The sequence below is a fragment of the Mercenaria mercenaria genome, chromosome 7 (assembly GCF_021730395.1).
Source record: "Mercenaria mercenaria strain notata chromosome 7, MADL_Memer_1, whole genome shotgun sequence".
Classification (NCBI taxonomy): Eukaryota; Metazoa; Mollusca; class Bivalvia; order Venerida; family Veneridae; genus Mercenaria; species Mercenaria mercenaria.
Genome location: NC_069367.1, coordinates 37,358,921 through 37,460,167, shown reverse-complemented (window position 1 = coordinate 37,460,167; position 101,247 = coordinate 37,358,921). Strand labels below are relative to the sequence as shown.

The following is a 101,247-nucleotide window of genomic DNA, read 5'->3' as shown; positions in this document are numbered from 1 at the left end:
TTTTATGGCGGATTATGCCACCATATTGGAGCTTATCTGTAGCTAAATATTACTTTCTGCTTCATTTTTTACAAATAATTTCTCGCCATGTTTACAATGCTAGAGCAATTTTTACAAAAATGTTAATTATGGCGGCCATCTTGAATTTTAACGGCCATTTCGAAAATCTACAACCTGCTTCCCAGACAAAATTGAAGGACAATACATTCATCTATAAACATACCAAGTTTCATACTTTTCACAGGAAGTGCACAATTGTTTAACAACTTTCTTGCACTATTGAAAGAGAGACAGTCTGCAATGTATAACTGCCAACCGAATGAATATCGCATTTCTGGAAGATTTACACTTCTATCGTCGATGCTCAAACTAGATACGAAGTAATCATTTAGGCATGTAGTTTTTATCAACATCTGTAAAGAGAAGTTGTTCTGAATTATCCTCATTAACCGCTTTCTTGGGGGTATTGTTTTTTATTTTTTATTTATTTTTACTAAATAGCATAAGTGTTTAGGTTATTTAATCTTGACCTCAGCAATATATTCTTCAATACTAAAACACTTTTCCTTTGCAGACTTAACTGTGTTTCTAAGTGATTTGAATTTGGTGCAATATACATGTTTTTTACTTTTTATCGCGTTGGATTTATGTCGATCTCTGAGCATTTTCTTATTTCCGAAGCATATCACGGTTTATCGCGTGGACGGATCACTATTTATTTGGATGGTATACAACAAAACAAGACATAAGTGATAGGAAAACCTCATCAAAACAAGAACATGCATCATAAACAGAGACCGTATCTGACAGTATAAAATCCCAATTTTCTAAACTTATTAAATTGTTTAATAACTCTAAAGCTGCACTTTTATAATACCAGACATTTCTGCGAGAACACGTAATAATTTCAGCGCATGTTTTTTTATGTATAAATACCTTCTTTCACAGACAACATTGGCAACACTGCTATGATAATAAAATAAAACTTGAAAGTGGTTTAATGAGTCTTCTAAATTCCTTAACATCAATGGGACAAAGAATAATAAGCTTTTCAAACGTGTAGGGAACACTTCTTCTACAGCTGCAATTTTAACCCAATACATGCCGATTTTCTGAAACAAAAACTGTCTCGCAGTCGAAATTGCAAGTGCAGATTTCGTCATCGTTCCTCGTGAGAGGTAGTCAGGAAATTGTACCCGATGCAGGAAGTGGATGTAATAAATACGCATTTCGAGCTGTAAACAAGCTTTACATTTTGCTTGGTAACCACAATAAATTTGTTATCAACATTTGATTGAGGTATCAAATTATCATTCTCCTTTCAGGAAACTCTCATTACAAATGTAAAGTAGTTTTGAAATATTCATTCTTGCTTGATATCATAGCATGCCGGGCGTTATTTCATTCAAGAGGACAGGGTCAGCTCTAGCATTACGTGACTTATTTTTATATGCAGAAGTTGCATTGATGGTGAAAGTTATCTAATGAATAAAGTATTATCCACATTGACGTTGTTTCTATACATTATGCAATACCCATTGTGTAATCTCGGTTATATTTCGATTTCAATCAAACTATTATGATATGTTATTTTTCCTTCGAAACTAAGTACAGGTTTCAGAGCTATATGTTCCAATTGATAGAAGGGTAATTTCATATTTGCGTTGTGTTTTTGGTTTCTCGTAAAGAAACAATATTATAAGGCATAGCCAGGGCTTCATTAATTTTGTTACAAATGTCTATATTGTGACCAAGGCTTAATGAATACGGGGCGTGACGTAAGGCGACGCATAGACTTACAAATCATTCAGCTCAAATTGAAGGGATCTACATTAGGTATTTTAATCAACTCGGTAATGTCATAACGTAATTGATAGGCTATTATCACTAGCATTAATACAGTTTACAAAACTTATGTTTAAAAACTAAAATGCTAAAAGACATATGAGCCGCGCCATGAGAAAACCAACATAGTGGCTTTGCGACCAGCATGGATCTAGACCAGTCCGCACAGTCTGGTCAGGACATGCTGTTTGCTTTCAAAGCCTATTGCATTTAGAGAAACCGTTAGCTACCAACATGGACTGCGCGGATGCGCAGGCTGGTCTGGATCCATGCTGGTTGCAAAGCCATTATGTTGGTTTTCTCATGGCGCGGCTCATATATTAATTGCCTTTAGTAAACAAAAAAACGAAAAAAAAGAAACAACAAACAAAATCCCCAAACATATTAAGAAATAGGCCAGTGTTCGTTCGGTAAAATTTAAAAGTAAAATTAGAGCTATGGTTTAAGGGGCATCGCATGATCGGCTGTTCAACAAATTTAAATAATGAACTGCGCAAAAAAGCTATCTTTGACGTATACAATTGTACTAAAATACTAAAACAAGTGACGACAGGAAGGATAGACCGAAGAAGATTAATTTATTGACATTTTATTTAACATAATGCCGGTCAGTTCAGATATTATGGATTGTAGACAATGAAATCCATTATTTGAATACAGAAATCGCAAAATTTCTAAAGAATAGCAATCTGTTTACATGTTTAATGGTGATCTACATTATATCTTGTTAATTCAGCATAATGTGAACAAATAATATATGAGCCGTGCCATGGGAAAACCAACATAGTGGGTGTGCGATCAGCATGGATCCAGACCAGCCTGCGCATCCGCGCAGTCTGGTCAGGCTCCATGTTGTTCGCTTTTAAAGCCTATTGGAATTGAAGAAACTGTTAGCGAACAGCATGGAGCCTGACCAGACTGCGCGGATGCGCAGGCTGGTCTGGATCCATGCTGGTCGCAAACCCACTATGTTGGTTTTCTCATGGCGCGGCTCAATTATGTTCTTATAATGTATACTGTTTCGGAAAATTAATGTGTTTTTCTGTCCTTTTTGTCTATTTGTTTTACTTTGTCTATGTTCTATTTATGTATGCCTGTCATTCATTTGCAATACACTTCTGTAGAGTTTTGGTTTATGCGTTCTTAGGTTGTGGCTGTCCTCAGTGTATTACAGTAGAAATATATTTCAGTATTGTGTTATTACTTTGATCAAAATTATATTGTGCTACGATCTAATGCAATCAGTTTAACATCCAGGAATTTTTATCCCATAAATATTCTTGATGGAATAATGTAACACAATGATAGTACAAGTAGCAATAACAGTTTCCAGTTAATAGTCTTGTGTTTCGATTTAGAATTCCAGTAATTCTTGGATATACTAGTTATTCTGTGTACCCGATCGAACCATTGTTGATATCATTTACTCGTTTTACCTTAATTGCTTTGTTAACTATAATAACTGGACGGTTATCGATTCCTTTGACCTGAGATTCTAGCTCACCTGAGTAATGCTTGTGGTGAACTATTGTGACCATGCTGTGTCCGTCGACAGTCGTGCGTGCGTACCTCCGTCCGTCCGTCCGTCCGTCCGTCGTCAACGATTGTTTTTAAAAGACATCTCCTCCAAAACCACTAAATCAATTTTGATGAAACGTGGCAAGGATGTTCCTTGGATGACCTTCTACTAAAATTGTTCAAACGGTTCCGCTTGGTTGCACATAGGGGCCACCAGAGCTAAAATAGAAAAATCTTCAAGCGACATTTCCTCTTTAACCAATGGTCCGATTTTGAAATATTTTCACACTAATGGTCCTTATGTTAAAATGGTTCCGTTTCATTGAAAATACGGGTCTTTTTGGTTAAAAATAGGTTTTCAGCTATCAGACTTTAAAAATCCTTTTCTCTAGAGCTTTGATATTTGGCATGTGATATAAGGGTTTGACTATCTACCATACTTGTCCAAATTATTGCCATAAGGTCAATAGAATGGCCATGCACCTGGGTCTGACATGTACTTACTATAGGCTTTTATATAAGAAAGTTTGAAAGTCTTCTTTTCGGAATCAATAAAGCTAGAACCTTAATTATATGGCGTGTGATAGCAGATTTGTTATGTCTACCGTAAATGTTCAAGTTTTTGCTCTAGGTTCAAAAATGTATGTGACATGTATATAATATAATCTAACATAGAAGAAACCTAACTCTGTACTTATACAAACACACTTGAAGCCATGTACACAGGTGAGCGCTTTAGGGTTAATGACCTTCTTGTTTGGTTGTAAAATAACAACAGGTAAAATGCAATTCTTATGTTCTGAGTAGTTTACTTTGAAATATTTATTCATAACCATATAAACTCACTGTTTTCAGTCAGTTAATTGCATGAGAATATAATTATATGATTTCTGCTGTTGTTAAAAGCAAATGTCAATTGATCTCCCCTGATATTAGTTCAGAACGAATAATCAAAGTGGGGAATTTTCATATTTTATGCAGTTATGACTCGTTTTGATTCAATCAGTATCGTATATTGACAGAATTTCCCGATAATTTCAAGGTCAATAGCAATTCTTGTTTGTCTCTTTTCCAGTAACGATAGCAATAATGACAGCCATGGTATGCCTATTGTACAATTGGTTTGCACTTTAATCATAAATATAAAAAATATTTGTTTGCTAAATTCCTCATTGTATTCCTGAATAGGAGACTGTTTTATAATTGATAGTCTCCAACACAACCACGAAACATTTTTTTATTGATTTTCATAGATTAATATGTTTGCAACAGTTCATCCCATTAAAGTTACTGATATAAATCTTTAAATATGATTGCAGGGCTGTTGAAGGTTATTATATTTCATACATAATGACTTTGTTTCCAATCTAGACACATGTACCATTATTTGGAACAATGCTGTAATTTTGTCTGATACCCTGATTATTTTCCGTGCTTCAATCAATAAAGTGATGTTATCTGTTACTCGGATTATGTTTGTGCTGCAAACTTTGGACAATGCAGTGTTTTATCAGTAACTTGAACTTATTGTCCTGCAATTTGCATAACGTGTAACAGATTATATATCAGCTATATTCCCTTACAAGCTTCCCCAGGGGTGTTACATTCTTCAAAAGGGTGAGGGTGGGGGCATTTATAAAGGCACTCTTTTGTCTACCGCCAATTCCAAAGAAAATAGGGGGACAATGAAATAGGCTACTTAATAACTGGACCATAACACAATATGCATAAATGTTTCCAATAATGAAACAATGTGTCATGCGCAAGACCCAAACCCCTAGCTCCATATGATATAAAACGGATCAGTAACGCATGATCTTGGAACAAATGGAGCGGTTTTGGTGATTTTAGGTAAGAAAACTATATTTTTCTGTTATTTAGAATTTGTTGTCAAGCCGATGGCATATAGCGCAAGATGTGCTCCGAATATTATGAAATACTCGTTGCTATTCATTTACCAGCAAATCTAAGCACTTTTCTCAATTACTTTGGAAAACCATGCGGAAATAGCAGGCAAACAATGCCACAGCTCAGAAAAAGGATAAGTTCAGTACGTTATTCTGCAAAAACACTACATTACCACTTCCAAGATAATACTGACATATTCCTGTAACATATTCTATCATAAATGGCGAATTATATTTCTTAGAAGACCAATATAAGGCGTTTTATGAATGTGCTGGTCAATTACGCAGGAGATACAGGATCAGCGACTGCAAAATGCAGTAATGTAGGAGTTTCTAAGTTTTCTTCTGTGTTCGTTTTCATCAATTTACAAGGGAAACATACCTTTGTTCACTTTATTTATCTATAAAAACAGTGATAATTAGTGGCAACACAAAGAACACAAAGAACAACATGGCCACAAACATGTTTAATGGTCCGCTCTGACAAGAGTCACGTCACCATATGTTGCTACTAAATTAAAGTATATGAAAATTGAATAGATAAAGTTAGAACAAACAGGACGGCTCAAATGTACCTAAGAACATGAAACCAGTACTGATTCTTAACGTATACAATTATACTGGTTGTAATAAAAAAGCGTTACACACTGGACATACCACTGGGTTCCATGTTCAATGAAGGTTTACATCAGCTCGCAGGACATTAGAATTATTTATTACATCTATTACACTGGCAAATTTTGTCTTTGTGTCTTTTCATGTCTCTTTAGATTTTGTTTGATAGCATATGTAGCACATGAAGCCATAATAATAAAAGAATAATGCAACGATTCACCTTCTTTCTTTACTTACATCTAGAACCCCTATAGTCTCGGTAATTATAGCGCTGCCATGTGGGTATCAGTAACACTTTTTTGACTCACCTCCTGTTTACAGGCCGTAATTTTGAGAGAATAACTTGCATAGCAGTGGTATGATAATTTGTAGTTTAAGACAAATTGAATTATTTCTGCTGAAGAATTGCTAATCTCGTAATTCTTCAGTTTAGAGACGGCTTCGCGTGTATCGGTGCTATACACCGGGCACGTTAAAGAACCAGACTGTCTATTCCAAAAGGCTAAGTTAGCCGGACACGTCTGTATCTGAAAAGTTCTCTCTGTCGGTTCTGGGGGCTTTATCTTACTCTGTCCCTCTGTGTCTGTACTAGTACAGGATGATTTCGCGTCCTGTGTGGCTGCCGTATACATGTATGTAAAGTGCTTTGAATGTGTTTATCAGGAAAAGGGCGCTATATAAATCTGGTATAATAATATATAATAATAATAGATACTATCGATTTTTACTATTGAATAAAGTTTGTAGCGAGAAGTCTGTGATTGTCGCCAAGGTCACAAAAGCTTTTGCCTTACTTTAAGTCTGAAAAAGGGAAATTTTACAAACTAGTCTAAAGGAGGTAAAATGTCACGTAGCTGGGGATAAGTTCTTACTTGAGGAATCCTTAAAGGTATACGTGCTTTTTTGTTTTTTGCGAATGTTTCTGACATTTTGGTAGAAACGTTAACGCATTAATAGATGTGCTAAGGTAAGAAATAAAATTACACCGTAGTATAAAAAGTAGTTCCAAGTCAGGGCGCATTTTAATTTTGATCTTAGGAAAAATCTCTCGAAAATGGCCTTCTCGCCATCGCTTATGATTTAAAATGGGGAAAGCTGTCAGTACATTTTTTTCTTTATATGAAAAGTATAGAATAGGATTTAGTACATACATGCTTTTTTCTGTCTAAAATATTGTGACCACAGTGCAACCGAATTCCTGCCCTTAAATCAATAGTGATACACGGGGTTTCATCGGAAAAATGAAGAACTATATGAAAAAAAAAAACAGCAATAAATTGCTGTTTAGACTAAAACGTTATCAGGGGACAATACTTACCGAGTTTCTGATAAATTAAATGAATAAAGGTACGTTTCCCTTTGAATTTGATGAAAACGAACGCACAAGAAAAGCGTTACTGCATTTTGCAGCCTCTGATCCTTTGGCTCCTGCATTACTGATCAGTTCAGTCATGACTCGCCTGATATCGGTCTTCCAAATAATCTAATTTATTTTGTAGCACTAACGTGTTACATGAAAGCACCAGTGACAACACGAAGTTGGTAATATTGTATGTTTATCAATGAACGTACTAGAAATAACGCATTTTCTGGCGTTGTTTACCTGCTTTTTTGGCATGATTTTCCGGGGTATTTGATAAAAGTGCTTAGATTTGCTGGAAAACAAATAGCAACAAGTATTCCATAATGTTCAGAGCACATCTTGCGCTATATGCCGTCTCTGACTATAATTTCAAAATAACTGGAAAAGACAATTTTCTTACCAAAACTGCTCAATGTAATCCGTGATTATGCGTTACTGGTCCGGTTTTTCCAAGTAAAGATTGGACGCGGTGTGATATATAATTCAAAACAACATGCATCTCATTTGATTATTAATTACCTCCCTTTAATATGATAAAATATTTCATTATAGTTTTATTTATTTTCCTTAACAATTTAAAAATAAAATCACATTAAATCTTTAAAATACAGATATTATAAAAAGCATATAAAAACATTCACCAATTATAGATTTCCAGACATTTTAAAAGTTGTTAGTATGTTGCCCTATTACTAAGAAGATGTTGTATTGCCATGCAATATGTTTTGTCAGGGGACGTTGATAACTCTGATAGAAAATCTGTTTTACATTTTTAGCTCACCTGAGCAATGCTCAGGTGAGTTTTTCTGATCACTCGATGTCCGGCGTCTGTCGTCTGTCTGTCAACATTTAGCTTGTGTATGCGATAGAGGCTGTATTTTTCAACTGATCTTCATGAAATTTTGTCAGAATGATGTACTTGATAGAATCTAGGCCTAGTTTGAAAATGGATCATCTGGAGTCAAAAACTAGGTCACTAGGTCAAATCAAAGAAAAACCTTGTGTATGCGATAGAGGCTGTATTTTTCAATTAATCTTCATGAATTTTGCTCAGAATGATTACCTTGATGAAATCTAGACTGAATTTGAAAATGGGTTATCTGGAGTCAAAATCTAGGTCACTAGGTCAAATCAAAGAAAAAATTTGTGTATGCGATAGAGGCTGTATTTTTCAGTTAATCTTCATGCATTTTGGTCAGAATGATAATCTTGATAAAATCTAGGCCGAGTTTGAAAACGGTTTATCTGGGGTCAAAAATTAGGTCACTAGGTCAAATCAAAGGAAAAGGTTGTGTATACGATAGAGACTGTATTTTTAGTTGATCTTCCTGAAATTAAGTCTAAATGATAACCTTAATAAAGTCTAGGCCGAGTTTGAAAATGGGTCATCTAGGGTCAAAAAGTAGGTCACAAGGTCAAATCAAAGAAAAACCTTGTGTATTCGATAGAGGCTGTATTTTTCAATTGATCTTCATGAAATTTGGTCAGAACGATTGCCTTGATAAAATCTACATTGAGTTTGATTATTATTTGGTCAACATTTAGCTTGTGTATGCGATAGAGGCTGTACTTTTTAACTCATCTTCATGAAAGTTTGTCAGAATGATAAACTTGATAGAATCTAGGCCGAGTTTGAAAATGGGTCATCTGGGATCAAAAACTAGGTCACTAGGTCAAATCAAAGAAAACCCTTCTGTATGCGATAGAGGCTGTATTTTTCAATTAATCTTCATGACATTTGGTCAGAATGATTGCCTTGATGAAATCTAGGATAAGTTCGAATATGGGTCATCTGGGTCAAAAAGTAGGTCACTAGGTTAAATCAAAGAAAAACCTTGTGTATTCGATAGAGGCTGTATTTTTCAACTGATCTGTATGAAATTTTGTTAGAATAATAGCCTTGATGAAATGTAGGTCAAGTTCGAATATGGGTCATCTGGGGTCAAAAACTAGGTCACTAGGTCAAATCAAGAAAAACCTTGTGTATGTAATAGAGGTTGCATTTACACTGGATTTTCATAAAATTTGGTCAGAATGGTTGCCTTGATAAAATTTAGGTCGAGTTTGAATATGGGTAGTCTGGGGTCAAAAACTAGGTCACTAGGTCAAATCAAAGAAAAACCTTGTGTATGCGATAGAGGCTGTATTTGTTCAACTGATCTTCATGAAATTTGGTCAGAATGATAGCCTTGATGAAATCTAGTTAATTTTGAATATGGGACATCTAGGGTCAAAAACTGTGTCACTAGGTCAAATCAAAGAAAATACTTATTTATACTCAAGATTTTTTGCTCCAATTTTAATGACAATTGGTTAGAATATTTTTTTCCAAAAAATCACTAGGTCAAACATGTTTACACTGTTATGGTGTGTTATGGTGTTTTTCTCAGGTGAGCGACCTAGGGCCATCTTGGCCCTCTTGTTTAGTGAATGTAAATTATAAATCCAACTTATAATCAACAAATTTTAAAAAATTTAGCACATCATAGTGCTGGTATTCACTTTCGACCAAAATCAACTTTAAGAAAAAACCTTTTGTGTTGTTATTTTGTTATTTATTTATTTATTTATTTATTTATTTATTGCTTTTTTTTTACTTGTGTGAGGAAACATTTATTAGATTAGAGCGATGGCGGTAGCTAGGGAATATACATTTTTTAGATGGATCTTAGTAGAATATGCTCACACAACTACTAATCTTTAGCTCACTGTGAGCTTTTGTGATCGCCCTTCGTCTGTCGTCCGTCAGTCTTGTGAACACGATAGAGACCACATTTTGCAATTGATTGTAATCAAACTTGCACACAACTTATATTGGCATAATAGCTCGATTCCTTTCGAAAACTGGCCAGATGCCGTCATGGTGTCTAGAGTTATGGCCCCTTAAAGGACCAAAATTTGCTATTTTGGCTTGTGAAGACGATAAAGATCACATTTTGCAATCGATTTTTATCAAACTTGAATACATCTTGTATTGGCATAATATCTCGGTTTCTATCGAAAACTGGCCAGATCCCATCATGGGTTCCAGAGTTATGATGACCCCTAAAAGAGCCAATTTTTGTTATTTTGGCTTTTGCGGCCTTATAGAGACTTCATTTATGGTTTGATTAGATACAGACTTGAAAGATATCTTTAACAACAATAGATCTTGGATTCCATATTAAATCCTTCAGATCCAATCATAGGTTTCGGAGTTACGGCCCCTAATCGACCCCTGAAAGAGCCAAAATTTGTTAATTTTTTCCATGTAAGCATGATAGAAATGACATTTTACATTTGATTTTAACCACACTTACACTCAGTTTAAGTCAGATTAAGATTTTTGCTCCTTTCGAAAACCGGCTAGATTCTATCATGGGTTCTAGAGTTACTGTCTCTGAAAGGGGTAACAGTTTCTATTATGGCCGTTTCAGCCATACAGATCTAAATCTAGAGGTTTCATTTATGCTTTGATCTGATACATAGTAAAGTCATTCTAGTGTTACGTACTCTACTTATTTTTGAGCAGCATACATATTATCATGGATGGCAGCTCAATTTTTCGCCTCCTCTACCGACCTGGACATGTTTTATAGCAAAGAATAGCCGGTGCCGACGCAAAGAAACCGCAGATATAGCAAATTTCGCAAAGAGTATGCACCGTGATTAAGTTCTGAATCGATGGATTTGTTTATCAATTTTCTTGACGTAATACTCAAAAATGACGTCACATATCACGTGGTATGTATACACTGTTTACGCTACAGTCAATAAAACCTGGTGAAATCTAAGTGGAACCATCCTACTGTGCGTCACTAAAACGTTATGACGTCACTTCTGCATATGAACATTAATTTCCCGCGCGTTGTGTACTTACTCTACTATAGGAAAGAGTGCTACAAAGAAAGTAGAACTATTTGCTTTATTTATTCTATCATTTGTAGAAACTGTTTGCAAAAAAATAATAATGTCTGAATAAAATGCTTATATTATACGATATGCAGGAAAACATAGATCAGCAATATATCGGCAAGCTTTGTTACCGCCAAATGCGCAGGAGCCCTCGGGACGGATATTTCTGTCCGGTTCGTAAACACATGACAGATATTATTATTGCGTGTCTTGAATATATTTTAAGATACATTAAGCCCATCTTCAGAGAACTGTTCTAAACAATACTTCAGTTGTTGCTATACAGACAATTAAAATTTGCATCTTAATTTTTGAAGCGAGAATTAATGCCCAGAGATCTGAGGCTGTCAGTTATTATTCCATGAATAATAAATGAAGTCTGGAAGGAACTTTGTACATTGGAGACCTCAACCTATCCTGAATAACATTACGGTAAAGGTCATTCGGGTACAGGATTCCGTGTTGAACAGTTCACATTTTCGCGAACTCCTCACTTTCACTTAATTGAGACGCAGCTATGGAACTTCAGTTGGCATTCGGTATTTTATTTCTTACATCGATAGATCTCCTTTCATTGAAAGTGTTCGCGAACGTAAAAATGATAAAGTACAAACGGACATTCGGTAACAAGAATAATAATGATATATTTTGTGGCGCAGAAAAAAGTGAAAATATATTTGTAGCAGTGAAAATTCATCAAGATAGCAACAGACAGTGTCAAGCTTTAGAACGCGACTGGTTACTCAACAAACAATACGACAGCGGATATGACTACATCGAGAAGGAAAAAGTAGTGCAAATTTTCAATCCTCCGGTAAGTTGAAATAATTCATAGTGGACTCTGATTGACAATCGGAAACTTCCGCGTTATTTCTTGTTTTATAGTTTTTTGAGTTTTTCAGGGTCTTTTTTTCAAGGCATTTTCAATTACCTGTCAGGTTCCACTTGGGTTAAAACGAGGTATTTTTACAATGAACATGTGGTGACTTTAGAAGTAGACATAACACTATTTCAGAAGTCAAATTAGATTTTTGACTATACATGCCCCAGGTGATGCTACAAAGTTTCAACGAAATATTTTATGGCTTTATTGGTTTTATTTTAGTTTAAAGTTTGAGATTTTACACAAGGAGTCTATGATAAAGTCCGAGTAAAATGTAATCATTTCCCAAGTGAATTTAGTACCATTCCGCAATGTCTCGGACATATTTAAATTATGAATGCCATCAGTATTTGACAATCGGCCTGGAAATCATTCAGCACTCTTTCATCCGCCATACTGACGTTGCTACATAACGTCAAGTTTCAGCTTCCAAGTTTTTTTATTTAGTCATGGCATATTAGAATCTACATGCATGAGACTATGACAGTATAATACAAATATAACATCAATGTGGAAGGCATATGGTTGCTACACATAGCAGACGACTGGTAGAAATATTAACTATTACAATTGCTAGGCCTACAGATAGTTATATTTACTTCAGTTACTAGAAAGTTTGCAAGATGTGACATTTATCAGTAAGTAACAACGTAGGATACTACATACAGTGCACAATCTGCATGACTAGAAAAAAAAGACTATATATAGTTGTACAAGCAACTGACAGGGATTTAGTCATAATAAGTATTAACAAATCTCAAAGTATGAAGATATGTCAAAATATTTCTTTACACGGAGAATGAGTTGTATGAAATGAGGCTTAATGTGGCCTAATAAATGTGTGTTATCTGGCTAACTAAAACATGACATAACGGATTTACAAAAACAGAGCAAGTTTAACAAGTGCAGTTCATGAGTTTTTCAAATTTGAAGGTATTTGGATTATACAAATAGTGTTGTTCCAAATATTTATTTCTAACATTTAGTATATACAAATAATTGACATTCCATAATGTAATATTACTCGTCACTGAGGCAGTTGTTCGGACATAAACCACACATGCGCAGTTCTCTTTCAGTAACCAAGAACCTGCCTTCTGTGGTTGACGTTTCGGTTACCCGGGACCATTATGATTATGGCGAGTGAGGCACACTGCGCCGTTATGAATTAATACATATGTTACTATATATAGTAACAAAAAATGAATGTGTTTTCAGCAGGTTATTGCTTTCACGCATTGATTATCGGCCCGGTCGAAAACTCATAATCATAATTCTCCCGGTGAACACGTGCGCGTGAAAGTAATGGCTACATAAAACGTTATCATGGTCCATGCGCTTTCAACATGGCGGGCCATTATTCATTTTCCGGGCCGATTATCACCTCCCGGGTCCGGCTCTGTCGTGTATTAACCTCTAAATCTCCAACGGCGACCGTGATGACCATTTTTAACGGCTTTTTTCACTATATTTAGTAGGGTATAGGATAATGTAAAATAAAATAGAATCTGTGCGAATAATCATTGTCAAAGCACACGGACCTATACATTTTATTTCACGATATTTTAGACCACATGTTAATTTACGACTGTGAAAAACTTTAATTAAAATATACATTGCAGATTTTTTTATTCGTTAAAATATTATCAACATTGTGATTTTCTAATAGACGAACATAGGGAGAATTTAGGTCAAAATTTTAATATCAGTTTTGCACAAATTCAAACATACGTTCGTATATAGTAAGGAAGAACGTTATGTAGGACGTTTTGGCCAGCGGACGTCTTGGCCCGGACGTTTTGGCCTAGGATCTTTTGGCCTCAGATGTTTTGGCCAGGCAAATTTTGGGGGTATGATGTTTTGGCCAAAAATTAAATTCTATTTCCATAACATGCAAAATATGGTCTGGATATTGGGGCTGTTAGAAATCATTTTAAGAAAACAAAATAAAAAAAACAACAATTTAACAAATTTGTCACACATGCATGTATTGATCACAAAGAAATTGTATTTTGTTTGTTGTTGTTTGTTTTTTTCATTTGATTATTCAATTGCTATAATTTCATTTCATTTTGATACTACATGTATATAACACAGTATTACATGTATATAGTTTGTTTTAATCATTTTAAGAAAAAAAAAATCTAACAAATTAATTTTGTGAAGATTTATTCCTATACAAAAATGTGCTTTTTAAAATCATTAACAGTGTTATGTTTGTTGTATATGGCAAATATTTTCGCACACATGGAAATAAGATAAAATGAGTTGGTTTATTATCAGTTTAATTTGTCCACAAGAAACTCTTTACCAGGTAGAGATAGGTCAAAATATACCTAAAACTTCGATGTAACATGCATGTTGTACCACAGAAAAGTGGTCTCGATTTTTCTCTACCGCCAGTAATAAAAAAGTTACAATAAAATCTGTTTATAGTAAAAACAAAGGGACGTTATTCTAAAAACAAAGGTGCCACATGGTGGTGAACATTTGGTCCAAGTTACATCAAAATCTCTCCATGCATGAAGAAGAAATGCTCCGTACAAAGTCATTCTTGAATTTGACCTTTGACCTCTAAATATGGCCTTGACCTTAGACCTAGGGACCTGGTTCTTAGGTATGACATTCCGTCTTATGTTGGTAAACATTTGTGCCAAGTTACATCAAAGTCCCTCCATGCATGAAGAAGAAATGCTCCAGACAAAGTCATTCTTGTGTCTGACCTTTGGTCTCTAAGTGTGACCTTGACATTAGACCTTGGGCCTGGGTTTTGCACATGACATGTTGTCTCATCCAGGGGAATATTTGTGCCAACTGATATCTAAATCCTGTTTTGCATGACAAATTTATAGACCAGACAGGAAAAAAATCCTATTGACCTTTAATCTCAAAGTATGACCTTGACCTTTAAGCTAGGGTACAGGGTGTTGCGCGTGACACATCGTCTCATCATGGGGAACATTTATGCCAAGTAATATTATAATTCCTTGATGGATGACAGAGTTCTGGATCGGACAGGAAAAAAACCTTATTGACATTTGACCTCCAATTGTGACCTTGACCTTTGAGCTAAAGGTCCGGGTTTTGTGCATGACATATTATCTCATCATGGGAAACATTTGTGCCAAGTAATATTAAAATCCCTTCACGGATGGCAGAGTTATGGACGGGACAGGAAAAAACTCTGTTGACCTTTGACCCCCAATTGTGACCTTGACCTTTGAGCTAGTGGTACGGGGTTTGCACACGACACATTGTCTTATCATGGGGAATACTTTTACCTTTAAGCTAGGGTACAGGGTGTTGCGCGTGACACATCGTCTCATCATGGGGAACATTTATGCCAAGTGATATTAAAATCCCTTAATGAATGTCAGAGTTATGGACCGGACACGAAACAGACACTGTTCATGCTATGTTAACATTTGACTGCTAAGTGTGACCTTGACCTTTGAGCTATGGGTCTGAAAGTTGTGCATGACACATCGTCTTATTATGAGGTACATTTGTGCCAAGTAATATTTAAATCCCTTCAAGGATGGGACAGTTATGGACCGGACAGGAAAAAAAAGCTCTGTTGACCTTTGACCTTTAAGCTACGGGTCCAGGATTTGCACTTGACACGTCGTCTCATCATGGGGAACATTTGTGCCAAGTAATATTAAAATCCCTTCATGGATGGGAGAGTTATGGACCGGACAGGAAAAAAGCCCTGTTGACCTTTGACCTCCAATTGTGACATTGACCTTTGAGCTAGGGGTACGGCTTTTGCACATGACACATCGTCTGATCACGGGGAACATTTGTGCCAAGTAATACTAAAATCCCTTCATGGATGGGAGAGTTATAGAACGGACAGGAAAAAGGCCATGTTGACCTTGGACCTCCGATTGTGACCTTGACCTTTGAGCTAGGGATCCGGGTTTTGCGCATGACACGTCGTCACATCATGGGGAACATTTGTGCCAAGTAATATTAAAATCTCTTCATGGATGACAGAGTTATGGACCGGACACGAAATTACGGACGGACGGACGGAATGACGGAAAAGCGCATTCCTCTAGTCCCCGAAACTGGTTTTCAACCAGTAGTGGACTAATAACCTCCAGACTATATTTTGCATGTTATGAAACCACAATTTATTTTTTGGCCAAAACATCCTATCCAGAAAATTTGCCTGGCCAAAACATCCTGGGCCAAAACATCCAAGGCCAAACATCCGTCCACCCCTTAGATGATATCGCAGTTGTTCCTGAATTGCTAGCGCGATTCCTGGATTTGTCGATCCTATTCTGTCGTTCATTTTGCATGAATACTGAAAAAATACTTTTTTGTTTCATTTCTCATTATTCTAAAAATGCCCCTCCTGAGAATAAAACTTTTTTTTTATTTTAAATTATTGAAATGTTTGAACGCTTTCAAATGGATTGAAAGTTCATGCATATTTGATTAGTGTTATTAAGTAAAGTGACATTAATCCCTTGTAATCTGACACGCAAATAATAATAATAATGTGCATCCACCAGTCACGCTTCCAGATATCATAAGACCCTGGCGGCATACATCAAAGAGATAAAACAGGATATTACCATGAATGTGTATATCAAAAGAGATGAAATAAGAAATTTATCTTTTAACTAGTGATAGTCATTAAGAATGGTCAGAACTAGTTAAACTGATTTTATTGATATGACACATACTAACTGCCCGTTTCCATGGTGATTCAAGTGACTTAGGCAACTGATTTAGGCAACTGGATTGAATGCAATATTTAGAAATATAAAGAATTCATCAGTGTGTAAATGACGTCATAAGCATACTAAATGGCTGCCTCCATGATCACTATTTTTTTTTAAATTTTAAACTGTCATATCTTTTTCAATATTGGTCCGATTTTCAAAATTCTTTCAGCGTTACGAAAGGATTGAGTATGGCTTTCATATGAAATTAACTAATTGTCAGGCTAATTGTCAGGCTTTCCTTGCCCTTTAAATTTTGAATTTCAATAGGTCTAATAAAAATATATTCGTAAGACAAAGTTTTATTTGTCCATTTGGATCGGCCTTGCTATCAATTCATACTCTTGATTACAAGCACTTCCGCAGTTTGATGAAGTAACTTCATTATGCTGTTCTTCTGGAATAGTGACACGTTCATTAGTAAACAGTTCAAAAAGGCTTTCAAACGAAAAGTTTGTGCCAGTAAAAGTGTTGTATATTGCTTTCACGTTTTTCCTGTACTGAAAAAAGCCCTCAATGATTACATCAACCTTGCATGAATATTATCATTCACTGCTTAAACTAATTTGCAAAGTTCAAAACAGTGGAATTTTCCTTAGATGTAGTAGTTTTAGTCATTGTTCTATTATTATACCTTGATCTGGTTAATTTATAATATCCCTTCATGAAACATTATGATATATTCAGTAATAGCCACGGGGAGTACTTCGAGGGCATGAAATGAGCCCTTTTGGGCTAACTTGAAATTTGAAGTCTCCAGATAGAAATAAGCAATTCATTTCGAACATCCATCGTATTATAAATACAACTGGCATACTATTGTGATCTTAGTCCGCTGGGAGGGAGAATCTGAAAACACAGTGTAAAGTTTGCGTTTTATTAGCCTGGTTCAATAAATTCTGTTATTGCTTTTCGTATGCATAAGTTATCCATCCGATCAAGGCAATTATGTAGGACGATTAGTAACAGAATTCATCAAATCAGCCTCGGATGGTAAATAAATACAATCACATTCAAAATGACAATAAATAATACATATCGAGAGTGATCATGTACAAAACAAACATAAGTCAAGCGTTCTTGCGTATTCAAAGTATCATTTCTGAGATTAAAACTTTTAATACAATATAGTGCCAGTTTAGTCAACAGACATTTATTTTCTGAGTTTAACAAAGATACAGATTTGTACATATAACCCAGTCCCAAAGTAACACAATCCTCATACTTCCTGCAATAATTTAACTTTACATAGATCTATGACAACATATCAAGTACTTACGTTGCTAAAAATGATAAATTCATTTTTACAAATTAAACTGTCCGCACAATGCAAATAAGAAAACAGTTTACACTGGCTTTCATAGTGACTGATTCGACTGTTCCATGCCCGATTGTATTTTAGTGGTATATTAATATTTAAAGCCTCCATACACTTTACAATGTTCAACTATATTTAAGGATTTAAAAGCGGGATGATATGTAAAGCGTATCTTTGACGGTTTTTAGTTGTTGTTTTAGTTGGGTTAACGTCGCACAGACAAAATTATAGGTCATAATGCAACGTTCCAGCTTTGATGGTAGAGGAAGACCCCAGATGCCCCTCCGTGTATTATTTCATCACGAGCGGGTACCTGGGTAGAACCACTGACCTTTCGTAACCAAGTTGGATGGCTCTTTTACGGTTTGTATCTCCGACGCAGTTATATAGACCTCTTGGTAATAGTGTCAGCGCTGTTACTGGTTTCAACATTTAAAACGGTCTTGTACTGGTGGTATAACGTCGTTGTCCTTGACGTAATTATCTGCCCTTGAAAATAAAAAATACTAAAATGAGCCGTGCCATGGGAAAACCAACATAGTGGCTTTGCGACCAGCATGGATCCAGACCAGCCTGCGCATCCGCGCAGTCTGGTCAGGATCCATGCTGTTCGCTAACGGTTTCTCCAATTCCAATAGGCTTTAAAAGCGAACAGCATGGATCCTGGCCAGTCTGCGCGATCCTGACCAGTCCACTATGTTGGTTTTCTCATGGCACGGCTCAAATTTCTGTTTAAGTCATCATTTGCATTCAGTATACAAAGTTTAAAGAAGTTCGCTCCATTGGAAAGACCAGGACTTTGAGGTATCATTTTGTCATGTTCATAGTCAAGGACATTTGCCACAGTGTCTATATTGACATGGGACAAATTTTTCTTACGGACAGAATTTCTTCTTTATACTGTGTTTACTGACAGAGAATCAAATCAAATACAGGAATATGAAATAAAACAAATCATAGGTACCCAGCCTAGGTCTTTTATTGTCTGCCATTAAAAGTCGGAAAATACTGCAAAAAAAAAATATTTTCAAGGGCAGATAATTCAAGTTCATGCACTGATTCTCAGTCAGGAAGTTTAAAGAAATTCTGTCTATATACATATAGAAAACTGCCAGATGTGTCTTTAAGTGTACCGCGCCTCATACTACTGGGATCCTATTTCCCTTATTATGTCTCCTCCACTCGGGGAGAATGATTAATTATTGAGTTTGTTAGTGACCCTCCGCGCCCATATTTCGGGTCAGTATGGGTAATGGGAGATGAGGGATAATTAATAACATAAGAACTACTTGACATTAAAACGTTGAAACTTCATATGTTGATTAGACATGCAGAGTAAATGACTCTTGTCGATTTTTGGATCACTCGATCAAAAATAAAGGTCACAGGGTAAGAACATGAAAACCGTTCCGGATCAATAACTTGAGAACCACTTGACCCAGAACATTGAAACAACAGGATAGTTAGACATGTTTAAGAGATGACCCCTTCTGCTCTTGTGGCCATTCTTTCAGAGGTCAATGTCACAGGGTCCAGTATATAGAAAAACCGTTTCCAATCCACTTGACCTAGAACGTTAAAACCTCATAGGATGATCAGACATGCCGAGTAGATCTGCATTGCATTTCAGTTACCAAGCAAATCATCAGTGTCTCTTTGACTTTCGTTCCTGTCCTCTAAATTTACTTCTTTCTTATTTACTCCTATGGTTTAGGGGATACATATGATTTTCTACAAAAGCGTTTTCTAGTTTAGCCTAAGGTAATTAACTAAATCATTTTTTCTTTTTGAAAAACAAATCTGAAAAAAAATCTATAATACATCCAATCAATTTACAAAAAAAAATAATATTAAAAGGGACAAGGCGCCCGTTTTAACCGATTATTGTTGATTTTTTTGACAAATACTTTGCCCTGATATATGCCCTTTATAGAGAGTTTTTGCCATTTTGAAATAATTTGTGATATAACTTATTTAAAAGTAAATTATTAAGAGTATAGCATGTAGGTACAAGTCTCATTATATATTAACTCAGAATAAATTGTGTTGCACACAAAACATAACTAAATAGATTTACGCATACGTATATTTTTGCCATCTTCGTAGCAGAAAAAACAAAACAACACAAAAACACGTGAATTACTAAAATATCTGTGTTTTCCGTTAATACTGTATTCAATTTTTATTGAGGTATAATTTCATTTTTGCGTGTTAGTTTATACCGTACTTAATTTATTTTTAAGTCGATTGTGAAGGAAGTTCTACAACTTATATTTATCACTCTCGACACCTCATTCGTGATGGAATCCATCGCCACGATGGTATGAGAAAAGAGGCCAATTTCCCTTTTAATGCTGAGTGCCAAGCAAAGGGGCTACTGGTACCATAGTTTACGTCTTTTGTATGATGCGACCGGGGATCGAACCAACGACTTCCCGCACTCGGAGCGGACGCTCTACCACTAGCTAAGCTATCGGTTATACCCCAGTCACACATACGGCGCGGATAGCTACGTCTAGCCACGGAAAGGAACGTAGTAGTCCGTATCGATCCGTATCGATCCGTACCTGAGCCGTACCTTAAAGTAGTAACACGTATCAATCCGTACCAGTCCGTACGGCTCAGGTACGGATCGATACGGATTACTACGTTTCTAAACGTAGCTATCCGCGCCGTATGTGTGACTGTGGTATTAGTGTGCATTGAGATTATATATTTTTGTTTAAGGTCGAGGTTTGTGTGCGTAAATATTTAATATATTTGTCTAAGGTCGAGGGTCTCCTTAAGCATTGTAACTCCTTAGAATGCTTAAGGAGGCCCCTTAAACATTGTAAAGAATGTTCTTCGTGGATATTTTGTTATCTTAATTCACTAATGCAGATTTTGTCAAGGAGCGACCCATATATGGTTATGCCTATTAATAGATTTTCTTAGTTTTGTATTTATTTCATGATTTTTCAGGTTGAGATCGACTTTGTTAAAATAGATCGTAGTGACACTTACAAATGGATATTTCCGTCTTCATTTGACGTCGGTGCCAGTTTAACACTATATGTCACAATTCCAATTTCCTTTAATTCGTAAGTATTTGAATATAAAATTCCATATATTAAGTGTGACACATTAACCAATTTCTCTTTAATTTTATACAATAAGAGCTTGCTACAGTGTGGAAATGTTTCGTTAACTATCCAGGTATTTAAAGATGCGATTAGGTTACAGACGGTTCCAGTGCGACAATATAACTCTAACATGCATCACAGTTTAACTTTTTATTTTTGCCTTACATTTTGGATAATCATTGTGCCACCCCATCCTCCTTCTCCTGTCTTTATCGATTCTGTAATGATAACCCATTTCGTTTAAATGTATCTAGATATTGGGTTGTTCTTTTATAAATCACTCCTTTAGCTGTATCATCCACTAGTATTTTACCCGTTTTAGTTTAGTTTAAACTAATTTGTTTTAGCTCGATTGTGATGAAAGCTTCAAGCTTATTGTAACCACTCTTCAGTCCGCATCCTGACCAGCCACCCCTTTCCCGTGTATATTTGACTGTTAAATGGTGGTGCCCGCTGTAACCCCGAAATCTTATTGAAGCACCCTTATAGCGTCATTCTGCTCTACCCCCTTCCCCACTTTTACCTATCGCTTTCAAACCGAATATTTTACACTCAAAATGTGTATGTTTAAGTAACACATTTCCTTGTAAGATGTTCTGAAGCATAACGCTACTAGCGTATTTTTATGTATTTACATGTTTCAAATTATTAGCATATTAAAATACTGTTGGGTTCAAAATACACCAGAATCATTGTCAAACAAGCTTTTTAACAGTTTCCCAATTCAATAACTGTTAAGAACATGGGTACAACTGCGGATCGCTTTTGATCGATTGTGCAAACATATTTGTTTTCTTTATTACGATTAATCCAATGTGTTTTACATATATCAAATTGTTATCTCTGGTTCTATATAAGCTTGTAAATTCAGTTTCACAGCATATGAGCTTGATGAATTAGAATGAGACAATACAGAACAAGTGTCCAAAAATGCCAGGTCGATTCAATAAATACAGTTATAGTGCCGAACTTATAGGCATTGGCCCTGTAATGAACATTGGTAAAACGCGTATTCTATGGAAAGTAATATGTGTGCGCAGCGGTATTTACGTCCGAAGAATGACGATTGAGAATAGCTAATCATACGGAAATTGCTGAATGTACTTGCGGGTTCAAAACCCTACAACTCTGTGCTATATGCATATTGCAGAATTGAAATGAACATCGCTGATACCATCAAAGAGAACCTCGGCGTCACTGATTCTGATCCGGAAATCGTGTTGAACCATTTAAAGTTTCAACATAACACGGGAATAGTAAACTATTTCAAGAATGGATGGGGGAGTGCTGGTTCTTCTGTTACACCACAACCAATAACGAATGGAAATACTCACGCCATAACGTTCGAAGCACATGCAGATTTTATCAGGGTATGAAACATTTTATCTATCATAATGGTGACGTCATAAAGACACGAACATATGTAAACACAGGTGGCAGTATCATTGATTGTGCAGGTAAACAAACTTGAAAATTACAAACACAGCAAACATAAAGAATGAAACCGCAACCGCACTGAACCTTACTTTTCTACACTTTCGGTGAATTATATAATATAATATTTTATATAATAAAAAAAAATATATATAATCCAATGTGTAACAATATAATAGGTGGGGGACCAAAATCGTCTACCATGCATCATGTGTGCATCCACTAGACATTTTTTCAAAGGTACGAAATTGTTCGGTAGGACTAACTCTTTCGAAATAAAAAATGTTCCCATGAAAAAAAAACTCTTTTGAACTATTTACGATTTCACTGTTTTCATGGCAACCGTTCGGTTTTGGAAATGACAACCATATAGATGATAATCAGTCATATCTTGGTCAGTTTTGGTGATAAAACAATATGAATGGTATCAAAATGGAGCTTAGACATAATCCTTTAGATAGCAATATTCTTTGTTAATTAACTAAATTTGCATATTCATGAATATTAATAAGAATATTACAAAATGAAAAAAAAAATTAGAAAATAATATTTTCTAAGTTTTAAATCAATTTAAATGTACCAAAAGTTTTGATATGGTCTTAAAGTCTCTCAGTGTTTTCTTAGATATCATTTGGTACATGTACCTGTAATGTTAATTTTTTTCACCCCAGAATTGGTATGTTCAGCTTATTTGCATAAAATGAACCACTTCCACAACCAACGTCTCTGAAAGTAAGATTATCTTGAACACTAAAATTGAATGAAATTATCTTATTAATTGTTTTCAATGAAACAACGATTTTGTGAACGATATTGTTTGAAAATACAGTTTAAACACATGTTTGATGTAGGAACCAGTATGTAACATACGTTACACATGTTACGTTACCATTTTAATTACCTTGTTTTATGACATCAGTTATTTAGACAATATGTATCAGACAGTTTTGGTTTGGTCTTTAAGTTTCTTAATGTTCTCTAAAATAGTATTTTGTTACTCTGAAGGTAATTCTTTTCTGCAGTAGGTAGTTTAGCTTATTTGCATAAAATGAACCTATGCTTAAACATACATCTCTGGAAGCAAGATATAACTAAAACTGAACAACATAATGAAATAAACTGTGATCAATAAATTGGTGATTATTGAGCTGCATCATATGAAAATGTAGTAAAGAGTAATGTACTTATTTACATTTTTCTTTACTTTCGTTAACCAAGAAATCATCAGAAACATTCATTACACAATTAATGTGAAAGTCCGTTTTTCATTTTGAATTAATATATCTATCAGTTTAATTATAATATTTGTCGAACAGATAATACTCTTCTATACTGGTTCTTATGGAACGCCACAGCTCTGATATTGTATACTGGTCCATGTATAGTAGCGCGCGATGTGTGTGCGACTGCTGTTTGCACTAAATACTTAGTCCAGTTGATGATCTGAAGTCTATTTACTTTAATTATAGATGACGAATTAGAACACAAACTAAATAGGTAACCTAACCATACTAGGATATAACCTAAATATGTTTACATAAAATGTGAAGAACTTTGTACGCTATATAATAAACACAGGTAATAACAGGTGCTTATGACTACAGCTGAGAGTACCGACTTTCCATACTATTGCGCTATACTTTATAATTGAAATGATTTGACCTTGTCAAGCGGTTCCTAGTGGTTCCTCTATATGGCGCTGCATTGCTTCCTCTTCAGCTTAATGTATTTATTTTCGTCTTTGTTTTTATTTGTTTTACTTTGTCTATCCAAGTATGTCATTCATTTGCAATAAACTTTTGTAGAGTTTTGTTTTATGAGGATTGCGTTCTTAGGTCGTGGCAATGTCTTCAAGTGTTTCAGCAGAAATATATTTCAATACTATCCATGTCTTCATTATGTTTCATAAAAAATGTATTTCCACTGTAACTGTCTTCATTATGTTTCACCAGAAATGTATTTCAACAGTAACCATGTCTTCATTATGTTTCACCAGAAATGATGTTTCAAAGAAATGTATTTCAACAGTAACCATGTCTTCATTATGTTTCACCAGAAATGATGTTTCAGAGAAATGTATTTCAACAGTAACCAAGTCTTCATTATGTTTCACCAGAAATGATGTTTCAAAGAAATGTATTTCAACAGTAACCATGTTTCATATGTTTCACCAGAAATGATGTTCAAGAAATGTTTTCAACAGCAATTACATTTTTATGTATTTCAACTGTCATTGATGGAACCCAACTTTGACATGAACACGCGGTTCACCGAAATCAGCGCAATACTGGTTAACAAGGGGATCATCACCATTATATATTCACAACATCACCATGAATGGTGTTGTATAAATGATCTTCATCCTAGTAGTCACATCTTGACTACAAGAAATGGAAAACCCGTGTAAATTATGTGTTTTAAAATCCTTTCATAGAATGATTCAGAATTAATAAGCTCCACTTTTATAATGTTGATTTTTTTTTTGTACGAAACAAACTAGCAATTAACATCAAAATCCGAGTTTTAAAAACGTCTATAATTTAATAACTGAAACAGCATACGAGGTAACTGCTCGAGTATTTGATGATGCCCGACAACGGAGCCATCACAACTGAAGTGATGCCGTTATGTCTACAAATTGACCAGCTCTTGAAAATATATGCTTTTCAATCAGGCTTTGGCGCAAAGACATTGCTGAAGATGCTGAGTATGGGAATCGTCAAAGATTTAAGAATTCATATATCCAAACCGTTGTCTGGAGCTAAGATGCGCAATAATTACATATTACAAATATAGTGACTTTCTCTTCGATATGTAGGTCTATGGAAAGTGATCTAGGATGCTATATAACTAAAACAAGAAAATGTCAAAATTTAAAATTCTAAATTCATTCTGCGGTTTTCAGTTTTATGTTGGGTTTTGTGATATATTCTGTGTGTGTGCGCGCGCGCGCGCGTGCGTGCGTGTGTGTGTGTGTGTGTGTGTGTGTTTCGGAAAATAGGATTTGGTTTTGTTTGAATAACCTTTTATCCAATGACATAAATGAAGAACGCTTTGTCGCTTATCTCTAAATGTGTAAACCCTTATTATGCTGGACAGGATTGTTTCTGTCTTTGCGAACAGTGTACATCATGACCATCCATGCAGTCTGATCAAGACCTACACTGTTCGCTATTCAGTCAGTATCTTGTTGGAAAACATCCTTTTCAACAGTTAATGGTACTGTCCAAATTGAGAGAATTCGAAAGACAAGTTCATTACAGAAATTTAGCGGGGTAAGAGTTACCCTTTCTACAAGGACGTTTTCTCCTGCAATTAATATTTCCTTTCTAGATACTTATCAAAATAATCTTGTGGTTCCTTTTATTACAATCAGTGTAACATCTAGGAATCTCCATGCTATGAATATTCTTGATTCTTACGGGGCATAATGTAACACAATGCTAGTACAAGTAGCAATAACTTCTCTGCTAAATCAGTTATTAAGGAATGGTCTTGTCTTTTGATGTAGAATTCCAGTAACTCTTTTATATAGATCTGCTAGTTAGTCTTTGTACCTGATCGGACCATTGTTGATATCTTTCACACTAACTTACATTTCGTAGCAACAGAATATTTATCCATTAAGTACCTTAACCCCTACCATGCTGGACATGTTTGATTCTGCCTTTGCGACCAGTGTAGATCATAATCAGCCTGCACATCCGTGCAGTCTGATCATGATCTGCACTGTTCGCTATTCAGTCTGTATCTTTTTGGTATGCACCCCTTTTAAGAGCTAATGGTACTGTCCAAACTGAAAGACGGATAAGATCATTAAAAACGAGAGGGTCATGATGGCCCTATATCGCTCACCTGTTATCATTGCACTTGAGGACAAGAAGGTCCTCAGAAAAAATATCTAAGTCCAAAGGACAGTAACAACAAAGGGAAGAAATTTAACCAAAAAGAAAAAAAAATTCTTACAAGGTACAGATATGTCAAAGTACACCTAAAATTGGAGGTACCATCCATGTTGTACAACAGAAAAGTGGTCTCAGTTTTTCCCTACGGCCAATATTAAAAAAGTTACTAAAAATAAGCTATTTATAGTAACGTAAAAGGGAAGTAATTTAAAAAAAAATATTGTAAGTGAACAAAAGAAGGATCTGCCAAATAAATCTGCTGACATTAATGAAATTTCAGATCAGTATCTTCATTAGTTACGGAGATATACCCATTTTAATTTGAAATAAAGAGAGGTAATTTGACATAAAATCAGTCCATAGTTATCTACCCTGATTGGCTCAGTCCAACTAATGACAATAATGAAATTTCAAATAAGTCCTAGAAGTACTTACTGATATAAATCCATTTTGATTACAATCAGGGGAGGTAATCAGATATAAAATAACTCTGGAACCTACGCTTGGATCTGATTTGTCATGGAATCCAAGAATTATTGTTGTTGAAGTTATTTTGGAATTTTGTATCAAATCAAACCATAAATGAAGTCTCTATATGGCTGCAAAAGCCAAAATAGCCAATTTTGGACCTTTAAGGGGCCATAACTCTGGAACCCATGATGGAATCTGGCCAGTTCAAAAAGGAAACCAAGATCTTGTGGTGATACAAGTTGTGTGCACGTTTGGTTAAAATCAAATCATAAATGAAGCTGCAATTGTGCAGACAAGGTCAAAATAGTTAATTTTGGCCCTTTCAGGGGCCATAACTCTGGAACCCATTATGGGATCTGGCCCGTTCAACTAAGGAATCAAGATCTTATGGTGATACAAGTTGCGTGCAAGTTTGGTTAAAATAAAGTCATAAATGAAGCTGCTATTGTGCAGACAAGGTCAAAATAGCTAATTCTGGCCCATTCAGGGGCCATAACTCTGGAACCCATAAGGGAATCTGGCCAGTTCAAGAAAGGAACCAAGATCTTATGGTGATACAAATTGTGAGCCAGTTTGGTAAAAATCAAATCCTAAATAAAGCTGCTATTGTGCAGACAAGGTCAAAATAGCTAATTTTGGCCCTTTCAGGGGCCATAACTCTGGAACCCATAATGGGATCTGGCCAGTTGAAGAAAGGAACCGAGATCTTATGGTGATACAAGTTTGGATGCAAGTTTGATTAAAATAAAATCATAAATGAAACCACTATCGTGCAGACAAGAAATTGTTGACGGACGGACGGACGCACGGACGGACTGACGACGGACGACGGAGGAAGGGTGATGACAAAAGCTCACCTTGTCACTATGTGACAGGTGAGCTAATAAAACCAGAGCAACTGACTAGTCATATAAGATCAATGAACATATAAATTCAACAAGGAATTCTATTTTAAAGTCACTGATGCTTTGATAAGTTATGGTCCCATGGGTTTTGATATTTCGATCTAACCACATTTAAAGAAGTATTAACTTGTCACTGACAAATTCAGCCAAATGCTCTTTAGCCTATTGCACACCTTAGTTGACAGTGTATATCTGTAAACAATGAGTAGATCTTTATGACACATAAGCAAAAAAAAGAAAGAAAAAAGAAAAAAACAAGAGGGTCATGATGGCCCTAAATCGCTCACCTGTTATCATTGCACCTGAGGACAGGAAGGTCCTCGGAAAAAATATCTAAGGCCAAAGGACAGGAACAACAAAAGGAAGAAATTTAACCAAAAAGAAATTTCTTTTTAAAGGTACAGATATGTCAAAATAACCTAGAAGTTGGAGGTACCATCCATGTTGTACCACAGAAAAGTGGTCTCGGTTTTTCCCTACAGCCAGTAATAAAAAAGTTACTAAAAATAAGCTATTTATAGTAACGTAAAAGGGAAGTAATTAAAAAGAAAATTATTGTAAGTGAACAAAAGAAGGATCTGCCAAATAAATCTGTTGACATTAATGAAATTTCAGATCAGTATATTTATTAGTTATGGAGATATACCCATTTTAATTTGAAATAAAGGGAGGTAATGTGACATAAAGTCAGTCCATAGTTATCTACCCTGATTGGCTCAGTCCAACTAATGACAATAATGAAATTTCAAATAAGTCCTAGAAGTACTTACTGATATAAATTCATTTTGATTACAATCAGGGGAGGTAATCAGATATAAAATAACTCTGGAACCTACGCTTGGATCTGATTTGTCATGGAATCCAAGATTTATTGTTGTTGAAGATATTTTGGAAGTTTGTATCAAATCAAACCATAAATGAAGTCTCTATATGGCTGCAAAAGCCAAAATAACCAATTTTGGACCTTTAAGGGGCCATAACTCTGGAACCCATGATGGAATCTGGCCAGTTCAAAGAAGAAACCAAGATCTTGTGGTGATACAAGTTGTGTGCACGTTTGGTTAAAATCAAATCATAAATGAAGCTGCTATTGTGCAGACAAGGTCAAAGTAGCTAATATGGCCCTTTCAGGGGCCATTACTCTGAAACCCATTACGGGATCTGGCCGGTTCAATAAAGGAACCAAGATCTTATGGTGATACAAGTTGCGTGCAAGTTTGGTTAAAATAAAGTCATAAATGAAGCTGCTATTTTGCAGACAAGGTCAAAATAGCTAATTCTGGCCCTTTCAGGGGCCATAACTCTGGAACCCATATTGGAATCTGGCCAGTTCACGAAAGGAACCAAGATCTTATGGTGATACAAGTTGTGAGCCAGTTTGGTAAAAATCAAATCCTAAATAAAGCTGCTATTGTGCAGACAAGGTCAAAATAGTTAATTTTGGCCCTTTCAGGGGCCATAACTCTGGAACCTATATTGGGATCTGGCCAGTTCAAGAAAGGAACCGAGATTTTATGGTGATACAAGTTGTGTGCAAGTTTGGTTAAATTAAAATCATAAATGAAACAACTATCGTGCAGACAAGAAATTGTTGACGGACGGACGGACGCACGGACGGACTGACGACGGACGAAGGGTGATCACAAAAGCTCACCTTGTCACTATGTGACAGGTGAGCTAAAAATAGCATGGTAAAACTCAGTTTGTTTTGTTACACAGTGTTTGAATTGATCAGCAATGATAAGTACTTTGTTTACGTGGTCAGCCACTTTTGTTTTACTACTTAAGGAATTGAGTAGCAGAAAAATGATTCATCTTAATTACTTTATTTATTTCAGTACTAGTCATTTCTTACAAAAATATGCAGTAGCGACAGATTATGTATCTGTTGTTTATGATTTTCTGTGTTTATATTGAATGTATTGATTTTCATGTTAAAATGTTGTGATTGTCATGTTAAAATGTTAAAATGTTGTGATTGTCATGTTAAAATGTTGTAAACATGTTATTGCGACGCAGAGAAGGGTATAAATACTCAGCGAAAAAATCTCGAGATCGAGTTCTATTCAGTTGAAGGGTTAGAGTATAGAAATTTTCGGGTTTGAAATATAAATTACTGCAGAGTTTGGCGTGGAACAAAATCATTTAAAAGCTGATGTATTTATACCTGGATCAAGTTTTAGTATAGTTCATGTTGTAAATAAACATTTGTGTGTTAGCAAAAACCTTCGACTTCTTAATCTATGCGACCGGCAAAGAAGCGTGTGGTGTTACAGCCTATCGAAAGGTAAAAGTAAATTTTATGTGCCGTCGCTTTGTGAAACAACGAACATAAGCTCTGTACAGCTTTTGGGCGAGCCTAATTCAAGAACAGATAAAACCGATTATACATTGACCCCAGCAATTTGCTGGTATCCATTTACAGCTGGGTCGACTGAGGCAATCGTGATTAAGGACCTTGCCCAAGGACACACCACAATGGGAGTAGCCAGGAATCGAACCAGGGGCCTTCACCTCTGTAGGAAAGCGTATTAGCCCCCCCCCCCCCCCCACCCGTTCGCCTGCTGCCAAAAAGTGCCGTCAATCAGTCAATACACCGTTGATTCGGTGATTCTGTCCGGCTTGTCTAAACTGGACCTAAAAACCAGGAATTATCGCAGATATACTTTGTTAACTCTGCATGATAAATAATTATTTTGTTCCTATTCTTTGATAGTCTATTAATTAACAATTAATTAATAAAAGTTACAAGGTTTCAGAATAAAATGTTCTTCGCATTTTTCTTTTTTCCGGAAGTTTCTTAAATATCTTGCTTGACGGTTTGCATTTTTGATAATCCCACATCATTTTAGAAACTTAATTAAGGCATTAAAGTTGGTAAAATACGAGCAACTGAATTATGATAACGATGTCCCGTTAAGGCCATTGCCGCATAAAATGAGCTTGTAACAGCAAAAGCTAAAAACCACGATGGTGAAAAGGCGAAAGGACCATGGCAAAAAGTCGAAATTACGATGTCGAGAAGTCAACCAACGAAACCAAGATTTTGAAAAGACGAAAATACAATCATGAAAGAACGAAATAAATTCGTTTTTTTTACCGCCGTAGTTTCGTTATTTCGACTTTTCAACTTCACGGTATCGTTCTTTCGAGCACACAATATGCGGCGATGACCCAAACGGAACACCGTATAAAATACACCTAAAAAATTAGTTTATCATTAAGAAACCAGTAGGGAGGGACCACTTTTACTATTTTTTTTTATAAAGTCAGCATATCTTTTACCTATAAACGATCGTATAGTTAATTTGACTGCAAATGCCGCATGATTTGTCACTTAAGTAAGAGCAAACTAGTCAATTTAGAATGATTTAATTCAGTTTTACATCTGATAAATTATATACAATGATTTGCATTGATTTTCACATATACATGTATGATTGAAGTATATATTTTCTCTGCACAGATTTTCACTATTGAACATGTTTATCTAAATAAGGGACTAAGGTATGATTGTCCCTAAAATTAGTTTATCATGCATATCTGCACTTTATGGACCTTGTGTGCTACGTGTGTGAAGATGTGGAACACTTATTTTACGGTTGAACGCAATGCATTCAGTAATAACAGAGATACAGTGAATATGCATCTAAATCTGAACATGAAATTGTTTGACAGGATCATAATCCATGGAATATTCCAGCCAGAGTTATGTACCTTGTATCATATGTTGTGGGGAAATAATTCTGAACTAAAATCTTAGTTTCAATTCAACCAGTTAAGAAAAAACAGTGATAAGGTGAAAGAGTATTACAACTTTAACGCGAAATTCTAAGAAAAAAGTACATAGTTCATGAAATGTTGATACAACAAATATAGAACTTGTCTAATATCAGTTAAGTGGTAATTTAAATTTGAATCCAGGCCTTAGAGTTATAACAGAGATATTAGTGAAAGTGCATCAAAATATTAACCTGAACATTTAAGTAATATAGGGGTTCATATTCTATGAAAGGACAGTGTTTTCTTTTTGACTAGACAAGTTTTGTAGCGAATCAACCTCTCCCGAGCAAAACCTCTTAGCAACAACACATTGGTTAACCCAGCGATCATGCTCATCAGAGGTTCGTCTCAATATGCATGTAGTAAATCACTTAATAGTTTGCATCAACTTCAAAAATGTGTCTCTTTTTATCTGATATGTGAAGCCTTGAGTAAGACATGTTCCGTCTTTTGTTTGCCCGGTTTAGTTGTGACAGTCTTCTTTGTTTTGTCTGCAGCAAAACAGTTCCAGATACGGATCGTTTCATCAGCCGCAGCGCTTGCCACCATTGTGTTGTCAGGAGACATGGCAAGGTTCAGGACTCGAGCCTTGTGACCTGTTTTAAAATAAGACAAAATTAAAGGCAATTATCGACTGAATGTTGATTTATTCCTATCATGATTATAATAAGGACGCAGTTTCTAAAGCCAACTTTTGTCTAGCTCTAATACATTTACTAGTGACACTAACTTGTCGCTAACAAGTTATTTTTGATAGAAAACACATGCCAACCGTTTGACACACATAATTTTACTAGTCTGACCTGCAATATCAGTCGCCTGTATATAATGTGACAACACTCAGAACGGTCTTCTTTCTATACAATCGGCGGAAGTTCCTATAAAATAACCTTTGGTATTTCTCCTTCTCAGCTCCTGTTCTAGTGTCAACAATTATCATGCAGTCTAGTCTAAGTCTAGCAGTCTACGACCACCAACTACGTTTTATATACTTTGAGTTAACCCCACTGTTATCAGGCTGTACTACAGATACTGCCAAACAAACATTTCATATTACGTATACTTTACCTTCAAGATCAGTAAGTTTTGTGAGATCAGGATATTTCCAGATGGACAGCTGATTCTGAGAGAATCCGTGACCAGATATCAGTTCTTTATACTCTTTGGACCACAAGATTGCACATACCTGCAAATACCTTGTTACTTTACAAGTAAGTCTGACTAAATAATTATTAAGAAATCAACTTAATGAAATTAATTCTGAAGAAACCTTTCTTTCAGTCTCTTGTTTTGGTTTGTAGAACTGCAGAATCAATTCATGAAAATCATATGAACCGCGCCATGGGAAAACCAACATAGTGGCTTTGCGACCAGCATGGATCCAGACCAGCCTGCGCATCCACGCAGTCTGGTCAGGATCCATGCTGTTCGCTAACAGTTTCTCTAATTGCAATAGGTATTGACAGCGAACAGCATGGATCCTGACCAGACTGCGCGGATGCGCAGGCTGGTCTGGATCCATGCTGGTCGCAAAGCCACTATGTTGGTTTTCCCATGGCGCGGCTCATATCGCTTTTTACTCGTGTCCGAAATAGGCGTTTTTCAAAAATGTTTTACTGAAGCGCTGTTATGTAACAAGACAAGTAAACTTTCAGACATCCCGACACGGTGGTGTCACCGACACTATTCCAGTATATATCATACATATTGTTCAAACGTTTCCAATCACGCGATCACCAAACATTTTGTAACTGACCAACTTGCACAATTTATTAACCAGTTTAGGCAAAGATGGGTATCAATCTGACTAAAGTACTTGATCTTCCAGACGAAGATTTGAGAATGACCCATTCACATTCGTCTTCTGTATATTTTGAATTTATTATTTTGATTTACTATTCCAATGTAGCTATTTTTATTTTCGCAAATCTACATGTATTTTTATTTGAACCAATCAGACGACTTGTTTCAACAAGCATTTTGCTGAACCATCAAAATAGCGTCGAATGTCAAACTTTCAAAGAGTAAGAAAAATGTTCAGTTAGTTCGAGGCTCGAACCCAGAACCCTTCAATTACAGGGCAAGAGCTCTACCAACTGAGCTAACCGGCTGTCTGACACTTTACGTGACCAAGTCCGTACAATGACATATGATTTCTTTCAAAACACGAGGGCGTAGTCCTGATGTGGTCGTCATAAGAATTGTAAATATGAAAAACCCAGTAAATTTGAATTTTTTAAGCTTACAAAATCTTGTAAGTAAAGGCTCTGATTGGCTAGCGGAATGGTCGTCAGAACGAGGCTATCAATAGCACGTCTTCAGATCCTACGACGGTAGCGTAATAGGAGATGTACTTTAGTCAGACTGTGATGGGCACTATACTTTCCACAAGGAAATTGGGTGGCTTTTTACGACCACATGTGCAGGGTTCACAAACACACAGATCTGAGGAACAAGTGATTCAAAGTTCTGCGATATTAAGAACTCAGCCAAAGAGTGTTCGTTATTACTTGATTTATTAATCTAGTTAAAGTAAAATATTAAACGTTATTATATTGAATGTTAATTTTGCTGCAGGATAACTCTAATAAATACCTGTGACTTTGCATCAACAGCCGACAGATTGCTTCCAGTGTTAACATTCCATATTCTGATATGTCTGTCTGCAGTACCTCCACCGCTGGCAAGAATGTTTGGTTGCCATGGACACCAAGACAGGGCCTGAAATATACAATGAAAGCTTAATTGTTACTTTTTTTGAACGTCAAAACTTTTAACATCGGTTAACTTCTGATGGAGTAAAAAAGTTAGCCAAGGTTTTAATTTGGATGCTCCGATGTTTTGCAATGTTGTACGGAAATCAATGATGTTAATGATAGATGTAATACCTGGAATTTAAATTGTAGCTGTGCATATTATGAAACACGTGGACGACACATGCCTGACAAAGCACTATCACAACATTAATATTTTGGCCCTAAAGGTATTATGCTTACAGTTTTGCAAGACTAATATGAAAAATCTGGACTTTCGAACAAGTTTTCGTCTTGACAGCAAGTATTAAAATCACAAAACGGAGAGAAAAGAGCTCAAATGGTCTGAGTGATTGACTAATAGCCAGATTGAATGAACTCACTTTCACAGCAGCCTGGTGGTGTGTCAGACTAAGCAGTGGGGTTACATCGTTTCCCAGGTGATTGTTCCAGATGTTGAGGATGTTATCGTTACCTCCGCTGGCAAGGTACTTCCCGTCAGGGGACCAGCTCAATCCGCATACGTCCTGGGTATGGCTGTTTAGCACGCCGACACAGTGATCAGCGACCCTCACATCACTGTGATGTATGACACCTGAGCGAGAACCGCTGTGTGATAAAATAACGCAATCATGATATCAATAATAACTTTATTCAACAAAATTACGACAGAATTATAGCAAGAAATTGATGATGGATTCCGTGAAAAGAATAAACTTTTTGTGACTATTGGACAAACATAAAGGTCGGCAATTTGGATGGGCAAAATAAATAACTTGCATGTTTTCCATAGTACATTTTGTATATTGTCATTTTTCTATAACAACTTCCCTGAATAATATTTTCATGGGATACACTATTTTGTCACATTTTAACTTTTTGTACCATAGCAATTACGTTTAATAATGTAGAGAAGACAAGGGTCACGAAGACCCCGAGCCGCCCATCTGACATTGACTGACCTTCATGAAGATCCATTTCGATAGAGCTCTGGGCATGTATGTTTCACACCAAGTTTGATGTACATGTACATGTTTATGAGTATAAATTACTTTTGAAGTAAATCTATAATTTGACCTAATGATCTTTTTCTGACCCTTGATGAATAAACTTCAATCTTGAAGACAAAACATTCTGGTTTAGTTTCATTAAAATTGCTGAAAAATGTAGCAGCTAGTATGTTTACCTTAAGTAATAAGTCAATATCTGATTATTTCTATTGTTTCTAAAGAAATATTGTTTCTTGTGAACCTTTTGCTGCAGATTTTGTGCAAATTTCATGAAAATCGCGTACGAGATGCGGCCTCTAATGTGCTATCAGTTGCAGATAAGGTGCCATGACGCTTGATTTAAAGGATGAATAATTGGTTCACACGCCCTATCATACACTATTAATCTGGAGTATCAGCTTAAAAGCTAAACAAATGATGCTCAAAATTTCGTTTCTTTAATGTATGTTTTATTTCTTAAGATTACTATATAATAATAATATGTTACTGAAATATAAATAATATTTTTTTCTATTAAAACATACCTTGACAGAATGTGCGAGTTCCAGGAAAGGGAGCCAACTCTAGCAGCATGGCCAGTCATTGATCGGATTCGCTTCTGTACAGATACATCCCACAACTACAAAAAAACCTTTAAGTTATATTTTGGTAAACACACACAATTTTACTAAGACACATATATGTTCACAAAGGTGGCATGTTGAAAGTCAATTTTAGTCTAAAGTACACTTTTACCTTGACGTTTCATTCTTTTCATCTTCTTGCATATGATGGCTGTAGGGCAGACTCCCAACGTTCTCAAATTATTGACTGGGCAAAGTTTAAAATTCCGGTCACTTTAACATTGACCTTTAACCTTCTGACCCTACTAAAATTTGACCTCTATTGGTGAAAGAGTTATGCTGTTATTAATCAGAAACTGTCTTAAGTATTGCTGCAACTGTAAAATTGACCTTTGACTAAGTGACCCGAAGAATGGTAAGGATCATCTACTTATCACAGGCAAACATCACACATTTTAGTTTTTAACTGCAATAAATTATCTATCTTGCGGTCATTGTGACATTGACCTCTGACCTACTGATCCCCAAAACAACTGGGGTAATCTACAGACCACAGACAATCACTCTTTAAAAACTGACCATTATAGAACAAAGCGTTCTGCAGTTAAAAAAGTTGAAACGGTTTCAGTCTCAAGGTCAATGTAGCCTTGACCTTTGATTTAGGGACACTCGAACTGATAAGCATCAGCTACTGCCACATACAATCATCCTGTGAAGTTTGATGAGCATAGTATCAAGCGATCTCTGTATATCCCTGTTATAAATGTTTAATCCATTTAAAAGAATATTATAATTAGAATAACCTCAACATGACCCTGACTGGTTCCAACACCAAGGATGGATCCCTGCTCAATCCATTTTACAGCAGAAACATATTGGCCCTGTTCCTCCATTGTCATTAGCTGTACAATACTACCAGAACTTGCATCCCAGATAAACACGGAGCTTCCAAGCGCCACTGACACGTGGTTGTTTGATGACCAATCCAGTAAGTTCAAGTCTGAAGTACGATAAAAACAAGCAAAGTCTCAATAAAATTAACAAGTGCACATTCATCCCTGATAAAAATTAAGCTACAAAGAGCCACCAACAAAACCTTTATTTGAGGACCAGTCAAGTATGTTTAAGTCTGAACATATTAAACATTTAGAATGTTAACACAATAAAATATGGTATTATTTTGATATTTCAAGTGAAACTGGTCTTTAAATATGTAAATTAATTAAGAGTACACTTTGATATTTCTAACAATATCATACATTCGATTTAAAACAGACATATCTCGTACTGTACATGACTTACAGTAGTCATCTAGAAGTTCCGGGGCATCAAGGATCCTCTCCGGTACCTGGGGTATGACCCTGTTTGACCCCTGTCCTGAGCCTCCATATGCCTTCTTACTGTAGATAACCTGTAGGTTGTTGGTGTGTCCTACAATGAGAAAGATAAGATAGAGGTTTAGCCATAAAAATGCTTTCTAGTGTATGATACAGTTCAGCGGACACACTGATCCAGTGGCAACACTGCCTGACTACAAAACCAGGGATCGCGAGAACCATCCTCGGTTTCCCAATCTAGAATATTTATCAATCTTAACAAACAACTTAATAAGAGCCATGTATATGGATACTTTACACCTGACATGCTAAAGAACCAGGGAAGCTTCCGAAAATAGAACGTCTTCTATGTCTCGTACTATCCTCTTACTAAAGTTTGTAATGTTTAATCTTCTGGAGGGTTACCGGTAGCGACTATCTTAAGTTAACACACATCTAAACATCCACTTTAGTCCCGTATAAAACAATAATAACTGGTAGCAATGTTTGGTTTAGGCTTAACATTATTTGTTAACAGTATTTCACTTATGTAATGGTAACAAGTAAACTTTGCCAACATTTCTGGATTCTGCACTACTAGTATACAACATGCTACAAGCATCTCTACAAGAATAGGAGATGGGGGGAAAATAACTTCCAAGAAATACTCGAGGCATATTGCCAACCAACAAATGAGCCGTGCCATGAGAAAACCAATATAGTGGGTTGGCGACCAGCATGGATCCAGACCAGCCTGCGCATCCGCGCAGTCTGGTCAGGATCCTTGCTGTTCGCTAACAGTTTCTCTAATTGCTATAGGCTCTGAAAGCGAACAGCATGTATCCTGACCAGACTGCGCGGATGCGCAGGCTGGTCTGGATCCATGCTGGTCGCCAACCCACTATGTTGGTTTTCTCATGGCACGGCTAAAATCATTGTAGAAAATGTACTGATACATCGGAGACCCGAGAATTGTCCAAATTCATAGTCTTGTGATCTGTGTGTGGCCAGGTGGTCTAGATGTCTATGGTGACACACTTCAGGTCCAGGATTTGAATTTTGCTACAGACACTGAAAATTTCTGAAGTGTCTCGCTGTCAGCCTAGAGGCAAACGAAGTTGAACACTCCTTCTTTCAGTTATTAGACTCATTTTTTCTGCATGATCTCAAAAATAACGAGCTACACACAAGTTGTCCTTACCTTCAGCAGGTTTTGGTTTATTTTCTTGGTAAGACAAGATTTTAACGTTATCTGGTACATTCATAGCTTCGCCTAACTGTTTCCGGTACTCAACTTTAGACGGAGAGACATTCTCCTCATCTTCACCACTTTGAATAGCAAAACCAGCGAGATCCATGTCTGATGTTGCTCTGTTGGGAATAAACCTGAAAATACATGAACCTTTTAGATACTATATTCATACATATATTTTTGTTTGGTTTAACGTCACACCCACACAATTATTGGTCATATGGTAACTTTCTAGCTTTTAATGGTGGAGGAACCCAGGTGCCCCTCTGAGCATCATTTCAGGAATGCGTAAGCACCTGGGTAGAACCACTTGCCTGCCACATGCCAGCTGGATAGCACCCTTGCATTACAGAATTATACACCCAAAAAATGGTTCGAACCCAGAGTGGTGAGGGGCAAATGTTTCGAAATCAGCAAATGTTAAAGATGACCAATTCGGAAGGTGAGACGCTTAATTATGTGATCAAGGTAAAACAACTGTTTTGTGAAACAGCCATCAATGGCAATATTTTTTCCTACATTACCCATCAAAAATAGCTTATTGTTTCGTAGAATCAGTCCCTTATAGCACATTTTTTTTAAATAATCTAATTCAAAGCCTCCGATTGAGCGTTTAATGAATGATTGACGGGTATTAGATCTGGCAACATTAAGCAAAATATGAACTTATTTACCAAAGAAAGACAGACATACAGACCGACGGACAGACAAAGTGGCAAAATTTACCTATCTTGCTGTCCTCCTTTATTTGGCGTCTTAGATGGTGTTTTCCAACGGCCTTTGTTCTGTGGTACTCCTAGTCCTTTATCAGATTTCCCAGGAGTTTTGGCAGTTCCAGGAGTTTTTACTGTTTTTGCAGAATCTGGTACATTTGGAGTAAGCCCTGGAGTTCTGTTAGAAAGTCTGGGAGAAAGCCCTATAAAATTAAGGAATAAACTCAGTTTAAAGTCACGCCAACACAATTATAGGACATACGGCGATTTTCCAGCTTCTAATGGTGGAGATATCATTAATCTGAATAAATGATATCAAAATTAACTCTGATTTAAGGATATCATATGGTCTTAGAAATATCTGTAAGGCATATTGACATATGATATTTAAATGTAGGCTATTTAATAAATGTGATTGTCTTTGATTTTTTTCGATTTTAAAGAAATGACTTAAAAGTCACAACTGACTGTTATACATGCATACCATAAGTAAAACAATTGAATTTGATCTGCGATTTTGAGAACAAATGTATTTTCAGCAGTTTTCATACAGTTGGTCTGTAAGTATAAAATATGTAGACTGAAAAATCTATATAACAATTTTACGGAGTAGATCTACTGTGAAATCGGTTAATTTCGTCGGCATAAATTATCTAGGTTTATGTGTTAAAGCAATTTCCTAGATCAGCTGACTGAACTTGTGGACAGCCTGTGTCCACCTACCTCCAGGTTCGAGTCCACTTGAAGCCTTCCTGCGCCATCTCATGGGCGGTCCACTTTGTAGAGGAGCATCAAGTTTGGTCAGGTCTGATACAAGATTGTCGAATGTGAAATGTGACATTTTTTTCTGATGATTGTATATCTGAAATATCATGTTACAGTTATGCATAAACAAGAGCACCGCCTTGCGGGTGCTGACGCTCATCTGATTTTTTTTGTGTAATAGAAATATTGTCCTACCCATGATTTTCTAAGTCTAAAAAGGGCCATCATTCTTGCAAAAAGCAGGATAGAGTTATGTTTCTTGATGTACAGTGTCCACTTATGATGGTGAAAAACTGTTGCAAGTTTTAAAGCAATAGCTTTGATAGTTTATGAGAAAAGTTGACTTAAACATAATACTCAACCAAGAAAATGATTTTCTAAGTCCAAAAGGGGCAATAATTATTGCAAAAAGCAGGATGGAGTTATGTTGCTTGCTGTACAGGGTCAGCTTATGATGGTGAACAAGTGTTGCAAGTTTTAAAGCAATAGCTTTGATAGTTTAAGAGAAAAAGTTGACCTAAACATAAAACTTAACCAAGAAATCTGATATTTTCTAAGTCCAAAAGGGGCCATAAATCTTGCAAAAAGCAGGACAGAGTTATGTTTCTTGCTATACAGGGTCAACTTATGATGGTGAACAAGAGTTGCAAGTTTTAAAGCAATAGCTTTGATAGTTTAGGATAAAAGCTGACCTAAACATAAAACTTAACCAAGAAAACTGATTTTCTAAGTCCAAAAGGGGCAATAAATCTTGCAAAAAGCAAGATGGAGTTATGTTTCTTGATGTACAGGGTCTGCTTATGATGGTGAACAAGTATTCCAAGTTTCAAAGCAATAGCTTTGATAGTTTAGGAGAAAAGTTGACCTAAACATAAAACTTAACCAAGAAATCTGATATTTTCTAAGTACAAAAGGGGCCATAAATCTTGCAAAAAGCAAGATGGAGTTATGTTTCTTGCTATACAGGGTCAGCTTATGATGGTGAACAAGTATTCCAAGTTTCAAAGCAATAGCTTTGATAGTTTAGGAGAAAAGCTGACCTAAACATAAAACTTAACCAGGCAACGCCGACGCCGACGCCGACGCCGACAACCGCTCAAGTGATGACAATAACTCATCATTTTTTTTCAAAAAATCAGATGAGCTAAAAATGTAACAGATTACATGGAACACTACAGGACTACATTATCAAGCGCAAATGTACACGAGCACAACATTATTCAGTCTTACACGTACATTGGTAATGCACAAAGCTCATTCTGCATATAATATTTTATACCCTTACTGAATATCTTGCCGATCAACATTCAAAAATATGTATTTTCTAGGCAAATAATATTAACTATTGACCAGAAGCCATTCAATGACTGATACACATGTTTCATATCTTTAATATACATGTATTAATAAAAACATACATATTTATCATCAATTAAAAATGTCTTAAAAATAATAAAATCACCATGTTTTGTACAGTTATATCCTGCAATGCGTCCAGGGGAAACATTTCTCATTACAATTGTATATAGATGCTGTTTTTTTATACAAAGATAAAATGCATTTTGAAAAGAATCTAGAAAATATATCTTAGTAATAATTAATATATCAAAATATCTTAAGAATTAATATAAAACAATGTAGAACGAGCATTGTGCCCTACCTGTTCAAGTTCGAGCAAACTTTGAAACGCCCTCAAAAAAAAAGAAAATCTTGCAGTTGAGCTACATCAGTAAATTTGAATATCTAAGAAAAGAACAAAAAAGAATCAAACGAAAGAAGAAAATATACTCACTTTATTTTTATAATTTCCAAGTCTTTTTTTTCAGTTTTCTAAATGCTGTTGTTCAGTTTTATATCTATGTATGTCCAAGTTGAAATGCTCTTACTGTGACTATTATTAACTGGGTATTTATTCTGCTTGACTGATTCTCATTATAAGCAATCAAATTCATAATGACTGGTCCCCTAAAAAGGCCCCAGGGAGACATCCCTATCATGGCAATTATACAGTTAACATGGATCTCCCCTCATTGTTATATGTTAACAAAACGCGATAACTGTGGCCTTTATTTACTAATACCGGATCAACCCATAACAATGAAATAGGGAATCAGGTGGAAACATTACATGACAAATATCTTATATCGCAAAACCGATGTAAATAGCGGCGTAGTCTAGTGGTTAACACGTATGATTTGTAAGCTTACGGTGCTGGTTCGAATACAGGACGAGCTACTTTTTCTTTTTTTTAACATGTTTTTACCTGGAGAAGAATGCAGGTAAAGCTATTTGTATCATGATTTTCTTGTGCACTTATACTAAGTACATATTAATATTTTTTCAGGGGATCTCATATTAGAATCGATATTAAATCTATTAACATTGCAAAATGAATAGAGAAAACTCTTGCAAGAATGAAAGCAAAAATAAATACAAAAGATGATATAAAAAGACCTGCAAAAATAGAATTAGTAAAATCTTTTTTAAAAAGAAGGGCTCGAAGCTACATCATACAAACATAAAAAGAATAGAGATCCAACACACTATCCACTTGACTACAAATCTGTTATGGAACGACGCATCGTGTCTAAAGTAGTATTACTACAATATACAAATGAACACCACTTATCGGAAAATACAACTGCTTTACCTGTTTTTGGATTTTACCAAGTACCGTTAAAATAAAATTATCGCGATCCATTAATACCAGTTGAACACTAATAACAATGTGAAATCCTGACAGTCAGTAACTTGTTGTTGATTTTTTGTTTGTTATAACTGTAAACTGCTTTTTATGGGATAAAAATGAAAAAGGCACAGATCAGGACATAGGTCAAATTTGAATTCCTCAAATTGCAGACATTAGTTCAGCCATTTGGTGTGCACCAGGTTGACGAGAAATCTTCTGCAAGCCTGCCGATTTTTAACGATTCGTGCCCAGGCAATAGCCCGAAAGCCTGAAATTTAAGAATGAATGGATACACCCCCACCCCAGCTTTTAAAGCACCCGTACCCATTAGTCTGAAACCTGAAATTAAAGGATGAATGGAGACATCCCTAATCCATTGAATTTCGGACTAGTAGGTTTTTTGAATAGCGGGCTTAGGACTGACGGCCCTTCTCGGTCTTAGGCCCGACAGCCCTTCAGGCTACTTGCAGGTTCTGATTTTATTTTACTGGGTTTTAGGGTTTAGATCACTTTTTCACTTTCATAGTGGAAGAAAACCCCAGGTATTCCTCCGGGCATTATCTCATAATGAGCGGGCACCTGGGTAGAACCACCGACCTTTAAGCTAGCTGCATCGCTTCCTAACATGAAGAATTCTACACCCCGGCAAAGCAAGGTTTCAAACCCACATCGGTAATGGGGCAAGAGATTCGATGTCAGCGACCTTAACCACTCAGAAACGCTGGTCATTGGCAGACCTGAATGTATCGCCTCGGTAGTCTAATGGTAGGACACCAACGTAGAGTGCGGGAGGTCGTGGGTTCGGTCCTTGGAATCGACATATCAAAGACGTGAAAATGGTAAAATTAGCTGCATGCTTAAAGAAGACAACATCGTTTATGACAAAAAAATGTTGAACCCGAGCAATCACAGTATGTAGACCAGTAGATATGGCAAAAGATTTCCTAATAGATGTGGCTTTTGCACTCTTCCCTTTCTCCTATAGGCGTAAAAAAAAATGTTTCCGGTATCCCGACCTACCCTAAATTTTTGGCCCGACCCTAAATGTTTCTATGGCCTTGGAGAATTTCTTTTTCAACTTTTTAACAAGAAGTTGCAAAACTTCGCTTTTTATGCTTTAAACATGGTCAGTGATGTTAGAAATCAACTTACTGATGCTCTAAAGGCATAACCCTCTTCTTTGTATTCATTTTTGACATAAAATGATTTACGAAAAGTCTAATTAAAAAAACTCCAAAAAAAAAAAAAAAAAAAAAAAATCCGACCTACCTACCCAAATGTTTTTGAGCATGTTACCGGAAACAAAGATTTTTTAGGCCTTAGTAATATTAAACCCCTTTTAGTCTGTTGACATAGATAGCAGTTATCTTTTATAGGCCATCTATTAGCTATTTATAGGTGTAGGGATTCGGGAGGATAGATCCTAGATGCACATCAGGCAAGGTGAGACAACTGGAGAGAACCACCAACCTTTGGACAGCTTTATAAATTCGCATGAAAGAATTCTACACTCCAGTGAGGTTTCTAACAAACAGCTGAGAGGGGCAAATGATTAAAAAGCTGTTTACCTAAACCACTCATTAAATAGTAACACTGTCTGACTACGAAACTAGAGGTCGTGAGCACTCACTCATCCAACTAAAATTACCAACAATGGGATAGGAGGCCCGTGTATAGGTGCTTTACATCCGACAAGCTAAAGAATGAGAGAAACCTCAGGAATTGAAGCATCTTGTGTATACAGCTCCATCCTCTTACTAAAGTACTGTCTTCCGGAGTCGTCAATATGTGCTGCCGGTGGCTACTATAAATAAGTTCTCACAAACAGTCGCATGCATGCATGACGATAGGTAAAAAGTGTTCTTTAGCTATTTAGCAGTAACTGTTAAAAGTCCCGATGACACGTAGCCTCGACTTCAAACCTACTGACGTCGAACACAAATGGGTTCATTAATTGACCACAGTCATCCATCCTATGAAGTTTGAGCATTTAGAGACAAAGCATTCTCTAGTTACTGGTTGGAAAGTAAATGGTCTACTGAAGGATAATGAGACTGGTTCAAAATACAGTGGTCTAGTGGTTGAGGTGTCAGCCACTCTACCTGGTGGCCATGTGTTTGAACACCACTGTAGTCACGACAACAACTCATAATTATGACGCCAGAACTGTTTTTTTTTTCTCCAGGAAATGGACTCGAAGCCGATTCAAATAACCTTGAAACATCAAAATTGAGCTAAGACAGATTCGTATGAAACAGATGTTATACCAGGATTAACTGTAGACCTTTGTTATGCGCGAATGCATGCATCTTGCACGTTTCTTTTAAGTATAACACAGGTGTTTTGCATTAAAATAAAAATAACACTTTGCTTACTTCACAATTTTCTTTAATTTTTTTTACATAAATTTTACAGCATTGAGATTAAATCTTAACAACATTTCATGATGTAAGACCTTTGAAACATGTTACATATAAAACAATGGTAACGTAATAAATGGATGACATTTGCCCTATCATTCTTTTATATACACATGAATGATAATGCTTGACTATGTAGAAGAAAGATTTTAGAAGATGTAGAAATGGCACTGTTAAACCCTTATCATGCTGGACATGATTGATTCTGCCTTTGCAACCAGAGCAGATCACGATCAATTTGCCCATCTGTGCAGTCTGATCAAGATCTGCACTGATCGCCATTCAGTTAGTAACTTTTTGGTAAGCACCCCTTTTAACAGTCAATGGTACTGTCCAAATTGAAAGATGGACAAGTTCATTATAGAAATTTAGCAGGGCAAGGGTTAATCATGATATAGATGTACTGCTGATTTAGATTTAACAACTGATTACCGTATATCAACACAGAAATGAAGGATATCAATATTGAATTTCTTACAAAAAATAAAATAAAACCACAAAAAGACACTGAAAAGAATAGAGAAAACGACTAAAAAAATGTCTGATATGCACGATTGCTCCCATTGGTTCAATGTCTGTGAAATCATTAATATTCGTGGGGGGGACTAATTTTCGTAGATTTCATGGTTGAGTCAATCCATAAAATTTATTCCCAACTAACAAGTAAAATTCCCATTCATTTTTTTGTTCAAAAGTTAAAATCCACAAATTCATATCCCCATGAAATTGCCGTTTTGACCAAAACCACGAAATTTCATGCCCTCAAAACTATATGATTTTACAGTATGTCTCTAGGCAGTCTAGTGTTGATGTTCTGAAGCTTAGAAAATCGACTATATAACCGCATATGACTTTCATTTAGCATTGACAGATGTAAAAGAAATGTGACTCAAGGTAGAGGTTGAAGTATAAAAAACCTAAATTCCAAGGAACTATAAATTAATCTACCATGCATCCTCTTAAGGCCCAGAGTATAGACTGCATTAACTTGTTATGTCAGCAACAAAAGACATTTGTAAACATTCCTATCACAATCTCTAAGATTGAAGAATCCTAATGGACTAGCTTATATCTTTTAACATGGCCTAAAATTTCAATAAATTTAATATCATTTCATCTTTGCGTAGGCTTTAAATATTTCAGATAAAAGTAAGTTCTTTGCCAGTGTTAGCAACTGGTAATTTTTGAAAAGAAAAGTAAAAAAAACTAGCAAAAATTAATTGCTTACAAACGGTCTGATTTTTCAGTATCCTTCAACAAAGCAAAGACAATTTTATTGCTACAACAGAAAAAATCTAACATTTAACAACAAAACTGATCAATATGAAAGCATATTCAATATATACTGAAGCCTGATCAAATCTTGAAAAATTTATATCTGTCTATAAACTAGATTCCTTACTTAAAACCTTAGTCTGCTGGCGGCAAAGAGTTTTACCTTTGTGACCAGTGCAGAACAAGATCAGCCGCTATTCAGTCAGTAAATTTTCAGTGAACATCCCTTTGAATAATTAGTGGTACTGCCCAAATTGAATGATGGACTAGTCCACTTTAGAAATTTAGCAAGGTAAAGGTTAATTCATAATGCTGTCCTATTTTCAAATCCCTTCTATAAAAAGAACATGCTCTCTACAGTTATATAACAGACAGAGCAATTAATGTAAGTGATGTACCGATGAATTAAGATGTTCACAAATAACCAATAAATGGTTCATGATTGGTCTGTCGCAAAAAAAAATCATTTTTGACAAATTTTGAAATTCAAACAATGCCCTAAAATACGGCAAATATAGTGACACTGTTATGTCCTGGTTGCCATTATCACTTTTCAATAAGAGTACACATATAATGGTTATAAATTAGACAGAAATCTGACTAATTAACCAGTCAGGTGGTTTTTTTTTTCAATACCATCAAATTATACCAGAGTTATTTCATTAATCCAATGTAAGAAAGGTATAAATTTAATTTTGTACTGGTTAACTGCAATAGACATTTTAACTGTTTCACACATTAACACTATTGATTAACTTTATGAACCTATCAACCCCCTTTGTACAAAACTGGTAGGAAGTTCGTAAAAAGATCATTTAATAGAACATTCTACACAGGATCAACTGTGTTTTTCTTCTTAATTTTAATGAGTCCTTTCATCCATTTTACAGACATTTGACCAATTAATCCATTTCACATAATACTTGCTAATAAACTATTAACTGATGCGTAACTGCTCTATTTTTTCTTTGTTTTTGCTCAGTTAAATGAAAATTCCCTTATTTACCACACAACTAAAAGGAAGCAATATTATGCTAGTGTACTTTCATGTTTACCTACAGGCCACAACATGTTGCAAAAGTAATTATGGTATCGTAATACTAGCGCAGTGTAGCAGATACATGATTAACAGATCATGCTTTATCAAGTGGCTTTTTGATACATCTTTCTGGAATGAAGCTGTGTTCCAGTTTCTTTTGTGACCCTCTCTCTGAAATCAGCCATAAAAACACTGTATTTCAATGCAAAGTATGTAAGTATGTAGCTTATGTCACTAATTTAGTCAAAACGTGATAGCAGAAGAACTGTTCATGCCACGGTATCCGGTAAAGTGCCACCGTCTTTCTATTGTTGCTCCCACCCCACTGACTTCCTGTCGGAAAATTACCGACATTTTCTCGAGTAATGTTTCTAGTTCACTGACACGACACACAACTCCGAGGCGATGAAGGTATGACCATATATAATCCAGCGATGCACCCGTGGGATGTACGTGTAAGAAACAACAAACCAGACCTGAAACATTTCACATGTAAAATGAATGTACATCTTATGACAACTTTTAACACACAACTTCATCAGTTACAGTTTTGCTCACAGAAAATGGAGAGGTTGAAATTTTATTTACATTTTGTATTTATACAAAAGATTCCAATGCATATTTAAACAGTATGAAAATTTTGAACATAGCTTCATTCAATAATATGACAATAATAATAGGAAACAACAGCGGTAAACTGTCAAAATATAAGCCCTTCAGAGCAAATAACTTTTGTCTTTTAAAATACTCTACTTTCTAAGCAGACTAATTGTCAGTTTTCTCAATTCGACTCGTTTAAGGGCCTCAACTAAAGAGCAACAAAGACTATCCACCTGGTTATTAGACTCTTCCACGATAACAGTGAGCACTGGATAAGAACTGCTTAAGTTATTAAGTGGACACTATCAATTTTTGCAACTTTAAGTAATTCAAGGGCCAATACTCTTAAGAGTGACTGGGAGTGTCTAACTGGTTATCAAACTTGTCCAAGATATTATGACAACAGACATTGTGACCAAGAATGGTGACCAATGGGCAAGACCTATTCAAGTCATAGAGCAGACACTGTCAATTTTCACAATTTTTAGTAGGTTAAGGGCCGTAACTCCAGAGCGTCTGGGACAATCCAACTGGTTACTGACACCAGATGAGATATTATGTCCATAAAAATTGTGACGCTGTTTGGTGAACATTGAATAAGAACTGTCAAAGTTAGAGAGCGGACATGGGCAATGTTGGCAATTTTGAGTAAACTCAAAAGCCATCACTCCATAGCGACTTGCAGTATCCACTTGGTTATCAAAACTGAAAGGGCCATAACTCATATTCTTAATAAGGCTTGTTACTAATTATTCCTATTAACTTTTTTTAATAAAACATCTCAATAATAAAATCTGTGAAACGATCCTTTGTAAGCATAGAACGCAACCAAGCAATAAAATAGCAGACTCTGCTTGATTGAAACCTTACTACTATCTCTATATGGTGTATCTTACTACTAACCACTGACTTAGAGTGTATAATGAACAAGTTAACATGGCACTTTCAACATTGAAACCAATCTTACCAACAAGATGTGCTTCCTTTTCTGTGATCTGTGTTCCCGTACTGCTTATAGTATCCTCTGCTACTGCAGGCTTCTGTGGTGGAACCTGTTAAAGGAAGCAATGTTTATGAAATTAATCTAAACAAGTAGAAAAATTTTCTATAGAGATAAAGGCATACAACCTGTATTCATCAACTTTTCAAGTTAAAAGTTTTAATGAGGAGACAAAGGTCCCTTTTTATCTCTGTTATTTTCTATCACTAAATGCTTCTGTTTTATTTCCATAATCCAGGAAAAAGGATTTTAATGTTTATGCAAAACTGTCATAAAATCCCCCTCTGACAAAGGGACATAATATTGACAAAATAATAGCTAATTATGTCACTTGCCACATGAGGGAAACTCATGAAGCTAAAGACATGTGTGGAATTTGGAAGCATTTTGCCTGGTACTAGTTTTTGAGAAACCTGTTTACATACAAAACTTTGTGACACAAATGCTTATGCTGACAAAAGGGTGAAAACAATAGCTCTACTATTTGAAAAATTTCAAATACTTGTTAAAGGTAAAAAATTTACTATATTTACCTCATGGTTTTCATTTTTATCTTCTCCTTTGGATTCTGTATTAGTGCTGTCTTTGTCCTTTTTAGCTGCTTTCTCTTTATTCAGTTGATCTACTGCTGTCTGTTTCTCCATCATTAGCACAGCTTTTTCTTGTTCTGTTCGCTTTTTGTAATCTGTCAGCTCTGTCCTGGCGGTGATCAGTTGCTGAAAAGCAAGAATTTTGTTCTATTTGTCATATTTATTTATGCACTGCATAGCCATACCTTTTTTCCAGCCATTGTAAATCAATGCTAGGCCCAGCAAAAAAGCAACAACTTGTGTGTTTGTTCAGTTTTGTAACACTGATACATTCAAGGTAATATGCTAGAGTTACATGACGTGCATGTCTAGGCACTATTTAAGACACAGGCAGGTGTCTGGGTAGATGAGATAAGCAAGGCTGTTAGGCCTGCCAGCTGATAAATCAGATAAGCCAGCTAGTGTGATTGAATTAACAGACTTATTTTGGACAACTGGAAAAAACTTCATTCAAAATCTTCAGGGAAGACTTTATTAAGGGCTCAGTGTGAAACTATTGTCTCTTGTTCTTTACTTATATACAATTACAATACCTTTGCACCAAGCCCGCAAGGTATACAGCCACACCTGCATTATGCAGAAGCAATATAACCTTGCTGCATTAGGCAAGTAGCTACAAAAGATAAGCTGAAATCAGAAAAATATCAATCTGGGAAATTAGCAGACTTTCTGACTGACTGACAGGCGGCCAATAAAGAAGACTCAGTTGCACCTCATTATATTTATGCAAAATCAATCTGCATGTTGAAACAAATATAACTCTACAACGCAGGCTTTTAATACACCATATTATTTCAAAGCATCTTTCTATCCAAAGGAAATTCAACCAATAAACTAGATGCCCACGGACAATATGTGCCTGCCAGCTGTCAAAAGGACTAACATTTATGATACTATTTGGCAGTGAAAGAACAGATTGTGACAAACATTTCTGCCAAGTTATTTAAGAACATCTCCATCCATGGCTAAGTTACAGCCCAGACAAGAAAAACTACATCAACTTATGACCTTTGACCCCTAAATGTGACTTCGACCTTTCAACAACTTACGCCTGACAGACTGTCTCATTGAGGCAAACAATTGTGCTAAGTTATTTAAGAAACCCTCAATCCAGGGACTGCAAAAAGATTTGACCTTTGACCTCTAAGTATGACCTTGACCTTTCAGCTACCAATCTGGTTGTTTGCACATGATACATCATCTTATCCAGGCAAACATTTGTGGCAAAGTATTTAAGAATCTCTAAATCGAAGCCCAGACAAGCAAAACAGCACAGAGGTTTGACCTCGAAGTATGACCTTGACCTTTAAGCTACTAATCTGGTTCTTGCACATGACATACTGTGTCACTGAGGCAAACTTATGTGTTATTTAAGAACCCCTTGATCCATGGATAAGTTACAGCCCGGGCAAATTGATGGACGCACATATACCGAACCGCCACTGTGACAACTATGTCAAGCTCACTACCAGCAGGCTCGACAAAAGAATAGGGTCATGTGCTTGAATTTTTGATGGACCGATTTGAAAATATTGGTCCTGCGGTGAATTTTCACAACTGGTTTCTATGGGCAAATCACATTTTATTGTATATTGCCAGATTTTGCACAATAACTATTCTCATAAAGTAATCTGTCATGGAGAAAAGCTAGACAACAGCAGGGCTTGTTTTTGTCAGTGTCTTAGCTTCTTAAATATTTTCAAATTACTCTCAATTTCCTTCTGACCAACACAGTGCTAAAATATTGCATCAGCCTTGACAGCTATATCATCATTTCTATACATCTACCAGCAGACTACCAGTAGAAACTTGTTGTAATACAGTCAGTGTGTGAAATGTTTATCGGTAAACTACAAAGAGAAACTTGTAATACAGTCAGTGTGTGAAATGTTTATCGGCAGACTACCAACAGAAACTTGTAATACAGTCAGTGTGTGAAATGTTTATCGGCAGACTACCAAAAGAAACTTGTAATACAGTCAGTGTGTGAAATATTTATCGGCAGACTACCAAGAGAAACTTGTTGTAATACAGTCAGTGTGTGAAATGTTTATCGGTAGACTACCAAGAGGAACTTGTAATACAGTCAGTGTGTGAAATATTTATCGGCAGACTACCAAGAGAAACTTGTTGTAATACAGTCAGTGTGTGAAATGTTTATCGGTAGACTACCAAGAGAAACTTGTAATACAGTCAGTGTGTGAAATGTTTATCGGTAGACTACCAAGAGAAACTTGTTGTAATACAGTCAGTGTGTGAAATGTTTATCGGTAGACTACAAAATGAAACTTGTTAGAATACAGTGTCCACTGGAGTATCAGTGGCTTGTGAACCAGGACTGAACCTGGCAATTCATGGGGTCCCCAGCAGTTTTCCTTCACCTTTTTGTATGTTTTTTTTTTTTTAATTCAATTCAAATTTATTCAGGCAAAAGATCATAAAACATTATGAATAACTTATACAGTAACTAGAATGTGTCTGTAGACACCGGGTGTGCCCCACACTGGTATATTTGTCACAAACAAGAGGCAATACTTCAAATGTTTGCAGTCTTAAGTGGGTATAGCCTCAACAAACATTTATGAAAAGGATTCATTATTCTAGGCCGTATACTTTTTGAGCTATGAGCATCACAAACATAAAATCCACTGTTTTGGCTATTTCAAGGGCCATAACTGTGTAATAAGTGCTAAGATTCTCAAGAAAAATGCCAAGTGTGCAAGATCACATCATGATAAAGACTCAAGCAAGGTTTCATGAATTCACATCAAAAACATTTTGAGCTAAGCACATAATTAGGTGAAAATGTGCGTTTTTGACTACTTCAGGGGCCATAACTTTAAAAATAGGGGGTGGAGCAAGCCAAAAAATAAGAGGTGTGCATGTTTATATCATGATAAAGACTCATGCAAGTTTTCATCCACTTAAATCATATAATTTTTGAGCTAGGTGCGTCACAAGGTGAAAATGTGCATTTTTGACTGATTCAGGGGCCATAACTCTGAAAATAGGGGGCAGAGGCAGACAAAAAAATAGGAGGTGAGCAAGTTCATATCATGATAAAGAACCAAGCAAGATTTAACAAGAGCACCGCCTTGCGGGTGTTGACGCTTATCTGATTTTTTTTGTATAATAGAAAAATTGTCTTACCCATGATTTTCTAAGTCCAAAAAGGGCCATAATTCTTGCAAAAAGCAGGATGGAGTTATGTTTCTTGATGTACAGAGTCAGCTTATGATGGTGAACAACTGTTGCAAGTTTCAAAGCAATAGCTTGAATAGTTTAGGAGAAAAGCTGACCTAAACATAAAACTTAACCAATAAATCTGATATTTTCTAAGTCCAAAAGGGGCCATAATTCTTGCAAAAAGTAGGACAGAGTTATGTTTCTTGCTGTACATGGTCAGCTTATAATGGTGAACAAGTGTTGCAAGTTTAAAAGAAAGAGCTTTGATAGTTTAGGGGAAAAGCTGACCTAAACATAAAACTTCACCAAGAAATCTGATTTTCTAAGTCCAAAAGGGGCAATAATCATTGAAAAAAGCAGGATGGAGTTACATTTCTTGATGTACAGAGTCAACTTATGATGGTGAACAAGTGTTCCAAGTTTCAAAGCAAAAGCTTTGTTAGTTTAGGAGAAAAGTTGACCTAAACATAAAACTTAACCAAGAAATCTGATTTTCTAAGTCCAAAAGGGGCAATAATTCTTGAAAAAAGCAGGATGGAGTTACGTTTCTTACTGTACAGGGTCAGCTTATGATGGTAAACAAGTGTTCCAAGTTTCAAAGCAATAGCTTTGATAGTTTAGGAGAAAAGCTGACCTAAACATAAAACTTAACCAAGAAATCTGATATTTTCTAAGTCCAAAAGGGGCCATAATTCTTGCAAAAAGCAAGATAGAGTTATGTTTCTTGCTGTACTGGGTCAGCTATTGATGGTGAACAAGTGTTCCAAGTTTCAAAGCAATATCTTTCGTAGTTTAGGAGAAAAGCTGACCTAAACATAAAACTTAACCAGGCAACGCTGACGCCAACACCGATCAAGTGATGACAATAACTCATGATTTTTTTCTTCAAAAAATCAGATGAGCTAATTAAACTATATTAGATACTTTTTGAGCAAGGTGTGTCACAAGGTAAAAATGTGCATTTTTGATTATTTCAGGGGCCATAATTCTGGAAATAGGGGGGCAAACCCAGATGAACTAGAGCTATCACTAAAGGTGATGAATGTACCCCCCACATGCACTGACACAGTACATTGCAATTTGACGCACACAAGATTGCATAATTATGTGGACTGTATGTATATAGACTGTATGTATACAGTATAGTAACAAAAAACAAAGTCTCATAACTAAGCAGAATATTTATCTAAAAGAACATAACATGCACCATGCACAACTAGGGTTGGTACTGATCACCTGTGTGAAGTTTCATTAAATTGTGTGCAAGGGTTCGGAAGATTTGGCGCGCACAAGATTGCATATGCAGACTGTATGTACATAGTATGTGAACAAGAAACAAAGTCCCGTAACTCTGCAATTTTTGTCGTTAAAACAACCTAACATGCCCCATGTACAAGTACTGTTGTTACTGATCACTTGTGTGAAGTTTCATTATATTGTGTCAAGGGGATGAGGAGAGATGGTGCGCACAAGATTGAGTCTATGTATATAGTATAGTAACAAACAAGAGCTGTCCGTAAGACAGCGCGCTCGACTTTTCTCAGTGCTTGATTCTGAATTAGAGCGCCAGTAAAAAAAATCCAAGTTAAAAGGGACATAATTCTGTCAAAATTCAAATCAGAGTTATGGGAATTGTGTCTCCTGGTGTAGACTTTGATAGTAAAATACCTATTTTAAGTTTCAAGTCAATAGCTTTGATAGTAACAGAGATATTTGACTTTATCAAAAACTTCAACCAACGGCGACGCCGACGCAGGGGCAAGTGCAATAGCTCTACATTTTCTTCGAAAAGTTGAGCTAAAAACAAAGTCCCGTAAATCTGAAAGAAGTTTCATTAAACTGTGTCAAGGGGATGAGGAGAGATGGTGCGCACAAGATGGTGTCTATGTATATAGTATAGTAACAAAAAACAAAGTCCCGTAACTCTGCAAATTTTTTTCCAGAAAGAACCTAACATGCCCCATGCACAACTACTGTTGTTACTGATCACTTGTGTTAAGTTTCATTAAACTGTGTCAAGGGGATGAGGAGAGATGGTGCGCACAAGATGGTGTCTATGTATATAGTATAGTAACAAAAAACAAAGTCCCGTAACTCTGCAAATTTTTTTTCTGAAAGAACCTAACATGCCCCATGCACAACTACTGTTGTTACTGATCACTTGTGTGAAGTTTCATTAAATTGTGTCAAGGGGATGAGGAGAGATGGTGCACACAAGATTGTGTCTACAGGCAGACAGACGGACGGACAACCTGAAACCTGTATAGCCCCCCTTACAACTTTGTTGTCGGGGGGTACAAAATTAGGTGTGCAAGTTCATATCATGATAAAGACTCCTGCAAGGTTAAATCAATTTATATTAGATACTTTCTGAGCTAGGCGCGTCACAAGGTGAAAATGTGCATTTTTGACTATTTCAGGGGCAATAACTCAGAAAATAAGGGGTGGACCAGAAGAAAAATCGGAGTTGCGCAGGTTCATATCATGATTAAGACTCATGCAAGGTTTTGTGAATCTATATCAAATACTTTTTGAGCTAGGCGTGTTACAAGGTGAAAATGTGCATTTTTGACTATTTCAAGGGCCATAACTCTGGAGATAGGGGGCGGAGCCAGACGAAAAATAGGAAGTCCGCACGTTCATATCACAATAAAGACTCTTTACTCTACTTTTTGAGCTAGGCGTGTCACGAACTTCGGACGCCCGCACATTTGTAAGTGGTATTTTCATTAAGTGGTAACAACCATTTTTCATATACGGAATGAAGGAAAATTAAATTCATGACCACCTAACCGTTACACACCACTTAACCACTAGAGTAGGAATTGTTTACTCGGACGGACAAGACAAAATCTATAGGCGGGTAGGCACAAAAATACACGTATACAATAATCAATATATGTTTGGATTGCTTGAAACCCTTTAAAAATTGAGCATTTTGATCACCCCCTTGCAACTACAAGCATTTCGTGTTTTACTGCATATCAAAAAATAATCAAACCTGTTGCATGCCCTGCATTGCCATCTGTAGAGCTTTGACCTCTTTCTCACTGTCACCCCTGCTTGATGTTTTCTCCTGTTTATAGAGCTCAAGCTCATTTTTGAAAGCTTCCATCTGACACTTCAGGTCATCATTTTCATCTTTTAGTTGATTCAACTGGTTCAACTTTCCAGCCACTGTAATAGAAGAAAGCTTTTTCATTTCAGATAATCTTTGCATCTTTACAAAAAAACACTGGTTCTATTTCTTACGCGGAATTTATTATTAAAAAGATTCAGTGTTCTGGGATAATAATGAGCGAGGACGAAATGTCCCCCTGATATTAAGTTTTATAAAACCTTTACTTTACTGCTTTCATCCAGTTTCAATGCCTGTATCAGAGTACTGGAAAGTTGGAAACACTTTGAACCAAATTTTTATCTCGGCCCTAGAAACAGTCTCGCGTAAATGAAAATGATGATGTAGTTTGATGTTACACAGATGCACACAACATAGTGTCTTTTCATTTTATTATTTGCAGCATAAAATTATGAAACTCTTGTTAAGTAACATTATCAGAATCGAGAGTTATACTATATCATTTTCATCTTGTTTTGAATGCAAAAATTTGGAATAAATTCACAAAGTACAAGGCAAAGTTATATCGCTCACAGTTTATCTCATGGGCTGAATCAAGCTGATAATTTCCACTATTTCACAGAAAAGCATAATAATATGAAGTTTTTTTTTGTAAACTGCTTTTAACAGCTGTTCCCTACTTACTTTCAACATACTGGTTTGTTGTAGTTTCACTGTACTCCGGTTTCTTTCTCTTTGTTACAGTCGGACCTTCGTCATCATCGGACATTTCCATCTCCGCCTCCTGTCGATTACTGAAGAATTCTTCCTGCTGGTTCTGCTTTATCTCCTGAAGTATAACACATCTTGCTAAACAATTTCCACCTCATTTATTTCATGCCAAGAACATACTTACCATCTTAAAAAATTCCTTTATGGCAAATGATTTTTTATAAAATTTCTCCTCTTTATAAAGCAACAAAGTAAATGCTGGATAGTAATTCTATCAATGTTGATAAATAAAATCTAAGATATTTTCATTGTAAATAAAAAAATATATAATTTGGAAAATACAAAATGATCATATTTCTGGTATGTCAAATAGCATTCAGACATGATGTGCAAGAGCACAAAATGGTCGTCTATTTGCCTATGATGTCCAACCCTCCTCAATTGTGTTGTTTAGTCTTGATATTTTTCAGTAATATTTGCTGAAACTTATCACAGCATATTTCAATTTTACCTTTTCTATGCAGTTGTATAACAAATGTATTACTTTTAAATTCTTGAAAGAAATATGCATGTCTTTATGAATGTAAATTAGGATTTATTATTATTTATAATTCATGTTCTTTTGCATAGTTCCGTACCAGTGAAATTATACTCGATATCTTCGCTACACAGAGAATTTATCAAATAATATTTCACAGTTATTTATATATACCAATGAAAACTGTGATCAGAATACTTACCTTTGACAACAATGGCAACATATTTTGCTACTATTCTCAAAATGGTATAACATGGTCTTGCCTTGTTTTTTCTCCCAACAATTATTTATGCATTACTTCATTAACATTTCCCCTATATTATCAAGGTAATAAATAGTTCCAATTCTTCCAACAAATCTCCTTTGTTTATACCTATATGTACTTGTAACTGTTATTCATAAACATGTTTCCGAGTCAAACCATCCGTCCTGGTTACAACTTACCAGCTCTATTACTGTAAATAACACAAACTGAATCCTATTATTGATTATATTTGAAGTCCCCGTCAAGCAAGTTCACCGAATGGCATTGTCTTCTATACTTACCATTTCTGAACATTTCAGTAACATTTAAAATGGTATCTTCCATTTGTTCTTGAAAGTTCAATGAGATGTGGCTGTAAGTGTTAAGTCCTGGAGTATTATGCCCTCGTCACTTCTGAATCAGTTGTTTTTATTTGCAGCTCCATGAATGTAAATAGCCGAAAATCAATTTCTTAACCAATGACTCTAGGCATGTTTGGTAGAAGCATGTGTCCAATGTCTGTTGCAATATGAACTTGGAACATTTCTCATTGCTTCATGTAACAATCTGCAGAATGCTTCAGATGCCTTTCATCAGAGTCATTGTCCAAATCCACTCCAAATCAATACAATGGTTTAAAGTGTAAACTTTTAAATACCCACTTTCTTTACGACTTATTTCAGATACAGGCAACAAATCAGGGTTCCTTTTAATCTATTAACCTTAGATGCAACTACAGTATCACAATACAGCTTTGTCTTTGGAAATTTAACAGGTAATGTCTTAATGTAACAAACATCTTTACTTCACAATAATAATATGTTTTGAAGTTCTTTTAAAAGTGTCGATGTTGTCTGCAACTAGAATTCCAATGTACCAAAAATGACACTGTATAAATTTGGACTGACCCTGACAAAAAATATGTCACACACATCTTCACTTCATGTTGATTACATGTATGAAGCTTTACTGGAATCTCTTACAAAGTGTGGAAGATTTTGTTTGTTTGTTTTGGGTTTAACGCCGTTTCTCAACAGTATTTCAGTAATGTAACGGCGGGCAGTTAACCTAACCAGTGTTCCTGGATTCTGTACCAGTACAAACCTGTTCTCCGCAAGTAACTGCCAACTTCCCCACATGAATCAGAGGTGGAGGACTAATGATTTCAGACACAATGCCGTTTATCAAATAGTCACGGAGAACATACGCCCCGCCCGAGGATCGAACTCACGACCCCGCGATCCGCAGACCGACGCTCTACCTACTGAGCTAAGCCGGCGGGCTAAAGTGTGGAAGAGGTAGGTACCATAATGTATTTGCAACACACTGACAGACAACTGCATGATGGCTCCTAAAAACATCCCTTTCAAACTTAATATTATTCTGTCTGAAATTCTGAGATTCTAAAATATCTGTGATCTTAAATACCCTTTAATTCATACCACTCCGTGGACAGAAGAGAGTATTTGTTGGGTAACCCACCTTCAAATAAGTTTTAAACAATGCCTGAACCTCTTAGGAACAACCTTTCTCAAAATAAGGAATTGTTCTTGTAAAGGTTGTTCCAGTTTTCAGCCTTTGGTTGGAAGCAACTGCTTGACATTGACAATTTATAATAAAAGAAGACAGAATCCCATAAATTGTATAAAAATTACAGCCTAGACATCAAAATGTTTGGACGGACTAACAAATGTACCAACTAGCTAATGTCCTGTGCAATTACTATATGCCTCTATTAGGACTGTAATCTTTTCCTACAACGTCAAGCAATTGCTTCCTGGTGTCTGCACCTACCTTTGCCTGTTTGAGCCAGAGTTCAATGTTCTTGCGCTGAGCTTTAGTGAAATGATCCCAGTTACGTTGTTTCTGCGCCAACGTGAAGATTTTCTCAATCTGATCAACTGACAGGAAGAAATGTAAACATTGTCTAAGTAAAGTATTAAAATAACTACAATATACTCTGCCCAGGTCGGTAGCGACCCACTACCACACTGATTCTTGATTTGTGCAATCCTCACAATCTTGTCATTATCACAAGCACATGAATGAGGTATACTATACTAACAATTGAAATAAATACTTGAAACTGGGCCATGGCTCCAATCTTCTTGAATGACTGCAGTGCGTATCTACTGACGTTCATATACTTCCCAAAATATTTGGCAAAGGGTTTTCTACAGTTTCAAATTGAAAGCACAATAATTTTAAAGCATACATTATTTTCTTTTTAAATCTGAAAACCATTTTACTTCCATCTAAAGAAAAATTGTGCCAAAAAAAACCCTAACAACTAAATACCTACAGGTACTTCTATCATACACATACCAAAACAATAGGCAGACATGAATTGTAAGTTGCCTTACTTATTGATACTCAAGGCGAGTCTTAAAAATATGCATAATCTGTAAGCAAAGTCTGATCATTATTTATACCTCTAGAAAAACCCTTTGCTTTAATCTAAGCCCTGGAAATAGTTCATGAGACTGACTCCATCCAAGGTACTGGCTATCTGTGGTGTTCAATCAAATCACAGGCTTGAAATATACTGACCAAGTAAAATCAATTCCTCATAGGTATATATGCTTCAAAAAGACCAAAATGAAACTAGAATAAATATTTAACCCTTAGCCTGCTGGCAGCAAGTGATTCTGCCTTTGCGACCAGTGCAGACCAAGATCAGCCTGCACATCCGTGCAGTCTGATAATGGTATGACAGTTCGCCATTCATCCAGTCAATATCTTTTTGGTAAGCATCCCTTTTAACAGTTAATGGTACTGTCTGAATTGAAAGATGGACAAGTTCATTATAGAAATTTAGCAGGGTAAGGGTTAATAGAGGAAGGAGGACAAATAGTTTATAGTGATTTTAATGTTATAAGTTTCTTGCCCATCGATACCCCCTTATTCTTTGAAATTATTTTTTGGAAACTCTCCTACAGTCTACAGTTAGTTTCATCTGTAGTATGAAGAACTGATATTACTACAGCTTATCACTGGAAATGCCTTTCAATAATTTACTTTAAAAGTACTTAAAGTGATAATATAACCGTTAAATCTGTGTAGAAGAAACACTACTCTTTTTGACTTTATAATGCAATATTTTGAAAAGCGTTTCAGCAGCTGAAAAAATACTTTACAGATCTGACAATTAATATGTGTTCTCGGCTACTATGCCTCTAAAACATAACATATGTCATTGTAATATTTCCACATGTATATGCACAGTGTCCTACCAATGTGCAGCTGACATCGCAATGTCTGACTCGTACCATGGCATCTGAACTAGAACTGAAAAACTTGACTGAACATGTCTCAGAACTTCATTATGACAACACAGGACTACTTTTTTTACACACTCATGATTTTACAATCATATAACTGTCTGTCTAAATGCAACCATGGCTTTCAAAATGTCAAAATTCTATTTCAGCCGTAACTTAAGAAAATAATCATTCAAATTCGACAGAGTCACCTACTTACAAAATTAAACATTCTGGTTGTAAACAATACATGAATTTTTCAGTTACTAGTATCATAACTTTTTTTCCAAATTGAGTAATTAAGTGAACCATGTCCAGTGCAGACTTAAACTTATTACAAAAGCTTAAAGTAACTTTTTGCGAAAACATACTGCAAAACCAATGTTTACCCTGCAACAAGGTGAATTTTAACATTCTTTTCCTACCTGTAAAGTGGATACAACATACTGGTTACACTTAGACAGTTAGGTTTACTTATCCTTTAATATATATACTGGAGTCGCAACTTCTGAAATTAAGTATGTTGTGTTCTTTATCCTGAAATGTACTAAACATGGTCTTTAACTACAACAAAACCATGTCAACAGTATATGCCTCTCTCTGGAAATATTGTCTGCATTTTCTCAGTTACAATAAGGCTGTCATTGTGAAATGTGAGCTATTTTAATATCCATGTAATAACATAAAAGCATAAAAACTTGAAAGAGTTGGATTTTACGGCAAACTGACACAAACAGGTCATATCTTGCCAAGAATATCAGTCACTGTGTAAATTGGTAAAATGCAGTTTTACAAAACAAATATTAATTTCATTTTAAAGCAATTACAGCAACTTCAAGCATGAATTTCAGTTTATTTGCTGATATTCTGCCATTTCTCTGTGACTGTGTGTTCTTTATGTGTCAAGTTTAAGATAAAAGTGCAATAAAATGAAATATTTAAACATTTTGGAGTGATTCAATTTGAATTTGCAATAAATTGGCAATTCAATATACAATTTAATTCAATGACAGCCCTGCAACTGCTGAACTACAATATAACAGTTAAAATAGAGATTATTACTGCGAAATCAATAACTCATGGAGGACTACTTTTTGTGATTTCTTGCTGCATTAATAACCAAAATTAAATCCAAACAAACAAACAAAATTTTAAATTACCGGATCTTTAAAATTTGAAACCAATGAACTCATGTCCCCATGAAATAGCCATTTATGCCAAAACCAAAGTTAAAGATTTCACAGTATGCGAATTTAAATACTGGTATGGACTGGGCCTAAATATTGACTTTCTTACCATTTTCCTGGCCTCAAATATATGCAGAAGCAAATGATAAAACATAGAATCAGAATATTTGAGTTACAATTTTTTTATGAAGTTTCCTGCTATATCACTGGTGTAACATTTGTTCTCTACAAATAACTGACAACTCCCACACAATGGGAGGTGAAAGATAAATAACTTTTGATACACTGTTAGTTGGTCAATGCAACTTTGTCAATTTAACTGTTTATCTTAAGGTAGTTCTGCAAGTTCAAAATTTTTTTTTCCTACAATGTAGGATTTGATTAAATCCTTGTTTCCAAAACTTCAGAATATACTTAGAAATTTAAGTAAATAGAAAAGACGGGGGTCAAATGCTTACTTTTTTGCTAGATTGATTTGAAAAATTTGTACTTCACATAAGTTTTTGTAATGGGCGTCTATGAGAAAATCACAATTTAGATAATAATCTATTTTAGGGTAGCAATGGACTCTTTAATACAAAGTTGACCTGATGTGTACAATGTGCACCATGTTCTCACTGAAATGTGTTCTTCACAAAGCAATTCAACAGCACAATAATTCAAATTTAAATTGTGAAGGTGGGATGTGAATAGCCCTACTGCTCCATTAAGGTAGTCTGTTCACAACTTCACACTATAAATCCAGTTGAACCTTCCTTAGCAGTCACCTGTATTAGGCAGCCACTTGCCTTAAGCCACCTGTTAGCTAACTTCTCAAAATTGGCATTTTGCCCATATTTTTAAATTGTATTAAGTGGTCACTTGCCTTAAGTAGACAAACTTTGTTGTTCCCTTAGCTGGCTGCTTAACACATTTTTGACTGTATATCTAAAACCATACTTAGCGACTAATTTCAATGGTACTTCTTGCTAATTAAGTTTTCACCTGTTACACACCACTTACTGCTATAGACAGCTGCTCTTTCATGCCTAGAAGAAAATCCAGAAGTATTGGAATTGAATTGAAATTGTACTTTCATCCCATCATACTGAAATCTTATTAAAAGCTACAAAAAAACTGTGCCCTCTATTACCAAAACAAACCTTTTTCTATGTTGGGTATCAACAGATCTTACAGCACTGAGACTTTATGATACTTACATTGTCTTAAAATTCCTTCAAATATGCTTTTGAACTTTTCTTTCATTCTTAGTAACTCTTCCTCGTGGCCATGTTTCTCCATGAGAAGGCGGCGGATGTGAGAGTTTGTGCACTGTATCATACTGTAGAATGTGTTGATGTTTCTACGATTGACGTCGCCTCTCTCTAACCATGTCAGCAACACCTGGGACGCCTTCATAAAGTCTTCATCAGCTGATTTGAAATGAATTTAGAATTGAATTGATAATGTTGTATCAAGTCATTCCTTACAATCAATTAGCATTAAGTAAGCTATTTTTGTATTATGCAACAAGGACCGAAAAAATCCTCCTATAAGATCTGATTTACAGTAAGTCTTCTACCTTTCAGAATTTCAACCATAACTGTACTCCAGGTATCTACCCTGGTTTCCACGAACAGCCTCTGGCAAATGTTGCTGATATTTCAAAGTTTTGTTTACATTTAAGGTTTCAGTCAAACAGCTGCTTTTAATGGCACATCTTCACAAAATATCTTAGTCAATCGTAAAATTCCATGAAAATCAAATCTACTTTCAACACTGGTCCAGAATACAAAACGCAGGTTCATTGCTCAGGTTTATTTGACAAACTTCTGAGTAAAAAAGTCATTTAATGCAAGTCACAATTTAAAGTCATTTCCTGATGCCATAAGGTTCTCACTTTGTCAAACTTTGTCAGATTTCTTACCAGATTTAACTCGAGAACTTCTTAAAAAGTATAATGTCCTACAGTTTTGTAGTTTTCCTTTGGATATAAATTACACAGTATGTGTTGAAAGAGCATGAATGTCAAAATTCATGCATTTTGAACAAAAAGTAACTAATCTTTAGAAATACATGTAAGATACTTACATTTTAATTTTTCACTCAATGCTGATGCTTCATAATCGCTGTACTGACTGATTGGCGGAGGACTTGGCGGTCGTAACCTCTCCTCTTCCACTCGCTGACGATGTCTCATGTCCCGCATTAAAGCACGCTGTTTACATTCAAACTCATACTGGTCATCACGTGCCATTGCGAAGTCCACGTGCAATCGACCTGTGTTTGGTTTGTCATCTTTGTCCTCTATTTTCATTCTGTAACCTACAAATTAATAAATCAAAATCTTTTGTGTGAAATTAACTAAACAAGGCAGTCTGAAAGACAGCTAAATCCCCCGCCACTGCTATGGATAGTGAAAGGGTAAACCTTTGATTTTAGCTGTGACCTTGACCTGGAACTGACATGGCTGACTCATGAATTCTGCACAACGTCTTGATGAGGTGATCATTTGACCCAAGTTTCATGAAAATCCTTCAAGGGGTTTAGGAGATACAGAGCTGAAACCTTTGACCTTGAGTTGTGACCTTGACCTTGAGTTGACATGGCTGACTCGTGAGTTCTTGATGAGGTGATCATTTGACCCAAGTTTGATGAAAATCCTTCAAGGGGTTTAGGAGATACAGAGTGGACACAAAATGGAAGGCTCAAACCTTCGACCCTTAGTTGTGACCTTGACCTGGCATGGTTGACTCATAATTTCTGCACATCGTTTTGATGAGGTAATCATTTTACCCAAGTTTTATAAAATTCCTTCAAGGGGTTTAGCGGACACGAAATGGAAGGCTCAAACCTTTGACATTCAGTTGTGACCTTGACCTTGAGCTGACATGGCTGACTCATAAGTTCTGCACATCGCCTTGATGAGGTGATTGTTTGACCCAAGTTTGATGAAAATCCTTCAAGGAGTTTAGGAGATATAGAGTGGACACAAAATGGAAGGCTCAAACCTTTGACCCTAAGTTGTGACCTTGACCTTGAGCCGGCATGACTGATTCATGGGTTCTGCACATCGTCTTGATGAGGTGATCATTTGACCCAAGTTTGATAAAATTCCTTCAAGGGGTTTAGGAGATATAGAGCGCACACAAAATGGAAGGCTTAAACCTTTGACCTTGAGTTGTGACCTTGACATTGAGCCGACAAGGCTGACCCACGGGTTCTGCACATCGTCTTGATGAGGTGATCATTTGACCCAAGTTTCATGAAAATCCTTCAAGGAGTTTAGAAGATACAGAGCGGACACAAAATGGAAGGCTCAAAACCTTTGACCCTAAGTTGTGACCTTGACCTTGAGCCAGCATGGCTGACTCATGGGTTCTGCACATCGTCTTGATGAGGTGATCATTTGACCCAAGTTTTATAGAATTCCTTCAAGGGGTTTATGAGATAAAGAGCGGACACAAAATAGCAGGCTCAAACCTTTGACCTTGAGTTGTGGCCTTGACCTTGAACCGACAAGGCTGACTCATGGGTTCTGCACATCGTCTTGATGAGGTGATCATTTGACCCAAGTTTCATGAAAATCCTTCAAGGGGTTTAGGAGATATGGACCGGACACGATTTTGTTACGGACGGAAGGACGGACACAGACCATTCCTATAATCCCTCCGCCACGGCGGGGGATTAATAAAGTTAAAAATATTTTTTGATGTCAGTGATATGAAAGATGGGAAAGACAGAATACAGGTGATAAATGATCTTATATTTGTAATGCTGTAATTTTTTCTTAAAAGTGATGAACATTTTAGTCATTTTCAAGGGGTTTTAAAAGAAAGCATCAGATTTAAGGACTTTCAATGTTTGTGCAAGCCCTGTAGGACACTCACATTTCATTTCTCATCTCAGTTTCTGTAAAATAAAAAAATATTATACCAGAGTAAAAACAGGACCCTACCTGACAAAAATAGAGACCTATCAATACTGTTCTCATCTTCAAATCTCACATGTGCAAAGTTCTTCTTCTTGCTTTTTCGTACACTAGTTGTTGGACCGAATTCCCCAAAGACCTCCTGAAGTATCTCTTCTGTGCATGTCTCTGGTAATCCTCCCACAAATATAGTACGGCAGCCAGGTGGACGCTCTCTAGTGGTTGGTGGTGGAGCATCTGTGTAATAGAAATATAGTTTCATGTATTTAGGTCTAAAAAATAGCTGTTTTAGGCAAAGGCCTAAAAAATGGTTTGGTGGGTGTTCTTCTTCAACCCAAATCCCCTTGGGTCTAGTGACTTGTGTTGTGCACTCTGCATGTTTCCCCACTGAGGCTAAGAACTGATGCCAGTTTTATGAAAATCCTTCCAACAGTTTAGAAAATCTAAATTTTCATATTTAGTTTCCAGCAAACAACTACACAGTTTTAGGGCATATTGCAAACTTGAATGGTGAAGGAAGACCTAAAGCGCCCATCTGAGTATCATTTCAAGCAAAGGCAGGCACCCGGGTAGAACCACAGCCTTCTAAATGTCAGCTGCATGACTTCCTCACCCACATGATGACTGGTCCATCACTCTTAACTCAAGAGGTGAGGAGCAAATGATGTGAAGGCCGTTACATCATACATGAACCACTCTGCCATGGAGGCATAACTCTTGGATATAAAGGAAATAAATCTTACTGTAACTGTGTATTTTATACCTAAGGTTAAGTTAACAGATTTCAATACAACAGGAAGTATGTATATCTTCATAATTCTCTAGGTAACTTACTGGGAGGGGGAGGATACAGTACACAACTCTTCATTCGAATGATTTCCTTCACTACAGGTGCCATCTGCATGTTTTCTGTAGGTCCCATCGGGGCACCTCCTGGTCCCCACCCCATCTAAAATCATGAAAGTTACAAATAATAACACATCACCTAAGAGGTACATGTATATACTTAATGTGCCACCATTCTTGATTTTGACAAAATAAAAACTTTTTTTTTTCAAAAAGAGAAATAAATTAGCCTGCCCTGAAACTAAATATCAATAAAATCATTAAATTAAAATGGATTATTTGCCACTCCAAGAACAGCAGAAAATCATAATTTGAAAACAGTTGTTAAAGTTCCACCAAATATTAAATTCTTATTGTTATGGTCGCTTAAGCACAGCCTGCACTATTAAAGCCAATCTCTGACAACTGTGTCAGGGAGTCCACTCTTTGGCTCAGTGGTTAGAGTATTGGACTTGCACCTGAGCGACCTGGGTTCGAATGCCGCCATAGGAAATTTGGAATCTTCATCGTAAAATGCCATGCCCTTTGATTTGTTACAGTCATAAGACCTATATAATATTTAATGCAATCATATTTATTAAACAACACTCACTCCTGGAAACATCATCATATTTCCCATGTTGCCCATACTCATCATCTCTGGCGTAGGTCCTGGGCCCATCATCCCCATCATTGGACCCATACCCCCCATTGGGAAGAACCCCTGACCCCCTTGCATCATCATGTTCTGCTGGTCCATATTTCCATCCGTCATGCCAGCGGGAGGCATAGGGGGCATCGTCATGCCACTGCCATCATCCGAGAACTGACGATCTGACTTCGGTATGTTTAGAAGCTTAGCAGCAAAGGCATTCATTGAGTTATCATCTGGAAAAAATGGTCTTGTTTGGATCAGTTTTAACCATAAATGCCACATCTTAAGTTCTTAGAAATTGTTGCCTTTATCAAACTCAGCAGGGTGTCCGATTTTATTAATTCATTCAACTTGTGTAATAAATTCAATATGAAAAGTAACTGAACTCATATAAGATAACAACATTTATGATGATACATTTAACATGAATTGTAATGTTCAGCAAGAGAATAAAGAGCAGTTATTTACCTTTTTTCCCATCTGATGGCATGGGTGGCTTCCCTTTGTTTGCATTAAAGGCAAGAGGCTCATTGTTCATGTAGCCTGAAATGACGTTATAAAGCATTTATAATAGTGTAACAATATTACAGTGACAGGTTCTAAAGAAGAGGTCCTAACAGGAATCCTGGTAGTATCATCAAATCCTGCATTAACCTATTCTTCCATCAAAAGGTGCGTGGGCACACTTCAGTACTTTTAGATACATATGTACTATAGTCCTTTTACACTGAAATATTTTTTCATCTATGAAGCAGCGTAGTGATACTATGATAAAGGAAATCATAGCAGGAAACCTGGTACTACCATCATCAAATGCTGTTATGATCTTCCAACAGATGGGTCTGAGCAAACTTCAATATTCAAAGATTTACTATGCTTATCTTTCACAAAACTATTTTATCATTCATTTCAGAAAATCCTCATCAAATACAAGTTTACATTCAATTTTAACAGGGCTATATATACAAACAAACTGTTCATAAATGACTTGTCACTGCATCCCAAATACAACTAGAGCTATCACTAAAGGTGATGAATGTACCCACCCGCATGCACTGACACAGTACATTGCAATTTGATGCACACAAGATTGCATAATTATGTGGACTGTATGTATATATAGACTGTATGTATACAGTATAGTAACAAAAAACAAAGTCCCATAACTATGCAGAATATTTATCTAAAAGAATGTAACATGCACCATGCACAACTCGGGTTGGTACTGATCACTTGTGTGAAGTTTCATTAAATTGTGTGCAAGGGTTTGGTAGATTAGGCAAGCACAAAATTGCATATGCAGACTGTATGTACATAGTATGTTAACAAGAAACAAAGTCCCATAACTCTGCAATTTTTGTCGCTGAAAGAACCTAACATGCCCCATGCACAACTACTGTTGTTACTGATCACTTGTGTGAAGTTTCATTAAATTGTGTCGAGAGGATGAGGAGAGATGGTGCGCACAAGAATGTGTCTATGTATATAGTATAGTAACAAAAAAACAAAGTCCCATAACTCTGCAAAAAATTTTTTCTGAAAGAACCTAACATGCCCCATGCACAACTACTGTTGTTACTGATCACTTGTGTGAAGTTTTATTAAATTGTGTCAAGGGGATGAGGAGAGATGGTGCGCACAAGATTGTGTCTATGTATATAGTATAGTAACAAAAAAACAAAGTCCCATAACTCTGGAATTTTTTTTTTCTAAAAGAACCTAACATGTCCAATGCACAACTACTGTTGGTACTGAACACTTGTGTGAAGTTTCATTAAATTGTGTCAAGGGGATAAGGAGAGATGGTGCGCACAAGATTGTGTCTATGTATATAGTATAGTAACAAAAAAAACAAAGTCCCATAACTCTGCAAATTTTTTTTCTAAAAGAACCTAACATGCCCCATGCACAACTACTGTTGGTACTGATCACTTGTGTGAAGTTTCATTAAATTCTGTCAAGGGGATAAGGAGAGATGGTGCGCACAAGATTGTGTCTATGTATATAGTATAGTAACAAAAAAACAAAGTCCCATAACTCTGCAATTTTTTTTTCTAAAAGAACCTAACATGTCCCATGCACAACTACTGTTGGTACTGATCACTTGTGTGAAGTTTCATTAAATTGTGTCAAGGGGATGAGGAGAGATGGTGCGCACAAGATTGTGTCTATGTATATTTATAGTATAGTAACAAAAAAACAAAGTCCCATAACTCTGCAATTTTTTTTTCTAAAAGAACCTAACGTGCCCCATGCACAACTACTGTTGGTACTGATCACTTGTGTGAAGTTTCATTAAATTCTGTCAAGGGGATAAGGAGAGATGGTGCGCACAAGATTGCGTCTACGGACAGACGGACAGACAGACAGACAACCTGAAACCAGTATACCCCCCCTTTACAACTTTGTTGTCGGGGCGGGTACAATTAATGAAGACAGATCTACGTTCAGTTACCTTGTTCTATCCCCATTCCCATCATCTTCACAGATTTAATTTCACCTGAAATGCATGACAAGACATTATGGTTAAACATCTCTAAAAATAAATCAACCTTTTACATGTACCTCCAGTTTTTCTTTTATAATACTATGAAGCTGAAATTTTCTGCTCACTGTCAGCTGTCAATTATAACTTAATACATTGACTGTTTGTAAATATTTCAACGCACTAATTTTTACACCAGTAATTTTCAAAAGAATTATTTTAGAAAGAAATAATGCTGACAACTAGAGGATGCTTTTGTAGAAAAAACGCATGTCTCCCCCAAAGCATATTAATTAGTAATAGGCAAGAACTTCTGAAGTCAACAGGGGACAGGAGCAAAAATCAGAGAGACACTAATGGTTGGCTTAGTGACTGAAATGCAACAGGGATCATCTACTTGGCAAAATCATTAGGGGTCATCTGCTCTACATACCAATCATCCTATGAATTTTCAACATTCTGGGTCCAGTGGTTCTCAAGTTATTTGAACAGAGACGGTTTTCCATGTTCAGGCCCTGAGACCTCGACTTTTGATGGAGTGTCCCCAAAATCAAGAGAGGTCACCTGCTCTGCATGTCCAATCTATTTCAACATTCTGGGTCAAGTGGTTCTCTAATTACTAAGCGGAAACAGTTTTCCATGTTCAGGCCCTTGTGCCCTTGACTTTTGATGTAATGACCCTAAAATCTATAGGGGCCATTTATTCTGCATGTCCAATCATCCTATGAAGTTTAAATATTCTGAGTCAAATGGTTCTCAAGTTATTGATCGGAAACAGTTTTCCATGTTCAGGCCCGCGACCCTGACCTTTTCAAAGCAAGCGTTAACATTATTGCAAATTGCAATAATGGCAAACGTCAGTGTGAGCTCTAGAATCCCTTCCATGTTCCCAACGGTTTTCATTCAGGATTTTATGCTTTATTGTCAGCATAAATTCGTTATCAGAGATGTAATAACTACAAATACATAGTACACTTACAAGAGAACCTTCCCAATGGATTTCATTGGGGATTTTTCAACAGAAATATGCAGAATTCTCAATTTCGACTTAACAGAATAAATCCCGTCCTCCGAAACTGGGTATATTTATTGGTGGCTAATACCGGAAAACAGAATTATCCTTTAAAGTTGAAATTGTCAATAAGTTCGGATGTGACGGTACAGCGACAGTCAAAAGTTTTCATGCTGTCCTGAAACCTCCTAATTATTTGGACTTAGTTCATAGTTGCATGCACATCAGTTTGGAACACCTTTAGTTCTACTAATTGTATGCAAGTCACAATATTGTGATAATTTTTGCACAGGTCAATATCTCTCCTCCACGTACAACATACGGAAGGACCTTTACTGTAGTTAACCTTCTGCGATAATTCTACGCGGTGATTTTTAAATGAAATTTAAGATACCTGGAAAGAATATCCATTTTTTCCTTCCATTCAATTGATGTTTATGTGAATAAACGGCGAAAAAAACACGAGTTTGTCACTGTTAACAATGCACCCTAAAGTTTACACAAATTTTACATGGCTCTGATTTGTGTCACGTGATTGATAATGACCAACCGCACTGTCAGCTGTACTGAGTGTAAAGGTGGACATGTAGATACAGCGAGGTAGCCAAATGAAACATACAGTGTTTATGCTTTATCAATGTGTTTTACTGTTTATGTTTAAACCATAAAATGATTCAACTTTTTTGTTTTACAATTTCATCATTTAAGTATATTGCCTAATCGTGTTTTTACCTAAATCTACTTTCACCCCAGAAAAGGTCTTTACTGGTTTCGATGTAAAGAGAGGAATTCTGTCCTATCACGAAAATATCTCAGAATCAGCACTGATCAGTTCTGACGTAAAATTATCCCAGTGACATCAGTTTTCGACGACGCAAGGAATCATACGATTGCCAAAATAAGGAAAGGAGAATAATTAAATTGCCTACTTGTCAAGCAACAAAACAATACAAGACCTTCACTTTGTGTGTGGTTATTATCCGGAAATCTGATTTTTGCAAGTTCAATTCGGATAAAAACGGAAGGTGGTTGAAAGCACCTGCGCCCACTTTACGACTAATGTATTCGACGGTTCCCGCCAATCACGCTAAAAATCTATACCGTACATTGAATTTAGTACAAATCATCACCTATCATGAAAAACATTTATTGTTATGCATTTTGTTAACGTTTTAAACGTATTCAACGGTATTTAATATATTTTCAGTGTGTTATTGGAAAGTCCTATTCAAATTTGCATTTATTAAATATCATTGATTGTTAAAGTTTGGGCACCTTACATAAATCGGCTCTGCTCCGTGTTACTCGTAGATCTCTGCACCCAACCATAACATTTATTAAGTAACACCCAATTAACAATGTAGATGGGATTTTTTTATCAATTGTTAACAATTAGCATTTGCAATGTAAGTACATCTTAAAGAATGGCTTTAACGTTCTTAGTTTATTCTGCAACGGAGTCATCTAAATTAGATCGTGATATTTTTACTGTATGGTATAGGGTTTTTAAAAGCATGACACAACCAATAAGAACAAAGATGGCCGTGTCTGCAGACGAACATCTAAAACTATTTTTATGCTTCTAAGTGATTAAATGAGAGTGTCACTGAAGTACCAGTTTTGGGATTAAATAAAAGATGTATAAAACGGTATGTTGATATTAATTTATCATTTTACTTTACATTTTTATTTGATTAAGTCATAAAATGTAGACACGAGTAGAACTTTGTTTATTCTACCAACATACCATGTGATCACCACTTGACATGCTCGGGATATGCAAATTAACCGGACATACTGATATCTTCGAAAACGTATGTCCGTTGAAAACGTAAGTCGTGGGGATATTTGGATTACTGAAGGGAATGCTGAATAAAGTATTATGATTATCCCAATCAAAACCAGGCTTACTTTGGTGTACCAATCATGTGATCGTGATATCCCAGTGTTGTATTAATCGATCCCAATAATTTGTTTCAAAAGACACTGCTGTCAACAGTTCTCTCCCTTACCTTGGAATTAGACAGAAGTGCAAATAAATTATAAGCAGAAGAACACGTACCGTAAACTTACGAATTAAAGAGGCTGTCTATTCATTCAGTGTCTGTTGTGGAATATGATGTAAGATCTCTATTGTATTTGCACAAAAACACTTTTGTACAGGAAAAATGCACACCCTTCTGCAATTCTCACCGGAAACTTACTATAAAGCTACTTAAGTGTTATTTTCGAAATATTTCCCAAACAAAACGAACACAAATGAATCTCGTTATATAATACGATAAAATAATTTTAAGAGAAAAAAATAAATTAGAAGCTATCTCAATTCAGATATAATAATAAATTATAAAAAATTGTCATTCGAATGTGCGGTTAAAACGAATGTAAACAGATGCCAACAATGCAAGAAGCCGGTAAATTTCTTATTTCTGTAAAAACAGCAAGTTTGTGAGATTTTATTGCCACAAATAGATCTTTAATTCATCACTTTACTTATTAGAGTAATAAAACATTTTAGTCAATCAGTTAGTGTAACATGTGCACGAAAATGGTCATTAAGTGTAATAATATCCGGACAGATATATTTGACCAGATTGCTTTTCACAAAGAGCTATAAAAATAAATAAATCGGCAACTTGAAAGGCATATAGAGCAAATCTCGCCAACATCACGTGGGAACTGAATGAGATCTCATTTTACCCGTGTATGAAACAGACAGCAGAAGGATAAAAATTTGTGTCGTGAAAAACTTTCTCTCAGATCGTTTGTTTATAATGAAAATGGTGTTTTTTTAAATGTTACATGTATTAGTATTTTCTACACAAGGAAGGAATCAATGTATGATTGGAAGTCTGAGAAATCAACAGTTGTCTTTTGAAATTGGACCCGATTTTGTGTATTACGTGCAGTCAGGGGTGTAACTGTTTCTAGTTATCGCAGTTTATAACCCATTTGAGTAATTGCTTATATTCTGATAACTTGTTTCAGTTATCATAAAATATTACAAAGCCCTCCTGTGCCAATTCCTCATTTTGAATGTGACTAATGCAATTATTGCCTGAATCCTTGAACTCTTATCTTTCCAGCTATGCAGTAAAAATTTTTACGCAAGGCTGATAAAGTTTAACGCAAAAGGTTTAAAGCTATAAAACTCTTAGTATCCCATTATGCTTATCAGGTCATGATCAGACTAAAAGAGAATTCGATTTACCGCAGATTGCTACTTATTTCACTGTATAGGTCACTGTGAGAACAGCAAAAAGACATTTTTTGAATAACTTACCTGAGTTAACTTATATTTTATAACTAATACAGGTTATAAAGTGCTTGAAAAAATAACTAAAATGGGTTACATAACTTAAAACAGTTACACGCCTGACTGACATGCCGGCCGTATCGCCTGTGTAATACTTTAATAAATGTCTAATAGCAAGCACACTCTATCAATAAATCTATTGATTTGATCACAAGTTATTAAGCCAACAAACACTTCAATAAGATAACGCAGTGACACGAGCTTATGCAAGATTATTTCCTGTTGGCATTCTGTGTATTTTATACTTCTTTGGTTTTCATCACTGACACTTGGAGGTCAAGCCCCCCTCCCCACTTAGCCCCTGCCAAATATAAGTCAATAATTTTAGTCTTTTGAAATACACTGAGCACATATCTCAAACATTGAATCTGTTTGTTACAACTTCAGTATGTTTTAAAATTACCATTTACTATCAATGCAATAAAAAGTAAAGATAACTTACTCAGAGCGTTTCAACACAAATTACTTGTCCAAGGAATACGAGAATAGATCTGAGCTTGTTTGGTGTTGCGCAGTCATTTTTAACATTTTGTGCGTGTGTGTGTGTGTGTGTGTGTGTGTGTGTGTAGATCATTTCTGCTTTTATTGCAGCACTGAACTCTTCTACATTTTCATATTCTTTTTAATGATATAATCCAATAAAAAAATATTGGCTGTTATTGGCAGAAGCGGAGAGGGGAGGGAACTTGACCTCCAAGTGTCAGTGGTTTTCATCTCAATTGAAGCCAAAATAAAAGAAAGGTAGTGAAATATGAGGCCTTCCAATTGATATATTCTGCTGTATTATTTCAAAGGGACTTGCATTTCAATATGTATTTTTCATTTTAACATGATTTGGGATAAAAAGGGGTGTTGTAGCTCGACTCAACAAATTATTTGGAAAACTATCCTACTTGACACGGCATCCACATCCATTCTGCTTCAACATCTTGGGTAAAGTTTTGATGCACTTTGACTTTGTCCCTGTAATTACTTAATGGATTTGCTTCAAACTTAGTTATTCCACATCATCACCCTCATCATATGACACAAGGGTCATAACTCTCTTACCAATATTTCATGAATTATCACCCCTTTTACTTAGAATTTCAGGTTAAAATTTTGGTGCATGTTCACTCGACCTCTGTTATTACTAAATGAAATTGATTCAAACTTAAAGTAGTTGTTCAACACATATGTCACATCATATGACACAAGGTTCATAACTCTGACACCAATTTTTCATGAATTATGCCCCCTTTTTACTTAGAATTTTAGGTTATTTTTTATGCATTTTCACTATAATTCTGTTGTTACAGAAGGGATTTGATTCAAACTTAAAAGAATCGTTCCACATCATCACCCTCATCATATGATCCATGGGCCATCACACTTGCACCAATATTTCATGAATACATGTATGCCCTCTTTTTAGCTCACCTGAACACAAAGTGCTCAGGGTGAGCTTAGATTGTAATTGCTTGTCGTCTGGCGTCTGTCCACACCTTCCTTTAAACAACATATCCTCCTAAACCACAAGGCCAATTTTGATGAAAATTCACATGAATATTGCTTGGATGGTCTTCTTTTAAAATTTTCCTAAGACTTGAATTCCATACAGGGCTTTGATATTTGGTATGTAGCATCATGTAATTATGTCTCCCCCCTCCCACCCTCCACTGGGGGAGACATATTGTTTTTGCCCTGTCCGTACGTCACACTTCATTTCCAATCAATAACTAGAGAACTTTGACCTAGAACCTTCAAACTTCATAGGGTGGTAGGGCTGCTGGAGTAGACGACCCCTATTGCTTTTGGGGTCACTCCATCAAAGGTCAAGGTCACAGGAGCCAGAACATTGAAAACCATTTGCGATCAATAACTTATCACTTGAGAACCACTTGGCCCAGAATGTTGAAACTTTTTAGGATGATTGACCATGCAAAGTAGATGGCCCCTATTGATTTTGAAGTCACTTTATTTAAGGTCAAGGTCACAGGGGCCTGAACATGGAAAACAGTTTCCAGTCAGTAACTGGAGCACCACTTGACCCACAATGTTGAAACTTCATAAGATGAGTGGTCATGCAGAGTAGATGACCACTATCAATTTTGGGATCACTCTTTTATAGGTCAAGGTCACAGGGGCCTGAACATGGAAAACCATTTCCGATCAGTAACTCGAGAACCACTTGACCCAGAATGTTAAAACTTCATAAGATGATTTGTCATGCAGAGTAGATGACCCCTATCGATTTTGGGGCCATCCTGTTAAAGGTCAAGGTCACAGGGGCCTGGACATGGAAAACCGTTTCCGGTCAGTAACTTGAGAACCACTTGACCCAGAATGTTGAAACTTCATAGGATGATTTGTCATGCAGAGTAGATGACCCCTATCGATTTTGGGGCCATCCTGTTAAAGGTCAAGGTCACAGGGGCCTGAAAATGGAAAACCATTTCCGATCAATAGCTTGAGAACCAATTGACCCAGAATGTTGAAACTTCATAGGATGGTTAAACATGCAGAGTAGATGATCCCTTTTGATTTTTTGGTCACTCTATGAAAGGTCAAGGTCACAGGGGCCTTGTCATTTAAACACATTTTAAAAACTTGAGAACCACTTGACCCAGAATGTTGAAACTTAATAGGATGATTGGACATGCAGAGTAGATGACCATTATTGATTTTTGGGTCACTAGGTCAAGGTCACAGGAGCCTGAACAATAACTTGTTGAAACTTAGTGGGATGACTGTACATGCCAAGTAGATGATCCCTGTTGCAGCCATCTGTGTCTCTTTGACTTTCGCTCCTGTCCCCTATTGACTTCTTGCCTATAGGACTATGCATTGGGGGAGACATGCACTTTTTAGCTCGACTATTCTAAGAATAGTCTAGCTATTCTACTCACCCTGGCGTCGGCGTCGGCGTCACACCTTGGTTAAGTTTTTGCATGCAAGTACATACAGCCATCAGTTAAAGGCATATAGCTTTGAAACATATTTTTTCTTTTTCTAGGTCAATTACCAACCTCTCTGGGTCAAGTCCCATAACTCTGACATGTATTTTGAGCAAATTATGCCCCCTTTTGGACTTAGAAAATTTTGGTTAAAGTTATACATGCAAGTAACTATCTCCAAAACTAATGCAGATATTGATTTGAAACTTCACGTGTCTTTGGGGTTATAAAACTAGTTGATAGCAGCAAGTCCCCTAACTCTGACCTTCATTTTGGCCAAATTATGCCCCCTTTTGGACTTAGAAAATTCTGGTTAAAGTTTTGCATGCAAGTACATACAGCTATTTCTAAAAGGCATATAGATTTGAAACTTATTTTTTCTTTTTCTAGATCAATTACCAACCTCACTGGGCCAAGACCCATAACTCTGACATGTATTTTGAGCAAATTATGCCCCCTTTTAGACTTAGAAATTTTTGGTTAAAGTTTTACATGCAAGTTACTATCTCCAAAACTAATGCAGATATTGATTTGAAACTTCACATGTGTCTTCGGGGTTATAAAACTAGTTGATGGCAGCAAGTTCCATAACTCTGACCTTCATTTTGGCCAAATTATGCCCCCTTTTGGACTTAGCAAATTCTGGTTAAAGTTTTGCATGCAAGTACATACAGCTATTACTAAAAGGCCTATAGATTTGAAACTTATTTTTTCTTTTTCTAGATGAATTACTAACCTCACTGGATCAAGTCCCATAACTCTGGCATGTATTTTGAACAAATTATGCCCCCTTTTAGACTTTGAAAATTCTGGTTAAAGTTTTACATGCAAGTTTCTATCTCCAAAACTAATGCAGATATTGAATTGAAACTTCACATGTGCCTCCGGGGTTATAAAACTAGTTGATAGCAGCAAGTCCCATAACTGATGTGCATTTTGGTCAAATTATTCCCCCTTTTGAACTTCAAACTCTTTTGATATTTAACCTTTTTGGGTAATATTTTCCTGCTTCTGGGACAATATTTCGAATAGTCAAGCTTGGCTGTCTTACGGACAGCTCTTGTTTTACAAAAGCATCTTCTAGTTGTCCTCTAAAATTTTTATTCATTTTATTATTATCCCCCTAGGGTCAAATATGGCCCCACCCTGGGGGTCACATGGTTTATATAGACCTATATTAGGGAAAATTTTGAAAATCTTCTTATCCAAAACCACAGGACCTAGGGCTTCGATATTTGGTATGTAACATCATGTAGTGGTCCTCTACTAAGATTGTTCAAATTATCCCCCAGGGTCAAATATGGTCCCGCCCAGGTGGTCACATGGTTTATATGGACTTGAATAGGGAACAACTTTGAAAATCTTCTTGTCCAAAACCACAGGGCCTAGGGCTTTGATATTTGGTATGTAGCATCATCTAGTGGTCCTCTGCCAAGATTGTTCAAATTATCCCCTAGGTGGGGGGGGGGGGGGGGGGAGGAGGGGGTGAGGGGGCACATAGTTTAAATAGGCTTATACAGGGAAATACTTGTAAAAAATTTCTTGTCTTAAACCATAAGGCCCAGAGCTTAGATATTTAGTATGTGTTGTGCTCTAGTGGTTCTCTACCAAGATTGTTCAAATCACGACCCCGGGGTCAGTATAGGCCACGTCCAGGTGGGCCCTTGTTTTACATAGACAATTTGTTTTTGGAACAATGGCAAAGAAATTTTGACCACAAGCATAATGTTTGATACAGATTTCAATATTCATCTTGAATTGTCTTAATCATGACCTTCTGACCTATTTTCTTGTTTTTGAAGGTACAGCATAGAAATTTGAACCTTTTCTAGCTCACCTGTCACAAAGTGACAAGGTGAGCTTTTGTGATCGGGCGGCATCCGTCGTCCGTGCGTGCGTGCGACCGTGCGTCCGTAAACTTTTGCTTGTGACCACCCTGGAGGTCACATTTTTTGTGGGATCTTTATGAAAGTTGGTCAGAATGTTTATCTTGATGATATCTAGGTCAAGTTCGAAACTGGGTCACATGCCGTCAAAAACTAGGTCAGTAGGTCTAAAAATAGAAAAACCCTGTGACCTCTTTAAAGGCCATATATTTCAGAAGATCTTCATGGAAATTGGTCAGAATGTTCACCTTGATGATATCTAGGTCAAGTTCGAAACTGGGTCACGTGCCATCAAAAACCCGGTCATTAGGTCTAAAAATAGAAAAACCTTGTGACCTCTCTAGAGGCCATATATTTCACAAGATCTTCATGAAAATTGGTCAGAATGTTCACCTTGATGATATCTAGGTCAAGTTCGAAACTGGGTCACGTGCCGGCAAAAACTAGGTCAGTAGGTCAAATAATAGAAAAACCTTGTGACCTCTCTAAAGGCCATATTTTTCATGGGATCTGTATGAAAGTTGGTCTGAATGTTCACCTTGATGATATCTAGGTCAAGTTCAATATTGGGTCACGCGTGGTCAAAAACTAGGTCAGTAGGTCTAAAAATAGAAAAACCTTGTGACCTCTCTAAAGGCCATATATTTCATGAGATCTTCATGAAAATTTGTCTGAATGTTCACCTTGATTATATCTAGGTCAAGGTCGAAAGTGGGTCACGTGCCATCAAAAACTAGGTCAGTAGGTCAAATAATAGAAAAACCTTGTGACCTCTCTAGAGGCCATATTTTTCATGGGATCTGTATGAAAGTTGGTCTGAATGTTCATCTTGATGATTTCTAGGTCAAGTTCGAAAGTGGGTCGCTTGCTGTCAAAAACTAGGTCAGTAGGTCAAATAATAGAAAAACCTTGTGACCTCTCTAAAGGCCATATCTTTCATGGGATCTGTATGAAAGTTGGTCTGAATGTTCATCTTGATGATATCTAGGTCAAGTTTGAAACAGGGTCATGTGCGGTCAAAAACTAGGTCATTAGGTCTAAAAATAGAAAAACCTTGTGACCTCTCTAGAGGCCATACTTATGAATGGATCTCCATAAAAATTGGTCAAAATGTTCATCTTGATGATATCTAGGTCAAGTTCGAAAGTGGGTCACGTGCCATCAGAAACTAGGTCAGTAGGTCAAATAATGAAAAAACGTTGTGACCTCTCTAGAGGCCATATTTTTCATGGGATCTGTATGAAAGTTGGTCTGAATGTTTATCTTGATGATATCTAGGTCAAGTTTGAAACTAGGTCAACTGCGATCAAAAACTAGGTCAGTAGGTCTTGAAATAGAAAAACCTTGTGACCTCTCTAGAGGCCATACCCTTGAATGGATCTTCATGAAAATTGGTCAGAATGTTCACCTTGATGATATCTAGGTCAGGTTTGAAACTGGGTCATATGCCTTAAAAAGCTAGGTCAATAGGTCAAATAATAGAAAAACCTTGTGACCTCTCTAGAGACCATATTTTTCAATGGATCTTCATGAAAATTGGTCAGAATTTTTATCTTGATAATATCTAGGTCAAGTTCAAAACTGGGTCACATGAGCTCAAAAACTAGGTCACTATGTCAAATAATAGAAAAAACGACATCATACTCAAAACTGGATCATGTGGGAAGAGGTGAGCGATTCAGGACCATCATGGTCCTCTTGTTATAACTTTTGATACTGATTTCAATACTCATCTTTAATATTCTTAGCCCTGAACTACTGACCTACTTCCTTGTTTTTGAAGCTACAGCAAAGAAATTTGGACCAAAAGTTTAATTTTTAAGCAGATTGCAGTAGTTATCTTGAATAAATCTTGACCTACTCACCTAGTTTTTGTAAAGTGAAGCTTAAGGAAAGAAATTTGTTTAAGCAAGCAACTAAACTCAGATGAGCGATATAGGGCCATTACTTAGAATTTCATATTATTTTTAGCATCTGTTTGGCATGCCTGTGTGTTATATATTGTTTATTTCATATATTCATTGTCAACAACTAAAGAAAATAACCGAAGCGAAACATGTTTTGACAAGACTCTGTTGGTTTGTGAATTTAGAAATGAATTATCAGGTTAATGTTTATGTATTTTCATCTCCATTATTACAAAATAGATTTCAATCAAACCTAAAATAGGTTCTTCTCATCCTCATTATATGACAAATGGTCCATAACTCTTGCACAAATATTTCATGAATTTTGTGTCTTTATACTTAGAATTTCATTCAAAAATATTCATATTAAGCTATATACAATGATGTTAGAGGTCAATTTTCTTTCATGTTTTTTTTTCAGCAGATGTGTGTCAGTCAATTTCTAAATTGCAGGGTTAGAAATTAACTTAAATTTGCATTGGCAATATGTAGGCTTTGGCTATTTTTTGTGCTGGCAATTATATATAAAACACCAGGGAAAATGAGGGTGTTTTTTTCTAGTATTTTGGGATGATGTCACAGATCTTGGGTACTTTCAAGGTTTTTGTCTCCTGTTCTTTGTGAAGAATAGCTTAGTACTTTAGCTAAAGTGAATAATATAACAACCCTGATGTAAAGATTATTATTTGGGGAAACTGCATGACTTGAAAGGATTTTCTGAGGGGAAACATCTTTGAAAGGACACTTATGTAGATGAGGAAAAACACCCTTACTTTAACAGAGTTGTTTCAAAATTAGGATTAAACTACACCTGTTAATTACAGTAACTTTTAGTTTGATGATCTTTGTTATCAGCGCTGCTGTACTTTTTTGAAGAGAAACATGTTTTATCATATTTTTTTACAGGACTACAAGTTTTTCTCAAATTTGATGAAAAATGATACTTACTTAAATTGGGAATTTAAAAGTGATTGAATGGAAGTGTACCTCCTAGAATAGTCAATGGGGAAAGGTTGGCAAGTAAAATTGTCTATTATAGGTAAGGGAAATGAAGAAGAAATATTTAAAAACAGTTTTCCAGTGTTTGAATTGAAGCGTATACCACTCTGGGGTAAGGCTGGTAAGTAGAAGTTTCGTCTCAAATTTAAGGAGAAAAGCTTTTCTTAGATTTTGAGTTTTTAAAAATACTTTTTTTTTTCAGTGTTTGAATTGAAGTGTGCCTCTCAGAATTATCACTGGGGAAAGATTGGGAAGGACAGTGAAGTGGCTAGTCTACTTAGTAGTGGCAATTCAAGTTTTGTTGTGGAAGATCAAACTAGATATGCTGAGGTTTAATAGGTTTTATTTATTCACAGAATTAGAAAAAAAAAACGATAAAAAAAACCATTCAGCTTTGACTTACAAGATATCAGCATTAGCTTATAAGATATCAGTAATCTACTTTCCCTCTTATATACTGTATTTTCAAGTCCAGCCTTTCTTTTTTGTTCTTAATCTATATGTTAGAAATCAAGCTTAGACTTCAAGTTTTAAACCTGATATGAAATTTAGCATTAATGACTGATACTGAAGTTATAGCTTAAATGGTAATATTAAGTATAATAGAGATACAAGAATAAATGCTGAAGCATTAATGGTTTAGAGGAAATGGAGTTTTTATGCCCCCAGCATCTACTGATGCGGAAGGCATATAGTGATTGTCCTGTCCGTTCATCTGTCCGTTCGTCCGTCAGTACGAGGTTAACCAAATGGGACCATTTCGTCTAGCATCAATACCCCTTACTAGAATGACTTGATACTAATGCAGATGTAACCTGTGACCATTCCTCGTCTTCAAACATCACCTGCCCTCAGTTTGACCTTGACCGTGACCTCATTTTGGACTTAGGTTGCTTTGTATGGGCCATCTTTTGGTTAATTAACCAAATGGGACCGTTTCCTCTAGCATCAATACACCTTACTAGAATGACTTGAAACTAATGCAGATGTAACCTGTGACCATTCCTCATCTTCAAACATCACTGACCTCTGTTTGACCTTGACCTTGACCTCGTTTTGGACTTAGGTTGCTTTGTATCGACAAGGATGCCACCGGGGACATCAAGCGTTTATTGAACGCAGCTTCTTGTTTTACTCATAAGGCCACTTTTAATTTATATTTATTTAAACTCATGTTCATTATCTTTTAATCATACAGTTAACGAAGTAGTCCAGCTGTTTCTGTTATATTGTGTTATATTTAAGTTATGGATGGGAACACACCCAAGCGGACCTTCAGTGATTGTGATACCAGGAAAACCTAGCAAGCCACTGAGTGAATGGGTGTCGGAAAATCCAGACAAGTTAGGGAACTCTGTCAAGGAGAAGTTTGGTGGTTCTCTTCCCTTCCTCTTTAAAGTGCTCTCAGTTGACAAGTCTTTGTCTATACAGGCACATCCTAACAAGGTAAACAACTTTTTTTTCAGCTTCTATTAAGCTGACTTTTTTGAGGGGATTGGGATTAAATTTTAAACTAACCAGATTTCCACTAAAAAGATGGAAAAATGTTTCCATAATATTAAACATATTACTTCATAATCATGGAACTCCTCATTCCTCCAATTAAACAGACTAGCTGAAAGACTTTCAGGTATGACCTTAAATGAAAGTCCCATATAGGGAGCTTTTCACTTCAGAAGTAAAGTACCAAACGGATTTGAAGCTCCTGGAAGCTACTTCCAGCAAAGCAACTTCTATTTATTTCACTTTTCCTACAAAAACCTGACATTGTCTACATTTGTCTATCAAAGTGTAAAGTGTACAGGCTGTTTTCACGTATCATGGCATATGTACAGCAGATTAGAGTGCTGAAGTATATTGTTGTTTGAGTTCCAGTCCAAGAACTTTCCAGCCCACAATTTTTGTTTTCAGTGAGTAAATGATCAGTACATATATAAAATATGCCTTGTTGATAAATATATTGATGGAAGAAAATTCTGAAGTTTTAATGCAAAGGATTTTGCCCATTTTTTCTGCCTGATTTTACCATATTTGTTAAGATCAAAATCTTATGAATATGTGAAGCTTTGCTTAGCTTGTCTCTTTAGGATTCAGTTAAACCTTGTTTATAAGAATACCTTTATTATAAGGACACCTCTGTTATATTTATACCTGTGTTATAAGGACAACACAGTTTTAAGGACAACTCTATTACAAGGATACCTCTTTTATAAGGACACTTCTGTTATAAGACACCTCTATTGTAAGGACACCTCTGTTATAAGGACACATCTATTGTAAGGACACCCCTGTTATAAGGACACCTCTATTGTAAGGACACCCCTGTTATAAGGACACCTCTATTTTAAGGACACCCCTGTTAAAAGGACACATCTATTGTAAGGACACCTCTGTTATAAGGACACATCTATTGTAAGGACACCTCTGTTATAAGGACACCTCTATTGTAAGGACACCTCTTTTTACATGGACATAGCTGCAGAGCAAATATCTCCATACAAAGTAAAGAGATTTAATTCTGACTAAATTTACTGAGTAAATTAACTTCCCTAGAGCAACAGTCTCTGAACAAGATAATATTTAGATCTGTCTTCGGATTTTGTAATGGGGAGATTCACTGTGTATGCAAGCAACATTGTATTCTAATTTTTGTTCACCTTCTGTGAAGGGTCATGTTAAAGATGCTTGTTACATAATTTACTTCCCTTTTTGAAGGGTCGGGGCCTCCGTGGCTGAGTGATTATGGTAGCTGACTTCAGATCATTTGCACCTCTTTGATGTGGGTTGGAACCTCACTCGGGGCATTGAATTCTTCATGTGAGGAAGCCATCCATCTGGCTTACGGAAGGTTGTTGGTTCTACCCAGGTGCCCGCTCGTGATAAAATAATGCACGGAGAGGCACCTAGGGTCTTCTTCCACCATTAAAAGCTGGAAAGTCGCCATATGACCTATAATTAGGTCAATGCGACGTTAAACCCAACAAAATAAATAAATAAATTTTGAAGGGTCAGTGGTTAACTAATTGATTAAAATTTTTAAGGAAAAAAATGAAAGAAATTTGATATGATTTTTAGAGGCCTCTGTGGCAGAGTGGTTAAGGTCACTGATTTCAAATCTTTTGCTCATCACCATTGTGGTTTTGAGCCTCACATGGGGTGTAGAATTCTTCATCAATTTGAAGGAAGTCATGCAGCTGGCTCACAGAAGGCCGGTTGTTCTACACAGGTGCTGGCCTGTGATGAAATAATTCATAGAGGGACACTTTGTGTCCTCCTTCACATGAAAAACTGGAAAGTTGCCATATGTACTATAATAGTAATATAATACACCCAACAGAAAAATAAATAATATGTTTTTACCTATTTTCTGTGAAGAGCCATGCTGAAGAGTTACATAGAAGAGACCCTAAGAATTACAAGGATCCAAACCATAAACCTGAAATGGCTATTGCTCTGACAGACTTCACTGGCCTGTGTGGTTTTCGTCCTATCGCAGAGATAGCACAGTTTATCAAAGGTAGGTGTCATGTTGAATCCAGATGACAACTTTACTCTTAAGAGTTGCTTCATGTTCCAGGGTTTGCACATACCTTGTACAGTCCTTTAATTTGAGGCTAGTCCTTGAAAACTCTATGAAAATGACTTTAATCCTAGTAAACATAAAAAGTACATAAATTTTGAAAAAAAGACTGCTTTTATCCAAAACTTCTTAAAACACATTTGCTTTGTGGAAAGAATAAATCTGAAAAAAAAAAGATAATTTGAAACAAAATAATAAGTATGGTATTTGTTCACTTATTGTTACACACCAGCAGCAGTATTATGTCTCCCCACCCACTGAGGGAGACATGTTGCTTTTGCCCTGTCTGTCCGTCCACCCGTCACACTTCATTTCCGATCAATAACTGGAGAACCATTTGACCTAGAACTTTCAGACTTCATACGATGGCAGGGCTTATGGAGTAGAGGACCCCTATTGTTTTGGAATGTTTCTCATTGCAGAGTTGGTGCAGCCGTTCTGCGCATGCGCGGAATAATTATCAAATGGAATGCGCGGCAAAAATACTCATTTTTTGCATGTCCGCACGCATTTAGTGTATAATATGCATAATATACTGACTAAAGGTTAGGGTTAGAATCACCATGGTTACAAAATATATACATTTAAGATATTTTTGTTCAAATTTAGTTAATCCGGTATATACCGGAGTCTGTAATATATCACAGGTGCACCAACTCTGTATTTAGTCACAGCCATTGTTTTGGGGGTAATTCCATCAAAGGTCAAGAACACAGGGGCCTGAACATGGAAAACCATTTCCGATCAATAACTTGAGAACCACTTGACCCAGAATGTTTCAACTTCATAGGATGATTGGTCATGCAGATTAGATGACCCCTATAGATTTTGGAGTCACTCTGTTAAAGATCAAGGTCATAGGAGCCTGAACATGGAAAACCATTTCCGAACCACCTGATCCAGAATGTTGAAACTTCATAGGATGATTGGTCATGCAGAATAGATGACCCCTATAGATTTTGGGGTCACTCTGTTAAAGGTCAAGGTCACAGGAACCTGAACATGGAAAACTATTTCCGATCAATAACTTCGAAAACACTTGACCCAGAATTTTGAAACTTTATAGGATGATTGGACATGCAGAGTAGATGACCCCTATTGATTTTGGGGTCACTCTGTTAAAGGTCATTGTCACAGGGGCCTGGACATTGAAAGCCATTTCCTGTCAGTAACTTGAGAACTACTTGACCAAGGGTGTTGAAACTTCATAGGATGATTGGACATGCAGAGTAGATGACCCCTATTGATTTTGGGGTCACTATTAAAGGTCAAAGTCACAGGGGCCTGAACATAGAAAACCATTTCCGGTCAGTAACTTGAGAACTTGACCCAGAATGTTGAAACTTCATAGGATGATTGGACATGCAGAGTAGATGACCCCTATTGATTTTGGGGTCACTCCATTAAAGGTCATGGTCGCAGCGGACAGAACATGGAAATCTATTTCCTGTCAATAACTTGAAAACTATTTGACCTAGAACCTTCAAACTTCATAGGATGATAGGATTCACAGAGTAGATGACCCCTATTGTTTTTGGGGTCACACCATCAAAGTTCAAGGTCACAGGGGGCTGAACATAGAAAACTCTTTCCAATTAATAACTTGAGAACCACTTGACCCAGAATGTTGAAACTTAATAGGATTATTAGACATGCAGAGTAGATGATCCCTACTGATTTTTGGGTCACTCATTCAGAGGTCAAGGTCACAGGGGCCTGAACATAGAAAACCATTTAAAATTCATAACTTGAGAACCACTAGGCCCTGAATGTTGAAACCTAATGGAATGATTGGACATGCCAAGTACAGTCAAACCTGTCTATAAAGACCACCCTTGGGAGACCCAAAATGTGGTCTTTATTGGGAGGTGGTCTTTATTCACAGATTAAAATACACTGTAAATGTTGAAATGGGAAACAAAACATGTGGTCTTTAGAGCCAGGTGGCCTTTGTTCAGAGTTGGTCTTTAACACAGGTTTGACTGTAAATGATCCCTATTGCAGCCATCCATCAGTGTCTCTTTGACTTTCGCTTCTGTCCCCTATTGACTTCTTGCCTATACAACTATGCATTTGGGGAGACATGCGCTTTTCTACAAAAGCATCTTCTAGTTTAACCTCATTTTATTACAGGAAACAGAGTGCACTTTCTTCTATAACACCAAACACAGCCAGAGAGCCATGCACTGCAAAGTAGGCAAGCAACAAAAAGAAACTGTAGTGGAAAAATATGGCAGACCCATTGCTTAATTGATGAAAATTAAAACTGATATAAATTACACTTACTACTATTCTTTGTCAGAAGACACAGTGTTTTCAGCCAGCCAGTCAGATTACATCAGTTTATTTGTTTCTATTGTTATCAGAAATCCCAGAGCTGAAAGCTGTGATTGGACAGGAGAATGGTAACAAGCTTGTATCAGCCAGCCAATCAGACAAGAGCAGTGTACATGAGGAAGCTTTGAGAGCATCATTCTCAGCTCTGATGAGGCAGGACAGAGACATTGTACAGACGGAACTGAAAAAACTTGTTGATCGAGTAAAGTCCATAGGTATATCTCTCTTAGTTACAATTGTATTGTCTGCATCCAAAAGAAAGATACAATAAATGTGAACTCATTAATATTCATAGGGAACAAATTTTCATGGATTTCGCAGTTTAGGCAAATTACAAAATTAAGTCCTAACAAACAAGCAAAACTCCTATTCCTTTTATATGAATCAATTAAAATCCATTATTTTTTATGCCCTCGAAGGGAGGCATATTAGTTTTCAACTGTCCGTCCGTTTGTTAGTTCGTTCATCCGTTCATTCGTTTGTTTGTTCGTCCCAACGTTAACTTTTTGCATGAAGGCACTTTACTCGCGAACCACTGCACCCAGGACCTTCAAACTTCACATGCTGATACAGTGTAACTTCCAAAAACCGAACGACCTCCGGACCAGCCTTAAAGTTCGGTTTTTGGAAGTTTCCGGAATTCAGAAGTTTGAAAGTTTGTAGGCAAAGTGGACGTGGTGCCCAAGAGTTATGTTTTCTTACACGTGGGATGAAGGAGATTTTTATCCTTTTTAATTTTACAATTTCATATTATATTATATATTAATTTGATAATGAATTAATTATTTACAAACATTAAGGATAATAGATACATAAATAATACATATAGAAAGAAAAAACAGAACTTTAATAATAGCATTTATGCAAACATTTTCCACTTAAATTTTACCATCTTTGGAGTCCTGAGTTCGTCAACATTAAATTTTATTAATATATAAATATAAAGATTAATGTTTAATCGATGTAACTAATCATTTAAAACATCTGTCTATCTTTCTTTCGTTTAAACATTAAGAAAGTTTTTAACACATAAAATATTTAATTCGTCACGTTTTCGTAAATTGAATACAAATGAAAATAATCACTAATAACTTCCTTACTTTTGGATCGAATGGTCATTGTGATGATATAGCGTGTCAAAATAAACGCGCACCACTAATAAATAAACAAAAGAACATGTTCATAGCGTTTCTGGATTATCAGGTGACACTATTAATCTAGCGAGTTTTTTGCTGTTCGGTTTTCAGAAGTCAATTTTAGTGTTAAAATATAAACGGTGCTTCAAAAATCGTCCGGTTTTCAGAATTCGGAAGTTCAAGTTTTCAGAGGTTAAAAATATATAGAAATAAGAACAGAAAAAAACGGGACCTTGAGTTTCGTGCGGTTTTCAAAGGTTTCCAGTTTTCAGAAGGTCCGGTTTTCAGAAGTTACACTGTAGTACTTATTGAGTACACGACCCCTACTGACTTTGGGGTCACCAGGTCAAAGGTCAAGGTCACAGGGGCCAATGTTAACTTTTTGCATGAAGGCACTTTACTCGCTAACCACTGCACCCAGGACCTTCAAACTTCACATGCTGATAGTACTTATTGAGTACACGAACCCTACTGACATTTGGGTCACCAGGTCAAAGGTCAAGGTCACAGGGGCCAATGTTAACTTTTTGCATGAAGGCACTTTACTCGCGAACCACTGCACCCAGGACCTTCAAACTTCACATGCTGATAGTACTTATTGAGTACACAACCGTACTGACTTTAGGGTCACCAGGTCAAAGGTCAAGGTCACGGGGGCTAATGTTAACTTTTTACATGAAGGCACTTTACTCGCGAACCACTGCACCCAGGACCTTCAAACTCCACATGCTGATAGTACTTATTGAGTACACGACCCCTATTGACTTTGGGGTCACCAGGTCAAAGGTCAGGGTCACAGGGGCCAATGTTAACTTTTTGCATGAAGGCACTTTACTTGCGAACCACTGCACCCAGTACCTTCAAGCTTCACTTGCTGATAGTACTTATTGAGTACACGACCGCTACTGACTTTGGGGTCACTAGGTCAAAGGTCAAGGTCACCGGGTCAAATGTTATCTTTTTGCATGAAGGCACTTTACTCACGAACCACTGCACCCAGGACCTTCAAACTTCACATGTTGATAGTATTTATTGAGTACACAACCCCTACTGACTTTGGGGTCAAAGGTCACCAGGTCAAATGTTAACTCTTTGCATGAAGGCACTTTACTTGCGAACCACTGCACCCAGGACCTTCAAACTTCACGTGATGATAGTACTTATTGAGTACACGACCCCTACTGACTTTGGGGTCACCAAGTCAAAGCTCAAGGTCACCAGGTCAAATGTAAACTTTTTGCATGAAGGCACTTTACTCGCGAACCACTGCACCAAGGACCTTCAAACTTCACATGCTGATTGTACTTATTGAGTACACGACCCCTACTGACTTTGGGGTCACTAGGTCAAAGATCACCAGGTCCAAGGTCAAGGCGTTGCTGGGGCATTTGTCACCATTAGTGACAGCTCTTGTTGAAGTATTACATTACAGAGACCTCAGGAAGTGACATAAGCAGTTAACATTATGAAATATTACATAACAGAGACCTCAAGAGATGAAATAAGCAGTTAACATCATGAAATATTACATTACAGTGACCTCAGGGGTTGATATAAGTAGTTAACATCATGAAATATTACATTACAGATTCCTCAGGAGGTGACATAACCAGTTAACACCATGAAATATTACATTACAGAGGCCTCAGAAGGTGACAGAAGCAGTTAACATCATGAAATATTACATTACAGAGACTGCAGGAGGTGAAATAAGCAGTTAACATCATGAAATATTACATTACAGAGACCTCAGAAGGTGACATAAGCAGTTATGTGGGGGATATTTTACTGAAACTGGATCGAGAATTCCCTGGAGATGTTGGAGGTTTTTCTATATATTTCCTCAATGTGATGAGACTACATAAAGGAGATACAATTTTCTTGGAAGCTAACCTTCCACATGCCTATCTTTCTGGAGGTAAATTCATATGAACGAAAACTTTGTAATATTTCTCACTTAAAAACAAGCCATGCCAGGCAGTAGAATTCAGCATGAAAAATACTAACATACATGTATACAATTAATCCAAGCACACATAATGTCAGATGTTCCCAGTTTATTGCAAGCATCTTGGTCTTTTAATCTCAAGGAAAGACATAACAGCTGTCAAACATTTTTATACCCCCACCAAACATTTTTGAGGGGGGTATATAGGAGTCAGTTTTGTCGTGTCCCGTCGCGTCCCGTCCCGTCGCGTCCCGAAATCTATTATCTCAGTTATTACCAAATGGATTTGATTCAAACTTAAAATACATGTTCCACCTTATCACCCACATCATGTGACACAAGGTGCATAACTCTTGACACCAAGTTTTCATGAATTATGTCCCCTTTACTTAGAATTTAAGGTTAATTTTGTTGTATTTTCACTATATCTCAGTTATTACTAAATGGATTTGATTCAAACTTAAAATAGATGTTCCACCTCATCACCCACATCATGTGACATAAGGTGCATAACTCTGACACAATTTTTTTTATGAATTATGTCCCTTTTTACTTAGAATTTAAGGTTGATTTTGATGTATTTTCACTTTATCTCAGTTACTACTGAATGGATTTGATTCAAACTTAAAATAGATGTTCCACCTCATCACCCACATCATGTGCCCACATCATGTGACACAAGGTGCATAACTCTGACACCAAGCTATCATGAATTATGTCCCCTTTTACTTAGAATTTAAGGCTGATTTTGTTGTATTTTCACTATATCTCAGTTATTACTAAATGGATTTGATTCAAACTTAAAATAGTTGTTCCACCTCATCACCCAGATGATGTGACATAAGGTGCTTAACTCTGACATAAATTTTTTATGAATTATGTCCCCTTTTACTTTAAATTTAAGGTTGATTTTGATGTATTTTCACTATATCTCAATTATTACAAAATGGATTTGATTCAAACTTAAAATAGATGTTCCACCTCATCACCCACATCATGTGACACAAGGTGCATAACTCTGACACCAATTTTTCATGAATTATGCCCCTTTTTACTTAGAATTTAAGGTTAATTTTGATGTATTTTCACTATATCTCAATTACTACTGAATGGATTTGATTCAGACTTAAAATAGATGTTCCACCTCATCACCCACATCATGTGACACAAGGTGCATAACTCTGACACTATTTTTCTTGAATTGTGTCCCCTTTTACCTAGAATTTAATGTTAATTTTGATGTATTTTCACTATATCTCATTCTGATTGGCTTAGAGCCAAAGGGAAGTAACCTTTTTTAACCTTTGTACTGAGTTTCTTCCCCTTAAATTCCAGGAATTAGTCTATTTTTAGAAATCCTATTTTTAGATTTTCAATCTTTTTTATTATAAGTCCTATGTAAAAAGTAAAAACATTTTTCCGTGGTAACATGGGTCGGTAAGACACTTCTTTGTATTCACTTTTAGTGTATCTCTAATATTAGAGATTTAATATATTTACTAGTATTACTATACTAGTATTATACTAGTATTACTTATATGTGGAAGCCCAGGATGAAGTACTCCAAAGTATTTTTAAGATTCCTTATGGTTGCCATTCTTCTGTGACAAGACCGTATGGTGGGGGTATGAGTCACTCCTGTGACAGTTCTAGTTTTGTGTGTAAAAAGGGATAACACTTTGAAATGGAACATAATTTCTATTTTAACATTAGTTTTTACAAATTCAGCACTAGAATTTTGTAATAGCAAATTCATTTGTTGTTTGAAATGATATTTATTTTTTTTTATGAAATTTACCTGTTTAAGATATCAAACTGGCTTGTTTATGGGAATGATTAATACATTTTATATACTTAGGTGCATGTGTTTGGCCTCAGTGGTGCACATGGGTCGTCCTTCACTTAAAAATATTATGACATTTGACTTGTGACCTACGGGGTTTCCATGGTCAAGTGATAAAAGTTGTTGACTTTGAATCACTTGCCCATCACCTCTGTTGATTCAATTCTGCTTGTACCATCATGTGATGAAGCCATTCAACTGGCTTGCAGAGGATTGATTGATGGTTCTGCCCAGGTACTTGCCTGTACCTGAAGCGATCCAGAGAAGGGGCACAACTGGTTTACAGAAGATCTGTGACTCTACTCAGGGGGCTGATTGGGCCTGAAAAAAAAAAAGTAAGTGGGACAAGTGTGGGGGAGGTCTTTCTCTGGTGGTAAAAGCTTGAAAGTACCATATGACCGAAATTGTCCATGTGTCAGAAAAAAAAAACAAGTCTTTTATGACCCTAGTTGAAGGTGTGATTTTTGAACCAAGAAAATTAGAAAAAAGGTTAAATGCTCTTTTACAAGATTTTTTTACAAAAGCATTATAACACTGTTGACAGATAGGTTTACATAATTCTTTTTTATTTGTTTGAAGGGAAATGATTTATATAACATCAATTTTTCAGATTGTATGGAATGCATGGCGTGTTCAGACAATGTTGTGCGTGCTGGACTTACACCAAAATTTATTGATACAGAGACACTCGTACAGATGCTTAACTACAATGGGAAACCTGCCCAGGATAATATATTCCAACCATCAAGTGTGGAAGAAAATGGATGCAATATAAGAAAGTTTAATCCTCCTATACAGGACTTTGCTGTTACAGAAATTAGAGTAAGTTTGTGGACATCAATTTTGAATGTTTAAATGGGACATGTCTGCAGACTTTGGGCTAATGTTTGGTAGCTGGAAAAGTACTTTTGTTTGCATGTAATTGTTAAACCAGAACTGTCGGTAAAATACCTCTTGGAAGTAAATTGTAAAAGGGGAGGTAATTAGGCAGTTATTGCAGGTAAGTGATGGTAAATGTAGTCTGTCAAAATGATTTATTGAATTTTCAGTTTCAGATATTTAATTAATTTATGATAAAAAGACAAATTGATCAAATTCAAAATGGGAGATGAATTGATGTGTCAAATTAGTTATTAGCTCGACTATTCGAAGAATAGGGGAGCTATCCTACTCGCCCCGGCGTCGGCGTTAGCGTGAGCGTCACACAAATGTTAAAGTTTGCGTACCACATCAAATATTTTCAAAGTCCATTGAGATATTGCTTTGATATTTTGCATACTTGTTTACCATCATGACCCGAGTCTGTAAAAAGAAGGAGGCAACTCTTTCAAGCATTTTGACTGAATTATGGCCCCTTTTCTACTTAGAATATGCTTATTGTAATGTTAAAGTTTGCGTACCACCCCAAATATTTTCAAAGTCCATTGAGATATTGCTTTGATCTTTTGCATACTTGTTTACCATCATGACCCCAGACTGTAAAAAGGAGGAGGCAACTATCAAGCATTTTGACTGAATTATGGCCCCTTTTCAACTTACAATATGCTTATTGTAAATTTAAATGTTAAAGTTTGCGTTCCACCCCAAATATTTTCAAAGTCCATTGAGATATTGCTTTGATATTTTGCATACTTGTTTACCATCATGACCCCAGTCTGTAAAAAGGAGGAGGCAACTCTGTCAAGCATTTTGACTGAATTATGGCCCCTTTTTGACTTAGAATATGCTTATTGTAATGTTAAAGTTTGGGTACCACCCCAAATATTTTCAAAGTCCATTGAGATATTGCTTTGATATTTTGCATACTTGTTTACCATCATGACCCCAGTCTGTAAAAAGGAGGAGGCAACTCTGTCAAGCATTTTGACTGAATTATGGCCCCTTTTTGACTTAGAATATGCTTATTGTAATGTTAAAGTTTGCGTACCACCCCAAATATTTTCAAAGTCCATTGAGATATTGCTTTCATATTTTGCATACTTGTTTACCATCATGATCCCAGTCTGTAAAAAGGAGGAGGCAACTCTGTCAAGCATTTTGACTGAATTATGGCCCCTTTTTGACTTAGAATATGCTTATTGTAATGTTAAAGTTTTACTCATAGATTATATTATACTATCAATCACTGAGAATAGTCGAGCGCGCTGTCAACTGACAGCTCTTGTTTTTGTTGTACAATGCACAATGTATTTTATCCTCTTTCAATATTATAAAGTTTTGTTCAAGTCTGTTCAGCAGTTCTAAGGTCATGAAACATTCTAAAGTTATGAAAATGTAAATGACCTATGTGAGCTGCCAGAAGGACATCCCTTTTGACCATATTTATAGATACAAAAATGTTAACTTTGTCTATCAAGAAGTGAATATAAATACAGTAGGGGAGTCATTTGCAGATCCTTGATAATTTCTATGCATTATTCCAGATTCCTGCTGGTGTGAAGTGTACAAACCTCGCTGCCATGAACAGTGCAAGCATTGTGATCTGTATAAAGGGCACTGCAAGTCTTAACAACCAATCATTGACACAGTCCATACAGGTGCAGCGTGGGACTGTTCTGTTTATATCAGCCAATGAGGAAACTGCTTTACAGATGTCCTCAGAAAATGGGATGCTGTTATACAGGGCACATGCCGGCTGTTAGCTTCAGTTCGAAATGAAATTATGACCTAGGATAATGCATTTATATGTGTCTTCCATTTTTATGTAATGATTCCATTTTCTTTAACTGCATAATAGTGACTGTGTTAAACATATGTAAGAAAGATACAACAATAAGTGAGAGGTTTATATATAATTCTAACACGATCCACAGCAATTGCTGTATAAACATACAGCGAAATCGCCTATACATGAATCTACGATAAAATATGGTTGGCTGTTACATTTCACCCCCTACGACTGTGACATAAGAGATTCTACTTCTGTTCCCTTACATACGAAATATTTCAGGGCCAAATGGTTGAAAAGAACATTTAAAAAATATAATTATGATAAAAAGTCATATTGACTTATGTGTAGGACCGTAAAACACGTTTTGATCTCTACGAGCGAATTCAATTAGCCCAATTATGATTCAGCGGTGACGTCATAAATGTATGACATAAATTATGAGGTCATAATGATGTGACGTCATATAAAAGTTAAGCTTGTAACTCATAATATAGGGTCAACTAACCTTATTTGATTATTCTGTTCATAAATAATTTGCAAGCTGTTAGATAACTAGTTTATAAATACTTCTCAAAATTCTAATAAAAAATGAACAAATATCTATACATTCCGTTGGCTATGCAACACTTCCTAACCATGGGAGTAAATTGTAACTGCATATGATCCGAATGACGCATTACGCTGAACATGTAGTACTGTAAAATGCGAATTATTTGCGTTGTTAGAATCGAAATAATAAATCTGTTCCAATAATTTTATAAGTTAATAAAATATGAGCAGTCGTTCGGATGCGGATAATTACATCACTCGTGCTACGCACTCGTGATTTAATTATTACGCATCCAAACTCCTGCCCATATTTTATTAACTGATAAAATATAGGAACAGATTTATTATTTCTTAATTAATTGACTGTATGATATCATGTCTAACTATAATCAGAAATACTAACATTATTAGTCCCTTCTTTGACCTGAATTACTACTTGAAAGTGTTTTGATGTTCTGTTGATCTACCTCTGTATGAAGGAATGTTCTTGATTGCATAAAAAGTTTATGGAGTACTTTGATTTAGTAGAAAAACTAAACATCTAAATTACCTACTCCAAGGTAGACTACTCCTGATTTATAACCATTTCAGAAGTATTGTTGAAATGCTCATTTATGAAGAAATCCTTTAACATTGACATATTTTTTTGTTACCAGATTATTTATTGTATTATGTTAAATTAAGATTTGTTGTGAAACTTATGTTAAATTATACATGTAGTTTATTTTGTTACTGTTATCTCATGTTTCATATTTAAGATATTGTTATTTCCCGACAATTATGCAGGGTTTTACATTTACAACATTTACTGAAATATATGGTATTTTTGCATGCCACACAGGATTTTCACATATTTTTTTGATGCAGTAAACTGTCCTTGCAATGACTCTTGTGTTGTAGTTTATAAATGAATGTGTACATTCATACGCTACTATGATGAAATAGTGCTTTAAAGAAAAGCATTTGGCCAGAGTTTTTTTATTTTTCGTTTTACGGGAGCGCCGGTCCTAAATATTGCAAAAGTGGAATAAAATTAAAATTCATTTTCCCGAGTTTTATTTTATTTTTTCCGCCGGTCGGTTGTTTACAGCCCCAAAGAAAATAAAATTAGTGTATTTTCACCTGGACGTAATTTCACAGGAAGGGAGTTTAACGCGTGCAAAATATCGTGTTTTGCCGTACATTTATCGGCATTAACAGGGTGTAAAATTCCACTCACCTGCTCGCATTGGCCGAGTGGACCTCGCTGTGTACTCGACCGATCGGGTGAGTGTTTTTTTTACGTCCTTACTTTACCAAAATTCAGAAATTACATCTACAAAACGTCAACAAACTTTAAGATGGTTCAGTCGCTACCTGGATTGACTGGAATTTACCCGCGAATCGTAAAGATATCAAAACGTCATGCCGGTAATTTTCCATTCCACAAGCACGTGTGACTAATCGTAACATCTAATTTACATCGACACGTACACAAAAACCGTGCGTAGTGCATTCATTTTTTAATATTTTCGCTTCAAGTTTTCAACACCCCTTGAGAAATAATACTTTTTGAATTCTATAATGATTTTAATAAGATATTCTAAAAGTAAATAAATGATGAATACTATGGGCTTAAAATTCAGACTTTTGACCAGAAAGTACAAAAAACAGAATAAAAAAAGCTTAAATAATGAAAAAGCGGCTGCGATTAGAATACATGGAGTAAGACGATTTTTGGCAAACAGATTTCTGTAAGTGCGGCAGAATAAGTTACGTGACCTCGTGAACGTAAGTAGAAATGCGATTTTAAAATAAAGCAATGTGATGTCACTGCGGTTTTTAATAAGTTTTAAATGAACCTTTGTACATGTATTTTTTGACCAACAATTCAAAAGTTTTTCTTGTCAAACAGTAATGTAAATTCCTTGAGGGCAAATAGGTCACAGAGGTAGGATATCCACTATAGTAACTATCGTTTGAGACATTTACCTTTTATACGGGATAAAGCACATTCGCTTTTGATAACAAATTAAAGAAGAATTTTTTTATTGATTTCTATTTCTCAGCAATTTTAAGAACCGATGCGGTACGATCAGACAGTGATATGTCACATGGCGTGAAAACATGACGTAATGCCATGACAATCTCGAGTAAAAATACCACTTTGATCTCCGCTTCAGATGTCAAGATACTGACACACTTCTTTTAGCTCTTAGAGGGGGTGTAAATTGATCATGAAAACAAGGTCACCATTACTTAGTTTATCACTGAATAATTACCGACAATCTTTAACGTTTCTTTTCTCTCTTTCTACACGGGTGGATGGACGATGACTGTGTCCAAATATTTTTAGACACTTTTCAAAATATATATTTTTCGGGAAATAATACTATTGTACATAATACTCCTTTCATAAAAGTGACAGTATTAAAAGTATTAAATTGTCTAAAGATTGTCTTACTCACATTTTGTTTTCAATAGATTTAACTTACAAGTTTGCCATAGAAAGGTAATACAATATCAAAGGTGCTTTGACATTAAATTTTATTCAAAACATTAGTTGTTTGCAGAACAAATAAATGTTTGTAACAGCAGATTTTTTTTACATTTTTATTTCAATGTTGACCCCTCACACTTTACACAGGCTTGGGACTGTCTGGCATAAAGCAGCTGGTAGTGTTGGCAAAATCTCAGACAGATGGTCCATTTCCTTTGTAACTTCAATAGAATTCATAAGTGTATAAAGAATAATAAAGAATACTTTTTATTGGAGACAATATTTTGACAAAAAGTGATGCAACTTCAGTACTTGAACTTAGTGTAGTATAAAAAGGTGCAAATTACAGAAGCAACTTCAGTACTTGAACTAAGTGTATTATAAAAAGGTGCAGAGTTAAATGAGGTAATTTTTCAGATTACTTTTTGCTAGATTATCTTTTCGTTTAACCTCTAAGTGTGACATTGACCTTAGACCTAGGGGTCTGTATCTTGCGCATGACACGTCGTCTCATTGTGGGGAACATTTATGCCAAGTCATTTCAAAATTCCTTTAACCTTTAACTTATAAGTGTGACCTTGGTCTTGGAGCTAGGGGTCTGGGTCTTGCGCATGACATGTCGTCTCATTATGGTAAACATTTATGCCAAGTTATTTCTAAATCCCTTCATGGATGGGCAGGACACGAAACAGACCCTGTTAACCTTTGACCTCTAAGTGTGACCTTGACATTGGAGCTAGGGGTCTGTGTCTTGCGCATGACGCATGATACGTCGTCTCATTATGGTGAACATTTATGCCAAGTTATTTCAAAATCTCTTTATGGATGGCAGTTACAGCCCGGACCAGAATTTACACGGACAGACAGTGCGATTTTGATATGCACACATTCGTGGACATAAAGCACACACATGGGATGTTGCTTTCACTCCGCAACAACAGAGTTACGTCCCTTGGACATATGTTGTGAAACTTTTGTGGACCTAAAACATTAAAGTCATAATAGGTTTCTGAATTTTAATTTACAATTTCACCCATTAAGTGAACCAACATTCCCCCGGCGACGTAAAATGCCAAAGCAATATGACGACGGTAACCTTCTCCAGGAGTTCCACCAGACGGTCATGGACATGTACCGCCAAATGTAGTACTTGGCACTGGACATGGCTGTCGCTTGTACCATCAACAGATTCAACCAGCCGAGGTTCCAGGTCTATCACCACTTTCAGGATTTGCTTCACATTGTCACGACAGACATTGCAACCGAAGACCTTGATCAAGTGCTGAACTTCTACAAAGAGGACTTGGATAGAACTCTGGTGACGCAGCTCGAATCTATGTAGGCACTTGTTAGCAGAAAATTTGAAAACAGTGCGTTAGTAACTTAGTTCTATTTTACAGTTGTTCAAGGACATGAAACCGAAGTGTCGATAGGCTTCCTTTTGGACAGTTTAAAGACAGTACGGACTGTTGTGCTAACAACATCTAAGTCTAACACTCTTTAACAAATATTTCGAGCTTCAGTTGTGGTAAGTTAAGTGGACATTTTTAGATGAATATGATATAATCCTTTTTATATATAAATATGATATATCATAGATACATATACGTATATGGTTGTAGGTGCAGACCGGAATATTCGGCTCTCTGGTTAACTAGTTCGACGGTTACCATCTGCACATACAACCTGGGAAAGAATCTTATTCATGCATTCCATATTTAACAAATAAAAGTAAAAAAGAAAATCTATCAAATGACTTTCTTGCAGCACATTTTTTCTTACACTAGCATATTAAACAAGAAAATACGCCACGGCGTTACAAAACAACAACAGCAAAAAAGAAATAGTTCCGGTTTTGTTTTGGTTATAACACACTAAATAGTTGTTGTTCTTTATTCTATATAAAACTGACCTATTTCCAATGGCCGCAGCACACATCAGGACCCATTTTAAATGTCTGTAAGCTATATTTCCTTGAAGAATATTGTCAGCTCAATAAAAATCAAAAGAAAAGCGGGGGTCATGTTTGATGCAAGAAAAATAATTTCAGTAAAACACACAAACTGCAAAATCAGCTAAAAAATGAGACCCCAAATTAAACTGGTGGTGTATAATCTAAGTTTCCATGAAAATTTTTGTCATGTTGTTATTTCATTATGAAAATGCTACCTACATGTCAAGCATACATCTGTCATGTGATTTTAGCAAAAAAAAGAAAATAAGGAAAATAGCTCTACAGGGCAAAAAAACAACAACAAAAAACAAAAACAACAAACAAATTGAGGACAATTTGTATCCGCCATTGTGCAACTACCATATTTTTTTTCGCGCCATTTTTCTATTTAGTGTATGTATGCCTTTTATCATCTGTAGTGAAACGCTATGTTTTTTCGCAAAAGGAACTTTTTCGAGCCGAAAAATATCCGGAACATTGAGGAACTATCAAGGTATATGTATGTATTTGATTTTTTTTATCCGGTTTTACATAAAATATGTCAACTATTGCACGGATCTACATATACTCCAACACCACTGAAATTAACGGAAACCCTAGGTTCGGTATGTAAGAAATTTAAATTAGTACATTGTGAAAATATAAAATGACGTAAATGATAGCTATATGCATGTTATTTTCTCCTAACCCAGAGACTTTTATTGCATCCATCTTCGTTAGATAACAATGAACCGGATACATTAATATTCATAGCTTTTCTGTCGAGAAATAGGCACGAGATCTACAGCAGAAATATTGCTCAATACAGCATTACTTCGCTAAAGAGTAATGCATAACCAATAATCTGTTTATAACAAAAGTAACTGCTATAAATATTCGCGCAATATTTTCGCTGCAGAACTCGTGCATATTTCTCGAGAAAAATCT

At 36.1% G+C, this 101,247-nt stretch overlaps 4 protein-coding genes across 6 annotated transcripts; 2 read left to right on the top strand and 2 right to left on the bottom strand.

The window, feature by feature from the left end:
- The first annotated feature begins 12,700 nt into the window (after positions 1-12,700).
- Positions 12,701-22,586, top strand: LOC128558795 (uncharacterized). Its single transcript, XM_053549009.1, has 3 exons — positions 12,701-12,958; positions 21,044-21,162; positions 22,355-22,586. The coding sequence occupies exons 1-3, from the start codon at positions 12,938-12,940 to the stop codon at positions 22,578-22,580; spliced, it is 366 nt and encodes a 121-aa protein (XP_053404984.1). The 5' UTR covers positions 12,701-12,937; the 3' UTR covers positions 22,581-22,586.
- Positions 22,587-31,275: 8,689 nt separating this feature from the next.
- Positions 31,276-42,016, bottom strand: LOC123554380 (cell division cycle protein 20 homolog). The gene is made up of 11 exons (XM_053548133.1): positions 41,867-42,016; positions 40,033-40,171; positions 39,323-39,512; positions 38,546-38,730; positions 37,331-37,459; positions 36,832-37,028; positions 35,990-36,084; positions 34,839-35,064; positions 34,298-34,423; positions 32,771-32,888; positions 31,276-32,298 (listed from the first exon to the last, which is right to left on the bottom strand). Exons 2-11 carry the CDS (start codon positions 40,148-40,150, stop codon positions 32,111-32,113), a joined length of 1,572 nt encoding a protein of 523 aa, XP_053404108.1. The 5' UTR covers positions 40,151-40,171; positions 41,867-42,016; the 3' UTR covers positions 31,276-32,110.
- A 3,129-nt stretch (positions 42,017-45,145) lies between these two features.
- On the bottom strand, positions 45,146-72,998 carry LOC123554381 (ecto-NOX disulfide-thiol exchanger 2-like). Of its 3 annotated transcripts, none has more exons than XM_053548130.1 (14): positions 72,853-72,998; positions 69,738-69,782; positions 67,751-67,825; positions 67,241-67,515; positions 66,637-66,751; positions 65,830-66,039; positions 63,963-64,196; positions 63,092-63,304; positions 59,240-59,346; positions 56,637-56,781; positions 55,875-56,050; positions 49,631-49,813; positions 49,065-49,149; positions 45,146-47,973 (listed from the first exon to the last, which is right to left on the bottom strand). In XM_053548130.1, exons 2-14 carry the CDS (start codon positions 69,760-69,762, stop codon positions 47,741-47,743), a joined length of 2,076 nt encoding a protein of 691 aa, XP_053404105.1. In that variant the 5' UTR covers positions 69,763-69,782; positions 72,853-72,998; the 3' UTR covers positions 45,146-47,740. The 3 variants fall into 3 exon arrangements, with proteins under 3 accessions (XP_053404105.1, XP_053404104.1, XP_053404106.1); XM_053548129.1 differs by having other exon boundaries at positions 72,842-72,996; XM_053548131.1 differs by lacking the exon at positions 72,853-72,998 and having other exon boundaries at positions 67,241-67,517; positions 67,752-67,825; positions 69,738-69,772.
- A 93-nt stretch (positions 72,999-73,091) lies between these two features.
- On the top strand, positions 73,092-96,930 carry LOC123554382 (mannose-6-phosphate isomerase-like). The gene is made up of 8 exons (XM_045344483.2): positions 73,092-73,193; positions 82,026-82,153; positions 83,069-83,269; positions 85,199-85,340; positions 87,770-87,955; positions 90,621-90,794; positions 93,278-93,489; positions 95,091-96,930. The coding sequence occupies exons 1-8, from the start codon at positions 73,172-73,174 to the stop codon at positions 95,307-95,309; spliced, it is 1,284 nt and encodes a 427-aa protein (XP_045200418.2). The 5' UTR covers positions 73,092-73,171; the 3' UTR covers positions 95,310-96,930.
- Positions 96,931-101,247: the final 4,317 nt, after the last annotated feature.

Coding starts and splice junctions, on each gene's coding strand:
- LOC128558795 (XM_053549009.1), top strand. CDS start 12,938: ATGAGTTTTTCAAATTTGAAG. Junction 12,959..21,043: donor TGAGTTTTTCAAATTTGAAG/GTATTTGGATTA, acceptor ATGATTTTTCAG/GTTGAGATCGACTTTGTTAA. Junction 21,163..22,354: donor ATTCCAATTTCCTTTAATTC/GTAAGTATTTGA, acceptor TGCATATTGCAG/AATTGAAATGAACATCGCTG.
- LOC123554380 (XM_053548133.1), bottom strand. CDS start 40,150: ATGTCACATTTCACATTCGACAATCTTGTATCAGACCTGACCAAACTT. Junction 39,513..40,032: donor AAGTGGACTCGAACCTGGAG/GTAGGTGGACAC, acceptor TTAATTTTATAG/GGCTTTCTCCCAGACTTTCT. Junction 32,299..32,770: donor AAAACTTACTGATCTTGAAG/GTAAAGTATACG, acceptor ATTTTAAAACAG/GTCACAAGGCTCGAGTCCTG.
- LOC123554381 (XM_053548130.1), bottom strand. CDS start 69,762: ATGATGGGAATGGGGATAGAACAAG. Junction 64,197..65,829: donor TAGGTCTCTATTTTTGTCAG/GTAGGGTCCTGT, acceptor ATTAATTTGTAG/GTTACAGAATGAAAATAGAG. Junction 56,782..59,239: donor TCTGGCTCAAACAGGCAAAG/GTAGGTGCAGAC, acceptor GTTATACTTCAG/GAGATAAAGCAGAACCAGCA.
- LOC123554382 (XM_045344483.2), top strand. CDS start 73,172: ATGCCAACAATGCAAGAAGCCG. Junction 82,154..83,068: donor ATCAAACTAGATATGCTGAG/GTTTAATAGGTT, acceptor GTTATATTTAAG/TTATGGATGGGAACACACCC. Junction 90,795..93,277: donor ACATGCCTATCTTTCTGGAG/GTAAATTCATAT, acceptor TCAATTTTTCAG/ATTGTATGGAATGCATGGCG.